Source organism: Fringilla coelebs (genome assembly GCF_963513975.1).
Source record: "Fringilla coelebs genome assembly, chromosome: 6".
NCBI classification, from domain to species: domain Eukaryota; kingdom Metazoa; phylum Chordata; class Aves; order Passeriformes; family Fringillidae; genus Fringilla; species Fringilla coelebs.
The window spans coordinates 44,713,059-44,842,879 of NC_140034.1; the positions used below are offsets into that span (position 1 = coordinate 44,713,059).

The following is a 129,821-nucleotide window of genomic DNA, read 5'->3' on the forward strand; positions in this document are numbered from 1 at the left end:
CAGGCCTGTCCTGCCAGGCCTAGGAGTGTTCCTGAGCACTTTACTGCCTACCTGTCACCTTACGTGGGGATTCTGCATCCCTCTTCCCAGCAGGGGCTAGGACACAGGCAGCTTCCTGCTTCTGCACAGGCTGAATGCTCACACTGCCTGGAAGGGTTGTGCCTCCCTAAAACTGGTTGTGTCTCCCTAAAACTGCCCCTTAGCAGCAAACATGCACCTCACTCCTATACCTCCTCCTCCCGAGTCCCCACTGGTTCTTCTCCTCCTCAAGGAAAACCCTGGAATCACTCAAGATGCATTGCACAGTCACTGTGGGTTGAAGTAACCTTCGTTCTTCCCCCATTCTTAATGGTGTGATGATGAATTAATGTTTCAGTAGCCAGCAAATGATCCAGTAGCAGAAGGACAGATTTGTGTTTCCCTCCTGTGGCTGCAGATGCTGACAGAGATGATGGTAGAATGATGACCTGGGAAACAGAGCTTTTTATTGAGCCACAGGAGAAACACTAGAGGCTTTCCCTCCAGCTGCTTTTATTACCCTTCTCCTGGAGGAGTTGGGAACCAATCACCAGGAGAGCTCAATGAGCTAAAACCCTCCATTCTCAGTGCCCAGAAGAGAGTTGAAAGCTGGAGAGTTCACCTCTTCCCTATTCCCTCTCAGGGGAATCCACACAAAGAATTTGCTAGAACAGTCCTTGTGCTTCTGGGTCTGACCTGAAACCTGCTGAAGCACAGGCAAGAGCTTGGGGATGGCCTGAGCTCCTGGCTTTGGTGCTTGTTAGGATGCTCCCTGGCCGGTAAATGTAGGGGATGCTGAGGCTGGTGAAGGATGTCTCTGCCCTTTTTGCTTGGCATGATGCTTTCAGGAAGACCACCTAGTGTTAGGAAGAAAGTTTATGCTGGCAGGAGATCTCCCAGTCAACCAAGCAATTTGAAGTCAGATGCCTGTCATTCAGCCCAACAGCAAAGGTGTCGTTTCCTATCCAGCCACTGCTGGCATCTCTCTGCTCTTGGTTTCCACTTCGCTGCACTTGTCAGGAGTCTCTAAAGGACAAAGTCTAGTGTTTGCTGCAGGTTTCAGAGAGGTTTATGTCACGTGGACCTTCTGTAGACCTCCTGCCTGGGCAAAGCACCCAATACACTCTGGTCTGTGTTGGGGAAATATTAGATTTATAGGCCAAATAGAGCCTTGCCAAAAGGTTATGTGCTTCTGTCTCCCTGTCAACCCTTTGGCTGCCCTCACTGCAGGGACAACAAAAGACATCCCTGGAAAAATCTGTTGCTCTTTCCCCAGCAAGCAGGACCAGGCAATCCTGCTCATTGAGATACACACAGATCCAGAGGAAATGATACGAAATGGGGCTGAGAAAGCCAACAACAAACACCAGTGAGAAATACCTGTGTGTGTCTTGCCACAGGAACAGTGGAAGACTCCTGGCATGGAAGGCATGCCCATTTGGTTATTGGTACAGACTCAGGCTGATTCCTTAAAGATGCCTTGAGGAGTGTGGCAGTGACATCTGCCCTGTGTTCCCCTCTTTATTACAGTTTCCCATTATCCTTTCTGAGTTCATTCAAATTTATCTCCTCTTTTTTTAGATCCTCTCCCTCTTTTGGTCTTTGTAGCGGGGAGGGAGAACACAGAGATGCCCATCTTGCCCTTGCTGCTTTTGGGCACAGCTGGCATGAAAGCATGAAGTGCAGGTCTTCTATCCTGTGGTCTGAGGAAGTTGATATGTGTCTCTGCATTTAAGATGACTTCATTTTAAAACTAAATTTATGCACACAACCCTAGAGTAAACTAACAAAAGAATACTTAAATTAAGGCCATTAGTGTAAAACTGAAAACTCTGCCTCTTCCCCTTCTAGCAGTTTCCTGTTCTGTCCTCTCTGCTCTTATGATGCCTCTGTATACTTAATGGTAATTAAAGACAATAAACTTCCAAGAGTAGTGACAGATCTTTTTCTAACTTGACTATGTGATCCCTACCAGAAAATTCATTCCATGAATTCAGCTGTGGAGATCAAAACAGCAAATTGTAAGCATGTGCCCAGCTCCATTTGTTGCAGTGAGTGATTTGTTTATATCCTACTTGATCCATTGCTGGAAGCCATTTGTTCCCTGAGCTTGTGTGCAAACTTGAAGTAAGACTTTGTAGGGTGAGGAAATGCAAAATTTAGGTAATTCCTGAAGAGTCAGTGGGCTGATTAAGCACCAGGGAGCAAAGTATTTGTGGAGCTACAGTGGAGAATCTGACACTGTGGCTTAACTGATGCCTCAGGAGTTATTAAAAAAAAATAAAAGGAGGTCAATAAACAGGTGCTGGTAGCGAGCTGTTAGTGAGGTGGCTGAGCAAGGTTTGGGTTTTTCAGCAAATACAGGCAATTGCTTACCCTGACTTGCATGCGTGCACACACACATATGGATATTCCATACTGTGGCAGCTCATTATAGATTCCCACAAGAAAACCATTAGGGAGGAAATTCTTGCTGTTGTGATGTGGTCGCCTTTTTCTTGTAAAAGAAAAGCTGTTGTTTCCATTTTGCACTGGTTTTGTTTTTTGGGGAGTGGAGAGCATTATAATGAAATAGTGCTGTGAGTGCGTGTGTAATATTTTATCCCTGTGGATACAGTCTTTCACAGTGGGTCCAGCGAAAATGGAGCTCCAAAAAATGGGACTTCCCAGATATGTTCATCAACCAAGACACCTGCAGAAAAAGTACTGTCAGAGGAATTTTTCTCACATCCCTGCTTTTCTTCTTCATCTTCTGTCTCAGCCTGCCGCAGTGTTTGCCTGCCCGTCTGCAGAGGGCGATGCAGCATCAGTTTGACCAGATTTACGGTCCTCTGGTTTTCCCTCATCCCAAAGTTGCCCTTGGTCACCAAGACATGGCAGGGGTTGAGGGCTGAGACGAGGGCCACAGCTAGAGGGGAAAACGAGAGGACCAGAGCAGAAACACAGGTGTATTTCACAGCGCAGTCTCTTCATGTCAGCTGTGCAGCAGCTGATGAAATGGGAGACTGCAATGGATTTCACTTTCCTGTTAAATCCTGCTGTACAGGAAGACTTGAATAATCTGCTGAAACTTTGAAGGCCACTGTAGGGACAGCTGGTTATTTCATTAGTTTGTATAGGCCTCAGAAGTGTAAGTTTAAATCAGCTTTAAAAGGCAAGAATGAAATCTTGAAGTGAAAAGAACCCAAACAACCATATACTCATCTGGTTTTCAGACTTCAGTTTGCATTTAGCATTGCCTTTGTGGAGAAAGGAATAGTAGATGTCCTCTGCCAGTAGAAGCATCTCTCTCTAGTCTCCATGAGAATACCCATGAGAATTAATGGGTATTTGTGCCCCCAAAAAATCACTTTGTATCCTAGAGTGGTTGGAAAAGACCTCAAAATGATAATGTACATCCTTTAACCCAGCATCACTGTGTTTATCACTAAACCATAGCCCAGAGTTACATCCACATGCCTTTTGAACACTTCCAGGGATGGTGATTCCAACACTTACCCGGGCAGTCTGTTCCAATGCCTGATCATCCTTTCAGAGAATATTTTTTTTTCCTAATATCCAATCTAAACCTCCCATGACACAACTTGAGGCCATTTCCATTCATCCTGTAACTTGTCACCTTTGAGAAGAGACCCCTTCACCTCACTAAAACTCCTTTCAGGTGGCTGTAGAAGTGATGGGGTCTCCTGAGCTTCCTTTTCTTCAGGCTAAAAAACCTTCAGTTCCCTCAGATGCTTCCCATAAGACTTGTGTCACTCTTTAATCCAGTTCTTCCTTGGATTATCAGAATTAAATTGCTGCAAAGGTTTGGGGGTGGGATATTTTGGAATCTCCTGAGGTATAGGCTAGGGCTGGTGAGCAGTTGAAAGCTGAATTTCATTCTTTGTCATTGAAATTTGCCAGAAAGGTCATTTCCTTGTGCATGTAATTGAGGAAAGTGCTCAGAATTGTTTTCTTCCATTGATTCCCAGTTCAGTTTGTGGTAGGGATGGAAATGCCAGCTGAGTGTAATCCTGTGAAGTTGTTTTTTTTTCCATGATACACCATCAGTTTTTAAAAACAGCTTCTCTTTTTTTAAAAGCTTTTGGTTGTTCATTGTGGCTTGTTGTAGTAGAATAGGAGCAGAATGTGAGGCACCTGCTTGAACTTTGCACCTGGATAAACTGATGGAGCAAGGTCTTGACCTTTTTTTTCAATAAATGGCACCTACATCAATGACTTCTTGAGGCGTTTTCATTTCTTCTTAAATTTACAGAAGAGAAACAATAGTTTTGGCTCTACCAGAGGCCTCCAAGTGAAGGGATCTCTAAATGCTTTCCTGCTCTCGGATGGGATGAGAAAGGGAGGGCTGGGGCCAGAGCTGTGTGGGAAGAACTGGATGCAGTGGGTGCTGCTCACTGTCGTGGCCTTGTCCAATGTTCAATAAGGAAACACAGATGGTGCAAGAGGAACACACAGACAGTGTTCTGCCTGCCTCAAGCATGGGATAGGCAAACGTATCTGTGTAGCTGTGCTGGGAGCAGGTGAGGTCACTGGCTCTGCTGAGCCTGGAGGAGACTGAGGGGAGACCTCGCTGCAGTTAAGGCTTCCTTGTGAGGGGAAGAGCAGGGGCAGGCTCTGATCTCCTATCTCTGGTGCCCAGTGAGAGGACCCAAAGAAATGGCCTGAACCGTGTCAGAGGAAGTTTAGGCTGGGTATTAGAAAAAGGTTTCTCACCCAGAGGGTGGCTGGGCTCTGAAAAAGGCTCCCCATGGAAGTGGTCACAGCCCCAAACCTGACAGAATTAAAATACCATTTGGACAATGCTCTTGGGCACAGGGTATGACTTTTGTGGTGGCCTGTGCGGGGCTGAGAGTTGGACTCCATGATCCTTGTGGGTCCCTTCCAACTCGGCATATTCTGTGGTCTTTAAAATTGTCAAGCAAATAAGAATATAAGGAATTTTAAAAGGCAAAACCACCGAAGCTGTGGTTTACAACGGAAGCAGGCGGGAGGCTGGCAACCGAGGGCAAGAAAAGTACTTGGAGAATGCGGGCATCGATCCCGCTACCTCTCGCATGCTAAGCGAGCGCTCTACCATTTGAGCTAATTCCCCACCCTGCGAAGCGGTCGACCGAGCACACTTATATTAACTTCTCGCGAGACGCTATGTGCCGCTGGTTGCTACACGTCCTAGTTGGGGGTCCTAGTGCGCCTGCGCGGGAGCGCGACGGCCGGGGCTCGGCGGCGGGCCGGGCTGGGCGCGCTCCGGGAGAGGAGGATGCGCCCCGCGGTGAGACCTGGAGCGGGAACGGGGCGGGAATGGGAATGGGAGTGGGAACGGGAACGGGGCGGGAATGGGAACGAGATGGCAATGGGAACGGGAATGGCGAGGGGCTGCGCAGGGCTGTATGTTCGGCGGGCAGGATGCGTAGGGCTGTGTGTGTGGGGCGGCGGTGTGTGTGGAGGTCAGAGCAGGGGGCTGCAGCGCCCGGCACGGGCTCTGCCAGCGGCCTGGGCTGGTCTTTGGGTCGCGGCGGGGCTGTGCTGAGGTCAAAACAGAATGAAACAACCAAATAAGCCCCCCCACCCCACCCCCCCATAAAATATCGAGCCCCCAGCCCGCCCCCCCAGCTGATGAAGGGCGCAGGAGCTGCCCGGAGGAGCTCGGTTACTGTTCAGGGAAGCTTCGCCTACCCGGCAGCTCCTCACGGCCCTCGGGGCACGGAGCCCGCAGCACCCCTGCGGGGGGCTCGGGGTAACACTCGGCCTGGCTGGGCAGCCCGGGGAGCCCCCGGTACTTGATGCCATCCATGCTGGGACATCCGGGCTGGGTCCCTGCGCGTGGTTGGCACAGCTGGGATGCCCAAGAGCCTTGATGAGCAAACCTGCTGCGGGCAGTTGGTTCTCCCCGCCTTGCCTTGCAATGTCTCCTTTGAAAACAACACCCACAGAAGTGAAATCTGGCGCCGTGGTGAACCGTGAGGTCTTTTTCTCCAAGAAATGGTTCTGTTTGCTCTTGTGCTCCAGCTGGAGTAGAGTTAAAGGCAACAATTTCCCTGCTGGACGAGGAAGGAGATGCTGGCTCTGGAGGAGGGAACTTCAGGTGCCTGTTGATGGGGCAGATGGGGGCATGTGCTGGAGTCCTCTGGGGAGCTGCATTGACCAAATGAGATTTTGGTGCCTGTTTTGGATGCAAGAAAAGGGGATGCCCTCAATCAAGGGGTGCATGGTAAAGCAGGTGAGAACATTGAGTTATTTCTCTGCGAGCGCTATGCTGAGAAAGACGAAGCTGTTGGTGGGCTTACAGTGTTTAATTGAAGCTGTGTTTAGCAATAGCAATATCCAGGCCGGGTTAAAAACCTGTCATTCTGGTAAATATCTTGCCTTGTGCTCAATTGCTTTTCTTCCCTTCTGATGTTCTTGAGTCAGACAAGACAAAAACCAAAAAGCATTGATGGCCAGTGCAAAATACTTTGTGAACCAAAGTGATTACAAAATAACCTTGTTGTATAACCTCGGTGGTGGCTGCTTAACACCTAGCTATGTGGAGAGCAGCAGAGTCCTGGGCTGAGCTGGTCGGGCTGCTGGCAGTGATCCTGGTCACCAAGTCACTGCAATTCACTGAGCCAACAGGGAATTTGGTGAAAGTGATGGGACTTGCTGTGGCTTTTGCTCTGTCGAGTTCCTGGGTGCTTTACACATTGCTTTCTTGCAGTATTTTTCTACTTCTACCTTGGTTGTGTTCAAGCCATCGTTCCATTGGTTTCAAAACCATTCTCTGCTCAATTTTAGACCCTTCCTGAGAGATTTGCCTTAGTTCTGCCTGTGAGATACAAGTTACTTTTTCTGGATGAATTTGCTGAGCTATCCTCCTCCAGACTATGAATTTCTGATTAAATACTCCTATATATCAACAGCTTTGCAAATGAAATAGGTGCAAAACATTTTTTATTTATTTTTCTTGGCAGGTTTTGGGCTCTGTGAATGAGGTCTGCTTCTTGCAGAGTTTGCTTAATAGGTTCTCTGAATGCTATTTTATTGAAATACTTGGAATTTTAAATTCACTCCTCTTTTGTTCATTTTAACATGTTGCATCGTACTTTAAAGGGCCAGTGAAGCATGACCTCAGAGCTCTTCGGAAACTCTCCTGTCTCTCATTTATCGTTTTCACGGTTGTGAGCTTCCTTCTGTTTAGGGTTTTTTTTTTGGGTTGGTTTTTTTTTTTTTTTTTTTTTTTTTTTGTCAGAGAGAAGATTGGCCAACAAACATGTTCTGAAAGACATGTTTATCTTTAAGAAAAAACCTAACAGCAACCAAACAAGCAAGCAGCCGCACCCATCCAGCAGTATGATTTCTTATCTTGGAGCTTGACTCATAATTTTGATGGCTCCTTACTCTTATTGGGTTTTTTGAAAAGAAAGTAGTTTTTGTAGCTATTCCCCTGGGTGCCACACCGGAGAGCATTGCACTTGTGTAATTTTTTTTTTCTCATGTCCTCTTGTCTGTTTTACATTAGTCTGAGCTGCAGAACCCCACAATCTTACCCCAGGCTTCTTTTTTTTTTCTTCTTTTTTTTTCCTTATTTTTTCTTTTTTTTTTCTTTCTTTCTTTTTTTCTGATATGGAGTAAACCAGGAGATGCTTGAGAGTCTCTCCTGCTGAGGAATCTTACCTTCAATGCACAATACTGCGTTTCACCAGCTTGGCTTTGCTAAGTATCAAGCTGACTCTGTGGAGCTGGAAAATGTGTTTCAGGCTGTGTTTTGCATAGATGCTCTCAGATGTGAGGTTTCACCGCCTGGGTGTTATATGTGTTTTTCCTGTCACGGGGCAGTCTGCCTCTGAATCATGTTGCTGGGAGCTCCTGGCAGAGCAAATGCAGGGGCAGGGGGAAAAGAGGCTTGTCTTCAGCCTTGCTTCATCAACCCTGGCCACAGCCCTCCCTCATTTGTGCCTTGTTTGGTTTAATAACGGGGTTGTACAGCAGCTTTTCCCACAGCAAAACCTCTTTTCTCCTTTTCTTTAGAGCTAAAATCACTCCAAAGAATGTGTGTTAAGGTGGACTTTGAAACTCAAAGTCCTTTGTCAGTCCTTCACAATTATGCTGGAGTAATTTCTGTGCTTTCCTCTCCTTCATTTTAATTACAGGGGAGAGTAGTTCAGCTCCCACAGCTCAAGCTGTTCAAAGGATATGTCTGTGCTCTGCAAATAAATAAACTTTGTGCTCGCTTTCCCCCTTCTGTCTTCCACTTGCTCTGGCAGAGCTGTGCTCCTGAACAATGCTGGGCAAGTATTGTTCAGGTTTTTGTGGATCTGTCCTTGTGCTCTATCCACGCTGAGATTATAGAAGTTGCCTTGCAGGTGACTGGGAATGTACCACCTAAAGAAGTCTACAGCTGCTCTGTGTAAAGAACAGCCCCCACAGATGCTGAAGTTGCAGAACTATCAGTGCAGCTTTATGGAAGGTTGCTTGCTCCATCCCCTTCAGCTCTCAGCAGCCTGGGACATCCCAGTTGTCCATTTTACTGGGTAGTGCAGGGGTTCTTTAAGGGGCTGGTTCATGCCACGCTGCAAATAGCTCAGCATGGCACTGCAAGAGCTGCTGTGTGGTGGAAGGCAGATTCTAGAATGTGCAGGATACTCTTGTGTACTGAGGGTATCGGTCTCGGCTGGTTTGCTGCCATACACCTCCCGGTCTGAAGTAGCAGTGGGTGTTTCTGAAGCAAGTATTCAGACTGGAGTGCTTGCTCTGATTTTCAAGGTGAGTGAGTGCTCTCTGTAGCTGTGGGTTTGCTTTGACACCCTCAGCTTAAGGTATTTGTAGAGGGACCGGTGCAGATTGTCCCCCCTAAGTGTCTGCTCGAGTGCCAGCCAAGCTTGCCGGCTCCGCATCCCGCCGGGCTGCTCCTGCGCGTGCCATCCCCCTCTGCACTGCAGAAGAGCTAAATCGGGGTTGCAAGAAAGCTGGCGAGAAGCCTGGATGTTCCTAGAAAGATATTGATTGCCCTGGACAGTTCGGGGTTGTTCCCTTTGTTTCCCTGGCTCTCATCACGGGGTCGGGCTCGTTCGGGCGGCAGCTCACTGGAGGATGGAGAAACAGTGCCGGCTTTGCGGGCTGAGGCTGGAGCGGAGCCATCCCAGGCCGCCTCTCTCAAGTGTTAAGTCTGAAGCAGCCTGCCTGGTAATTCCATTAATGAGAGCCTAGTGCCAGAGAGATAAATGTAATTCCACGGTAAAGCTAACGCTCGGGCTCAAATGGAGAGGATTTGCTGGTTCTCCCAGGTGCACTGCTGTGAGTAATGTGCTCCAGTATTACCCACAGACCATGTTTAAAGTCTACATGTCACTGCAAAAACTGGGCGGTGATAAAAAAATCTGCTGCTAAATCTTGATGTGAGGAAATCCTTAGCTCCAGAGTGTAGTTGTCTCTTTGCAATGGGTTTTACAGGGAATAAAAGTTTCCTGCTTAACTCCTGACATGCAGGATGGCACCATGCTAAGCAGCCAGCTGATGCAGGAGGCAGCTTGCATGAGCTTTGGCCAGAATAAGTTCTCTGTGTATAATCAATGCAGAACAGAAATTATATACTCTTTGTGTGTCACACCAGAAAGCTTGGGAGCACCTCAGAGCCAGCCACCACAATTGCAAGTAGCACAAGCTTCTCTACGTTTTTGGTGATGAGGCCCATGCTTGAATTCAGAGTTTACAGTCCTGGCTAGCTTGGTTTGATTTCTTTTTGAAGTAATTTTTTTTCTGATTTCTCACTTTTCTTTTGATTTGCAGATCACCTCTTTTTTGTTACAGTTGTATAATACCCTTGTGGCACCATCATCAAGTCTTGTGTTGAAAAGGAGTAGTTAATTGGGATATTTTTAGCTCTCATTGTGGCTTGGATCCTGGAAATTAAACACAGAAGCCAGCATCATTCAGCTTTCTGCAGAGAAGCTTCCCATGCTGCAGGCAGCAGCTGAGTAGTTGTGTCTGACAGGGTGGGAGCTCACAGTGCCAGTGAGCCCCAGTGCTGTGATACCCCAAAGTTCAAGCAAACAAATTACTTGCTTGATCTTTTGGAGCTTAGTGAAGGATTTTCCTTGTCATCAGTCCAAGGTGGGGGAAAAAAGTTCAATGAAGTCAAAGCAGGTGCTGGGGATGCTCAGCCCCTTTTATGTTCCCATCACTCCAGCTTTGCCTGAGTGTCCATCATTACATATCTGATCTCCTTAGTTAGGACTTGAGTCCCTACTGGAGTCCTGACAGCAGAACTAAAGCCAGCTTGCTCAAAATGCTTGTTTGTTGGTGTATTCAGCAGCTTGCTGGTGCCTCTTGCTGCAAGAGGTGTGGGGGAGAGTGGCTCGTTGAGCAAAGTGAGGTGCGTGCTTTGCTGCTGACCTAGCAGCAGCTGGGACAGCCAGCCTAAGTCTGCAGCCTGCTCCTGCATCTCTTACTTCTCTTTGCAGCAGCTGTGCAGACATGCCTGCCTTCTTCATGCACATAGTGTGGGCAAATTCACTCACCAGAAATCAGGATCAAAAGCAGATTGTCTTGAGTTTTTAAATCTCCTGCCTCCCCTAGCCTACAGTGTTGTTCATTAATCAGTGAGGGACATGCGTGTGAGAGGCACATCTGCCGCTCACCACCACCGTGGCAGGATGTTGGGGGGATACAGTATCAGTCACAGCTATTGCAGTTGTTCTTTAAAAAAATTTCTCCTGTTTGCATCACAGCTGACTACAGAAGTTTTAGCTTAATAGTGTGGTTTTCTCACCCCAAGTTAAAGTTTTTGAGTGTCTCCTTTCCTTCTTTTAAAGCTCTGACATCTAATTTGGACTTGAGTGGAGCAAGGTAGCACTCATAGTGAGTCGCGTGAAACATTTCAATACAGAGTAGATGAAGGAGCAGGTAGGAAAATGACCTGCATGTTTAGAAATCAGTTTCTTGAAAAACTGTGGTGCTTTGTACTTACAGTATCTCTCCTCCCTCTCCCTTCAGTCCCATGAGTCAAAAGTGATCATGAGAGTGTTGATATATGACGGGGGGGATTTATCAGGAAGGATGTAATGTGTTCGTTCCTCCGGTGGTAACAAAGTGGGTCAGAAGTGTTACCTGTGCTGTTACTGCTGCTTATGATGCTAACCAGATAAAGTAACTGAAATTAGCTCAAAGCCTTGCTATTTGCTTTGCTCCTTGACTTGATGTATAAGTTTCACTGGGAAACCTATATCTGACCTGCAAGGCATTAATTTGTTTGGTGGCTCTTGTGGCCTAGATTCACGGTTGAGCCACCTTGGTGCTGCCAGTCTAGGTGGCCTGGCACTGGATTTTTTCTTTACCAATGTATTTTTGAGCCACAGCTGCATTCCCATCAGGTTTGCTGCAGAGCTGACCAGGCTGACAGTAGCTATGGTAGACAGACACCCACCACTTGGCTCCCTTGGATAAAGAGCTGGTGGGACCATCATCGGACCTCCCAGAGATGTTCCAAACGTCTGGAGGCTGAGCAGAGCCTGATGCATTGTCCTTCTGCCTGCCTTGAGTTTTTGGTGTAAATCCCCCACCAGGCTCAGCAGGGGTGACCTGATGGCTGTGCTTTGATACCTCCGTGTGGTTAAGAGATCTGGCTGGAGTGTGCTCAGGGTTTCCCATGCTGTGAGAGAAAGATGCTATGAGGTGCCACAGGTGGAACTTGAAGTTGAATTTGGAGTGGGAAGGGGGTGTATGTAACATACAGCTGAGAAAACCAATAAGCTTCACAAGATCTTAACCACTGAAGGGGCTGGACTTGTTTCCAGTTGATGTGTTTAAAATGTGATTAGTCACCTCCTAAAGTAGGGTGCTGTAATCCAGTTTCTGTGGAAAAAATTGCACCATACATGTGTCAATACACAGGGGGTGGACTCAGCTCAGCAAGTGTTGTGTGCTTTCAGGCTGGTCTATAAATCCCTTCAGTTGTTCTAGCCCTCTACAGACTTGTGAGAACTCAAGGAGTTTTCTTTCCTGCAGTCTTGCCCTCACCATGATTTTAACATCTGAACGTCTGGATGGAAATTGTTGTCATCTCACCCTCTTGTGTCCCAGCACTCAGTCAGATGGCTGGCAGAGGCTTCATGGCAGCCAGAGCTTTTCCCTCCAGCAGACTGGAGGGAACAGGAGGGAAAAGGGGCAGGGGGTCTCTCTGCCCTTCTTTGGCAGTGGGCTGTTGTCAGCCTCCTGTGTGTCTAAGGAAACAGTTTTCCGAGGTTTTTGTCTGGATTTTACAGGGATCTCTTCCATTACTGCTTTTTTGCCATGGGCATGGATGGCAGCTGGATCTCCACTGACCTCATCCTGTGGCAAATCCAAGGTGATCAATACTTGGGAGACCACACATCACCTACAGCAGGGTGCTGGATCTGGCATGGGGACAGCTGAATGGACAGAGGTCCATCCCCAGAGAGGCTGGGCAGGAGGAGTATTTGCCCCTGGGAAATGCATCCCTGGTCTTTAGTTTGTGGCTCAAACAATGTTTCTACTCCCTATTGTCTGACTGCTGGAAATGGCAGACTGAAATGAAAAGATTGGGTTAGCCAGTGTCCTGCTGGAGCTCAGAGAGAATGAATTTAGGTGTTCTTGTTTGATTTCAAGAAATTGCATTAAAATGGGCAAAGAGGCTGTGCACCGGAGGCTGCTTCCGCTGCAGGCATCTGCTTACAAAACTGTGCTGCAGAGCGATTCCTGCTGGTGCTTCAAAGCCGGTGGGGAAAGCAGAGCTGTGGCACGGGCCAGGAGAGCTCTGTGGAGGTGCAGCTGAAGCGCTCGGCTCGCTTGATTGCTTTGGCAGCTCGTCTGAACTTAGAAACAGGTGTGGGCATTGCTTGCATCTGTTATCAGTGGTCACTGGTGTCTTGGTGAGTGCAATGAGCTGCTTTTCTCTGCAAGCTGAGGAGCTGTGCTCTGCCACAGGTCCCTGCTGCTGGGAGGTGGCATGCAGACAACTGGAAGGTCCCCAGCCTGAATGTTGGATGCGTGACGTGATGGCTCTTGTGTCCTGCCTCTCATGAGCTCTGTGGTTACACCAAGCTGCAGCTGACTTCTGAAGCGCTTCTCGGTTAAAACTGACCTGAATTGATCCGTTGTGGTTTGTTTATTTATTTTTAAACTAAGATGCATTTCTGCAGAGGTGAAAGCTTGAGCTTTATTACAAAGTCTATGATTTTCTTAAGGATGCTTTGTTTTATTGTGGGGGTGTGCCTGTGGTCTGTGTGGTAACAGTTCTCAGAAAAACTAGGAATTGAGTTGGAGATATGTAGCTGTTTAATTGATTTTAATGCCATAGAAATTCAATTTGAGTAACTGGCTGCTTTTTCTGGTGGGGGGAGAAAATAGAACTGTGTTAAGTGGAGGGGCAGCTCCGGGTATTTCTGTGAAAGGTGTGTAAAGGAGGCTCAAATGTGAGTTTTTGAGCTGTGCTTGTCTGTTCCTGTCGAGAGTTGGTAGTTTCAGGGGGAGTGCGCAGCAACCATCGAAGGCAAGGCTTGCCTGGGGGCCCTGGGGCAGAAGCCTGTGTGACTAATGTTGTGTAACTCAGAAAAACAAGGCAGGATTACTCTACCTTCTTCCCCTCTGAAAGGAGCTAGTGGTGGGGAGCTCTGTCAGACTGCTGCTGGGATGCTTGGATGGGACCTCTGGACAAGCTGATGGATCGGCTCCCTCCACTCAGTGCAGCTTTGCAGCCTGTACTTTTTAGGTGGGGACGGTGCTCTTGCTGGTTTCAGAGGTGAGGTGACTGGCTGGTGCTGGCAGCCCCTCTGATAGGTACCCTGAGCTGCACCTGTGTCTGCTGTAACCCCTCCATCTACACCTGTGCCAGAGGAGAAGCAGGGTGGGGGTGGAGGGGGTTCAGGCTTCCTGGTGCTGGGGGCAGGCCAGCCTGTGGGGACCATGTGGAGCTGTGTTCTCCTCCCTCTGCACTCCTGGTGCTATTGCAGTTGGTCACGTGTTGGGATGAAGGTCTGGTTTAGAGTTTGAGCCTGTGCTTCTTCTTTTCCATCATTATTTTCCAGGGTTTCTCTGCAAGGAATTGGAAAATCCCCTCTTTGGGCTGCCGTGACAGCCTTAGAACTGTCCAGATGGATTTGAACTTTGGTGCTGCAAAGGGCTTTGCGTATTTATTTTCAGCTTCCTGCTGTCTGCTTTGCTTAAGAGCTTTTGCTAGATCCTTTGCATATGCTTGTCCTTGCTCCTCTGCTCCTTGAAACCATTTGAGTACACCCTTCAGCTATGACACAATACCCCCCTCCTCCCCCCCAAAAAAATCCCCAAACCTCTTGGAGAAATTTTATTTTACTGCTGTGCCTTGGTAAGCTGCAAGGCTTGCATAGCTGTGTTGCTGTTTGGGTGCATCAGCCTAGTTTGGAGACCTCAGAGAGCAAATCACCAGGCTGTTTTGAATGGGTCTTTTTAGAAAAGTGAGTGAGCATGCTCAGTAGTGAATGGAGCTGTTAAACTGATTTTACATGACTTACCTCGGTGCAAACACAAATATATGATGAGTTGAAGCCTCATCTAGGTTTCCACATGTACCACTGCCTCTTTGAGGTCATGTTTTTCATCAGCTTTAGCTGATCTCAGGCTGTTCTCCTGCCAGAAATTCTTCCCCTTTATTTTCTTATTTCCAAGATGGCTTCCAGTTGCATCAAGCAAATGATGGTTGCTACCTCTAGTGTAGAGATGACTGGGATGTGTAGAAGTAGGGGGAAGAGAAAAGGCAGGACTGCCTATTGTGGCAGCAGAGGGTAGTTTTGGATCAGTTGAGCCGATGAGCATGTGAGAGTAGGCATGGCTTGCTGAAGAACAGCTGTGTAGCCCCTCGTAGAACATGTCCTGCTTCTACTCCAGTTTCCTTCCATGTAAAAGGGTGACAAGGATTTCCAAGTGCATTTATATTTCTGGGAGGCTACAGTGTTGGAAGAGTCCTTTGTGTGGCACTGCTGACTGATGGCTTCGTGTACATGCTGCCAGTTTGGCTTCCTGCTTAACCCAGGGGAGGTTTCCCTCTGGGAGGACTTTGAGCACAGCTTTTAAATAAAGCTTCCGGCTGAATCTATCAAGGAGAATATTGAATATAAGGGAGAAGTTTTCTGTGATGAGGGTGGTGAGGCACTGGAACAGGTTGCTCCCAAAAGTTGTGGATGCCCCGTCTTTGTAGTCGCCCAGTATCACTCAGTCCTTTGCTTCCTTGCTTCATAACCTTTTTATAAACTTCAGTGAATCTTTGTTTGCTTCATTAGGTGAAAAAAAGGTTATTGTGTTTCTGCAGCACTACTTCAGTCTGCAACAAGCAAAGAGTCGTCTTGTCCAAGGACACAGAGGGTCCGCTGGGGCGGTGGCACTGAGAAATACATATTTTGATGGACAAGTTGGAGCTGCAGGAAAGCGGCAGAGGAGCTTAGCTGTCATGTGTCATCCATGCTCTGCATTGCCTGGAGCCTGATGGTGTCTTGGGGAGGAGCAGCCCTAGCATGGGGGACTCTGCTGGGCACTGGGAGAAGGAAGTTTGGGAATTAAGGGGGAGGCTGAGCAGTCTGATTCCCTGGCAGTCTGCTGTGTTTCCAGTATATTTGTCTGTTGTGGGACAGCATGCTTTTTCTGAGAGCTGCAGTTGCTTTGGGAGGGCAAGCCAGGCCACCTTCATATGGCTTTGATTAAATCCAGCAGCACTTAAGAAAGCTTCAGGAATCTCTTTTTGCCTTCCTCGGCAGTACTGGGAAGTGTGGATGTAGAACTTTGCCAGTGATGTTTCTACAGTGTTGTATAAGAGTAGGAGATGTGTTGAGAAAGTTGTTAAATGGAAAAGGAACTGAAGGAGGAAGGGAGAAAAGACTGTCTGTGTGCCTGCCATGTTGATTCTCCCCAGGTGCTGAGCCCTGGTGCAGGCATGGATGAGTACCAGTGCAGATGAAGTCCTACAGAGGTAAAGCAGCCCCCCTTCAGATTTAAGCCATATGAAGTTAAGGTATGAATTTCCTTGCTTTCCATACCTTTATACATAAGCTACCACTGAAGATTGTTGGCCAGGTCGGATTTGTCGTGTTATTTCTGTCCTTGTAGAGCTGCTGAACAGTGTTCATTTACTGGCTTCAAAAGAACAACAGAAGAGCCTCCTGGAGGTACATAACAGGAGTAAATGACTCTTCTGTTTTGGTTAATGTAGAGCAACAGGGTGATGGAAAATTTGTGATTGAGGCTAGAGTCCAAGGTCTGTGCTGGGTCTTGTGGCCTTAAGCATTTTTTTCATACTTAGAAATGCCTTCAGCGCTTCCTTAATGGGAAAGGAGAAAGGGGAAAATGAGTGAGAGGGAGCCATGAATGGATTAGACTTTTCTCAGTTCTTTAAATACTGGCTGGCAATGACAGTTCTCTGAATCACCTGCAGAGACCAGGGAAAGCAAGCAAGTCTCTCTTTCTCAGTCCAAGGTAAACCGATGTGCTGCATGAGTAAGTTTTCTCACTGTACATAATGAGGTCCAGTTGGCAGGAAGCACATGAGACGCTGTCAGGCTGACTCTGTACCTTCCCCTTGCTGGTTTGGTGTTTTGACTAGAGATGTCTCACTGTTTCCTTACCTCCCTCAGCTTCCACGTCCTTTCTGTGTTACAGTGTGTCTGAGGATGGTTCCTCATCCACCATGTTCCTTGCTAGCCCTGAACAATTGCACGATCGGGATGGGAAAAGTAAAATTACATTAGATGTGGTGACCTTTGCTTCAGTAGTATTATCAGAAAAACAACTCCTTGTGGCTGCTTAGAATTGTTTCCAGTAAAACATTTCTGCCATCTTTTCTTTGGCATGCAGCAGGCACTTCAAATGCCTGAAGTGAAGTGGTTTTGTGGCCTGCAGAGATGACTTTGTCACTGTTCTTGCTCAGTGCTGGTTAAATATCTTCTGTGTGACTAAGATACAAAAGCTTTATACAGCCATCAGTGGAAAATATAAAGCCTTTTTTATTATGAAACTATAATGATGAATCAATAATGATGATGAAAAAATTTGAAGCAGCCTGGCTCTGACATCATGTGGGATTTGCCCCCTCTGCAAACTAGAAGAAATTGCACAGGTGCTGTGAAGCAGATCTTCAGCAGCATCTCAGGGAGCACATCAGGGGCATTGTAGGTGGTCCCTTCCATCCCATTTACCAGCCTCTTTTCTGCCCCTGTGTGTAGATGTTATCTTCGTTGCACTGGCTGTTGAAGAGGGTTTACTAGATGAACAGCCTTGGTTTGGGACTCATCATCTTGTCTTTTACTTTGACTTCCTTCTGTGATTTTGGAGAAGTCCCCTGAGAGCCTCATGCCATGTACCTCTGCTATGATGCCAGGGCTAGCAGGAGTGTCTTCGGGGCAGGGATCTATCACCCTCCTGATTCTCGCGAGATTGTTTTGGCATCCTTCCTTTTCACCAGCCAGCTCATTAATGTCACTAATTACTATTCTCTCTAATGCTTCCAGGATTTGCCAGTTCCTGTGTGCCGATGGGAATTGTGTTCTGGCTCCTTGTCAGTGCTATAGGAGAAGCCAATGCTCTGAACAGGTATGTTTGTCACATTCCTGGTGAGGGGAAGAGGGGCTGCATATGGCCAGGGTGAAATGTGTGCAGGGTTTGCCTGATGGGTGTGGAATGGATCCTGTGGTGCAGACTGCTCTGCATTGAATAGTTATTTTTTCCATCCAGAAGTTTTGGGAAAACACCCAGGCAGAAGATAAGGTTTGCATTTAGCCTTGCTGACAACCCTTCGAGGAGAGGGCTGGAAAACAGCATTGCTGCTGAGCAACCCCTGGGAGGCCATGCTCCTCGCTAACACAGGCACTGCCTTTTCCTTCCCGGAGCACCAGCTGGGGAATCCCGGCAGAGCTTGCGGCTGCGCAGGCGGCTGCTGTGCGCTTCTGCTCAGCTGGCCTTTGGCAGCTCCCCCGTGGCGCGCGTCCGCCTGCGTCCGAGCAGGGTGGGAGGGAGCTGTGTGCCTGTTGGTATCCAACCATGAACAAATCTGCTGTTGTTTTCTTAATGTATGGCAAGAACAGCCTGTAGCAGCTTATTCTTCGCTGGATAATTACTGCTCTGCTCTGCCACTGCTCTCAGGAGCAGTGGAGTAGTGCCTCCCCTGTGCTGCCCTGTGCATCCTTTTGCCTGAGTTATTTAGTCTGTTATTGCTTTAAGGCATCAGTGCTCAAATGAAAAATCTAATCTGCGCTCTTTGCAGCTGTTTGACATTCTAAGTGCATTGCCTAAGTTGAAGTCCCTGAGATGCCAAACATGCTTTCAGTGATGCCCCTTGCTATGCTACAAGGAAGTCTGCTTGCATCTCAATTTCAATTTCTGGATTACTTGGAGGAGGGGAAAATATAGGGTTGGGTTGCAGTCTGCTGTTGTATTATCTGGAATTGTGTTCATAGCTGATCAGAGGTGTGTGTGCAACTGGAACTGGAGTTGAATATTTTGCCATCTGTGGTTGCTTGGGGGAGATCTGAAAAGCAGGTGCATGATCCTTCTGTGGGAGTGTTAATGGACAAGGAGGGTTGGCCTGGCACACTGAACTCAAACCTTCAGCTTGCCCTAGGAGCTAAAGAAGCTCCTTCTGCAAACATCTGTCCCTCATGGATCTCATAAAAATGTCATTGCCTTGCATTTAGCTTGCCTGAATGGCCCATTTGTTTGTATAAGGATATAATCACAACTTACTGCATAGAGCTTTCTTGATCCCTAAAAAAGTGAAATGGATTAATTATGGAAAGATATCTTTCTTGAAAACCAGGTTCATCCAGGACTGTCTGGGCGGTGCTGCAGATGTGTAGAGGAGTAGGAGTCAGGGTAGAGCTGTTTCTGCCTAATTCTCGTGTATTTCCCGGGGTTTATCACAGCAAGCAAGCAAATGTGCCCTCCACTTTGGATCCGAAAGCACAGCTGGTTAGTTGAGCACTGCCTGTGCTTCCCATGCCAGTCTTCTCCTTATGCTTTCCTTTTCTTAATTAATTTTCTGCTGTAAAAGGGCTCTTCTTAGAGGGAAAACCACAATAAGAAGGGGAGAACAGCAAAGGTATGAGTGCCTTCATTTGCTAGCAAGCTGTTGCAGGTGTGTCTGAGTCAGGAGAGCCAGCACTGAGTCAGTGTCCCAGACTCCTGGTGACTCAGGTGGCAAAATCCCAGGTCATTCTCTTCTCATTCCTGAATTGCAGTGGATTTCCTGTAACAAACTCTCGCCTTCTGTAGTGACCGTGCAGGGAATGCCATCCTCTCCCTCTAAATGGGTTATGACTAGCTTGATTCACTGAGGGTCCAGGCATGTGGTGGTGGCGCCACTTCTCTTCCTGCCACCACATGTGGAAAGTTGATTTATCTCAGCACCCTCAACCGTATTCCTTTCCCCAGTTCCTCCTCCCCCCCCCCCCCCCCCCTTGTTTTTTGTAAAGATGGGATAAGTCACAGGAGTTGCAGCTGTCTATTAAGCTTTAGGAGATTCTTATGCAAATCTGGAGGCTGTGTTCTCCTGGCAGATCTGCTTGCATGCATTATCCACTACTTCATTGTACTGGAAGGAGGTCTATTTTCTGAAACATGGTTTATTTTTAGTCAAGATTTTCCCTGTCTAACTGGCAAAAGTTCAGGATTTGCAGTGGGATTTGCAGAAGAAGCAGTTTTGCCAAATCCTTGGACTGGGGGAAGGGAGAGGAAATGTTATATTAGCTAGCAAAAAAGCTAAATGCTGACTTTAAAAACAGCTTAGGACACTGTTGTGAGAGCATAAGGGTTGGGCAATGCAAGTTGAGAACAGTGTTGTGTTCCTGCAGTGGATAACTCAGTCTGGGTTGCTCTTGCTTTTCCTTTTGATAGCTACCACAGAGGTTAACCAGCAGTGGGTGGGAAGTGCTGCTCAGGGGCAGATGGTCAATGAGCCAACCTTTTGACCTGACCCTGAGCAGTGAATTAGCAAAGTCACCTTAACCACAGCATCCATGGGAAAATTCTGTCCCGGCAGAGCATTGCACTGTCCTGTTGCAGCCGTGTTTGGGTCCACTGGAGGCTCGCTGAGGGTTGAGCTTTTTGATGATATGGAATGTATCATGCCCATGTTTGAGTACCCTTGTCAGATACCCTGAAATGAATAGGGTGGCACATGGGATGTCCTGGGGCAGTGCTGCAGCTGTCTTCTCCTCTCTTCCCTAGCTGCTGCTCCAGGGACAAACTGTCTTCACACGCCTCATTGCTTTCACCAACTGCTTCTAACTACTCTGGGTCTTGTACTGGTTTCTCACATGAGCAACAACCTTTCAGGGGTGCAGGGATGTTTTCTTCTTGGTCTTGCATCTCCTCAGACATTTCCACCACTCCTTTTACAGACTAATCTTTGTTAGCATTAGCTGATAGTGCTGCAAGCACCAGACGTCAGAGAATGACACCAGAGAGTCAGAGATGACTGTGTGCAAAGCCTTTGGTACTTACTCCTCTGAAAAAATGAGAGTTGATTCCACATGTGGGCATGTAAATTATTTGTTTCCTGCTGCAGGTTAACTTCAGCAGTTTGCTTTATCTTTCTTTTTCTTCCTTCCCCAATTCCTCAAGAGACAATTGCATAGCAACTTTGTCATGGTTCAATTAAGAAAGCAAGGAGAAATCCTTCAGTTCCAATTTTTTTTTGAATGTTTGGAAACCAGAAAAAAAAAAGAGAGGAAGTAACACTAGGAATTTAGGTGTATTCTGCATTTGGAACAAGTTGTATATGTATATGTAATCTGTTACCTGCAGGTCTTTGTGAAAGGATTGGGGATGAAATGAAATTTTAAGTGCTGTGTCAGGCATTGGGGTAGAAGCACCATGAGAATCAAGGTAGGAGCACTCATCAGCTGCCTAGAGCAGTAATCTACCTGAAGGAATTAATCTAATTTAACCTGATAAAAGAATTTATGCAGTGGGGGAAGTCTCTACGATTTCCTACCAAGCTTTCTGAGAAGAGTAGGAAAAAGTAAGCGCTAAAATGACACTCTTCTCTCCATGGGGGAGAGGGCTCATGTCTTCCTAAGGTCTGTTGTTATCTTTCTGTTAAAAACCATCTGTATTAGATGGCAAATCAGGATTGTTTTAGCTATTCAATTTTCCCTAGTTCCCTGGGGACTCCCTAGTTGCAAACCTATTTGCAAATCCCCTGTCCATCTGGGATGCAGATATCTCATGTGCCCCAGTGTTTATGCAGAAGTAGGCCCTGTGCTTGCCATACACCTGGTGGCCTGTGGGTGTAGAGACTTCATGGGTTTGAAGCTGTTCCTTAGGGAAAGTTTGTGGGTGGTTGGGTATTGTGGTTTTTCCTTACATTGCTAATTATTTCAGGGAAATTCCTATCTTATTAGTGCTTTCTCCCCAAAAGCAATTCTCTTCCTCTCTGTGTCTTGCCCTCAGAGGCTGGAAAAACACTGATATGTTAGGAAAGCCACTCTCTGTTTTAAATGGCCTTAAGCATGTCAATATTCAGCTCAATTTCCTCTTACAGTGGCTTGCTACAAAATGAGTGGGGATCTCAGGGCACCCCTGGGTCAGCTTTCTTTCTGATGCTCAGGAAGGTTTCGTTCCAGACGTGTGAGTTCGTGGAGGAGGAGATGTCCACCTCGAGTTTTGCGTACTCTGCTAGGAAAATATTTTTTCTATCAGTGAATTTTTGCTGATATCATTGAACTATGCATGAAGTATGTGGGCATATGTTGTAATCTGCTGGCAAAGATACTGAAAATCACTGTCCTGGATTGGCCCAAAGGTTCATGTAAACTGCTAATGTCTGAATCAATACCCTGTCTCCAGTGGTGTAACAGGAGTTGCTCTGGAAGGGCTTGGATAGAGGCTGAGCAGCCTAATTGAGCATTCCATCTGCTCTAGCTTGACTCTGTGCCTCAATGTGCTGAGTTTTAAGCAGGCTGAGAGCTGAACTTGGCTGGCTGCCTCCAGTCCCAGGTACTGGGGCAGATGAGGAGCTGCCACATCTGTGGCTGAGTGCTGGAACCCACTTCTGTATGGGAGGGTGCAGCAGTGGGAATTCCATCAGTCTCTGGGTTACCTGCAGCAAAGGATGGAGCTGACTTTAAACTGCTGTTTTAAAAAACTCTGTTTAGTGCAGGTGAGCAGTTCTGTGGACATTCCATAGTTTGTGCTTACCCAGCCCTCCCAGCACAACTGTGCCAGTGTCCTCAGCTTGGTTTCACAAGCAGAGACCTCATGCAGCCCTCATGGAGGGTCAGCATTTGGTGACTGCCTGAACTGCTGCATATCCCCAAAGGTGCTTCTGCTCTGCTTTGCTCTGTAATTACTTGCTGCATGTTGTGTCCTCCCCAGTAGCTTTCACCACGGTTTTTAAAAGGGAAGATAAGGAACAGTGGACAGATGGACTGCTGGTAGTGGCAGGGGGAGTGGTTTTAGCCCTGGTACTTGCATGCAGCATACTCTCCAGGCAGATCCCACTGTGATTCTTGATGAAATTTCCCTTTTCTTGGCTGGCTCATTGGAAAACCCTTTTCACTCCAAGTTTTGTTTAGAAAGAGAGAACGCCCACACAGATGGCTGCTCTTCAGTTGTAATTCATGTTGGGAATTTTTATATTCCTTTTTGCTTCACCCTCAGGTGAAATCCAGGCTTGCCAAAAAAACATATCCCAGATTTAGAAAGAAAGTAAACAGTAAGACTATTCTGCTTCTTCTCTCTAAGCTGGGGATGCAGTGGGCTATCTCATATTTTATCAGTTCACAAGAGATTGTGTTATTTTTTTTCTTTTTGGCTGAGCTTCCTTGTAGTTTACTTGTTAGTTTTCCGCAGAGAAAAGGTACAGCTTTCATTGAGGGTGCTTTTGGCTGTGTTTTGCTCCTTCCTTGACACTGTCTGAGTGGTTCCACTTTTTCCAGACAAGTGCCAATGCTCTGCTTTGGAGTCCTGCTGGTCTCATCTGACAAGGGTTTGGGGTGGTTTTTCCTCCTAAGTGGCTCTCAGAATTGCTGGATTGATAAATAATAAGTGGTTTTAGGTCTTTGAGAAATTGTGGCAGAGGGAAAGGGAAGGAGAACAATAGCATTGCTAGAAAACATGGGTTTGGTATGCTGGTGATTTATGAGACTGAAGTTACAGCCTCTTGCTTGGACCCCTTGCTGGGTTCCAGGATGCTGTGGACGGTGCAGTCCATAAAACCTGAGTGCATTGCTCCTGGCCTTTTAGCTGTAGAGAAGAAGCAGAGTTAAGTCACAGTTGGCCATTGTGTAGCTGTGGTTGGACTTCAAGTGCCCTGGAGAGGATGCTGGAGGATCCCACACTAGGGTGCAGGAAGATGAGGCTGAGAAAAAAGGTAGAAATGGCAACCTGAAATGGCAAAGGTTTCTCGTAGGTTTCTAGAACTGTGGTTTCTAGAACTTGCTGTCCATTTCCTCCGTTATTTATCTAACCTTGCAAAATTGCTGTGGCAGGGCTGGTGGTAGGCTTTGGGAGGCTGGAAAGATGCCAGTACAAGGAGGTGGCTAGTGCTTCCTTCCAAGTATATTAACTCATTCCTGAAATATGCATTTCTTCTAAAAAAATAATTTCTAGGGTAGCAGTTTTTGGAGCCTCAGTGGAGCCTCATGCTTTGAGTGGAAATGAGACTGTCAAAGGGTTCTTCAGGAAGGCAGGGCCAGGTACATGCATAGCCTTCAATAGTGCTGACAGTGCTGCCATCAGCAGCACTGTCATGTTTTCAGACCTCCATGTTGCATGGTGAGGAGGCCAACCTAGGAGAAGTGTAGTCCCCCAGGGATTTAGCAGCTTGCATCTATATCAAAGAGGATTTTTTTAAAGGGAGTGACAATCAATCTTCCACTCCTTTTTTTTTTTTTTTGCCCTGGCATGGTGCCGGCAGCCCAGGTGTGGTGGCTGGGCTTGTCCCGCATCCAGGTGGAAGCTGTGGGAGCATTGCAGTGGGGAGGATCAGGAGGTGGAACCCTGCATGGTGTAAGTGCCAGCAGCTGCCAAATCCACTGTGCCAGTTTTCTACTCAGTGCAGCCCTGGATTAAACTAAGTAAAAACCAGGCTAATGGGAGCCAGGATAAATGGCTTGACCATGGTGATTTTCTTTTTGGTCTTTATTTCCTAGCATGCAATTGCTGTAATTCTTTTGTGTTACTTTCATAATTTTTGATTTCTGAAAGTATGTTTTCCTTTCCTTATTCTTTTCCTGAGGGTTTTGGGCAGTGTTTTCCAAAGCTATTGTGGTGGGTATTTCCCCTTCTCTCTCAGAGGCAGCTTTCATTTCGGAATGAATAGCTCAGCATTGTTCACATTGTATTCCACTTTTATGGGCTTTTTTCCCCTTTGGACTCTGACAAAAGGGGAAAGCAGTCTCCTAAATACTTCTGAAGTCTTTTGGGTCACTTTGCAGAAAATATTTCTTTCCTGTTATAGAAGGCCTCATATTCAAAAGCTCCAGGCAGGAAAGCTGTTTGCAGCACTCACATTGGAGTTTCTGAAAGCGTGGTTCTTGCATAGCTTTTGCTTGGTTTTAGCCAGGTTCAGTTAGGATTGTGCTAAATTCACCTTTGAGCAGGACTTTGTGACCTTGTTGGCGTTAACTTTCATTGAAACATTTCTAGCAATGAAGCCTGCTACTGCTGGTTTCTACAGAGCATCCCACATGTTAAACCTGTTCCACTCTTCCAGACCAATGCCTATTTTCAAGCTCCCCCAATTCCCTGCAGAATTAACAAGTTATTAATAGGATCTCTATGCATATGTGTTTACCAGGCTTGACGTAGCTTTGCACCAAAGTGTCTCTTTACCTACATTGCACTCAGAAGCTGAACCCTGTGGTCAGCATGGTGTACATCTGCAAACCTCCCTTGGTTTGTTCAGAGCATGATGATCTGGCTGTGCAAACACTTAAATTTGCTTCCGTAATTTAAAATGAGTTGCAATAAAGAATTTGTCCACTCAGATTCTTATGAAACTAAATATTGTTTATTTGAGATGGGTGTTGATTTGCATTTTTGGGTTTTCCCCCTTCCACTGCAATAGCAGTGAGCAGCTTTGGATTACATCAGCTCTGGTATATGGTACTTGTAGCATAGCAGTGATGTTTCTTAGGATGTGTCTGACTTCTTCCCCTCTCTTTTAGTGATCATTGGTCTTGTTGAGTGGGCACAAGGTCTCCTGGCCTGTTGGGTCCCAGGAGTCTGCTGGTCCTGCAGTGAGAAGGCTGTGGTGAGCCAGCTGCAGGGGCAGGATGTGAGGCACCAACCACAGCAAGTCACTATGATCTTCTCAGCTGCCACTCATTACCATGACCTTGCAGCATTTGCAGTGTGTGATCTGATGCTCAGGAGATTGGTTTCCTGAGTGGTAAAGTGTCTAACATGCAATGCCAGGACTTGTTGCAGCTGACCAGCTAAGCTGGAAACGCTCTGACAAACAATGTGCTCCTTTGGCTATAGTTCCCCTTGAGATGGTGGGGGAAAAAATAGAGTGGAGGCAGAGAATGGGGCACATGTAGAGAGATTAATAACCTCAAGTCCTTGTCCTCTTTCATCCTTTGAATTAGGGAAGAATTTTGTAATAAGGCCCACATGGGAGAAACCAGTGGTGTGTTTTCTAGTCAAAACAGCCTCCATGTCGTCTGACTATTCACATGGCAATAGAGAAGTGTTTGGTTTAAGAGACTAGAGGTTGAATGCATGTTGAAGGAATTAGTTTCTCCCCTTTAATGATGTAATGGTGATGCTGTTAGAGAAACCACAAAAGAAGAACGTTTCTCAGAGCATCTCTTCTGAGTTCGTGTGTATAAACTGCAAACTCAAGTCCTTTTAATCTCAGTTAAAACCATTGGGTTTTTTGAGGAGATGCTTTTTCTTGGTTGTCTTTTGTGGTGGGACAGCAATATGTGCATGCTGCTGGCAATGGGTTGGCCTCAGAGCAGAGGGGCTTGTCTTCCTTTTTCACCCCTTGTTCTCCTTTTAAGTCATGCCGTGCTGTATCAACTCCTCTGAGGAGACTGGTGATAGATGTGGAGGGATAGTAATTATTTATCTTCAAAACAATGTGGAAGTATGAAGTACAAAGAAGACCATTTTCTTCACAACTGTTTGTTTATATTGACCTGGAGTAATATGCCAAGCATGGTGATGATTTTTATTTCCATAGGAAAAGATGCATTTTCTTTCCTTTAATTCAGCTTCCCTTAAGCTGTTCCTTTGGCTGTTTTCAGATACCCGCCAAAAATACTGGTGTTCAGCCTTCAGGAGGCTTTATGTGTAGGTTGAATGAAGGGGTAATATACTAAAGGACCTAACCCTGGCACAGCAGCATCCCTTAGGTAGGTGTAGTCATCATTACCTAAAAATGCCTAAGGTATAATAACTTGATGATGCCCCTCCTTGAAAAATCTGGTTAGAATCAGAGGTCAATTTAAAAAATGTAATTTTCAGAAGGACTCATATTTTACATTTTGAATATTATTTGTGAGTGAAAATGCTGTTTCCTTTTCTTTCTGGCATGAAGAGGGAGATCCCCTTCAGGCGTGCAAGGCAAGAGGACTAGTAGGCATCTCCATGCTGCAGTAATTTCTCTCTTTGCCTGGTGTATTAAAATCCCTCCAGATAGCCTGGGTTGTGTTTAAATTAGCTTATTCTCTACCTTAACTACAAATCTCTCTTGAATACTTTAGTGTAGAGAGAGAACGTTTATGTAAGTAGCCTGATACCAAGGCTATCGGTGTGTTAATTGTGGGTAAAAAAAAGAAAAAGGAAAAAAAAGTCTATGGACTATATGCTTGAGCTTTCCAGCCTTGGAGGTTTGGCAGGCATGTTGTGAAAGAGACTCCTGCTTTCCCGATGGGAACCCTTTGAATTAAATTTTCTTTGAGTCAAGGGACTTTGTATGTCTGTGTATGTATGGAAAAGCCTGCGAGTGTACTCGTCTCTCGGCGTCTGTGGAAAAACCAGCTGCTGTGTCTGCTTGTCAGGGTTTGTCCTGGGGATCTGCCCAAAAAGCTGGTTTTTCCATTGCTTGAGCAGAATATCAGGCTTGGCACATTTTGTCATGCAAAGTGATACAGATAGGTTTGGCAGCTGGCACACCTTTTAAAGAGCCTGTTATTATAATCTTGCCATAACTCATTAATTATGCTGTTGAGGTTATGGTAGGGGTAGTTTTAGTCTAGCTAAAACTCCTTTACAAACCAAGGTTCACTTTGATTCTGTCCTTCCAGTTTGGCATGCTGCAAAGGTACAAGGCAGTTTTGTTCTTCTGTACTTCCTCCCTCATGTGTGTATTGGTATCTGTGATAAAATAGTCCCATGCTGTTCCTAACCAGGTTGCAAAAGCCACAAGGATGATGCATGGGAAAACAGACTTGGTGTTAATAATTTACCAGGTAGATCGTAGAATCAGAGTGGTTTGGGTGTGAAGAGACCTTAAAGATAATTTTATTCTACTCCCCTGCCATAAGCAGGAACACCTTCCACTAGACCAGGTATAAGATGTCTAATGCTTTCTTAATAGTTGCAGTTTTACACATGAAAGTATGATTCATGTATTGATAAGAGCACCCTGAAAAAGGTATACAATGTGAATTTTTTTCTTCTGTAAAGCCTCGCTTGTAGATGTAACTGTTCATATTTATACCTAACTATGAATTTATCTAATGAAGAATTAGATATTGGATTGCACTTGAAAAGTCACAGTTGTTATGCTTACTGAGAACTCTAGAAAACTGCATTGATCTGTAAATCAGGCAATCACCTCTTTTTTTTGTGGAAATGTGACCCTAACAAAGAGAAGTCTTTAGATTAATTTCAGTTACCTACTGTTTTCCTTCCAAATCTAGAATTTCAGTTTATGAAAGTAGCAGGGAAACAGGGGCTTATTGGATGTTCTTGAGATGATTTTTGGGATATCCTTTGCGGCAGAGAGGCAAACAGCTGTCAGCATTCCCCATTTGCTGCACTTGTCCCCTGGTGCGCTCTTGTCTACAGAGCAGATGCTGGAGGGCACCAGCTCAGTGCAAGCTCTGCACTAAAATGCTCTGCTGGTCTGAGGTAAGTGTAATTGCTGTGTCTCTTTCCTGGGGGCTGAGCTATTCACCTTCCCTGGAAATGAAGAGGAAAAAAAATCAGCTGTATTAGCAGATCAAAAAAGAGCAATCTGCCAGCCTTCCTAATGCACAGGTCACACCATGCCCGGAGCTGGGCTTTTTGTTAAGAGCAGCTCAAATAAGAAAAGCAAGCAAACCTCTGAACAAAACAGAAACCAAAACTAACAAAGGAAGCATCTGCTATTCAGATGAACTGATATAGGTGAGGGAGGAAAAAACAAGTCATCAGAGACTTCCAAAGGCTTGCTGCTTCGGCCAGGAATCTGCAGCTTGGAGATGGCAGGCACTTTATAGTGTGATGGTGATGTAGATGGTTCTGTGGTGCTACCCTAGGCAGAAGCAGCCTGGGTGATGAGAATTGGCTGATGATGCTGAGCTAGGATGCAGAGACTACAAGGCCAAGACTCTGGTCTTGCTATGTTCAGAAGAGTTGAGATGTGCCTCTCCAGGGCAGCTCTGGTTCTCTTGTGGGCAGGCAGGAAGGAAGGAAGGAAACTTTGTCCCAGCACTGGCCTCTGTTTTCACTTTGCACGTTAAAGCGGAGTGTGGCAGTGGTTTGTGGCAGTGCTGAGGGACTTGTTTGGCCACTCTGAATGAGCATCTCTTCATGGCAGCAGGAGAGGAGCCCTGGTTTGCAGGACACTTCAAGCTGAGGTGGGTTGGTTCATTTGAAAGTCTGGCACAAGGCAGTGATGCTTAGGTTACTGTTTTTATTACCATAGCATTTGGAATGCTGGGTTAAGGATGCATCCCTGCAAGCACAGGAGCAGGAGGACTGTTTGTTCTGGTTACCCTCCTAGTTTCCAGAAGCCCAACTGGTTCAAGGTGAGAGAAGAAAGAAGAGAAAGGGTTGTTGTAGATGGATGCCAAATACAAAGAGGGGGTGTAATGTGCCCTCAGGCTGCACGTATCGTCGGCACATAAACCTAGTGAACAGGAGAGAGGACAGACTGCTTGTATTGGCACTGCTGTCAGCTCTCATTTTCTCACAGCTGGGGGACCATGAATGCACAGACCCCATTGATGGGATGTCCTGGTTTTAACCTTCTCAGTTGATGGATTTGTCAGCCCGCCCCAAAGCATAACATGTTTCTGTGTGCACCTTTCCAGTAGCAAAGGGTTTCACATCCTTTGCTGAGTGTCCCTTCCAGCCCCAGAGCTGGTTAGTGCCGTATTGCTCATCTGCACTTCTCTGTGGAGCACACAGAAACAGGCCCACAGTTTCTAATTGTGATCATCACTCTCATTATTACTGTCTGCAATGTCCACAGAGCTCAGTTTTTTTATTTAACCAGCAACTGGTGAGACAATCCTCATGAAATTTTGCTAACTTATGCTTTTAGTTCCTTAAAATTCTTGGCTTCTTCTAGTCAGAAATGAGTAACCTGATGTGAGAGTACCTCAGTGCTCTTAGCGTGCATTAGCACTTGAAGCAGCTGCCTAGGATGGGAAGCACGACAGGAGCACAAAGAATCAGAAGCATTTTGTCAGCCTGGTTGGAAAGTAGCTACAGCAGTGAGCAAATGATTCCTTTTATGTGCACATGCAGTGCCTGACATCCAGACAGAATGCTGACAAGCTGCTGTGGCTTGGAGGACAAGTTGAACAATGCGCATAAAGGCCTTAAGATTTCCTCTCTTAAAGCAGAAGTGGCTAAAAGGCTTTCAGAAGAAGAGGCCTGTCTGATTTTGTTGGTAATTTATTCTGGAAGGTTGGTTGCCACAAGGAGAAGGATGTCTGCTCCAGGTTACTGGTTGTAGATCTGCTCCTGGTTCAAGGAGATAGAGGTGTCCTCTGTGTGAGCCATTAACCTGTTTCCTGGACCTTGCGTTCATGCATCTTCTGACAGACAGGGAAGCCTTAGAGTCAAGTGGATCAGCTTCCTCCCTGCAGTGAATGTTTGCACTGTTAATGAAAGATATTTTTTGTTTTGGAAGCAAAACACACCCAAAGACACCATGGCAGGTTTGTTTGTTCCAGGTTTTGACTTAGATAGTTAGTGAAGCAGAGCAACAGCTTGAAAACAGTGCCCTCGTCCTTCAGCTGCCTGAGGAGAAGTGCAGGAATAAAGTGGCTTAAAGCTCCTTCAGTTCAGCAGTGTGCACAGCAACGCCTTCCTGTTCCTTGTGAGTACACTGATTTTCACAGCCTTCCAGCATCAGCTACTAATTAATGGCTTTGAGAGGGTTTGCTGTGCCTGGGAAAGTTGTGGTGTAGATAGGTCATCTTGCTGTGTCTTCCTGGAAGTTGTGTCTGGTGGCACAAGAGGTTTGTAAGCATGATCTGCTTGTTGCAGCATCTGAGATTGCAGTGATCTGTGTGGCAGGGATGTCCAAGCAGATGGAGATGCCTCTTGCCCTCAGATTTCCTCTACAAAGTTTGTGGCCCATTAATCATGAGGGTGTGTGTCTTTTCGAATGGGCTAACGTTTGTAGATGCTGGATAAATTTTGTGTCACGCATTGGGGATCTCCGTCCTAAAGTTTGAGTTGCAGCTTTGAACTTTGAACACTTGCAGCTTCTGTTTCAGAGTGTCATGTTGTAGAGAAGACAGGACATGCTGTATCTCATTGCTTGGGGATCTGCACCAGAGAAAACATTTCCCCTCTGAATCCTCTGTCCAGGAAAGATGTTTCTGCAGGAACAGTTGGAAGTATCTGTGATCCCCTCTTGCTCTGCTTGTATTTCAGAGCCCTGTCAGAGACACTCTCTTAAGATGCTGGGTCAAAGGGTTTAAATGCTGGAGACCAAACCTTTCCCAGCTCTGCTGTAATGCCTGGGTGTGGTAGCTCAAGAATGGAACACCTGCCACACTGGTTCCAGCCAAGGTCCAGATTGGCCAGTATCCTTCCCTGGTGACAGCCAGAGTGGATCCTCAGGGAAGGAGGAGTCTTGAGATTTAACAGCTGCCCCGGGTTTGTCCTCCTGCAGTTCCCATGGTACTCTGCAGACTCTTTCTGTAACTTGCTTTGAGTAGCAGAACATGCTTCAACACAGTTCTGGGTCACTTGGAAGAAGTATTTCCTCCTTCTGGTTAAATTTTTTATCTGCTGTCTCACGGTCTTTCACTGTGAAGAATTGTTATTTGCTCCTAACATAGTTTGTATTACACCAGTGGGTCCTGCAGGTTGTTTTCTTTCTTGCCTCAGTACATAGGTACTTTTTTTTTTGTGGTGCCCACAGCTTAATATTTTATGATGATCCACTGTCTGCTTTGACTGTGCTACTCTGGAGTCTGAATTCAGGCAAATGCTTTGTGGATGCTTTGAAGGGGATTAGAACTGACCTCTAATTGACGGGAAAAGGGAGTAATGTCAGACTTAGTTGCAAAAGCATTCTGTGTTTCTAGCTGGAGGAGTTGTTGAACATACTGAAGAGAAGGAATTTAGAAACATGCCCACATGACCCCATGTCTATTACTCAGCAGGCATTTTTGTTACACATCTTGCATTTATTTTCTTGCTAAAACTTTAGGCAATTTATCAGTGTTGCCATTTTGTAACTGGACACCCCTTTGTGCTGTCTGCCTCTCTAGCCAAAAATGAAGTGAGAGTGATGTTAGCTAACGACATGATCTCAGCAATTCATCTAGACGAAGACAGACGTTGGCTGCTCTCTCCATTTATTCACTTAAAGTACTGAAAGTCACAAATGAACTCATTTCAGTTTTCCAAATGCTGTGATAAGAAAATAACCAGCCCCATTTTCTAAAACTTTCCAGAGCTGATGTCCATGCACATAGAAAAATCCAACACATCCAAAGCCTAACTCACAGGTTCCTATACAAGAGCACCACTGCTTGAGATGGCTTGATGGAAATAATGATGCATCCAACAAATTGATCATCATGTTCTACAATAGATAGTACACTTAACAGCAGCTTAACTTCCTGTTTTGTCTGTTAGGTTTTTCTGATCTCCCCTCAGCAAAGATTTGTATTTGAATGTTTATGGATTTCTGTGTTGTGCATATTGCTTGGTATGGACTTTGAGGGCAATGGGAAAGCTTTGCCAGCTCTTGCTCCGGGTGAGGTGAGAAAGGGAGCAGGCCAGAAGTTAAGCCTACAGATTTCTAATTCTCTGCTAAGCCTTGTGTTTTTTCTGTGCTGGTCTGTGTTGGAGGATTGGAGATGCATCAACAACAATAGAGTAAAAACTGTGTGGTAACTCATTCTGGTGAAACTGTCCTGTGTGTCTTGGTTTCTCTTTCCAGTGAAATTTCCTTCAAACTCTCTCCCCATCTTCTGGTGCCTGTTCCTGTGTCAGATTGAGAATGGCCTTTGTCCATGGCCAGGGCTCTCAAGCACTAAGATGACTAATTGAGGAGTCTGAGCAGAGGAAACAGCTGCCTGCCTGATCAAATGCTGATCGATTGGCAGGACATTTCCTCTCCTCCTGCTTTTTTGGTAGTCCTACAGTCTGTGAGACTTGTATTCACTGTGCATACAGGATTTGTTCTTCACCTGTGACCAGAATGTGATTGGTGTTTCTTTAGGAATAACAGCAGAACCACGTAGCTGTCATCTGCTCTCCAGAAAGCATTTGGTTACTCTTTTCTCTTATGCTCAGACTTTTCTGGCTTTTGCTCCAAATGCAAGTAGCTTTCTTTGGTCTTTTGTGTTCCTGAAGAACCTTGTGGCAACACTACTCCAAAATTCTGATGTTCAAATTGAGTTGTGCCATGGACATATCCTTCCCCTGAAGGGAGGAACAGAGCCTGGACCACAGGTGACAGATGTTACACATTAAACAAGATGACTTGCCACAGTCTATCTGGCATCAGTGGTCCTGGGAGCTAAACTTTTGTGGGGCTTGCTGTGCCCGTGTGTCCTTTCCACTGTGAGATGAAACTTGGCACAGTCTGGCTTTGCAAAGTGAGTAAAATGCTGTTGGAGATCTTACTGCTGACCCTCTGCCTTTCAGCTGGAGCAGAGCCTGCAGAAGGGAATGCCAGCCTTTGTAAATCTGAATTCAAGGGGCTGCTGTCCCCCCAGGTGCAGGGGATGGAGAAGCCTTGCAGCAGGTTGGGAGCAGGGAGCATCTGTGGCTGTGCGAGCGTTCTGTGCTCACGTGGCAGAGTGTCTGTCAAGGCATGGGTTTACAAACAGAGGAGCTCATTAGTTAGAGCAGCCGGATGGTGTGGCAGAAGGCCCGGACTTGGGTACACTTTTGAGCAGCTACTCAAAGGAGGAGGCAATTGCTGAAACATTCATAAACTTGACTGTGAGCAGACTTCCCAGCTGCCTCATCCTTAGTGGAGACAAGGGAGTGCAGCCAGGAGCTGCTGTACTTATACCAGGAGAGCTGGCAGGGAACAGCAGGCTCCAGAGGTAATTCTCTTCATTAATTCCCATAAAAAATTTCCACCTTCAAAAGTCTAAATGAGCAGAGGCCTACCAGAGCAATACCTCGAGTGGTAGCTTTTCCTGTTTGTTTTCCTCTCATCTTGAGGTTCATATGGAGGAGAATGCTCTTGGAGTCTCAAGAAAAATAGCAACAAAACAATGCTAAACATTGGCTATAAAAAAACCTACTTATTTGGTGCATATGTTGAAATGTGACAATGGGGACATCTCATACAAGGCCCTTGTTATTTTAGCTTTTACTCTTTGACTCATATGCAAGTTGTAATACTTTTTAAAATATAGTTCCCTTATATTTGGAAATAAGGGTACAGTGGTTTAGCTTCCAAAAACCTTCATTCTCTGCATGTCTCTCAAGGCAACCAGGTGTGCTGTACCTGGTTTTACAGCTCTATGTCTCACACAAGCTAGGCTGACCTATCTGGTTGAGAGCATTTTCCCACACCATTGTTTTGTTTTCCTTTTTAAGTTTTCTCCTGTTTTCCTCCTGTAAAGTAGCAGTGGGTGGTGTGAGGAGCAGAGTCAGGAATTCAAGGATAACTGCTGCACTTCTCCTCAGTTCACCCTCTCACGTCTCTCGCCACGACAGCCTGCGTTAGCAAAGATGACACTGTGTAAGCCAGAAGAAATACATTTTTGCTGTTTGAGAAATTGGCAAATCATTACATGCCTCAGTTTCCCTATTTAAGAATGTGTTCTTTTAAATGGCCCTTTTTCTCCCAAGTTTGTATCTCTTTCAAACAGACATGAATTTTGTTATAAGTCTGCAGCAATGTTGTCGTGAATCTGATGCTGCTTCCTCCAGAGAGGCTCGGAGTGCTTCTGTGCGTCAATTAGGGAATGGCCTCCATAAGAGGACAGAACTTGAAAGGGGTTCTTTTTATTTTTTTGGTTTGGGTTTGGTTCTTTTTAAAAGGTACTTTTGCAGATGTTGTGGTTAAAGGCTTCTATATTTAAAACCCTAAATCTTGGAATGCGACTCCATAACAGCACATAGTGGGATTTGGAAAAAGTCTGCTAAAATTGTATATAAGGAATAGTGAAACAGTTAGGTCATGTTGAAGTTGTTAAACTTTCTGGTGCTAGTGCATGTCTTTTGGGTTTTTTTTAATGAATGTTTTTCTTTTTAAAAATACAAATAATGGACCTTCCATTTTAGACAAATGTCCCTTTTTTAGGATGGTGATATTCTTCCTAGTAAACTGTTTTTTTAGTGGGAGCTGCCTTGCTCTTTCCATCTGATCTCTGTGCCCACGTCTCTGAATGTTTCCATTGCAGAAAGGAAGGGGATTCTGGTGCCAGCAGGCAAACTTCAAAAGCTGCAGTGCAGGGAAGTTCACAGTTCTGAGGCATTTGGAATGAGCAAGAAATAAAACAACACCAAAACCCCTTAAACTTCTACTGCTATGCAAAAATAACAGAAAAACTTGCTTCTTGGTTCCTGTAGTCCTTATCATGCTTAAGTACTGAAATGGAATAATCCTGTCATCCCCTAAAATGAACCTCAGATGTTTAGGAGCACCCAATAGCTTTTAAAGAACATATGAATGTTGAATGCTGCAGTTGTGCTGTCACACTTGATGACTTAAAATGAGACTTTTGGGTGCTGTTTAGATGCAGGACACAGGTAATGGCTCTCATTGCATGTAGGGACATTGACTGTGTTTGTCACAAATACAATGACCGGTGTTTGTCACACCACAGACCTGAGTGGTACTCGGTAGTCGTGCTCACCCCTATGCCCAGCATCCAACTCCAGCCATCCTGGTGGAGCTGAATTTGGATTAGGCAATATTTTGCTATCCAAGCCTTCTAAGAGCCTATTGAGAGGGAAGGGGGAATGGCTTTTCCTTCCAAGAGCAGCTGAATGTGGTGCCCTAGTTACCATGGTTTTTTAAATGGAGTACTTCAGAGGATGTACAAAAGCATCTTTAGTACTTGCAGTACAAGGAGAATGAAAGGACCTAGATTGTGTCAGCAGTGTAGCAGAGCCTTAAGTGAGTATCATTCATTTATTGTTAGAAGATGACCCAATTTGGATTGTATTTATGGAGTTGGAGGGGAGAATGGACCTGCTTCAGATTACTTTTGAGCTTTAAATGTACTTACAGGCTTTGTGTAGGAATTGCATTGGCTCCCACTGGGTAAACCGAGCCTTTCCCCATGAGGAAGCAACATGAGGGTGTTCCCCATGTAGTGGAGCAGTGATGCGTCCTGGCTTGTCTTGTGCTGCCAAAATGGGTTGATTAATGCTGCATCTCTCCACATGGCAATGTACTGGATGGGGAAAAAAATGAGTTGTCAGACAGAACTTGCCCAGTTGATTTTTATTTATTTTTATTGCATTTTCCTGCAAGGATTTTAATGCCTCCAGTTACTATATAATTTGCTGTCTAGTTCCAGCTAGGCAGATCCTTAGCTGAAGGCTGTGGCCTTGCAAAGGACTGGTGAAGGTAATAGGTTGTGAAGTCTGCACACAGTGGAATGCTTCTTTTGGTTGGGTTTCATCTCCCCACACTCCCCCTCTTCCTGTAAAACAGGGGGTGGTCTGTTTTAAATGCTACCTGTGTCATGATTCATTGGCTCCTTCTTTTTACCTGGCTGTGATGACAATATCTGCATCTCCTCCTGGGAGTCTCCTATTGTCCTTTAAACAATTTAGGTACTGCTGAGAGGAACATGTCATCTGCAGATCCTGTGAAGGATGTAGTTTCTTGAATTATTTTTTTTCTCCTGCATGGGTTCCTGTAGTCATTACATTAAACTCAACCCTGATTATGCAAACTGCTTTCAGAAGAGTCCACAGCAGAAGCTGCTGTGCTTAAACCCTTCTGCAAATTTGAGAGGGGGAAGTGAGAAGATGAGCATGGAAAACTCACAAGGAACTGAAGCTTGGTAAAGCTCAGCTTTTTCAGCAAGCACTACAAGTTAGTTCAGATGGGCCTTGCGTGAAGAGCAGTGGAAATTGGAGTTGCATTGTCAATTCATTAGCAGCATTCACATTCATTTCAGCGGAGCCAGGGTTGCAATGTCCCACTAAGCAATGCTTTAAGTCTGTGCTTCTTCCCCTGGAGAGGCACATCTGCCTCACATCTTCTGCAGCCTGCTGTTGAAGGGAGCCCTTTCCCCATGGAGAGTGGGAGAAATCCATCCCTCCCTTCCTACAGCTGTCCCAGCCAGCCACAGTCTGGTCTGCTCAAAGGGGGGCTGCATTCCAGCTCTGGAGGTGTATGGCAGGATGGTCACTGGGGCACCCGCTGGAGGAAGGGAGGGCTGCAGGCACTTAGAGACTGCCTGGTCTTGCTCCTTTGAAGATACCATCAGCTGCAAAGTCTGGATGCATCCAAGTACCTGTGCATCCATGTCCAGGCTGTGCTGGCGCCACTTGGCTACTGCATTAAGGGAAGTTGCTGCTGCTCTGTAAGAATCAGCATCCAATGCTTTTAGGTTTACAGAGAATCTGCTGGCTGGAAAAACTTTTTTGTTTGTGGGCCAAGGTACAAAAAAATATGTTAAATGCAGGTGTAGTGCACAGCTGGAGGTGGGGGCTGGCAGGTGGTCTCACAGGGTAGGGTCCCTGGGGTCTGCTAGCACACCAAGGTCAGAGCAGCAGCAGGTTGCTTGCAGCAACTGCAGAAGTGAGCATGTAGGGGCAAACTGGCATTTCTTCCTTTTCCTGGCTTTCTCAGGAGTGCAGATGGTAGGTTTTGATAACTGAAGGCTTAGTACAGAGAGGTCTGTCTAGTGTGGGATATGTAAACCTCAGTTCAGGCTTGGATATGTTCTTTTCTGTCTGTAGGAGGTATGGCTGATTATTCTGTTCCATTCTTTTTTTTCTTTCCTGTTTTTTTTTTTCCCACTCCAATTTCATAGTGTTGGTCCAAGTAAAGGGTAATGAAAATGAAGTGATTTGGCTTGCCTCTTACACAGCCACTGCTGTGTGTAGTTAGCAGTTTAATAAGAAATGAGGCAAGGCAGAGCTCATTTTGCTTTCATATAGCCAAACTATCTGTGTAAGACTTAGGAGTAAGATGGGATAGTAATTGAGTGTGATGTTGTGGTATTTAGGGCAAGATCACAGGAAAAGCATTGTATTCCTTTGAACAGGATGGAGCATTTCACGTGATTTTATTTTTTAACTTTAATTCTGTAATCTTGATCTGTTATCTAAGAGCAGGAAGACGTCCTAAATTTGGAAGTGTATTTCATCTCCTTGAGGAGCAAAAGATTCCATCTTGGTCTGTCTAGGGAGCGCTGGTGTCCCCCTGGTGTGGGTCATCTTGTTTGGGAAATTGTGGAGGTTGCTGTGCCCAGGGCAATGCACTGAGAGACCTTTAAACTTGCATTAGTGCTGAAGGATTTTTCTCTGTTGCTGTTGGCTCACCTCCAAGGTATGTTGTGGGCTGTGCAGTGCTTGCCCACACAACATCCCTCAGCCTTCCCTTCACTGTGTCTCTCTTACCTGAGAAGTCACTCCATAGCAGCTCTTCGCTGGTGCTTCCCACTTGTTGAAATCTGCCTGTATGGGCTGTCTGTCATTGATCTGGCCTGACTGGTAGGCTCACTCCTTCCAAGCTCACTGGAGTTTCAGAAGAAATAAAATAATAGCTTTAATGTCAGTGGCCTTGTATCAGGAGGTTTGGTTACTGCTTTTTTGTTTATCCTGCTAGCTTCTCTCCTAGACTTCTTAGGCATGTGCAGATTATAATTTAATTTCCTCTTGAATTTAATAACTTTGAAAGGACTAAAATCAATAGCTATTTGGAGTTGTGACTGGGGATGCAAAAACTTTCATGCCTTTCTTTTCTACAGCAGGTGCACAGGGAAGCAGAGGGTTGTCCTGTAAAGCAATCCACTGCATGTCTGCAGCCAGAGTCCCCTTTCAAGCTCTATGGGGTAATGTTGGGATACTCTTAATCTCATGTGTGACACTCAGCTTTTTAAAGACCAGAGCTGAGCCTGCTTTTTTACTTTCACAAGTTTGAGTCCCATGTGCTGTGGCCCTCAAACTTGGGGTCCAGAGAGTGGCTTTTCTGCCACTGCACTTCTCCCTGATGTTTTTAACCTGGTTTCAAGGTAGCATCCCGGTCTGCCTCTTTCCCCATTTCACCTCATTGGTATGGACTAGAAACGTACAGTTTATTTTCTACTTTCTGGAGAGATGTAGTCTTAAGTTAATTGAGGGAAGACAGATGGGGCCTGCCAGCTTTTCATATGCCAGCAGCCCGTCGAGGGTAAAAACTAAATGTCTGATGGTTTGCCAGGATGAGCTCGTTAGTGTATTGCCCCAGGGTGGTTAGGACTCGGGGGACAACTTACAAAGTTGGGCTGCAGTAAAGTGTCCACAGAACAGATGACACACATGTCCCACTCTTCGGAGATTGCTGGGTGGTGCAGCCTCCCAAGGACCCGCCGCCTGGACAGGGGAGCCTGCGGATTGGCCGTGGTGTGACATCCTTGAGCATCCGTGGCTGGGTGTGGAAGTTCAAGGGTTGGCTTGCTCATCACCTGCCTGGGTTCCACTGTTGCATCCTTGAAGCCCCGGGGGGAACTGTGAGCTCTTTTCTTAAAAGACAAAAGGCAAAGTGCTACAAACCACAACAGCTTCCACGCTAAAAATACCATAAAAGGTTGTGTCCTTAGGAGCTGGGCATGGGAGCAGTTCCCACCCACATTACTGCAGCATGAGTCACCGGGCTATTGCAACTGCTCTCCGTGTGGATGCCCGGCTGTAGATGCACGGCAGAACGGGGAGAGGAAGGGGAACTGCTCCGCAGCGCTGTGGAAGCGAGGAAGAATTGCAAAGAAGAGGATGACGTGTGGGCATACGTGAACACTTTGCTTTCCTTTTATTAGATTATTTTTTTGTTGTTGTTTGGTAGGTTTTTCGTTCGTTTTGGTTTTTTTGGAACTTCCAGCAAATGGTATTTGCTGATTATTTGAGCTTAAGGCATTTGCAGCCAAGAGTCTTCTGAATATGCAGATACCCCCCAGTTTGCTTTTAGGAAACACAGCAATTGCCACGTGATTAACATGAAGCTGGAAAACCCCTCTGACACGGAAGTACGTTTTATTTACTCTCTTTAAGCGAAGTTTTTTTTCTCTCACTATCCTCTCTCCTCATCTTCATCCTTTAACCCCCTACCCCGATGCCAAAACAGGCTGTGTATCCTTGTGACAGATGGTGTAAAAGCACATCTCCCTTACATTATGCCCTGCTCTTCCCTGTGCACTTTATCCAACAAGAAGGTATTAGTGAGTAAACTTGTTCAGGTTGTTTGGGTTTCTTTCCTGAGACACCACCCACCTGTCCAGGCCCCAACAAGGCTATGGGTATTGTTTTCCCTTTTCCTTCCGTTCTGCTTGACGTCTTGGCTATCGGGGTTTACCGGAATAAGTCTGTCAGTGAGAAATTCTATAAAAAGCTTCCTTTATTTAGACACCAACCCACTAATGACATCATGAGGGCATGTCTTCCAAGTTCCTCCAGGCTGAGTGGACAGAGGGAGGTGGTGGCTGTGAATCTGAGCCCTGCCCCTTTCCCAGTACACTCCTGTAGTTCTGTTCAGTAGCTGTCCCTCAAAATAACCCCAATCTTCCTCCTCCTTTGGGGACAGGGCAGGGAGGCCCCCCCAGCACACTGATGCATCTTTAGCAAATCTTTTAGCAGTAGAATATAGCTGTGGTGGTCTGTCTTCCTACTCATCACTTCCAGGTTAGTCCTTTGCAGTGCTCTTTGGTGGGTATTCACCTTGACTTCTCAGGAAAGCAGGAGGCTTGCGCACTCAGTCTCTGTGATGCTACCAAATTTTCCATCAGGCCAGTTTCAAATAACTAACAGGGAAGCAGGTGAAGTGAAGGTAAAAAAGCAGTGGGAAATAGGCAGATACGAGATCTACTGCTTGTATTATGGTGGAGGGAAAGAGGCATTGGGTGAGGGGCAGCAGGGCAGAAGTTGGCCACCAAAGTAATGCACTGTCAAAATTATTTTGTGAGTGATTTCTTTAAAAAGTATTGGTTTGAGTATTTCTGAGTGGGGGAATGGTGTATATTTGTTAAGGGTTAAAAAGTAGTGAGTATGACCTGGACAAGGTTTGTGGACCTTCTGGAGAAGTTATTCCTGAGTTTCATTTATGTCTTTGGAGAAGAAAGTATGCTATGGAGTGCTAAGCTTCCCCTTGTATGTGCTCAGTTTGTTAAAATGTTATCACAGTTGTTTTCTTATGGCCTGCAGTAACTCCTGGGTGATTTTCTGTGTGATCAGTAAACAGAGCTTATTTAATCAATGGAAAGGTATAAAAGTCTCTACTGAAAGAGTTTGACTGACTTCCTTGATTCTGCTCATCCTACTGTTGAAGTAAGCCCTAAGGCTGATATACATCATGGCTGATTGCTCTTTAGATCTGGGAGACTTTGAGCAGTAGACTTACTAATTCAGTGTATCCATAATGCAGATTTTTCCGGTCCTGTCTAGAATTTGGGTTAGATGAATGGCAGTTTCCAGCCCTGTGCTGATGATACCTGTTCTGCACTGTTGGTCCTTCCCATATTGACCTTCTTGATACTCTGAAGTAATAAGATCTCAAAATAAATCCATTTTGCGCAAATACTCTGCAGCATTGTATGAGTGGCCAAAATACTTTGTTCTCTTTAGGAAGTTATTTTCCAGAGTTAGGTGATGTTAGAAGAAAATACAAATTTGCAGGTGCCAGTTTCTGAGAGTCTTTCAATCAGGTAGCACAGAAAAGTAGGATCTTTGGGAATACTTTCCTGGGGTCTCTTGCTGTGGTCTCTGGCAAAAAAAAGAAAAAAAATTCAGTGTCCAAAATACAACCTTAATTAAAAAACAAATATGTTTTTACCACGGGGAAGTGACATCTGATAATGTTCTCTCTAAAGATGGGGTGTGGGGATTGGGTATTTTTAGCTGTGGCTATTCTCAAGTTGTTTTGTGACCTTCTTCTAATAATACATTTCTTTAACACTTTTCTTAAGAGTTTTTTAGGAAGCTTTTTCAGACAAAGATGGGGGGAGAAGAAAAGGGAGCAGCAGCCCATTGCCAGAGAGCTATGGAAATCTGTGTTCTGATGGATGTTGGTGCCTAAGAGGGGGGCAGTGTTAGAGTTGGGTGTACCTTGTGAAGAACCCTTCCCAGGTCAGAGAGATGCCTTAGGATTCAGCTTTCCCTCTGGCTGTAGCAGCCGTCTGACACTGCCTGCTTCTTAAAAGCAGTTGAACACAGGATCAAGGTTTAAATAGCTGAAAGAGGAAATCTTGGTCAGAGGAATGATGTGTGGATAGAGATGCTATGATGGAGGAATCCCATGGAAGGGCAGGTGTAAGAAATGGCAATTTAAATTTCAAGTCTTTATGGTTTGGGGTTTTAGGGTGTGGCTGACTGTCTGGAGTCTCTTGGGATTTACCTGCAAATGTTGCCTCTGAGATAAGAGAGTCAATACGTTCCCATGTGAAACCTGAAGTTCTTCATCATCCAGCAGGTGCTGGGCTTCTCCTCACCTCTTGCTGACAGACTGAAAAGCAAGCACAGTTTTTGAGAGACCAGTGAGCTGATCCTGGGTTTTTGTGAACATCAAAGGTGCTGTGAAAAAGTTTCTCAAAGAGAGGTGATATGAAAGATAGGACAGAAGAAGCATTTTCAGGCTGGGTTGCTGACGTTGTCTGTATCTCAATAGCTACCCATGGAAATGGTGGCTTTCCAAAGGGAACAGCAGTTATGTGTTTCCCCAGGCTTGACTCTGGTGGTATTGTGGGAGGAAAGCAATTAAGCTGATGGTAAATAATAAACACACATGAAAGTAAGCAAGCTGAAAGAAGGACAGTCAAGAGTGGTCTGGCTATGCTGCATCTGTGGTGTGCTGCTCCATCTCAGAGAGCATCAGGAAAGTTCTCCAGGAAGAACCTGATGGTGGGGCTGGAGAGGTGTCTGGCTGAAGGGATGAGGAAGGTATTTTAGTGGTTGTTTACTTGTTTATATAATTTTTTTTTTCAGAACCCAGATCAGTGATCAGTGGTTTCTGCTAATTGGGAATAAATTAAATGAGCTGAGGCCATTTTGCTTTCCAGGAAATCCTTTTATACTGTGGTGCGTTTTTAATGACCAGAGGCACAGTCAGAAATGACAACCCAGTCTACTGAAGGTGTAAGACCACAGCCTTGAGTCTGGAAAAAGAAAAGGTTGCTGCTCCCCAAAATACCAAGCCCACATCCTGGGCTACTGGTTGGGGAGAGTGGGCTGTGTGGTGTGGGGTGCTTGCAGGTCCCACACTGCTCTGGGGCTGGGCAGGGCTTGCCACAGTAAAGGGGATCTTGCTTGAAAGAGGTTATTGATCATTCAGCATCAGAAACTTGCCAAAGTGGACTTTCCTTCACCACTCTCCCTGCTCACATGTTCTTGGACCAAGAAATTACTTACTCATTTTGAAGCTCAGATTTTTGAAATCTGTCTTCAGCAGAGTCTTATGCCAAAATGAAGGCCAGAGTTAAGGACTTCTGAGAGTTTTCATCAGGAAATGGTGCAGGGCTGGTGCTGAGTTCCTGTAGGTGCCAGTTGTGCATTTTCCCTTACATCAAGTTTGGGACACAAAGTGGTTATCTGGGTAATCCTTTCATTGCAGGGAACCCCGCCTGTGGATGAAAGCTGTTTGGGCTTGGCATTGGCAGTCATGGGCAGGCTTCAGTCATGAGTCTGCAACGTGTCAGCTTGGGTGGCCAGAGTTGAGTGTTTCATATCCCGAATAATACTAGGACTTTTGGTGCCCTTCTTAGGTTTAGGACCTGGCATTTGATACTCTGGTTGCCTAAAAAAAGATTAAATATAAAGAGTGACTGATTGGTGCTTTTTTGGAAACTGTAACCTTGGTGCCCTGTTTTCATGTCACACCTGGGTTTAATTCATCAAAACTCATTAGCAGAAGTGCCACGGGCTTAGTGCCTGGTCCGAGAATGTTTCATTTGGTTACTGAATAAAGGAGCAGCACCGTCAGGAGTGGAAGCATCATCTGTGTCGTTTGGGGATGAAACACGGTGATAAGGGATCTGGCAGGAAGGAAGTGCAGTCTGTGGTGAGAAGAGCAGGTCCTCAAAGGAGCATATTTAGAGCACAGCGGATACTCAGGGTGGGGACAGTATCTTCTGGGGATGGTTTGTAGCTGGAGAACAGGGGTAGCCACTTGAAGCCAGGTCAGTGGTTCAAAAGGGGCCCTGTCTCTTCAAGCCATGCTGTGGGAACATCATCTTCTCAACAGGACCTGTAAAGGGATAGAGGAGGTGCTGGAGGCTGCGGGGCTGGGAAGGGCAGCACCGGGCTGTGCTGGTCTGGGCTGGATTTACTGGGTGGGCTCCGAAGGGCCGCTGTCTCAAATCATCCCCTGCTGCTTATTGTTGGAAGTGAGCTGTTTCTCTACAAAAAACCCTTCTGAAGCAAGGGGCGGCAGAAACAATCTAGAAAAGCAAATATTTTCTGATAACAGTGAGCAGCAAGCTTTTGTTTGCTGTCAATGGAAGGAAGTGGGAGAAACATGTAGTAGCTATAACGCAGCACAGGCTTTACTGCTGGAAAAGAGATTTAGTGCACACATTTCTCTAGCAGGGGAGATATCCTTGAGAAAGGGCTGCTTAAAGTGAGTGGGAAAGGCACGGCTTTTGTTTTGCTGCAGCAGTGCATCTGTGTGAAACAGATGCTAAAGGAAGGTCTGTGGCCAAGATGAAAATCTAGGTTCAAGCTTACATGTGAAGTGGGAAACAGGGAGATGAAGGCCTTATTTTGTATTCAGCCAGGACAAGATTGGAGCAACTGAGATTTAAATTAAAGGGAGGCCCCTGTACTCAACTGACAGCAATGATAAAATGTGAACCAGCTCTGATCTCTGTTCTCTGGAAAGATCCTTCCTGCTGAAGAACTTGATACTTTGTTTTAAAAAAAGGCAGAAAGCTCCCATGCAATATTAGATTTGAAGTCTTATCTAAAGGCCTGCAGGCATGTTCTAACTCAAGTAGGCATTTTATTCTTTGTGTTGGACCCATTTTTTACATTAGGTAAAAAAAGTTTCTTTCTTATCAAAAGGCACTTCACTGTCCTTAGATGCGTATTTATTTGCAACTTCCCTTTTCCAAGCTTTCTTGCACAGTGCAGAATCCAGCTGCCCTTCAGTAGGATGCATTGTGGTCTCCCAGGTTTTGATCTTGGAACAGGAAGATTCATTTCCCAAGCTGCTGAGGAAATCATCATCCTGCTTGCAAATGCCTTTTGTAGCAGTCAACTAAATTTTTGTGTTTATAAGTGAACTGTTTAAAGTGAACTGTCTAGTTGTTGCTTTGCTGGGTAAATGTTTAAAGTATTTTTAAGGTAAATGCGCCTTTCAAGTTCAAAGTACCTTTTCTTTTTTTCTTCAGCTGAGCATGTTTTCAGCTAAGTAGAGCTGCATCTTGAATTGCAGGTGATAGTTGAATTGTGTTTGTTTGTTTCCAGGAGAGAACAGCATCCTGTGCTGCTTTTCTGGACAGCCTTGCATGGGCCTGCATCATACCAAATGCTTGTCATTATATAATGGCCACAAACTCTCATGTACTTAAACTTCTCCCTCTGCTTTTTTAAACTTTCCCCTCTGCTTTTTATCTCATCCAAGAAAAGGTTTTGGGCATTTTTTAGTTCTTCCAATTCATACTGTTACTCCCTTCATGCAAGCTCCAGCTTTCACTGGAAAAACTTTTCTCAAGTATTTCTATCAATAGACTTGAGCCTGCTCTGGTCCCCTTTGGCTTGCTTTTATCCCACTTCCATTGCTGTCCATTATTCACGTCAGAAGTGCTGAGGACATGCAAAAAAGTAAATGTTGGTAATAGATCCACTGTGGTTCTGAGCTCAGGCTTTTCTGAAGTTCCTTGTGTTGCTTTCTCAAGCATGTTTGATCAAAGGTGCTGAATGCCTCTGAAAACCTAGAAATGGAAAGGTGGCATCTGGTTTGATGTCACCTGGCTCCCTTAATTGTACATCCCCTTGGATCCTGGCCTTCACAGGGGCAGGCATCCAGCACCAACCCACCTGGTATTCTTCCACCCTGGGCATCATTTCATTGTACTTATAACCTAAATAGAGAAACTGCTGGTGAAATAATATGGCTTGTTCCAAAATATTGGTACCATTTAATTTTTCTTGTCTGGAAAGCAGTGTCTGTCTTTCAGCCTCTGTGGAAGGTTTAGTTTTATATCAACCACAGTAAAATGCTAACAGCCAAATACACATTGATTGTGAGATGTGTTTTGAAGCACTGACCGAATGGGACAGGTGTTGATTTCAACACTGTTCAAAATCACAAGAATCCTTGAGTTATTTTCATATTAACTCCTAATCTGAAAAGCTGCCTTTAGAAGGGTATCCTACATGGCCCTTGCTGTTTCACAAGCTAAAGTATTATCTCTGCATTACCTCTTTACCTATGGTTGGATTTTATAAACATGTTTTCCACTAAGAGAAGAGGGGAGGACTTCTTGTGTGGACAATTCCCTCAAAGAAAAGGCAAGCACTATGAGGAGGGGAAACTGATAATAACAGATCTGGATCAGGCTTATGTACTTAGCAATTTCTTTGCTTCATTCTTCGCTGGCAGTCAGGCTTTCCACATCTCTCAGGTGGGAACTGGGGGAGTGAAGTCCCTCCCAATGTAAGCAAAGAGCCACATTCAAGACCATCTGGTGAAACTGAATAAGCACAAGTCTGTGGGGCCCAATGGGATGCATTCCAGGATTCTGAGGAAACTGGGTGATGTGGTTGGCCAGTCATTTTCCATCATTTTTGAAAATCCACAGTTGTCAGATGAAGTCCCTGATGACTGGAACAAAGGGAAGCATCACATCTGTTTTTAAGAAGGATAAAAGGGGGACCCTGTTAACTACAGATCAGTGAGCCTCTGTGGCTGGGAAGATCATGGAACAGAGATCCTCATGGAGGCAATGCTAAGGCCCGTGCAAAAGACGAGGAGGTCATCTGACACAGCCAGCATGGCTTCACTGTGGGCACATTCTGCCTGACCACCCCGGTGGAGTGACTGCAACACTCTGCAAGGGAAGAAGACCAACTGGTGTCATCTACCTAGAGGTCTGTAAGGCCTTTGACTTGGTCTCGCATGGTACCCTCATCTCTAAAGTGGGGTGGTATGGATTTGAAGGGTGAACTGCTGTGTAGCGAAGAAATTGGCTGGCTGGAGATAGTCAGAGAGTTGTGGTCAGTGGCTCTATGTCCATTTGGAGGCCAATGACAAGTGGTGTCCCTCAGGGTTCTGTCTTGGAGCTGGCTCTTCATGAGCCAACAGTGTATGCTCATAAATCAGAAAGCCGAAGCATCCTGGGCTGCATCCAAAGCAGGATGAGGGAGGGGGTTCTCCTGCTCTACTCTGCCCTTGTGAGACCCCACCTGGAGTGCTGTGTCCAGCTCTGGAGTTGTCAGCATGAAAAAGTCATGGACCTGTTAGAGTAGGTACAGAGGAGGGCCACAGGGGTGATCAGAGGGCTGGAGTACCTTTGCTATGAGAACAGGTAGAGAACTGGGGTTCCTCAGCCCAGAAGAGAGAAGGTTTCAGGGGTACCTCAGAGGACCTTTCAATACTGAAAGAGAGCATAGTAAAAAAGAGGGAGAGTGACTTTTTACACAGGTGCATATGGATAGGACAAGGGTAAATGATTTCAGACTAAAAGAAGAGAGATTAAATGTTAGGAAGAAATTCTTTACTCAGGAAATGGTGAGGCGCTGGAAGAGGTTGCCCAGAAAGTTTGTGGATGCCCTATCCCTGAAAGTGTTCAAGGCTAGGCCAAATGGGGCCCCAAGCAACCTGCTCTAGTGAATGGCACTCTGGCCTTAGCATGGGAGTTGGGAATTAAATTATCTCCAAGGTCCCTTCTAACCCACACTGTTTTACCCACATGATTCTATGATTTTAACAAAATGTTAAAAAAAAAAAATCCTGCATTTCTTTAAGTTGGGGTGATTTTAGGAGTTAACAACAAGCAAAAAGAAAGAGAAAAGTTATGTTGTAATTAAAAAGATTCCATATGACTTAAAAAATTACGTATCCTAATGCTGTCCTACATTTAGTTCCAAGCCTGTTAAGAAAAGCTTTGGGAGACATTTTCTCAGTACTTTCCAGTGTTGGATCAAATACTTCTTGTTTCCCTCAAGTTTTCTATTACTGGATTTGCTTGCATGGGGCTTTGATAGAAGAAAACAAGTTAACAAAAGCTCATGCATTAGCATCTGGAGATGCTCTTTGAAGGTAATGCAAGTCCAGGATACTGCCAGTAAAATGGTCAGGGAGTGTCCTCTGCAGAGGCTGCCAAAGACAAATAATTTCCTGCAAGGGTTCTGTATTTGGAGGCAGTGTGAGCTGATTAAACTCATTAAAGTGACTGAAGGAATGAGGGTGGTTCCTAGGGGATGGGCATTAGTTGGGGTCAGACTAATGGCTGAAGATCCCTCTCTCCTGAAAAAGAGGTGAAGTCAGAGGCTCTGGAAAGCAGTATAAGACACACAGAGTCAGCATAGGTCTCATTCAACTCAGTTTATATATCTGCAGCATACAAGTCATTTGCCTCAATAATTATTTTGGACAAGTTTTTCACAGACAAGCTGCATCTTGTTAGTGGAGTTTTAAATTCCTACTCTTTAATTTCATTGGCTGTACCAGCAACTTTATATAACGGTACATTTGTCATTTCCTTGTATGTGTTTAAAAAAAGATGCTGCATGTTTGTGCCAAAGAGAGCACAGGGTGCTGGCAGCATGGTAAGTTATGTTTGCATCCTTGTTCCATTGGTTTTGGCTGGGGAACATCACTAGCTCCACAGTGCCCGGGGTGACATCTTGTGTATCAGCCAGGACACGTGTCCTCACCCTGCTGCTTTGGGCACATGTTGGGGGTAGGTGGCCTCTAGCTGACTGTGCCCTGCCAGAACCAGGGAAAGTTTTAAATAGTAAAAGGAGACTTTAGCTTACCCAAAATTGCCAAGTATAGCTGGAGGCAAGAATGACAAGGGAAAAGTAGCATGTCCTGTAGTGTTGCTACATGTACCATAAAGAATAAAATACAGTGTTTTAGGAGGAATGCATGTCCAAGTGGAGAATGACCATCATTGTAGCTTCCTTTAGTTTATGGTTAAAGAAATGCAAACTGCTTTTCCAGTCTTAAGCAAACAGAAGAAACTGGTTACTAAGCTCTGTGTTGATATAGTTCCCTTCCAGGTCAGTGCATCACCTGAAAAAAGAGATTTTTTTTTCCCCCCTCTGGCTTTTTCTTTTTTTTCCCTTTTTATAGACACTGGAATAAAAAAAGGAGGGAATGCAGAGAGAAAATTAATCTTCAGTTCCCCAAAGAAGCATGTGGACCTTTGCATTCTTCAGTTTGCTTATTTTTTTCAAATGAAAAATCATTTAAATAATGATGCTTTAAAAAAATAAGTCAAGCGTCTTTGATTTTTGTGCAGGCCTTTGTCTGGATTTTTTTTTGCTATTGTTGTCTCTAGAAGAGGAGCTTACATTAAAAAGAGTTTAAAAAATGTTAGGGTGTTCTTCTATTCCCTGTGAAGTCTAAAAATAGAAGCTGACAAAGAATTGCTTATAGACTCACTGCTCTGTTCAGAGGGTTTAGTCTGAAGCTGCATCTTCTGACTTTGCAACAGCTGAGCTGTGCAGAAGCACCAAGGCTGGGCTTACTGAACATAAGCAGGGAGACCAAAGCTCTTTATCAGCCCTCCTATTTATCTCCTCCCAGCCCCATCCTTGGGGAGAAGAGGGCCAAGGCACAGCACCAAACACGTGTGTGGGAATGAGAGCAGGGTGTAAGTACTGGGAGTAAAGGAAGAAGGATGGTAGGGAGAGGGTTAAGAGAGGTTTTATTTATTGGTAGTGCTGCTCATGTTGAGGGGTTGGATAGCATATAGTTGCAGTCGTACGTGGCTTTTTAGTTATTTCTATAACTAGAAGGCTTGGCCAATGTATTTGGGTTTCTTGACATTGCTGTGGTCAAGCAGCAAAGTGTTGTCATCGTCGTCACCACAGCTTGCAATTATACTGTAAAAGCTTGGTGCAAATAGCTTGGGAGAATAGAGGCAAATGTGTGTAATCTACATTTAATGTGTGTAAGACACTTTATAACCTACTAGGTGATAATATATATAAAATATAATCTGTGTAATGGGTTGCTTGATTATAATGGTGGCCACCTCTGAAAGGGTGTGAAGCATTCTGCACTTTAGGGCCTCCAAGTTATTGTGTCTTGAGTGCTGGAAAGGTGACAACAGGGAAATTCAGCACAGGACAGCTCAGGATTGTGTGGAAAAGTCCATTTGCTGGTGTTTGTGAGGGAGACTTGGAAGAGAGGTGGTGTTATTAAAGTGGCGGCTCATGACAGAAGTGAGCTGTACTTCCTCTGCCCAGTGCTTGCTGACTTCAAGCAGAGCGTCATACTTTGGGATGCTGTCCTGATTTCATACTTGTGGAATTAGTGTGTTGCTTCTCTGAGTTTCTGAAGGTGAGAACTAAAAAGTTGGTTTTTGTAAGTGATAGCTCTGTGTTGGGCTCTGCTGTCCTTTAGAGTGTGTAGCTGTTTGGATGTATCAAGGAGAACTGCCAGTGCTGGAAGGTGGATCAGGTAGCACAGCTGGTGGCAGCTCTTCTACCATGCAAGTCAGTGATGTGTCTTGGGCTTAATCTGACCCAAGTCCTGAAGTAATGGCTTGAACCCTTCATTGCAGCCCTTCTTGGGGGCAACATAATTTTAGATTAGCTGGAGTAGAATGTAATACTGTTCCTTTGGCTTGGGTAAGGGGGCATCTTCTGCCTGCTGAGTTACCAGTGCCACGTGCCTGCTGGTATAAAGGTGTGTTGGGCTCTGAGACCTTCACAGGAAACCCTGGGACCTAACCAGGGTGGAAAATGGCAAGAAAAATCACACCAGGGTTTTTTTGCAACACATACAAGTGTACTTTACTTTCTGCCATTGTATGCCCTGCAGTTACAGCCTATTCCTTCCCCACCAGCTCCAAAGGAACCTTCCTTTCCTCTGTGTTCAAAGACCCCGGGTTGGTAAAGGATGGTGCCTTTGCTGTGCCAGAACTGGAAAACTGATCAACTTCTTATTTCCTTTGCAGTGAGCCTGGAGGACAAGAGAGTGTGGATTGCCGCCTGCCTTGCCTCTTCTCCCAGCCACCTGTGGTGAGCTCTCACGTGCCAGAGGACAAGGGTGGAGGAGAGCAGCCACGTGAAGCTGGGCCGGTGTGGGTGAGCCAAAAGGCTTTTGACCGGTGGGCCGTGGCAACTGGGGGTCCTCACTATCCTGCAGCAGAGACAACTGGCTCCTGCCAGGTAGATGCCTTCAGGGGAGTGGACAACTCCAGCTGAACTGATGAATCTTGGCACCTGATACAAGGGTCAGGTAAGGGCACATTGCTTGGAGCTGGGTTGTGTTTTCATCCTGTTTTCTTCAAACTCATAAACTGGCTCCAGAACAAATGAGAATCGCACTGAGACCTGTCATATATGGTGATTATATATGCTAGTAAATGAGCAGGATCTTATCTACAATGATGCTGGATGCTTTGGTTTGTTGGGATTTTGCTGGTGGCATCAAAATGAGTTGCAGTGGAGGTTCTCTCTTGGTGTTCCCACTGCCTCTGCTGAGGGAGGTGACTGTAGTTTTATCCAGCGCAGCATCCAGTGCAGTTTCAGATACAATGCAAGTTTACTAGGACAGGAGATCACTTCAATTTTCTGTAGCACATCTGTGATTCATCTAAAGTGATCTATGGGCAGTCATTTTCAAAGACCCCAAGACAGTTAAACCTTCCTGCAATTTAGCTGGCTTAGTGCTCCTTATGCTCTTTAAACAAACAAACAAAAAAGCTTGCTTGTGTTCTCCTGGGTTGTAGTCAAGGAAATAAATATGCAAACAGGATCTCCTGTATCTTGGTTCATCCTGCTTGATAGTAATTTCATTCCTGAAGCTGTAATTCACTTTGTGAGTACAGGTCTTGATTTCCTCTCTGGTAGCAGGGATGTAATTGTGTGCCGGATTTGAGCTAAGGTCAGGGATGCACAGTCCAGTGAAGTGTTTTGAAGCTGGTGCTGGTCAGGATGTTTGCAGTCTGGGTTTGTTAATGAGAGAGAATCTACACAGGGGATCAGCAGAAGTCCTTGATGCAAGTGCACTGAATTTGTTGTCCATTTTGGAGTAGAAATTTAGGGGTCTAGTAAAAAAATGCTGCAGCAGCTGCAACACCGGAGATGGGTATGCTGGCCTGTCTTGCACCACGGCCTCAGGAGCAGGTTGACTTCTGCATGGGGCTGGTTCTCACAAAGCAAAAGCTCTGCCTGCAGTCAGCAGCGTGTGGCCATCACTTCCTTCTTGGCTTGTCACCTCATGGGCACATAGCCGGACATGCCTGTGCCCTGTAACAACCCACAGTCCCTCCTGGGTTCCCTGGGGGGCTTTGAGGTTTCCTTAGGCTGCGCTGGAGCAGTCCCAAAGCCGTGATCGCTGTGGCTGTTTATGGTAGGTATGTGCAGTGGTGTAATGCTGTGGCTTTGCTTCTGAAAGGCTTTGAGCGTGCGGGAAAAGAGCCTCTGATGACAGCTTCTTTTGGCTTGCAGCTGCTGACTGTCTCCCCACGTTCTACCAGGCAGCCAGGATGGGCAGGTTGCTTCAAGACCTTTGCCTGTGTGGTTTGAAGCATGTCAAGGTGCCTGTTTCATGCACTTAAAAAGCCCTGATGGGGCTTACTCAACTTCTCACAGCTTTCCTTAGTTGCTTTCACTGCGTGGCCAGGATTACTCCAGGGTGTGCAAGTGTGTGAGTCACTGTTACAACTAGTAGAAGCTTTACAAGAGAGTAGTAGCTTTCAAAGTGCTTTGCTGGGAGGTGGTGCAGACTGCAGCTGTAACTTGTGAGAGGCTTTTGCCTCTAGCAGATGTATAAGCATTTTCACTTGCATAGATGTATATGCTTTTCTTTTAAAACTGTTCCCCTAATGCAGAAATTGCAGGCTGGTACCATAGATGGCTAAAGACATAAAATGTTGTGTTTAAATGTGCTTTTAAAATAGAACATGAAACAGGAACGGTGACTTGTTGTGTTTCAGCAGTGGTGAGTGTGACTGTAGAAAGTAACCTTTTTTACCTTATTCCACAGCAGTAATTTCATTCTGATAGAGGCCAGAGTGAAGTACAGTGTGTCAAAAGTTGCCTTCTTTAAATTCTCCTAGCAGCAGTCTCTATTTAAAGTTAAGTGGACATAGTCAGAATGAGAGCACACATTCACGTAAACCCATTTCTGCTTTTTCAATGACCTTCCACCAAATAGAAACCAACTACAAACATGTTGTCTTAGTCTCAAATGGCTTGACTAGATACTGTTCTACAGTACAAAATATTTAAAAATTGGATTCCAGAATATCCTCAAATCCAGGCTGAAACTGAGAACATGTTACTATGCTGTGTTTCCTAAGAAGAGATTTTACTGATATTTTCATTTCAAAAGCCCACCTGTCAAGTACTGGCAGGGTGATTGCTGATGAATTGATAAGCGTGAGACATGGTGTTGTGGCTGGGTGTGACAGGGGACGTGTGTGTGTCCTGGGGTGTGTCACAAGGAGCACTGCTGCTGGGCCATGGGAAATGCTCAGTTCTCCTGGGCAGTGAGCAGGGCTGCAGGGCTGGTGGCTGGTGGACAGAGGCTCCCCTCTCCTAGCAGGCTGGTCCTGCGGGTGCTATCCCATGTGGGGCAATGGGAGCCTGGCAGATCTGACCGGAAAAATATGGGGCTTGTGGGAAGGGTATGAGAGTAAATCTGATTTATGGAGAATAATTTTGACATGAAGTCTTGGATTTTTGATGCAGATACTTTCTTCTTGCTGCCAATATTTGAGATTCCAGCTGGTGAATTAATTCAAGGAAAGTTGCTTTCATTCAAAAATTGTGTATTTTATTTCAGGTTTGCTGATAGCTAGATAATGTTCAATGTGGGTAGACAGTAATGTGCATTTTCATTAAATATTTTTAGGCTTATTGTAATTGGTTTTAATATTTACTTCCTTAAATTTTAGACTGGAAGCTGCAAGTGTTAGTGTGAGATGACAGATTGTGGATGTTTTCAACTCATTCTTTTTAAAAAGAGCTAGTTCATAATTTTTTTTTTGGTTGAATTTAAATGTGCATGGTTCAGGGCATTCTGTTGCTTATATCCTAGTTAATTATCTAATACCATTATTGCATAGTTCACATTTTCTTACTATTCCTGTTCATAGCAGCTTCATCTTGTGTGTTTGTCATGGAAGAAAAATCTCTTTGCTAAGAAAATAAAAATACAGTACTCTCAGGAGAAAATTGGGTGGCAGGGTTGAGAAAGTAATTTGAGTGGTATATTAAAAAAAAGAAAGTATGCAGTCATACATAGGTAAATAAAGAAGCATGGCAGGTATACTACAGCCTGTTCCTATTTATAGGAGGCCTGTTTACATCAAGTAAAAAAATTGTTTCATCAAATCCTTCAGAAAAGAAATCTCGGTGGTTTCCATGTACACAAGGTGTCATTTCCCTCAAGCAAAGGCTATATAGCATCATGATGTCAAAACTACTCTGGAGCGCATGCAGAATTAAATAATGAAAGTACCCTATTCAATATCTGCTGTTACAGAGCTGAGCTATGTTCTGTTCCCTCTCCAGAGTACTTTGACAAGCGCCTCGTTGAGCACAGCACGGTCTCTGTGCTCTCTCAAGCAGCAGCACTGCGGTCACACCGCAAGGCCGGTGAAGCTGCTTGCCATCTCCAGCCTTCCCACTGCCATCAAGCATTTTCTCTGCTTTCAAGTTTTTTCCTAAATTTGGTCTTTTGCAGTTTTATAGAAAGAGAAAACAAATATGCATATTCCAGGAATGAGATTAAAAACTGGCTCCTTTTCACAAGTCTGGCGTTTTGGGCTGCAGAGAGGCTTTTGCAGAAGTGAATGCCAAAATATATATGTTCTTGCTCTGTAAATCCTCCCATGGTACCAAGTTGCTCTTCCTTTGTTATTCTCTTAGAGTGTGGTCAGAGATGTTCAGAATAGTTTTCACTTTATAAGTGTCTTGAAAAATTGCCCATTTAGTCTGACATACAGTTTGTTTTTCCCCTGTAGCCTGCAGAATATTTGTAATTTTAGCAGCATGTAAAAGACATCATTGGAATTTTTTGGCCCCATAACAACAACAACAAAAAAGTCAGAATTGGGGGAGTGAAATTCCTTACAAGTTTCACAGGACATGTGAGAAGGAGGAGATGCAGAAGTATTGGGTGACACTGCGAGGCAGTTACTCAGACCTTGCTATGGAAAATTAGCTGTGATTAAAATGTACTGATCAAAGTTCACATTTGAAGTAGGAGCTGCAACTTGGAAAAATAAAAGAGCAAAATACACTTTAATATTTCTGCCCTTGCTCTGTTTTGATTGTGGAGTCAATAAGAGGGGAAGATATACCCACTCCTGGTATGAATTTGAAGAATTTGCATTTTTCCAGTGTCTGAATGGATGAGTGTGAAGTGGTGCCATACCTTTGCTGCTGTCTGATAACGGGTCATGAAAGAGCCCTGATTATATAACTCCCTTTCCTGGGGGGGTTCCCCTTCCTTTTGTCTGCCTACATTTTCTCCTTGGTGTGTTAGTTCCACCTTTGGTGAATAAGGAACGAGTTATGGCTTGACAGGGAGGATGCTTCTTTGGCTAGTACAGGACAGCACTCAAATTGTGTTTGATTGTGGGAACTTACCTTTCTCATAGGTATGTGTATGGGATGAAGCAGAGCAGTGGGCACAGACCCCAGGGACCTAGACTGGGTCTTGCTTAAACCAAGACTGGTCCTTCTCAGCATAGGTGGGGACATCTTGCTGCTGTGTTGTTTTCTTTTGGAGTTGTATACAGAAGGTAATCCCAAGAGGCCAATTCACTTGTCTCATGCACACTTCAGTAGGCAAAAACTTGTTTCAATTTCTTCTTTGATGTTAAATCTGCCTCTGGATGCCCCTACACAGCATCTCCTGGCTTCCCATCCAAAGTCAGTGTTTTGCTGTCATCCACGTGGCTGCTGTGCCAAGCAGCGCCCGGTTGGCGCCTGTCCTGTGCTGGGCCAGCGCTCTGGGGCTGCTTCGTGTGCCTCGATTCAAAAGCCATGTCTTTCACACTGCCACGTGTGTGCCTGAGAACAAAAGCAAGACCCCCCTTGCTCGGGCTGGGCTGTGTCCCAGTGCAGGGAGCAGGAGCTGGCGGTCCTGCTGTGTGCAGGCAAGCTCCACAAACTCTGTACAGCGGCTGTGCAACCTCAGCCTAATTTTAGCTGTGGGATATGGCTGGAAGCTAAAATTGTCAGCGAACGTTTTTTGTATTAGTACTTTCCTAAAATATTTCACATGCTGTGTACACATTTACTTATCTCCTTTCCCCTCCCTCCTTCTTTTTTTTCCCTTACAGCTTCTGATATGAAGAAGGATATAGAGTCTTTAATAGCCCAGGAAAAAGCAGAAATCGTCGCCAAGTATGAGAAGGTACCAGCCTTGTGCCTCTCCCCAGCAAGCTGGCTGGGGCTGAAGCTGTTTAATCAATTAGGAATGCATCAAATAGGAACTTTTGCCCCCCTGCAGGCATCTCCCCAGTAACCCTCATGCCATTAGGCTTCATGCTAGCTCTCCCTTCCTATACATCCCATCTCACTACATCCCTGGAGTTTACTGAGGGTCCCATGTGGGCTCAGCATAGATACTTAAAGGTGCTGAGCTTCTAGTGCTTCAGTGCTCCCTTAACACCAGGATGGCTTATGCCCTGCAACACTGTTTTTTTGGATGTACAGCTTTTCCCAGCCTCTAGCAGAGGCACACATGGAATGCTGGATATCCTGAACTTTGCATTTTTCTCTGCCTTGAATTTGGCTCTTTAGTGCAGGTTTTGCTCTCCTGGTTCTAGCCTTTTATCATTCAGGAGAGAGTGATTCAGGCTTTGGGTGCAGGATGCAGGCACTGGGGCATTCCTGATGCTGGGACCAGCTCACAGGTGTCCTTTCTGCTTTCAGGGCAGACAGGAAGGAGCTCAGATTGACCAGTGGGAAGATGCCGATTTCACACTCTACAAAGTTACAGACCGATTTGGATTCCTGCAGTAAGTGCTCCTGCCCTCTCCTTTCCTCTCTGACCTCTGTGTGTGTGTGGACCATCCTTCTGCACTGAGCATGACTGGCCCAGCATCTCTCCCATAAGCTGCTCTGTGGCTTGGCTTGATCAATCCCAAATGCAGGAGAAAAGACTAAATGGGCCTCCTTCCTCAGCTGTGCATGTGCAGACACTGATGCTTTGAATCTGCTGCAAGACAAGGCTCAGAAATGGTGTCCTACCACAAGCCTGGTGTTAGAAGGTGCAGGCCTCTGTGGTGTGCTACAGAGGGAGAGGCCCTTGTGTGTGCACCTGATGATTCAGGGAGGGATAGGAAGAGGCCAGAAAAGATAGCTGATCATTTTTGGTTCACTTAGGAAACCTTTCCTTTAGAAATCTCCATCCTAACCAAGGCACACATGAATTACATACCCTGTGCCTGGGAAGAATGCTTAAAAAGAACTATTTTTATTCTGATTCTTAACAGAAGTTACAACAGTAGGTGTTCTGTGTGTAGGAGGGAGGTTTTAAGCAATTACTGTCTAGAAATTCTGTTTCCCCACCCTTTAAATTGCTGATCATGTGTGTATTGAAGAGAAGATATGTGCCCAGGATTTCTAGTTATGTCCAGTGCTTGATTACCCCCTAGAGCTCCTGTTGGGTGGTGGGATTTTGGATGGTGCTTCCCCTGCCTCTTTCATACTGGGGACAGCTGTAGGAAGGGCATGAAGTCCCCAGGACATACCCCCTCAAGTGTCTGAGGTGGTCCATGAGCTGCAGCACTCTGTGCTCCCCCCCACCCTTTGTTGCCCATGGAGTAACCAGCGATCCCTTGCTTTTCCAGCGAGCAGGAGCTGCCAACCCGCACCGCCTTGGAGGAGAAGGTGAGAGCTGCCAGCTCTGTCATCATGGATGTGGCATCCATTTCACACCAGCTGGGGAGGGAATGTTTTTTGAGGAAACAAGTGAGCAAGTAAGAGCAAAGCAGGATGCCAGCACCCACTGGTCACTGCTGCTCGTCCAGAGGTGTGGACTCTGCACGATGCCCAGCTGTTGGAGCTTTTATTTTGCTTGGTCAGACAACTTTCCTCCTCCACATGGCACTGAAAAAGCACCTCTTAAAGCAATATTGGGCTTTTCCCTCTGCTTTGGCACAGTGCTCAGCAGCTGTGGCTCATAAAGGAGACTGCATGTGCAAGGGAAGATGGTGGAAGTTGTAGGTAACCATCACTTCCATCCTCATATCTCCTGAGGTGTGAGCATGTCCTCTAGTAGAAAGCTGTTAAATGGGACTGAATCACATTTCTTCTGATCAGATACAGTGATAGGATTTGAATCTAGCTGGACCTGCAAAGATTTTTATTGTCAGGAAATACTCCTGGGAATGCTTTCTCTATGTTTAAGCCTGTGTGTCTTGTCATTTTCACCAATGCTGCTTTTAATTACCAAGTGCTGAAATTACCAGTTTCTGCACACACCTGTGGATTATTCCCATCCCTGATGTGAGATCTTTGCACAGAAGTTTAAAGCTAAGAGCATGAAGTTTTGTGTTTTCAAGAGGCATCTCCTGGGGCTTTTTTTTCTTAAATTTGTCTTTTCTTCTCCCTTGCACCAGCAAAAGCAGCAGGAAATAGAACGTGTGGACAAGTGGCTTAAGATGCTGAAGAAGTGGGGCAAATACAGAAACAGTGACAAGGTAAGGAGGAAAAGAGTGTATGTCTGGAAGAGTGGGTGTGATGGATCCTTATGATGAGTCAGGCTTTCAAAGAGTCGACAGAAAAGCCAGAGATCTCTGGAACATTGCCTGATCCTACTTGTTTGCTTTAATATTTTAAAGCTTTCCTAGAAATTTCTGGGTTACCAGTCAAGGTAAAAGTCCTGTTCTGACTTACATGGCTTTAAAAAGGTTTTCCTAAATGCTGCTGCCATTTTTGCACTTGCACCTGTGGAAGCAGGAGCATAGCAAGGATGTTTGTGTGCCCAGCTGGCACCCTGCCCTGTGAGAGCAGAGGGCAGTGCATGCCACCAGTTGCTTCTGTGTTTCCACCTCCTGGAAATGATGTGGTAGATGTGACTGATACGGCCCAGTTTATGTTCCTTGTAATTCTCCCTGGGGGAAGAATTATTTGTCTAGAACAATGCTTAGATTTTGTATTTTGCTCCTAGCTGTGCCTGTGAGAAGCCACTTAGGCTTCATATTGTGTACACCTGTCTGTGGACATCAAGGATGGAGACACCGACATTATGTCTTGGCTTTGGTGTTAAAATGAACTCTGTACCAAACACCACTTCAAAACTGAATTGTTTTTAATAAATAGTATCTGTTATACGTTCCTGTTACAAACCTCTTGAAACAAAAAACCCTTTGAACCTAATGACAAGACCCTTGCTGGGTAAGGAGAGGAGTGTTGTGTCTGACCTGCTCTGCTTGCAGCACTCTGCACAGGAGAGGGCTTGAAGCCTGGCACTGCATTGTTGCCATGGCCTCTGCAGCCTTTGTGTTTAGCAGGAGTGGGGAGTTTGGCTGGACTGCCTGGACTGCTCCTGTTGGGAGTCCTTGGGAGAAATTTGAGCTTGGTTAAAAAGGCTAAGTAGAAAGAAATATCTGAAGAATATTTGCATAGCTGTAGGGACAACATTGAGAAGAGAATCCTCCTTGCCCAGTTGTCAAGAGTCATGTTCAGTTCAGCCTGCCAAAGACCAGCTGTAGTCTCGCTCTTCAAAAAAAAAAAAAAACAAACAAAACCAGAAACAAAATCGTCTTAATGACAGCAGGGATGGGGAGGAGGTGGGCTTGGGGTTTTATAGTCCTTCTGTTCACTTCAGGGTGGTTCTAATTACTTTGTCAATCAGTGCTGCTCCGCAAGCAAAATCAGAGGCCCTCCTGTGACTTGGTGCTTTCTAATTAGAAGTTAGCACTAACTGGTTAGTGATCTTGTGGGTAAACCACCAAATTCCAGCGGGATACAGGGAATTCCTTCAGCTCCTGGAGGGTGTTTGGGGTGGGTAATGATGAGTGGTTTTAGCACACCTTGGCTTTCCTGGGACAGGCAGGATCCAGCATGAGTGATGGGGAGCAGTAGCAATCTCTGATCCCTGTCTGTTTTGCATTTCCCTTGATAATTATTGGGGGTGTTAAGCACACTGTAACTGATGTCACTCAGATCTGCTGGCTGGCAAAGGGTCAGACTGGCAAGTGGGTTTTGAGGGTCTTTGGGTCAGAAAATGAGAAAGCTCTTGTAGTAGAATAAAGGATGTTGTGAATAACAGCCTGTAAATGGTCGATGACTCTTGGACACAGAGGTGGCATTGTCCCATGCTGGGAGACCGGAAATGGCCATCCCCTCTCCCAGTAAAGAGAGAAGCAGTGCTTGGCCCCAAGTGGGGAAGGAACAGTCTGGTGACCCTGGGGAGTAGAAAGGAGCTTTGGTTTCAGTCCTGTCCAGCCTAACACCCATTGCCTGGCACCAAGGCAAGTGCAGGCTGTAAGGTCTGTAGCAGCCACACACCGTTAAATGCAAAGATGCTGAGAGGCAAAAGAGAAGTGTGCTTTCTTTTAATAAAAAAAAAGTAAAATCAGGTTGTATCCTACACCTAGATGTGAAACCCATGCTCTTGTGTCAGGAGCATGGAAGTTTCTCAGATATTTCTGCTGCCACAGCCGGATGCAGTTCAACTGTGGCATTTCAAGGACCTTATGCTGGGATCACAGTCATGTCAGAGGCTATGTGTTTTGTTCTACCTAAAGTAAATGTGACAAGCCCTTGATCTGATTTTTCTAAAGCAGAATGGGTTGGTTTTGTTCCTTCTCTGAGCACATCTGCATTGCATGTTTCCTTCAAGTTTGTTTTCACCACTTGGCTGACATGATAGAAACTCAAATGTCACAAGACAGCCACTCTGTTTTATTTTAACAATGACTAAAGTGTCATCTTTGAAGAAATCCTCTTATTGAAAACAAGAACCTTCCTTTTGATGTTAATTTTGATATGCTGTGCTTTGTTAGAGGGAGAAAAAAATCTTGTTGCAGGAACCGCAAGCAGTTTCACAGGGAAGTTGCCTTGACTATGACTCTGCTTTAATGATGTAGAAACCCATCTTATTTTCCAGACTGAGACTTCCTGGACTTAAGGGGCAACCTTTTCAGTCCCTGTTCATGTGCTAGAGCTGGCAGACATCTGATCATATCTAGTGCTTGATGAAGAGGGACTTAGCAAGCAAGCCTTTGTGTTTTACATCATCTTAGTATCTGATCAAGGCTTAGGTTGTTGTCTCATCTTCTGTGTTGTGAAATGTCAGCAGGAGGAGTGAGGTTGTGTATCCATCCAGGGCACTGACCCCAAAGCAGCCACCTGTCAGCGGGCAAGAAAGCAGCTTTTTCAGACCCTTGAAATGAGCCACCACCAGAGAGCAGCAGGTTTGACTTTTTGTTCCCCCACCTGCAGCCTGTATGCATCCTTGCATGCTGCTGATGGCAGTCTGGGTCTTGTGACTGTCACAGATTATTGGAAATAAGGCTGAAAAAAAAAGAGTGGGATCTTTTACAGTTCCTTGACTAGAATGGCCTGGCTAGGAACTGAAATAATTTCTGGCATAACCTGTTTCAGGATGAGCAACAAATAGGATTATCTTAATTAAAGTAATGCCCTGGGGCTCCCTGTGCTCATCATTGCCTTAAATCTGTCTCTATCTCTGTTCTAGACACATTTTGTAACAATCTGATTTAATTTCAAGATCAGTAAAGAGTGACAGTACAATTCCTCATATGGGTGGGGTTAGAATGATGCAATGGTGCCTTTTTCTGGCTGAATTTCCACAAGGGAAAGGGTACAAAAATAAAGGAGTCCATGAAAGGATGACATTGTTTTGCAGAGTTAAGGTATGTCAAACCTGCAAAGAAGTGCTAAACTGTGTTATTCAGGGTTCAGCACAGGGAAGCTCACGTGGTCTGTCTCCCTCTTCACTGCTGATTTGAACCCAAGTTTAAACACCAGCCTGACTTTGCTTGGGAAGGTTAGGAAATGGCTGGTGCCTTGTAAGAATCTACACATTTCAGGCAGCACAGTTTTGCTGGTAAAAAAGGCTGTGCTGTGTGTGCTGCAACAGCGGGATAATTTATTCATCATAGCCCTGAAATGGATTTCAGCCAGAAGCATCAGTCATAGGAGGAGGATATGACCTCTGCATCATTTGCAAGCTACATCTTGCTGCTGGCCATGTGGGATGGGACCTTTAGAGAGGGATGTCTTTGGTCATAGATGTCTGGTTTTTAGGCAAAGCCTGCCTTTGTGCAGGAGAGAAGCCTTGTCTCTGCTAAGGTCACGGGAGTGCAGAGCACTTAATCCAGTGCATGCCAGCAAAGCGGTTTAGGATGAATCGGGGATCTGTATGGACTGACACAACCCCCCAAGAGCGAACAGTCTGCTAATGCCAGGGACAGCCAGCAGACATTTCTCATGTCAGGGCTGGCTGAAGTCAGATCTCCTGCCTCAAATGCCATGGGAAGGAAAGGGGGTTGTGTCTGGGAGTTGCAGGGTTTGCCTGCTTTTTTTTTTTTTTTCTTTTTTTTTCCTCCCATTTTGGAAAGGCAGGTAGCATTTTCCTCTCCTCCAAAGGTAGCCTGGGCAATAACTGTAAATGCCGGCCCATAGCCCACCAGCTTTAGGATTTAATTTTGTCCCTGCTTTGCTGGCACCCCATCAGGAATAGCTGCATAGGCTCCAGCTGCAGGCACAACAGCTGAGTTGGGAGCAATCATTAACTATATGGAAAGAAAGCCATGTGTGCTGATGTCCAGACTGCCAGGCATCCTGCATAACCACACCATCAGTCAGCAGGTTTCGTGGTACTAAAAGGAAATCCTCCACTCCAGGTGAGGATTTGCACAGCTCAGTTCCTCTGGTCCACCACTGGTAGAGGATGGAAAGAAGTCCTTTCTCTTTGGAAGGATCATTCTTTGAGTCCCAAAGGAATTGAGGAAGGCAATATGCCTTCCAAGCCCTTCCATGTATCCAGCATATGTCTCCAACACTTTAAGGTGTTGGAGATATCACCATGGATACCCAAAATTTGGGCATTGCTCCTGCAGTCTTTTCCTGGTGATCCATGCACATGGCTGAGAAGTTAACAGTGACAGACTCCAAAGTGTGAAGGTGAAGTGCAACAAGTATATTCTGCCTCAAAAACCAACCCACCTCTCCCAAATCCTTTTTAAGTTCACTGTCTTTACTACTTCAAAAATATGTTCTGTCTTTAAAGGCAGTGACTCCATCCCTTGTATTCAAGACCTGGAACAATTGGTTGGGTACTTCTCAGAGGAGATTGCTGGTGCAGGAGGATGGAGCTCAAGTCTGTACTTCCGTAGTATTCCTCATCCCATCTACCTCAGATAAAATATGTGGGCAGGGAAGAAATAGGGATGGGGTGATGATGGCCTCTGTTCCATGAGCTTTGTATGTTAAAGCCTGGAGAGGGAAGATGATCCTGTGGCAAAACCTGGAGCAAGTTTTAGACACTGTAGTTTCAGTCCTTGGCTGAAACGGCCTCTCTACAGTGTCTCGAACCATTGCTTTAACCACCAGCATCTCCTTTTGTGAAGCAGAATGGTGTTTGTTCTTCTTGCCTGTGGACTGGTCTGTCAGCCTGCATGGGACATGATCCAGGTGGTCTCTTCCCATCTGTAAGGGCTGAGTAGTTTAAAAGAGAGTGACCTTGAGGGTTGTTTTTGACTGTCGTGTGGTACAGGAGTTATCATCATGCGCTGCCTTACCTCTGTCTTTTCATCCCATCATAAATACCGCTTGTATGGCAACTTCCCTGTTTTCCTTCAAGTTTCATGATGAAGAAAAGTTGCTCATTTTTTTCTGAGTGACTCACAGCTCTGAGGTTTTATCACTTTCATGTCTGGAGGTGGTGGGAGGAGGAAAACCCTTGAGTAAATAACAGGAAGGCATTTCATTTCAGTTCCATCTCAGCATGTTTTGTACCTCCCCTGTTCCTTTAGCACTTGTGCAAATAAAATCATTAGAGACATTACTATATGCCACTGAGGGTTGCACCCATTAAAGTACAACAATACCAGCTCTGGAAATTCAAAACAAAATTATTTCCTTCCCACGGACCTGAGTATCATCATATGCCTTGGCAGCTGTCAGTCAGTCTCTTGTAATCCACTGGAAATAAGTAATCTTTTCTGAGTTAGTGTTCTTGTCAGAATTAGTACATATTCTAGTTTCTTGATTCCACTTCAACTTTTGCTTCATAAAGGCATGAGTGCATGCAGGAGCCAGGCTTTTGTGGGCACCTACTACTTTGGGGATGTGGTTCATCTAATCCTGTTGCTTTGTGTCTCTTGATGCATTGCATTTCTTTCATCCTGATTTAATGACTCTTGGGAAATGGGGATGAATCTGCCCCACATGGTTTGAAGGTTTGCTGTCCTTAGAAGTACCTCCTTTTGTGAGCCTTTGAGTGTGCAGATGGTGAATTAGTGATGTCCCACTTGAAATGCAGGTTGCAGTTGAACAGGATAGTGGCTTTCCATGGGCATGTCTTGCTGGTGAGGTTGCTTTTGGAGGGCAGCTTTTATTTGGTGCATATAGAGGGAAAAGCAGGATCTGGTAAAGGATTTCTGCAGGATTTCATCCTGGCTATGTGCTGGACCTTCATAGCTGGTGCTAAGCAATGCTTGGGGCAGAGCAAGCATTTGGGGAGTTCTGAGGATGGCGTTTTAAATGTTGAATGTCCATCACACTTTCAGCATCAGGATACGTTGCAGACACTTTCTCTGTCAGCAGAAATACTGAAATATTTATTGTAATGGAGTGGAAAAGCATTCTCATAAACATCTGGTTCTTCTTGTCCTACAGAGATATTTTCCATACATTTTTGACTGGGATAGTGGTGTTCTTTGCTGTGCCCTAGCCTGTTTGCTTGAAGCCCACCTCCTGTCTTACCTTCTGGTCTTGTAAGTCTTTGGGACAAGGACCACCATTCCTGGGTCTTGCCCTCAGTAGACACAATGCTGCCATGAAGATAGTAAGGAAATGAGGAGTGTCAGTTTGTGTTCATGGAGTCCGTGAGCCACCACAGTGCCATGGTTAAAGTTTTAATGTCCTTGTGAGAGGCTGACCTTCAAAAGTCAGGTTGAAAGTAAAAGAGCTGGTGGTGCCAGGTGAGTCTGAAAGGAAAGGCAAGAGAAGCAGGTGTTCAACTGGGTGTGGCAATGGCAATGAGGCACGCCCACATCCAGAAAACTTTCTACTGGGATCTTGTGCTTCCCTGGGGATTGCAGTTCTTCTCTTACATCAGCCTGAATTGCATGAAGGAGAACACCCTATGGAAAAAGAAGAGAGATTTTGAAGGTGGTTGGATGCATTTGTACTAGGCAGTGACAGTAGCTCCAGCTGATTGCCTGATCAGGCACTGCCCTTCTCAGCTCCAAGCTCATTCCTGTGACTGGAAATCTGGCACCTCTGTCCCTTCCCAAGGAATTGCATGGTTCTGAGAGAGCACCATAAGGCAACACAAATACTCTCCATGGCTGGAGCTTGGGCATGTGCCATAGGTCCTTCAGTGTGCCCAAGATTCCTCAGGAATCTGGAGGAGTGCTGCTGTAAGGCATTTCACAGGTGAGATGAATGAAAGGAAGGAAAGTATTCAGAAAAGGATATTTTTCTTTATTATGGAGCTTTTTCTTTTAATAGAAATAGTCAGCAATGGAAAAAAAAAAGCTTCTTTTCTGTTTTCCATTGAATTTTAATGGGGCTTCATGACAAGAAAAAGGGAAGAAGCATCTGTGAGATGAAGTGAACGAAGACCTCTCTATTATGAAGGCAGGTCGAGTTGTTCAGCCTGAAGAAGAGAAAGCTCTGAGAAAACCTCAATGTGGTCCTCCAGTACTTAAAGGAGGCTTGTAAAAACAAGGGAAAATGACTTTTTACACAGGCAGATTGTGATAGGACAGGAGGCTACAGTTTTAAACTAAAAGAGGGCAGGTTTAGATTACATGTGAGGAAGAAATTCTTAACTGTAAGGGTGGTGAGGCACTGGCACAGGTTGTCCAGAGAAAGTGTGGATGTCCCATCGCTGGAAATGTTCAAGGTTCAGGCTGGATGGGATTAGGAGCAGTCTGGTGTAGTGAAAAATGTCCCTGTGCTTGGCAAGAGTGTTGGAACTAGATGATCTGTAAGGTCCCTTTCAATCTAACTGTTCTATGATTCTCTGGTTCGATGATTTTGACTGAGTAGTTGTCTTTGATGGATGCAGATACTCAGCTCATCCATCAGATCGGAGATGCCCTCTCTATGCCGGCACAAGGAGAGCAAGTAATTGCCTGGGGCGTCTGCTCAGATGGCTGATTATCTGCAGCAGCAAACCATGGAGAAAATGTGTTTGCCACCAGCAGGACCCAGCTAACCTTGCACGTGTTTTCCTCCCTGCAGATGTGCCGGCGTGTGTACAAAGGGATCCCGCTTCAGGTGCGAGGACAGGTCTGGTCACTTCTGCTGGATGTTGAGAAGATGAAGAAGGAGAATGAAGGAAAATATGAGGTATGGGCTCTACCTGGCAAAGACAGCAGAAGAAGGATGATAGGGAGGTTAGATTGGTTGATGAAGCTGGTTTCATGAGTACTGAAAATGCAAAGGGTTTCAGCTCTTTGTCTGAGTTTATATTAAGCTGGGGTCTTTCAGCATGTTAGTTGGCTGCTTTCTATAATATGCTGCTTCCATTTATTCTGCTGGAAGTTGGGAGCAAAGCTGCTGTCAGTGTTACTGCTTCTTTAGAGATAGATGCAGAAAAGAGTGAGGGGTAGCTTTGCTTTCTATAGGCAGCGTATGGAAGGCTTTGGTGGATAATTAACTTATATTCCAAGCCCGTGTTATGATTTATTTTGCATCATGTGCCAGGGCAAGGATCAAGGTGTTGTGGAGACAATTATTTTTCAGAGGCAGGAGGTCGAGTGCTGCTTCCAGCAGGTGTTTCTAAAAATCCCTGCCTGTTAAGCGGGATGATGCTAACACTCATTACAGTTAGCCAAGCATGGATGTTACTGGCGAGGTGCCGCGGGGATGGAGGCACATGCAGAGGCTGGGGGAAGGTGGGCTGGGCTCACCACAGTGAGCACAGATAAGGAGGCTCTCCCAGCATGCAGATTAAAATTGTACTCCCTCCCTCAAAGCTGTGCTGCGCAGGCAGGGAAGCAATCCAAACAAATGAAAGTCGCAAGGAGTTTATCTGTGCTCCAGAGGGGTCTGTGATAAACAGGAGCTTCACGGCTAATAGGCTTTGCTGGATGCAAACCCTCCACAAGATCATCTTAATCTACCTCTTCTTTGGTGCTGCCTGCTGCCAGTAATTAGCTCTCCCCTAATTTCCTCCAGGAGAGGCTCAGTGCAGGTCCTGGATGAGGGGTTTTGCTTTCAAGAAGGGACTAAGCCTCAGCCTCAGACTTGTGTCCTGAAGGAACTGGTTCCAATGCCACTCCATTTCTCCCTGGGGTATAACCCATGGCACAAAAGCCTGGAGGCTACCATGAAACATTCCATACTTGCTTTTATGTAGGTGTGATGCTCTGCCTCCCTGGGGTTTATTAGCTGCAGCCAGAGGGCTTGAGGGGAGCTTGAGAAGGCAGCAGGAGAAACATATTGTCCATGGGGCAGAGCAGAGGCATCCTGGCTTTTACCCACTGCTTTGTACAAGGTCTTTGGGATGGGACTTACAGCTTTCCAGCCTCTGCTCTGCCACCAGCTTGCAGGACTCACAGTGCTAATGAGCTCAACAGAGCATCTGTGGAGCCCCCAGGTTATTTACACTAGGGAAAAAAGGAGAATAACCCATCCTGTGTGTCTTTTTTAATGTCTGCACAATTAGTAAAGCTTCCTGGGTGCATGGAGTTGACAAAGTCCTGTATGACGTACCTGCCATTCATGTGCAATGATTTAAAAATACCCAAAGTAGGGTATTTACTTTGGGAAATTTCTGTGTTGTTCTGGCAGGGAAAACAAGAGGGCCTTTAGCAGGAAAATTTGAACTGAAGTGACCCAGTGCACATGAATAGTCATATTCTCTCAGGTAGTCTGTCTGCTTTATAGAGGGCAAGGACCCATAGGATACAGAGACCACACTATTTACAGCAGGCAATTTATGTTGTTCATCGGATCTTCATTCCATCACCACTTTTATCCTCACTTCTCCTGTGTAGGCAATAATTCAAAATCGCCCCTTTACTATTGCTCCTCCGTACAACTGCTTTCAAGGCTGGATTTAATATTCCCAAGATGCTGTGATCATCCAAAGTGTTGGCTGTGCTGGACACATGTGGGTGCTAATGACCTTCTGATGTTCCCCAGAGCTTATGTTGCCACCCTGGGAGGTCAGCCGCAGCCTGGAGGCACCTGGTGTCAGGCTGATAAGCATTCACAGGATGGCAGCTGCTGGAGCAAATGATAAATATCTGTGCAGATGTTCTATTTTTTGTCTCCTCTGTGAGCCTCGATGGGTCCTGACCCTAGGCTCAAGGCAAGTTGGGCTTGCTGCTCATCTCTACTGCCTCCAACCTGCTGGTGAATCTCAGTCTGCCTGAAGATAGTCACAAAATGTATTTTCTTCCTGCAGTTAACCCTTGAGACGTTAAAGGAGAGAGGGCATGATCACTGGTGGCATCCAAAAGCTGTAAGATGAGATAGATAGTGGTCCTTGCCTGCAGTTCAGAGCTGAACAGTGGGTTGCAGATGGGACTGCAGTGAGTTTTGTCCATGGAGCGTCTTCATCTTGGGCTCTGAGAGCACAGTTGGATGAGGTGGTCTTAAACTTTCGTTTGAATTTCCATTTTTTTGCAGTGGACTTAAATCCTTTTTCTGTGTGATGCTGCCTTAAATGACTAGCCAGCCTGGGGGGAACATGGGGATTCTTGGCTTTGAGTTTAGCTTCTGTTCTGGACTCTGCCAGTTTCTTAAAATTTGTACCAGTCCAAGAGAATATTCCAGGACTGTTCTTCTGGTGGAAACTCCTTAAACCAAAGATTACTCTCTTCTTTAGGGAGAGCAGTAGTTGGAGATCACAGAGTCTGTCATAACAGTTTGGACTTTATTATGAGTGAGCTTCTGAAAAGCTGACAGTGCTGCATACATCTGTGTATTGGTTCCTTAAGGATCAACAGAGCTCTCAATGCTTTATGACAGCCAGCCAGGCAAAGAAATCAAAATAAGAGTGGGATTGAGTTGTAAAGGTTTTAGATTCTGAAAACTCAGTATCTGCATTAGAAGATGGGCAAAGGCTGGGTTGGCAGCTGCTGCTATCTTAGGATGTGAGTGTGGGGTCATCCCCTTCTCCCTGGGCCAGCAGCACAGACAAGGGCTTAGGGGCTCACCTCCAGTCTGCAGTTCATTGTTCACTGCAGGACAGCAATGTCCCCTGCTCTGGATAGCTCTGTGTTGCTCCCAAGCTGCCACTCCTGCTGCAGGAGTCCTGCCTTCTCCCTTTGTGGAGAGAAGTACAGGCTGAGATGGTGTCTGATTGCTGCCTCTTGTGTGCCCTTTTCCCTTCCAGCAAATGAAAGAACAAGCAAAGAGCTTTTCGTCAGAAATCAAGCAGATAGATTTGGATGTTAACCGCACCTTCCGAAACCACATCATGTTTCGGGATCGCTACGGAGTGAAGTGAGTATGGAAGGCTGCTGTGGCTTATATGTGCAGGCCTGCCAGTGCATTTGTGAGGAATGAGCTGGACCAGCAGCCAGCAGTACCCTGGCTCAGAGCAAAGCCATCTCTGCCTTCTCCTCAAACCGTCACCACACAGTGTGACCCACAAGTGCTGGGCTGATGATTCTTTCTTCAGAGAGGTCCACACTGGAGCAGGCTTAGCCCCAGTTCTTGAGCCAAGCAACAGCCTGTTGCAGTGCCTTGTCCCCCAAGGCTCACAGTTGCAGAAGGCTTGGTTTGGGATGGCTGGGATGATAGGGTGGGCTCATCAGGGTCTGGGAGGGATGTGGTCTTCATGACAGATTGGTTTGGAGAGGTTTGATGAAGTGACTTTGTCACTAGGGTAAGTCACACTGGCTGCCCTACAAAGTCTCCAAGGAACAAGCTTTCTGGTTCTGTGATCCCTGCTCCTTGCAAATGCGTTAAGTACCAGATGGTTGGGTATTTTCAGAATCTTTGCTCTCTCTGTGTATGCACTGTTAAGCTCATGAAGCTGGAGAGCTCATGCTCAGGTGTTTTAATGTCCTTCTTTCTCCCCAGGCAACAGGCGCTCTTCCATGTCCTGTCAGCATACTCAGTTTACAACACTGTAAGTAGTAAGTCCAGTCAACATGAAGAGCATTGTGCTTTATATATTTATATATATTTATATATATAATGTAAAGATTTAAAGAAAAGCTTTATTTGTGTGTGTATTTGTGCAGACATACATATTTTCATGTGTATATATATATGTAATAAACACAAACTTATTTAGCCAGTGGTAATTCCAATTTTAAGTCCTAAGAGTGGGTTTTACAGAGAGCTGCAAGACTGTCTGGCAGCACAAGAATTTTTCCACAGTTGTTTCATTCCCTTGTTCATTTTGTCACCTGGTAGATGACATCTGGCAGATTTAGAGTGTCAGCAAAGAACAAGGGATTGCCCTTTGGCTTTTCAGCAGCACTAGTTTTCTGGCAGTCTGTCATGTTTCTGACTTCTTGTCTTACACCAAATGGTATCCTTGTTGAAAACACTTATTTACTACAGCAAACTAGTAATTTTTAGCTGAAGGATACAGACAGAATAAGCTGAAATTAGCAGCTGAACCTACTGTCTCCACCTCCAGGACAGGACAGTTAGAAGATGCTCAGGGGGTTAGTTAAGGAGCCTCCCTCATGCCAGATAAATGTGTACCAGATTTATTTACTGTTTAATTACTTCAGTGCTCATATGGCTGAAGGAATGCAAAGCAGCATTGGAGCCACATGCTGTTTGTCATCCCACAGATAGATTGGCCATAAGGAAAACATTTTTTACAATGGTAAGGCATGGAAATAATTGCTCAGAGAAGTTGTGGATGCCCTACCCTGGAAGTGTTCAAAGTCTGTTTGGATGGGGCTTTGAGCAACCTGGTCTGGTGGAAGCTGTCCCTGAGGAGGGTTGGATGAGATAATCTTCAAAGGTCCTTTTCCAACCCAAACTACTCCATGAGTCAGTGACATGGTAGATGCTGCAGACATATAGGAGCTGCAAATTTGGACATAAACGATAAAGACTTTGAAATGGGGCAGACCTGGGAAGAGGAAGCTTTAGCATTATGGTAGGCTCTGCCAGCATGGCAGCACGTGTGCCCCTCTTGACTGTTGCAGGAAGTGAGCTACTGCCAAGGGATGAGCCAGATTGCAGCCATCCTCCTGATGTACTTGAATGAAGAGGATGCGTTCTGGGCGCTGGCACAGCTGCTCACCAACCAGCGCCACGCCATGCACGGTAAGGGTGGGCTGGGGTGGGGGCTGTCTGCCACAGGAAGGGAAGATTGTTCAGGTTGGTCGGTAGAGCTTTTCCTCACATATTTGTTTAATTAAAGTGGGTGAAGCTTACCTACTTGAGCAGCCTGACTGGGGAGCTGAACTTCACTCTTGGAGGCAGACAAGCTCTTATCAGAAAAAACTAGTTTTATCCACCTGAGCTTTAGTGCTCAGTAATTAACACTTTCACAGAAGTGCTGTCCTGCCTCCAGGGTTTCTTGCCCTTGGCAGTCAATTAATTCAAGGTTATAAGAAGTCTCACAGAAGTACATCCAAGAGTATCCACACTAAATGTAGATGTAGTTCCACTAAATGTGTGATGTATTATTTTACTTCAGACACATTAGAGATCCTTTCATCTTGTGGTTAGCGGTAATCTATGCACAGAAGGTTTTTTCATGGGCAGAGAGCTAAACTTTATGGCTTGGTAACTTTGGACAGTCTTAAATACGTGTCCCACTAGATTACAGGGCACTGAATGAGCTTGTGGTGTTCAAACATCTTCAGCTTTTCGCTGAACCCTGGTAAGCACTGAGGTGTGTTTGGAGAGCTCTTGGCCAAGCCAAGTTGCAGGCAGGCAGTGGGAGCTGGGCGAGAAGGACCAGCTGGGCTTGGTCTGAGGGTCTTGTTGCCCAGATGGGGTGAGGGGTGACCTCTGGAAAGGAGGGTGAAAAGGAGGTAGCTGGGCACTCTGTTGTTCAGCCAACTTCAACAGGGGATGCAAGAGATGAGTTTATAGAGAATCAGGCTATCCCTGTCACTGCTGCAGAGCTTACCTGATTTTTTTTTTCCCTCTTGTCTTTTCTTGTTAAGGTTTTTTCATTCCTGGGTTCCCGAAGCTGCAGAGGTTTCAAGCCCACCACGAGCAAATTTTAAACAAACTGTTCCCCAAACTGAAGAAGCACATGGTATCTCTTTACTGTCAGTCTTCCTATAATAATGCCACATTTTAATGATAAAGCAGTTCATATAGTGTTCTGCCAAACAGATGTGCAGCTGAACATATTTCTAACCATACAGGACTGCTTCAGCTGCAGAGGCAGGCATTTATTAAATGGGTTGCCCAAATCTTGCTGAGGTGAACACTAATCATTTGCTTGCTGATCATCATTAGTGGAGGGACTGCTAAAATGTAGCCTTCCCAGGAGAGCCAGGAAGGGTTACAGAGCCTGCAGCAGGAGGAGCAGCAGTGTGGCTGGGCTGTGTGCTTGCACCAGCTGCAAGGCTCAAAGGCTGATACTGGTCTGTCTGGAGTCTTATTTCAGTAATTATTAGCTCCAAGTGCTTTGCGGTTGTTTTAAGTCAGGAGGCACATAAGATTTGCTGGGTGTTTTGTTGCTTGGGCACGTCCACTTGTTTTTCTCTCTGTCAGATGCTACAGGCCCATTTGGTGGCTGCAGGAGCATCTGCAGGGCACACCAACCCCAGTCATAGGTCCAGCACCTGCTCTCTCTTTTTTTTCCTTGCCCCCCTTTGCATTTGGTGTAAACAGCTGGTGTTCAGTGGCCAGACTCCTAAAGTTCTCTTACACTCCCAAGAGGCCTGGTAGCCCCCATCTCCAGCAAAAGGTGTTTGTATTACCATCATCTGCAACAGCTCTTGCTTCATGCTGCAAATGGCTGTAAAAGTGAAACAGAGCCATGTTAGGTTTTCACTTAATTGTAGTCACGGGCAGGGGAGAGGATGAGAATAACTCAGAAAGCTTCTCATTCCTCCTGCTCCTAAAGGCTTTCCAGGCTTGCAGGTGCACAGCACCAGCCAGAAGCAAAGGCTGGAGCTGGCCATTCATCCCATGGACTTTTTTCTCTTCCCATCCCACTGCTTTGTTGGCTTTGCAGCAGAGGTCATGTCAGCTCTGCACACATGCCAGCACTGGGCACCAGATGGAGAAATGTTAGACCAAGGTGGTGATGGTGAGGTTTTTAAGAGTTTTCCTTAGCCTGTCAGGCTGTCCTGGTCCTGCAGCAGCCATGCCATATAAACAAGGTGGTGCTTCCAAAACTGCCTTGACTGTGCTCCGAGAGGTCACATGGGCATTGCTATGGAAACAAAAATGGTAGTCTGCAAGGAGTGAGTGGTTTGAGTTCTTGGAAGGTTTTTATAAATCCCTGGAGTAAGTATTAGGCCAGAAAAGCTTCTCCCAGAAATCCCTTTCCAATACTATGGCTGAAGTCTGGCCACATCGAGGACCAGGTTCAATGGATGTCTTGGGCAAAGGACCAAAGCAGGGCTTCAGCACTGGTGTGTAAAGCAGGGGCTTTCTTGGGAGATGGGAGATGAACCACAGCCACATCCTGCACCCAGATCCCAGAATAAGTAAACCAACCAACTAACCTCCACCAAAGCCTTATGAGCTGCTTGAACCTCCAGTAACCAGCCTGGTGAAATGCCTGTCTCTCTTTGCTGTCTTCCCCCAGGACAAGGAGCAGATGACCACCGGCATTTACACAACCAAGTGGTTCCTGCAGTGTTTCATTGACCGGGTGAGGATGCTCTGGGGTTTTTTTGCTGCTTTCCTGTTTGCATGTGTGGTTAATCTGCCTGTGTTTTTTTGTAAATATCATACTTTGAAGAAGATGTTAATATTTTATAAGGTGGGATATTACGCACACTCTCATAAAGGAAAAAAAATTAATAAGGGAGAAGGTAAAAATAACTGCATGTCACTGATGAGCCAGTTCCTGCTGCCTCATCACAAGCAGTTGCAGGGAGATGGCTCAGCATCAGCAGTATAAACTTCAGAGTCAGGAGAGATCTTTCTCTTGCCCACTGGCACTGCTGCAAAGGCAATTAACCTCACTTTGGCTCTGGAGACAACATAGAAAGAAGAGCTGGGGGCGCAAACCTCAACAAACAGCAGTGCAGCAGCTGCAGGCAAAGGAGCAGATTGGGACTGGAAAGGTGGAAGTGAGAGAAAATTACCCTGATTTGTCCAGAGCTAATTTGCTAGTCCTGAGCCAAAACTACTTCATTTTTAGGATCAACATTGTGCTTACTGGATTTACTGGACTTGAATGCAATGTCCAGACTTGCTAATATTTAGGACATCTATGTGCTCCAGTCTCAATTTTCTGCTGCCCTGTCTTCTAAAAAACAGTGGATGACTCCTTCCCCTCGAGAGGAAACTCACTGCTTTTGCCACTGAAAGCTGCATAAAGTGCACAATCTGTTTAACTGCAGTAGCGTGTGGTAAAAGAGCTGCAATGGTCAGTTGTGCCAAACTGTGGAGAGTCAGTGCAGTATCCTAAATTTGAACCTAAACATTTCAGTAGGATTAATATTAATTTCTGTGTTGGTGAGGTGGCTTAGATCTTTGGTGGGAGGCATGGGCTGCTCCATCACTTTGGGTATCAGTTCAATCCTGTTTGTCAGATTGGGTCTAGGTGCAAATGAAAACCTTTTGCAGAGGTGCTTTTAGCAGGCAGAAATAAGCCTGTATATAAGAAAAACCTCTTCTTTGGACGCCAGATGAATGATTTTTTTAATGCTTAGTGATGCGTCATTGGGCTTTCAGACCTATCCCATAAATAGCCCTTCTGGGAAATCTGGATGGATACAGAAGTTGGTTTTTGTGCTCACAAGGCTGAAAGATAATGGTACTGTCTCCAGGGTAGGGGAATCCACAAGCTAGCATGCTTGTGAGGGAAGTTTCTCTTTTTTCTGCATGCATGGATGGGTTTTAAATATTTCCCTGGCTATCCAAGTTCATTAGCTTTATGGCAAAGCCATTTTTGTGTTTTAGATGAATTCCTGACTTGCAAAGCCTAGCCGTGTTGTGTGATTTGGTGCAAGGTGATGCAGTGATGGCAGCAGCCTCTGTTTCATCATCCCATTTGTGATTTGTCTGTGTGTTTGAAACAGACCCCATTCACGCTGACCTTGCGGCTGTGGGATATCTACATCCTGGAAGGGGAGCGGGTGCTGACAGCCATGGCTTACACCATCCTCAAACTGCACAAAAGTAAGGTCCCACCTGACTGCATCCCCTATGGCTCTGATGGCACCTTGCTGGGCCACCCATGTGCTGCTGACCTGAAAAGCCTTGCTGACCACTTCCAGCCTCTTGGTGCCCTGCACTGGCCATAAAAGGCGCAGTCCAGGGGAGGAAAGGAGATGCCACAAGGATTGACTTGCTGTGCTCAGCACACAGAAACCACACCTGAAATGCTCCAGCTGCCTCTTCCTATGTACTATGCCCCACAAATTGCTTTTATGTGCAATACAGACAGCAGCCCATCTGTCTGTAGAATTTTATGTGGTGGCTCAACTGAAGTCTGTAGAGGGACAAGTAAATCCACTAATACACTTCTAAAATGATCAAAACGTGGTTGTCTTGCATAACACTAAGGCACTGATGTTTGTACCTCGAGATCTTTGTAACTTTGAACCCCTTCACTTCCATAAATTGAAAGCCATGTTGTGTCACTCTTTTGGCCTTCATCTGGGGCCAGGAGTGTGTGATGAGAACCTTTGGGCAGCAGAATTTATGGGACTGCATGTGTTGGCTTCTGCAAACAGCCACCCTGTTCTTCCCTCAGTTAAATGAAGAACAGGCTATCCATAAATAAATCTTGAAGTATCGTATTTGTCTGCAGAAAATGAGAAACTGGCAGGCCGGCAGATGTTTCAGTTTGGCTGTAAAATCTCACCTCCCTGAGGAATGTGTAGTGTGGGTTGACATCTCTTCCTATAATCCATTTCTGCCTGAATCCCATCCCTGTCTGCAACCTCTGTAAGGGCCAGCACTTCTTCCTGCATCCCTGCCTGCTGGTTCAGGTTGGCATCCCTGGCTGGTGGTGGCAGCTGCCAGCAGTGGCTGTTCAGCCTAATGCTTAGGGCCTGTCTCATGGAGCTTTTCCTCCTCCTAGAGGCATTGGTGGGAACTTCTAGAAATGGCCTAAACCCTGGATCCTCATCAGCACAGCTCCCAGCCCTGCCATTTTCTTGCCACTGAGAAGCTACTGCTCAGGTGGCATGGATATATACATGTATTGATGACCCTGAGCAATAGTGGGAAGGTTGGAGAGAGGAAGAAGCATTCAGGCTGTCCCACTGTGGAGTGGGAACAGCAACGGAATCCCAGATAAAACCAAAGTGTGGTGTAAACCACACTTGTGCTACCCTGAAATTTGTCTGTGCCACTGCCGTTACTCCTTTCTCCCATTCCCCAGAGCGCTTGCTGAAGATGACACTGGAAGATTTACGTGAATTTCTGCAGGAGAAAATTGCTGCTTCCCTGCAGTACGAGGACGATGCTGTCATCGAGCAGCTGCAGGTGTCAATGACTGAACTGCGCAAGATGAAGTTTGACCTGCCTCCACCAGGTGGGTAGAGGGGAAGGTGGGCAGCCCAGCAGGGACCAGAGCATCCTGCTGGTGTGGCTGGGAGCCAGGGCAGCCCAGAGAGGCTGGCACCTGTCGTGTGGAAGCATCTGTCTTCCTTACTTTCAGGGCATGCAAATACAAACTGATGCACAGTTTGGGTTTTATTTTGTTTTCTCTGCTTCCAATGCAGCAAAGCCTGAGGAGTTTCCAAGGAAACCCTTGGGCCTGGAGCTCTCCCTCAACCCAGTAGCCATAAAGGAAAACACAGCAGCCAATGGCCAGAATGGCCAGGTGGGTGAGCACACTCCAGACAGGGATCCCCAAACCCACAGAGTTCCTGGCACACCAGGAGGAATGACAGTGGTGGAAGCGAGGATTCTCACGTTCCAGGATAGTGAAGCAGCTGAAGCAACGAACGTGCCTGTTGTGGGTGGGCGGCAACCGGATGAGGAGGGTCAGGTGGAGCCCATCATGGACAGGCAGCCATCATCTCTTCTGAAGGCAAGCGAGACACAGGCCCAGCAACACCTCCTGCCCACGGTCCTGCCTCCAGAGCAGCCTCTTCTTGCTCCTGGCTGTGCCATGGTGGACCATGGAGTCTCCCTCCATGCCCCAGCTGAGCACAGCTCCTTAGACTCCTCTCTCCAAAACAGGCCGGCTCCTCCTGACTCCAGCACCGCTGAGCTTTCCGCTACGGACCAGGCAGTGTGGCAGCCAAATCCCGCTGCCCTGCCAGCAGGAGAACAGGCATCTTCCCTGAGCAGAGACACAGTGCTCGAAGCAGCCCCCCATCCTCTGCCAGCCGGCTGCCAGCAGCTCTCCTGCACGTCACAGAGCGATGGCTCCCCTGAGAGCGAGCACGGGGAGGAGGCGGCGGATGACAGGCACTGCAGGGCGGTGCTGCCGGACAAAATGGGCCTGAAGCGCTCGGCATCCAAAGCTGCGTCCACAGGAGAGCTCCTCAGCCTGCAGCACAATGGGCTGGGCAGTGCCACCAGCACCATGCGCTGGCCCGAGGCCGTGGGCGTGCTGCCCGCGCACAGGCAGGCAGGGGGCAGTGTGCCCATCTTGTCCAGCAGAGAGCCGGAGGCAGCAGGGCTGGCCGAGGGCTGCCCCGCCCAGCGGGCGCCGTCCCCTGTGGTGGAAGGGAACAGCCCCTATGTCGTTATCAAAACCACCACTCCCCTCCACCTGGCCCATGCGACAGAGCAGGACTTCTTGAACAGAAAGCAGGTGGCATTGCCTTTGTCAGAGCCTGGACATTCTCTGCCTCCCATCTCCATGCCACCGCCTCTTATGCCGGACCCAGAGGAGGTAGAGGTCCAGAAAAGCCTGCAGAAACCATTAAATGCACTGAAAGCCCCACGACCCCCGCTGAGCCCCAAACCAAAATTACCGCTGCAGGTGGCCAAATCCCGCTCAGAGAACAGTTTCCTTTCAGGCTCTCCTTCCCTGGCAAAGCTGCCCAAATCGGTGACGTTCTAGTGGGGATGGGAAAGGGGAGGTTAAGGGAGAAGAAGTGGGTTCTGGAGAAGCACCCTTGCCCCATTTACAGGATCCCTTTCTGTCAGCAGGGCTGTCAGGGTGACAGCACAGCACCATCGCACATCACGCTGTGCTTTGGTACGAGCACCCAGAGAGGAGATGAAGCGGTGGCCACCAGCGCTAGGAGACACCAGCAGATTGGATTTACATGTTTCCTATGGACAAATTGGAAAATGCTTTCTATTTTTGTTCCTCAAAGCTCCCCAAGTCTCATCACTTGGGGGAAGAGGCAGGGCTGGTGAGTTTGTTGCGTGTTTTCTCCTGCTTCTGTCTGCTGTGGGAACCCACAAGCAAGCAAGCAGGCACAAGGTGTCAGAATCCGAAATGCTTTCTTTACAATGCCCCATCGGCGCAGCTACAGCATTGCTTTCAAAGGCCTTTGTAGCAATAGATCTTTATTTCTTTTCCCAGACCTGCAGTTGTAGGCAGCAGAATTTCCAGGCAGTGCCATGGCAATCCTGGCAGGACACAGGCAGCCCACTGCCCCCTCTATGCAATTCCATAAGGCAGTGCCCAGCTGTATCTGGCTCCTGCTGCCGTGGTGGATCGTGTTTAGGAGGACAGATTTAACAGCTGCTGAGTCCCTTGGACATCTCCTTGGTGTCACCCCAGTGGGGGCTGCCAGCAGAGTGGCTCTTTCCCAGGTTCTCAGGGTGACAAGGACAGTGATGAAGGTGGAGCCTGGTCTCTTGGGCTGAGTGCCCTTTCTGCTGGCCTTTCCTTCCCAGGGCCAGTGCAGCGAGCAGGCTCGCTGCCTTTCTGTTCCCCAAACAGGAGAAGGGGCTGCTCACTCGGGAAACCTGCCTGCACTACCAAGCTGCTGGACGCGTGATGGCATCTAATCACAGTGCCCCAGATAAGTCCACTTTTGCTTTGAGTAAGTGTCAGAGTGGAAAGGGCATAGGAATTGGGGAAGGGGGAGCACGTTGCCCAGAACCTGATCTTAGTCCTTCTGGTTGAGGCCACAGAGAATTAACAACAGGAAGGAAACTTGGACATGATGGGTGCCCACATGCCCGCTTGCCCTTCATGCACCAGGTCCTAGAGATATGTCCACCTCCTCCCCCTCCCGAGGTGCAGCTGCTGCACAGCCCAGGCCATTGACTGGAGATGTGCAGGGATCTGGAGAGACACCCCATAGAAAGAGCTGGTCCAAAATTCTGGTTCCAGCATCTACTTCACCCTTAGAAGGGACTTCATCAGGAAGGCAGATCAGTGAAAAAGCAGGAAGTAGTCCAGATATGCTGGATTTGACTTTGCTGTCCAGAAGGGGTAGCTGCAAGTGCCACCTTAGGTGGGACTGCAAGTGGGATTCCCATTCCTTCAACAGAGATCCTGGGCAAAAGCTCCTTAAAAGTTCGAAGGAGACTTTGAAAACTAATTTTTTTATCTCACAGGCTGCTTCAATTGCATAACCTGATTTAAAGCCTACCTGAAAGCCTAGCAGAAAACTTCCACTAATTACTTTGTGGGTTCCAGGAGCTGGACTTGATGATCCTGGTGGATCCCTTCCAGCTCAGCATATTCTATGATTCCATGATTTATCAGGGTTTATTTTGCCTTGTGTACGTGTGGTGGTTTATGTTTGCAGCAGGGAGTGTCAAAGGGAGCACTGGGTTTTTGTTTGGATGTAGCTAGCCAGACCACAGCACCCTCAGCTTTCATTGGAACCCCAGCTCTGTCCCAGGCCCCATCTTCCACTGAGCCTCCAACCTTACCCATCCTCTCCCTCTGCAGAGCAGGGATAACCCTATTAGCTACCTCGCAGGGGTGTTGTGAGGAGTCAAGCATTGCTGTTTGAGAAAAAGTGCTCTTTGAATGTTCAGTATTTGTGTTTTGAGACACCACAGATCCTTTCTAGGTGCTTGATTTTTTTTTTCCATAACTGTGCGTAGTTAAACGTTATTTGTGTGTTAAAATACCTGCTCAGTATTTCAGGACAGACATCCATTGCCTTTTGCTAGCAGCCCACTGGCCACAGGAGCTCACTGGGAAGCAATAAGAAGCATCGGAGAGCTGTTGGTCACATCTTGACTTGGCTTCTGTAGCTTGGGGCTCTGTCCTCTCCTTGAAGCCCACATAGGACTCCTTCTAATGCATCTGAGCATCACACATGCAAGAGCTGAGACCTCTTTGCCCTTGTTTTAACCCATTTTCCCTCATTTCAGGCACACAGCCTTTGCACATCATGTTGCTTGCGCACCCAGACTCCTCACACAGTGTGTCTGGGCTGTTTTGCAGTATTAACATTTAAAAAGGTGGTTTGCTGTAATTTTGGAGAGCTGTCAAATGCACAGTACAGGCATGACATTTGGTGCATGGTGTTAAACATTAATTTTGACAGGGAAAGGGGTGGGAGTTGTCCTTCTCTCCAAGCCCTAATGGGAAGGAGCAGCAAGGTCCTCAGTCATCTTCATCCCTGGGGGAACCACCAGCAACATGCATTGCTGTCCTTTGTGTGATGCTCTCACTGGAAAACCTCAATGCATGATCCCCAAGGAGATGCCCGCTCCTGTCTCCACCTCCACTTCTTGCTGCAGACACAGCTGCAGCCATGGTGGGTCTGTGGTACAAAGGCCTGGCCCAGCCTCAGCTCTTTTGCTGGGAATAGGAAGGGAAGGAGCAGGATGAGGGTGGCAGCTCAGCAGGACAAATTACCTAACTAAGCCACTTGCAGCCCTGCCCAGCCCCCTGAAACGGCCTCAACTCCTCAGCAAAATTCACTCTTACTGTGAGCAAACATCCCCATCCTTGCCCTTGCAGCCCTGACACAATGCTGGCCTTGCTGCCTTCCATGTAGAGGTGAAGACCAACGCTGTAGGTTTGGGTTTTTTAGGTTTAGTTTGTTTTTCTTTGTGTTGTTTATTTGTGATAGAGCACTTTGAGTGGCTGCAGCACTGGCAGACAGCAGGAGCCACAGGACCCAGCTCCAGCAGGGGCCAGAGGCTGAGGTTAGGGTTTCTTGGCCATGCACTTTGAGAGCCTGGCTACTGTCTGCTTTCCTCTTTATTTGCTATTCTTGTTTACAGCGTGGAACGCTTCTTCCATGACTCTTTCTAATGTATTATAATTATTACTTTTAAGAAAAAAAACATTTTTATGTCTGCTTTTTTGTTCAGTTTGGTTTTTTAAAGGAAGGGGTTTTTTGGAAAAAAAAAAAGTCAATCGTTCCTTTTTATGCAGAGTGTTTGATGCTGTTTTACATGGTTATAGTAATAACGGTTAAAGAAGTTTAGCATAAATTCAAACTCCACAAGGTTTCTTACAGGAACAGAAGCTGCACCAAGACTGGTTGCCTTCTCCTGAGGACTTTTAGCTTGGTTCACTGTGTATGCTTTAGCTGCAACAGGTCCATCCTGCTCCATCTCTGCTTTCCTCCCTGATTTTCTATTGTAATTAAATCCAGGCATCCCCGGCAGCAGTGGAAAGCAAAATGCTCTTTTCTACTTACCCTTATCCTCTCCCATTTGAGCAAGGGCAGCATCCCTTCTGACACACAGCTCCTGATCAGCAGCAGTGCTGAAGCTTGTTTTTTTTGGCCAAGATTTTGTGTTTGGAGTTTGTTTTCCTGCCGGTAGGCAGTGCAGGGAGGTTGGATGGGAGGGGGAGCGGGTGGACACAGCTCCTTGCACAGCAGGTGGGTGGGTGGGTGCGACTCACACCAATGAGTCAGGACAGAGCTGAGTCACGTTTACAGCAGCCACTGAGAGTGTGAGGTGGTGCTGCTGACAGCTGAAGATGCATTTTAAAAAGCTGTGCGTGAGCAGTACCTCTGACACACCCCAGATTTTATAGCCAAGGCTTCCTGGGCTTAGATGACGATGGTACTGCTGCCTTTGAGGTGTTAAGTGTGAGCAGTGAGTAGTGTTCTGGCTCCCCTGAGAGAAAGCTTCTACTTAGTGTTAAGCAGTATGTTTATGGTAAACACAGGGTGTCTGTCTCTGCCAGAGTAGCACAGAGGGCACAAAGACTGACAGCAGAGGGAGGGGTCAGAAGCAGCTAAATGGCACCCTAGGATTTAAGAGCAGTGCCTGAACTTGGCATCCCCATGTGTCTATCACCCACTGAGTGCTTGTAGGCTGGTTTTCCTGCTTCTATTACTGCCCTGCCACACCTAAGAGGTCAAACAGGAACAAAAACTGTTCTACAGTGCCCTTAAATTAGCTCATTTATATTAACAGGTTACAACCTGGTCTGAAACACCACAGAAAAACAAAAAGAAAGCCCCAGCACCACTGAACACCACAGTGTTCACTGTCACAGAAGCAGCCTGAGGATGCAGTTCTTGGCACATCTCCTGTGCCATTTCACACTCGATGCCAGCACAGGGATGCAGCACTATGACCAAGGGTGAGAGCCCCAGGCTGGAGTGTAGCAAACCTCATCCCTCCTGTGTTCCAGGTGCTCACAAGCAGCGTCATTGCACAAGCTGCTTTGTGTCACCTCCCGGCCACAAGCTCCCGTGAACCTGTTGGCTCTCAGGCAGTGCCAGGTGGGACCAGGTTTGAACATCTGCCACAGTTACTTACGTGACAGGCAGTGCAGCATTTAGAAATGGCATTTATCCAACGGCTAAAAGAGCATCCCTGTTAAGGAGAGAGCAGAAGTATCCAGAAGGGCAGCTTCCCTAAGGGAAGGTGAGTTGTGCTAGGTTTGAGAGTTGTGTTCCTCCATTAAACAGCCTTGGTTCACTTGGTTGTTGAAAAAAAATGGAGGAAGATATTGCTTACTGCTGTTCTTCATCCCTAGGCTCCCTGCATTTGCCCGGTTGTGGCCTTGTGGCTGTGGTACTCTCACCCTTTTGGGGTGCCAAGCACCCATTGCACAGAGTCCTTCCCCTCCTGTGCCCCCAAGGGCCTGACTGCTGCTGGCAGGGGACAAAGAATAGAACAATCCCAAAGCCCAAGGTTACAGATGCCTACTTGATGGACAGCATCGGCACCAGCAGCAAATGAGTGTCATAGATGATGAGGCTGCTGCTTAAATCCTAGTGGTCTTACCAGCCAGGGACTGGTCCTCCCATTGCCTCTTCCTCTTCACTTGGTATTTGTCAGTACTATCATCGCCCTTTACCTGGTGGAGCCATTGCTGTCATCACAGCAGCTCTACAGCTCCCAGGGCTGGTCCCCAAGGCAGAATTGCAAACTCCCCAAGCTGTGTTCAGCATTGGTGCCCTGGCAGCCCCCTGCGGCTCCTGCCCTTCTTAGCTCAGGAACAGCCAAACCAGCAGGCCCAGGAGCTGGGACAGGCAGGAGACCAGGGCTGTCCTCGCTGCTCGCTGGCTCTCAGCCAAGCCCCAGCTCTGCTCCTCACCATCCCTGCCCCCCTCCCACAACATGGAAAGCTCATCAACTGCTTCGTGCCTCCACCAGGCTTCAGCCACTTGGCACTGAATAATTGATGCTAAGTGGAGCCTGGAGCAGAGAAGCTGAGGGAGGAAGCAAGGCTTTGTCCTGCTTTAGGCTCTGCTCCCAGATATAGCAGGGGGAGAGAGATGGGCGTGCTGTGTCTGGCAGCTTTGTGCCCCACCCAGTTTGGCAGAGGCAGTTGGAGTTTGGCTGGGCCTGGGAGCATTCCTCCTCTTGGCCTTGCTGTGCTGCTCACCTGCTGCTCATGTGCTGCTGTGTCCTACTGCCATGGCAGTGCTGCTGTGCTGTCATCCATCACCTGCTGCTGTGGCACCTGTGGGAGCTGCATGCTGCTGTCATGCTGCTCTCGTGCTCCTTGTGTGCTGCAGAGGGGCCACGGCTGGGTCTGCCCTTGCTCTGCACTTGGACCCAGCAGTCCTTGCTAGGGCTGGTACCATGGCTCTCCTAAGCTACACAGCCTGTACTCAACCCATAGCAAGAGCAAAGTAGTTGCACATGGGGCCATGCCCATTTGCCTCTTCCTCTTCCCATCAGTTGCTGGTGACTAGGATGGTGGCTGTCACACCATCCTCTGAGCAATGTCATCCCCTTCCTACAGCGCATCCCCAAGTATAAAGCAGCATATGGAGAAAATAACAGCCTGGCAATTTAAAGAGGCAGGTCTGACCGCTTCCCAAACCATCTCCCAAATCCTACTGCCTCAGTGGCTGAGGAGGCCCACAGGGCATACACCAGCATCCTCTTCACATAGAAGGGTGTGGAAACCAAGAGACAACCAAACCACAGCTGAAACATCTCACCAGAAGATGCAGCAGCTGGACCCATCCCACGGGCATCCTTACTCACTGGCAGCAGTTACAAAAGAGCCCAAGATGGGGATACAGAAGGCTTAGAAGGCACACACAAAGACATGAGTCCAAGGGATTGGAGTCACTAAAGCATGGCTATTCTTCCACATAGTAAAACAGGCTCCTCCTAAGACACAGAGAAAAGTAAACTAAGAAACTTCTAATTTTGGCCAAAATTGGTATGAGCTCCCTTAGAAGTACCTGTGGCTACATGAGATGCAATCTCACAAGACCCCCTTCCAAGCATCCCATTAAGAGCCTGAGCCACTCTGGTGCTCTGGAGGCCACTCAGCCTGTCCTCACATCAGAGCCCTGCTCCTGGAACATCTAAGCCTACAGACTTGGCGAAGCTGTTTCCTGAGTGGCTTTGCTTACCTTTATGGTGAAGGCAAGAAGTGATACAGAAGTACTGCTTAGGCTGGAAAGGTTTGCAGCAGTGGCTGTAGTCCAGAAGGGAAACCTGGTCTGCTCCTCTACCCAACCACACTGCAAGTGAGGAGGATGAGGCCAACATTTAGCCAAAGCTGCTGTGTAATACTCAGCCTTTCATTCAGCTGCCCCCACCACCACCCTCACATCTCAGGTCTCACTCCAGCACTGAGTCATTGCTGCCAGCTCCTGCACAACCCAGGTCTTTGCCAAAGCCCTCGGCAAGCACCATGCACTCACCTGCCTTGGAGTCACCCTCTCTGCTGGCTTAGGAGAACGTTCCTGTGGAAGCCCTCACGGACCAAAAGGCATGAGATCTGTTCCAGCACTTGATCAGCATCATTAAGGACTTGTAAGCAATTCTGGAAGTTGACTCAGCTGTGATGTCTCTGGAGCCCCAACCCCTCTGTAACAGGGTGTGGGGCACTTGAATGATGTGAGAGAAGAACATGTATTATATGCCTGTCCTGAGACATCTGGACCTGACCAGACTAGAACAGACCTCGTCAGCTATTTTGTAATTTAAGTACGGGTTCAGAGGTGGCACTCCTCCATCATGGGATATGTAGTCTCAACATAATCAGCAGGAGGCTGACTGAAGCCTTCTCAGAGCTGGTTTTCACACTGGCTGGAGATCCACAGCACAGCACAAGTTTTTAGTTCAGCTTTGCCATGACCAGCTGAAGAGATCACAACAGCCAGAGCTGATGTACTCAGAGCAAAAAGCTCACCTCTGTGGACTCTTTTCCAGCTTCAGCTGGGCAACAGGAATAATCAGAATACATTCTGCTTGCCTGAGCTCATGCCTCTGAAGCAGAACTGAGCTACACAACAGATTCCTTATCATAAGGGAAACAACTACAGTGTCTGAAAACTTCCATCTTCCAGTCCAGGTACTTCTAGAACAAAAGTGCCTTGAATAACTATGGAGAAAATCAGCTCCAAACCCCTCAATTTCTTCTCCAAACCTACATTCACTCCAGTAAAACTGTAATCCTGGTATTACTTTCAGACTTGAGAAGTTCAGCTAGCACATCAGAACACATTGTGAGCTCATGTACCAACCTCCTGCCTGTCAGGGGCCAGCATGATGATGTCCTGTTCCCAGATCATAGCACCAAGGTAGCAAGTGAAAAAGCCAAGTCAAGAGTAACAACTCCACTTGAGAGAAGTGATACAATCTGGTTTTTGCCAGCAGCAAAGACCAGACGAGATCACAACTGATGTATCTTGATCTATCGTGATTTTCCTCCTGGAACGAAGATGCAGTACGACAATACACAGTTAATACATGGTTTTGGAGAAGATCTGTGGTGTCAAGCTTTTAGCACCTCCTTTTGCTCCTAACCTACCTCCAACTTTTAGCATGGACTTGAACAATGACCTTAGTCTGGATTTCTTGTGATCTAATTACAGCAAAAAACTAACCAGCTCCTGTGATGGTCTGTCACCAGGACTGTCTGTCAAGCTTGAAAATCTTACCCTGTGTGCAGAAACCTCTCTGAAAGGGAGATGCTCTTACTTCAGCTTCCTGCTCCTCACCAAACTCTTCTAAGTTTATATTCTGGCCAGTGCTGTTCTAGCATATCCTCACCAAGATGTGCCAGTTTCTTGGCACTGCAGCTGTTGCCTGCCCTGTGAAGACACCTTGGCTCTGGCACTCTGTGGAGCTCCTCAGCTTCCTTGACCGCGGCTCCCAGTACTTGACTGTGGCATTTGTCTCCCAGTCAGAAATGAGAAGAGACTCTCAGTGGTTAGAACCACCCAGTCCTTGAGAGAGCCCCAGAGTGTTACTTCTCCTCTGAACGCCTCCAGACAGATCCATCCCATCCTTCAACGAGGGCCTGGGGAAGAAATCATCCTACTGATGAAGGGCACTAGGTTCCTAGTGCAGTAACACTACCAAGCAAGGGCCTCCCTGTCATCTAGAAGGACAAAGTACTGCTGTCCTGTGGCCAGTCGTGCACAAGATGCCAACTTTAGGAACAAGCCCCATACTTCCAGTCTTCACACTTGAAACAATTCAGAGTGGAATGTTTTCTGGGAGTCTCTGGTCCAGTTCCACCAAAGAACACTAGGTTCAGCATCTTCAGCAGTCCTCCAGCACAGGGACTGTAAACAGCACACCCAGCTAAAGGCAGGGCACTCTCCCTTCAGGCAACTTCTCAAACTCCAGGAGCTGGTATCAGCCCTTCTGCCAGAACAGGGTGCCAGGCAGCTGCAGCCATGGTGAGGGCTGTGCCCTACAGCAGTTCAGAGCAGGCATTTACAGCAGGCAAGCCATTAGCACAAGTCCTCTCTTGCCCAGGCCAAAAGCAAAGACAGTACCCCCAAGGAGCATGAGAGTTGAATTCTGTTGCTTTAATTCTGCTGCTGCCTGGCATGATGGAGGATGGGGAGTGGGATGGGAGGTTGCTTGCAAGGATGCTGGGAAGCCTTGGGTGGGCTGTGGCTTTGTGCTGGGGGTAACCAGGGTGTCCTTACTGGTTTTGCCATGTGAGGCATGTGACTCACACACCACCCTTGCTGCTCCCAACCCAGACCAACCTTGGCTGCCAAACCCAGCACCTCTTCAGGCCTGGGCTAGCCCATGCAGAACAGCTCCCTGCCGCACTCAGCTGGATCACCTTCCCCCTTTGATGCTTCTAATTCTGGATGCCAGGTAAATTAGCCTTTGCAATACCTTGGAAGAGGGAAAGCTACCCACTGCACTGAATGCAATGCCTTGTCTTGGGGCTGCAAGTAAAAGGCACGTAGGTCAGACCTCAGGCAAAAACTCCAAAGGAGGAGAGCTGAGCAAAGACAGGGTTCTCAACAGATTAGCCCTAATCCAAAACACTCTTACCCATTTGAAACCCAGGGACTGGAAGCCTGAATCCTTCAGTCTTAGTTGCTGAGAAGCCAGACAGCTTCTGCAGTGCAGGAGAGCCCTTCTCGACATGCTCACCAGTCAGGAAGCCGTGCACAGGGCAGATGAGGACTTGCTTACCTGTACATACTGCAGCAGCCCAAGGTGTATGTGCTATACAGGTGTTAGCATAGCTAGGGCTGGAAGGGACCAGAAAGTCCCAGTTCTACCTCTAGAGCACAACACATGAGGGAGGTCTTGTGCCAGAAAGAGCTAACAGGAAAGGAATCAGGGAAGCAACAAACTGGTACCAGCTGAGGTGAAAGCAGCTCTCAAATCTCCTCGCTGATGCTTCTTCCCTTCCAGGCATTGCATCTGAGGCCATAAACTGCACAAGGACTAGGCTGAAAGCAAAGCACTCAAGAGGTGCCAAGGACAGGCTTTGACTGGTTGCACTCTTCCACCCTCCCAAAACTTGGGGCCAGCAGAGTTCCAGGTGGGCTGGGGAGGACATGACAAAGACTTGCTGGAGACAGAGACAAGCTGTCTTGCTGTGGCAGCTTGTCTCTCCTACCCCAATCACCGCCATGATCTACAGCATGACCTTGGTCTGTGGAGAGACAATCTCAGCACCCTTTCCTCCCCACCATCCCACCAGCGATCCTTCCAGAGCACCAGCAGCAGCCGCCTCTGGAAGGAGGACACAGCCATCAAGGTGATTTGTTGAGACGATCAAATAATAATTTACTGTGATTCAATCTGTGGCTTTGTACAGTTGCCGGGGTGGGGGGAGGCCAAAGGATGAGGGGATGGGGATAAAAAAAAAAAAAAAGTTGTTTGCCACAGGCTTGGGTGAAGTGTGAGATAGTCCTTGGAGGGCCTCATGCTCCCCCTGTCCTCTTCGTCCTGCTCCTCTCCCCCCCAGTACTCCTCCTCTGAATCCATTTGCTTCTTCCTTTGCTTCACCTCTTTCCTTGCACACTGCACAGTGGGAACTTCGCCAAGACAGGGTCCAGACAGCTGAAACAGAAGAGGACACTGATAAGCACCCATTCCCCATCAGAACAAGCAGGGCTGTTCCCAGCACTCACCCCTCACATTTTGGGATGACCCTGTTAGTGCTCGCAGAGCAAAGGCAAAAGGCTACACAGCTCTTAGAGGTCTGGGTCTGTCTCAGCAAAGCATCTGTCCATCTGCTGAAGGGAACAAGTCTTGGAGTCGGTGGAGTGATGGGTGAGCTTTGGGCACCTCATCAGAGCTTCTGCCTCTTTCTAAACCTCCTTGTGGGAAGGGGCATTGTTTGGCAAGACCTTTCCACCTCTTCCAGGGATGATGGGAACCACAAAATGAGTCCAGGGCAAATGCAGCCAAATTTTGTTGGCCACAACACCCACCCTTCTTCTCCCCAAATCCCAGCATGTCTTTGCCTCACTTCTTTTGTGCTTTGATGTTCCTCCCTCTCTGCACTGTCGGGCATTGCAGCTAGATTAAGCTGGGAGGTCTGGTTTCCAGTTTCTGCCTAAGCAGAAAAAGACATAGGCAACTTGCAGGGCACATTCTCTAACAGAGAGGAGTGTTTCCAAGTGACCCTTTCCCAACCCTTCTTGCCCAAGCTGCTGCTGCCACCAGGCTGTGACAAGGATTGGGCTCCTGGCAGTTGGTGTAAGGGAGCAGCAGTGCCTGCCAAGCCCATGCTGTCAGCTGTGAGCCAGAGCAGGAAACAAGCCTTGAGCTCATATCCCCATCCGGAGGAAACGTTCCTGAACATCTGGAGGACACAAACATCTGGAAAATCTCCCTTAGCAGTGATAAGTGTGCTGGGCACAGCATTCAGCTCGGCCCCCAGCCGACCTCACACGCCTCAGCTGGGAGGGAGGGGTGGGGTTCTGGGGTGGGTGTTTGCTCATAGGAAGCAATCGTTGCCAGCACTGTTTTGTTAGATTTTTCCTTGGGAGTGGGGGGCAGGAGGAAAATCTCTGCTGTGCTCATGGCTTCTAGCTCAAAAAGCAACAGAGGAAACCTGCTGTTCATCTCCACCTTCATGAGACCCTCTTAACACCATCTCTGGATATAGTGCACTTCTCTTTAGGACTCCAGCAGTTATTTCTAGGGGTGAAGGACCAGTTCAGGTGTTTGGAAGAATCCCCAAAACACATTAAGGGCAATGTGCATGCATGCATTTGTCCCAGTCCCAGACGTCCTTAGATACTGATCTCCATGGTGGACTCATCCCTCGTTACCCCTCTCTAACTTTCTGCCTTGAAGGAGTTGGTCACACAGACAGATGTTCCCAGGCCTTTTACTTAAAGCCAGCCAGCACATGCAGGGACAATAATAGGAACTATCCCTGACTGCTATCCAGCAGTGTTTTAAATAAACTCATAATTAAAAAAAAAAAATGAGGAAAGAAAAACAGGCAAGTGAACATAAACAATCTGAAAAATACTGTTTCTGGCTCCAGCACACACAATTTATAAAAGCAAACAGCCCTCTTATGGCTAATTCTCAACATTGCATCAGTTCCAAATAGCCCAGGGGATTTATCTAATGGAGAAAACTCTTCTGAGGAACACAGGACTTTTCACAGCGAGACAGGTCTACTCTAAAGCTTTAGGATGAGACAATTTATGTGAGTGCATTAGGAGGCAATGCACCCAGCCAGCTCTTCATCTGAACCCTTCTAGAGCCAGTCTGGTGAGCATGCAGTGATCTGTACACCTTCAACACCAGCTTAACTCCTCTTTCAGAACATCAGCATGGGAAGAAGCTTTCCCAGGGAAAGCACAACAAAGTAGTATTTTTTTAAATATTCAGTTGTATAGAATTTTGTTGCACAAAATGAGGGGGAGAAATAAAAACCCTTTCCTGCCATACCCTTCCTCAGGGAAGTGGGAATTTTTACTTACCTGTGTTTTCACAGAAAAACGCAGTATCAATCTGAAAGGTGTTTCATTAAACAATGCCTGCTGCTGAAATTGATCATGTTGCACTTGTTTGGCTAGTGCATCTGCACTCACCTCCTGCTAACGCTCCCCCACTGCACCTCAGGTCCTGCTTCCACCACTTACCATAGTCACGATACCACACATTTACAGTTCATGCAGCCGGGGCCGCTCTCATCTGGGGGATTCAGCTTGCGCAGCTTGTGCTGCCGGATCTCCCGCACCAAGGTGTAGAAGGCATCCTCAACGCCCTGGGGAAAAAGCAGGGCTTGAAGCAGCTGCCCACTCTAAGGACGGACAGTGGAGAGAGCTCTGCTCCCCACAAAGGTGTCCCTAGCACTATCCAGCAGTGCAGATTGCAGACTTGAAGGTACAGAACCAAGCTGGGAAGACTAACAAGGACCTGAGTGTGGCCCTCAAACGGAGAGCAAGACTGAATAAGCAACCATGAGGATAAGGATCTCTGAAGTCCCTGAGATTCATCAGCTCTCAGCAGTCTGAATGAGATCTACCACTCAAGAGAAAAGCCACCACTGGACCACTGAAGGTATCAGTTCCGTTTCCACCCCTGTGGGAGCTCTGGGAGCTCCACATGGTACTTTCAGGACTGGTATATTCTGCCAAAATAGACCATGGATGAGTTTAAGTAAGTGACTTGAGCTTAGCTGACCTGCAGTGACTATGGAAGTTATTCCAGAGCCTTGGAGAAAGCCCTGAGAAAGCATCTTCTCTTCACTGCCGCCATAGCATGATCATGCACTTCTTGTGATGGGAGGCTCAAGCCTGGACTGGGAGGGAACATCCTGAGGGAGGGAGCATTTAGCCTTGAGGAAGCAACTAAGCCCAGCCCTCACACCCATCTGTCTGCAAGGTGGTGCCTGCCCATTCCTGCCCCTCCAGGGCAGCAATAGAGGAAAGGAAGAAAAAGAACCTTTTGTTTAAAAGTCTCCTCCTACCTGTCTGGTTTTGGCAGATGTTTCTATGTAGGGGATCCCATAGCTCCGGGCCAGGTCCTGCGCTTGCCGGGTCTCCACTGTCCGCGCAGGGAGGTCACATTTATTCCCCACCAGCACCATGGGAACATCATCTGAGTCTTTCACCCTCTTGATCTGCTCCCTGTAAGAGGAGGAGATGTGAAGAAGTGAAGGAGCAGGTCCAGAACACTCCCCACCAGTTTTTTGTTAAGATTTGACATGTTGAATGCCTTGAGTTTTCAAGGAAATGTAAATAACTATGGCACACAAGAGAGTAAATAGCAAAACAGGGCATTTCTGGAAATGAAAACTAAACATACTTTTGCTCTTTAAATGCAGCTAGTTACAAAACAACTTGAATTATGACAATATTAAGACATGAACTTAAGATAGTTTAGGTTAAATAAAAATGAATTCTCAAGCAGTTACCTGTGCTATTTCCAACATTTTAGATCAAGTAATCCCCTCCAAATGGGGGAAAAAAAGTAAAAAATCACCTGCAACCAGAATTTGCTGAGCTGATAAAGCAGCTTTTGGCAGCTGTAACCTTTTCTGCAGATGCACAGGCAGTATTTGCTCCCTTTCAATTTAGTTCAGGTCACTCAAAGTTGAGAAACCAACTGGGAACTAAAAAAGCTGTAATGCTCACTTCTTCTTTCCAACATTGGATCTAGAACTAGGTGGGCGAGGATGAGATCTATCACTTCTAAAAATCTTGAAGGCCATTATGACCACAAAAAGTCCATTCAATTCCCTTCTGATAGATAATAACTTCCTTTGCTTAATAAATCATTTAACTTCAGATGCAAAACAGCTTTTTTTTTTTTTTTTGCTCATGGGTGCAGAACATTTAACATGGTTTTAATTTAACAAATAAAAGATTTTAAATGCCAATTTCTGCATTTTAATTGAATGCAAATCTCCATCCAAAGGCAGCTGGACATTCACGCACAAAAGAATCAATCATCTTTTTCTAATGTAGTAGAACATAGAAATGAAGTCTGACTATATGCACGATATGCCATAAAGCCATTTAAATGTTCTGTGTAACATCCTGATCAGCAAATGCAAGTACTAAATTTAGTGCACAGGCTACACTTAGCTGAAAAGAGATACCTCCAAATGGTTACTAACCAGGGAGAGCCAGCATTTCTCCGGGGAATATTCTTTTAAAAGTGCAAACACAAAGAGCACAGGCTAAAGGAGATGAAAGCTAGTGATTTACATCATGATGGCTTGAAATCAAGCCATCCTGCAAGCAATTTACAGGCACCAGCCCCAGCACAAGGATGAATGCTGCTCAATCCCTCAGGTGCTTTAGGAAAATCCCATCCTTTGTCCTTTGGTTCAGCTAAAAGAAGCCAAATTAGTGTACCTGTGCAGCTATTACACTGAGCAGCCTTTTGGATGAGACTGAAACATCTCAGCAGCTCCAAGCAGCACCTCTTGACTATGGAGCAAGGAAGGGATGTGCCTGTCCTCAGAACAACAGTATTACTGGGACCCTGGTTTATGATGAGGGACTGGGATACACAGGCCCTTGTGGGCAGTGACAGAGCAGGGACAGGCAGAGCCATCTCCTGCATCCACTGCAAGTGCCTGCCATCGCAGCCAAGGCTCAGAAGAAGGCACAAGCAGAGTGATCCTTCCCTAAAGTAGCATCGGGGTAAACAGGGAAGATTCCTGCTGTGTTTACATCACCCCCTTGACTCTTCAGCTCTGTAGGGGTGACATCAACAGAGAGGATAATTGGGATGGGTACTGGGATGGCATCCCTGCTTTGTCACCACTTTCCCATATATCTTCTTGGGCAAGTCACCTCACTGGAGCCCTGACTCCCCTTCTGCTCCATCTTTGCTCTGGTTGAAACCAAGCGTCAGTGGGGCAGGAGTCTCTCCCCATATGTGTGCAGCTGGAAGATCACAGCCTGGTCATGACAGTGGACAGCAGGGCAAGCAGCTCTCCCTGTCCTTCCCAGCCTCCCCTCCCAGCTCCGGGGCCAGCAGAAGTCGCTGAGATCGATTGCGCTAACAAAGCAATTCCACTAATTAGGGATGGAAGGGAGGGGGGCCATACAGGATCAGCTCTCTCTTTAGTCACCATAAACACTTAAACATTACATTACCAGGTCCCCAAAGGCCACAAGCAATCCCTTCGGAAGGGTTTTATTGGAGTCACTGACATTAGCCGTCTGCGCTGGCTCTTCCCTGGGGAATGGCCACTTGAGCTAATTGTCTTCGCTGGCAGTCTGTGCTTCCACCAAGGGGCCTGATCTAAAAGGGTGGGTAGGAGAGTGCAGCAGCAAGGCCTCCCCTTTGCACAGAGCAAGAGGTAAAGGGCCCTTCCCAGGATACTGACCTATACTGGTGAATATCTTCAAAAGACTTGGTGTTGTTGATGGCGAAGACACACAGGAATCCTTCCCCCGTTCTCATGTACTGGTCTCTCATGGCACTGTACTCCTCCTGCCCTGCAGTGTCCAAGATGTCTAACAAACAGGTCTCTCCATCGATGACTACTTGCTTTCTGTAGGAATCCTGCAGGCCAGGAGAGGGAAAGGAAGGAGGATGCATTAAGGGAGGGCTTGGATCTGGCTAAACAAAGGGATGCAGCGAGTGCATCCCTGGGAAGATGCCAGGTCATGCTGTGCCTGTGCTCAGCTTCCATTAGGGACGACTCGATCTCTTTCAAAAATGGGAGGGAAAGGAAAAATAATTAAAAAAACAAAAGGACAAAGGGAGCAGCTAAGCAGGTTTCTCCTTGTCTGTCAGAACCACAGAGAAGACAGCTTCCAGCTTGCTCTCCCCATTCCCAGCCATGCCGCTGGCAAGACCAGGTGCAGCTTCATCTCTATCATACCACATAGCCCTCAACAAGTATTTCCTAAGCATTGTTTAGTCTCAGCTCTAATTCCTTCTGCTGGACGAGGAAGAACACTCAGGAAAGGAGCTCTGGCCAGCCAGGGCTTCCAGTCACTATCTGTGATCTGCAGGCCTGGGAGATGTTTAAGATAACCTGGAAATCCAGTGCCTCCGATGCATCTCAAATCAGGCACCAGAGGCAATACTGCCATCAGTAAGGTTTCAGACGGGGTTTGATGGTAAGCCTCTTCTTTAAACATGAGAAAAAAATAAAAATCACACTGTGAACAGGGTGTTTCCCATAACCAGTCTGTGCCCAGAGGGCTCCATGAGAGGTAAGAACTATCCAGGCAGGTCCTTTGAAGTTGGGGGTTTTCCCTGCAGCAAAGGCAATCACAACTTGTCATAGATGTGAGAAGGTCTGGAAATCACCCAGAGCATCCCTCAAAAGGTTTCATTTTCACAGCAGGCTCCTCAAAGCACTGCTCCTCCCCACTATGCTCCTCCCTGAGCTCAGTCTCATCAGCAGGGATGCTGTGGGGCAGCCATGAACCGAGGACATCCCTCATCCCTCTCCAACAGCCATCCCCTGTGGACAGTGCAGCATCCTCAGCTGTCAGCAAGAGAAGGAAGCCAAAATGAAAGGTATGAAAAAGGTACAAGTCAGCAGTACAACCACACAGTGCTTTGCAGGGGCTAGGCAGAGGCTACAGCTGCAGTTTAAAATTAATTCAAATGTCGCCTGCTCTTCCAACGACCACAACAATGTTATCAGATGAGCTTTGCAGGTCTGCAGACAAACAGCTGACACAGCAAAGGGCACCAACAGGACCAGCAGCAGAACAGAAAGGGAATGGGGCCAACGTGGCCTCTATCCTTTGGTTCATTACAACAACGTCATTTGCTGGGGCTAATGAAAGTCTTTCCTCACCTTGCAGAGAGGGCTGTGAAATCAGAGATGAGATCTGCTCTGCCACGACCTTCTTAGCTGTGCCTTCCCAAAAAAGTGGACTGCTGACCCATCGACAATAAGCATGGAGTGAAAGGCTGGCTTTCAGCCAACTGCTCTGAAGGCAACTGGCAGGCTGCCCTGAAGGAATGTGCTCCCATTTCTAATCAATAATGTATCTGGAGCCTCCTTTGTGCAAGGGGACCTGAGTGCCTTCTCTGCCCCACAAAGCACCCTCCACCTCTGCAGCTTGGCTTGGGACAGAGGACCAGCCTCTCAGCACACATGTTCACAGTTAATTGCCAAGTCCCCAGTTCCAGGACGTTTCACCAGCACCCAGCATGCTGACAGAGAAGAGATCCCACACCTCAGCTCAGGTCATCAACAGGCTACCCATAAGGCCAGCCAGCTGGCTTACAAGGCACAGACATAAAACAATCTTGCAGAGGATGCTTTGCAAAGGAAGGGGACAAGCTCTCCCCGTCAATGCTTTGTGTACAGCTTCATTTGATCGCCCCTCCCCAGGAAGCTCAGGATGGCAGCTCAGCTGTCCCTGCCACACGACCAGGTGACATGGCTGCCACTAGCCCACACCAGCACCCTGCAGCCTCAGTGCTCCTCCGCAGCCCTGCATGTCCCACCCCACCCTGAGCAGAGGGGAATGCAGCCAGACCCAGCTGTGAAGTGCCAGGCAGCAGAAACAACATCTGTTTGGGGTTCAGACTCGAGATCCCAGGCGGATGCTGGGAGCAAGCAAATAGGCCAAGAGGCCCATTTGCTAAGCACTACAGACAGGATTGACCAGAGGTCTGGGAAGCCCATTACTAGCTAGCTGCTAGGAGTTGGAACATGAACTGAAGAATTTCTCAACAGAGTGAAATTCTTAATTCCATCCCAGCTTATTCACCATGGGACAATGCCAGTGGCATACCTTTCCTTGCTGCCTTGGCCCTCCTGTTCCCAAAACAAAGGTCTTAAGGCTCCTTGGCAGCCCAAGAGCTGGCCTGTGGGAGTGTGCTGTGGTGGGGTGGACAGCGTTGGAGTTACAGAGCCAAACGTCTGCACTGGTGAATCAGGAGGGGAGGAGGGGAACAGACACCCAATCAGGGTCTCTGCCTCAGACAGGAGAAAAACCTCCACGCCTCCTGCTCTGGGGAACATCTTCTCAGCGCACCCCAATCTGCTTGCACCCCCTTTGCAGCCCAGCCTGTGCTCAATCCATGTGGGCAGCGGGCAACATCTTTGCTCCATGCATGTATCATCTTCCCCCCCCCTCCGCCCTTTATCCTGCTCGTTTCAGCACTGCTGTGCTGCTTGTTAACTGGCTGAACAGTCATAGTCAGCTCCTGGGCATGATCCAAAGCAGCTTAGTCACAGGAAGGTGGTTTGTTGGTCACATTTTGATGGCTGGCAGGTAGCTCTCGGTCTCTTAAATCCCCATAAAATGAAGCATCATTAAAAGGAATCACCCCAAAATGAAGAGGTAGTTGGCCAGGGTAGCAGGGAAAACAGGGTACAACCAAGGGAGCTGCAAAGGCATCTGGGCTGGTGGTACCCGCAGGTGGAAAAGTACCAGGGGTGAGAGGGCTGCAGAGCAGCTTGTGGCAGCTTTTGGAAGAGGAGAACAGAATGGGGCTGGAGTGAACATTGGAGGAGAGAGCAGGCGTCTCCCAGAGCACTGCAGAAGTGCGTAGGGTGAAGAGGGTGTGCTGGGAAATGCCATGCAGGGTTTACATTCCCTGCTGCCTGTTTACATGGAGAAAATTCCCTGCCGGGTACGTACAGGGAGCAGGCAGCTGGAGACAAAAACCACAGGATGCCAAAATCCAACACATCACTGGGTAGGAGTTGCCTCTGCCCACCTAAGGTCCGTGCATCCTTGCAGATGTCTCCCCAGGGAGGGTGCTCTCCATAAACACTCTTTTAGCAAAAACAACCTGGAATGGGTTTCTGAGAAAAGTATACAATACTACTGGGGACAGCCATATGAGGGGAAGAGGAGCTGGGGACAAAGGCAATTGCATCCATAAGCAAGGAGACTCAGGAGCCCTAAATTAAATTCCAGTCTCTGCCACGGACCTTCTAGGTGACCTTGGCCAAATGATGTAATAGCACGTGCTTTTTAAGTGCTTTCTCTCCTTCCCGTCTGTAGGACTGTAATACTATTTCTGCCTTTCTACCAAGCCTTGTCTTGCTTGTTTATGTAAGTTGTAAGCTCTTCAGGGTGGGGACTACACATACAACACCTACCAGAATAGATTTCCCATCCCAGCTGGGGCCTTTAGCCATTATGATAATAATAACTGCAGAAACCACAGCTGCATTTATACACATCTGGTAGAGAATCCTTTAGGACTGCAGACAGGGAGGTTGTTGTCCAAGAGGCATGACAGAGCTGCAATTTGCCTTCCTAGAGTGGATTTTACTCCTCGTGCAGCACAGTGGCTACTGCCTACGTCTCACCCAACAAAGGTGTAAGCCATACAGAGGCTAATTAGCACATCGCTAACTATGGTGAAAGCAGATGGAGAATGGAATATATTTTTGAAAACTTAAAGAAAAAAATAATATCACAATGGATATTGAAGACTGAATCCTCCTCTGCCCCCACACAGCCTGTGAGGACCACAGGGTCCCTGCCTGCTTCTTCAGGCAGGGTGCTGAGCTAAACAGGTCAGTGCCGCCATCCACACTGACTGAGACACACACATCAGCCTTTAACTCCTTGTGAAGAAGCAGAGGCAGCACTCAGAGCCAGAGCAGTTCAGCTGCTCAGCATGTCTTGCTCAAACTGCAAGACATACATAATACAACCAAGCTCTGATAAAACCCATTTCATCAGTAAAGCTCAAAACATCCTGCAGAAAAAGTCAATACATTTACTCTGATTTCACAGGAGGAGAAATGGAAGCACAGGCACAAAATGGCTCTTCAACTCTAAACCTTTAATCCCTCCTTACGTTGTCATCTCGTCAGAAAGGAAGACATTAGTACTGCCTCTCAGCCCCTGCTCTGCCTGTCTCTGCTGCATTCCATGTCACCTCTCTTCAGCAGACACCACTACCCTTCTGCAGGAGATGTTAAGTCAGTCTCTGCGATCTCCGAACACACACATAGGGACTCAAATAGCTCTGCAAAGCAGAGGAACATCCTTGCTCAAGTTCAGACTTGAGACCGAACTGAGCATGCTCTGGGTTGGAGACAAGGTGGAGAAAAGCAAGTGGCAAACATGCAGACAGACAGACCCCATGCCCAGAGCCACTTACCTCTATCGTGGGATCATACTCATCAACAAAATGGTTCTGAATGAGCTGTATCGTCAAAGCACTCTTCCCAACACCACCTGCTCCCACCACCACCAGCTTGTATTCGGTCATCTTCCAGCTGACCCCAGCTCAGGACTTCCAGGAGCACCACCACCTGCAAGGACAAACATGGTAACTATGCTAAGAGAGGTTACTTTAAAATGGGCAAAATAATCCATCAAACCAAATATAAAAACTCTGTTCATATTGTGGTCTGTTGCAATCCTTCAGCCTGACTGTCCGGATGCAAACCTCACAGGTTCCTTGAGCAAACTTCAAGAGGTAGGAGAGCATTACTGATGAGAAAATAAGAGGTACAGGCTGTGTACATCAACTCCTAAAGTAACCAGTTTAAGAAGTCTGGTTTTGCAGAAGTGCTCAGCACTGTCCCCAGTTTACCTTATCTCAAGCTGACAATCTGAAATCTTTAGATAGATTTGAAACCCTTGGCCAACAAGGTTGGGATGTCAATTCCCACAAGAGCAGGAGAAAAGGTCCAGCCCTGCCCAAACATGTCTTACCTCCATGTCTTCACCCTCAAGGCTGTGTCAAACCTCAAACCACACAGTAGGGTTGAGACGGTGGCACATCCATGCCCTCTGCCTGTCCTCCAGCTAATGGTCCTACTCTCGTGAGAGGAAGGACTGCAGAAGGGGCATCCCTGCTCTCTGAGCTCAATTTGCCCCCCCAGCAAGGGGGAAAGAGATGCTGTCACAAAAGGTGCTGACGGACAATGATGGTTAGGATGAGGATGAGCAAACCACTCTTCTGAAGTACTGTGTGCCTCCTATGGCCCTTCAGCAGCAGAAGATTCACATCCCCCCAGCTCCTCCCTTAAATTTCTGCTCCAAGTCTGATGAGAAAGAGGAACTAACTCAGGAAGATTACAAAACCCCCAAGGTTTAAATAGAAATCCACCCTCATTGGACTGCACCCCTGCCCACTTAAAGTCACTCCAGGGTCACATACTCGTTCTCAGCCACCATCTGCAAGCTCTGGGGAAGCCACCCAAAATGCAGCAGGTAGCAGGAAGACAAGCTCACAGTTCCCCTTGTCAGACATCCTTCAGTGTACACCGGGATTAGAACCCCCTCCTCCATCCTCCCACCCTAGATAGTTAAATCACTCTACCCTCCTCCCCAGGCTTGTCAGCCCTGCTCCTAAACTCTGGAAGCTGCTACAAACTGCCAGCACAGGCTACTCTAGACCCAGACCACAGCTGATGCATTTGCTAATACAGCAAAGATCTAATGGCAAGGAAGCCAGAACTTTTTTGCCTTCAATCCCCACCTGACTGCAACCCTAAACCACCCAGACAGTTCCATCTCCCCCTTGAGCAGGGAGCAATCAGACACAACCACCTCTTGCCAAAGCCCTTTCTTGAGCTGCTGTCTTGACAGCAGAAAGTCAAACAAAACTCAAGTCCTTCTGAGCATCCAGAATCCTAAAGAAGGGCAAATGAGGGGGTGCAGAAGAGCAACCAGGTGACAAATATGGTGCCAAGCAGGACCTCTGATTTGCTGTGCTGGAGAAGCAGTTAAACACAATAGAAAAGTGGTGATGGTGGGGGGAAATGAAATGCAAATAATGTCATAGCCTAGGTGCCTACCTGAAAGTGACACTGGCTCCTCTGAAAGTCCAATGTGCCTCTGTTCTGGCAGCCAGGCAAGAGTTGCAGATTGAAAGCAAAGCTACAGGAGAGAATCTATGTGATCTCACTAATTGACTGTGCACACACATCACTCTGCTCCGTTAATGCATGCCCTCATGTATATGTTGTTCTCACATGCACTGCTTCTCAGGGACAAGAGAGATCCCCACCCCAGGCTTCTCATCTCTCTGGGAAGAGACAGTTAGGATGAAAAGGGGACTGAGGAGCAAATATGGACTGACCATCTCCACCAGCACAGTTGTTGGGGAGGGAATTGTTCCTTCAGCAAACAGCTTCACAGCTGAACACAGAGGACGTCCTTGGGGTCTGAAGAAACACTGCCACTAGCTCCCACCTTTCATTACAGAGCAAGGAGATCTCCATCCCCCGGCAAAACACATGGACTTTGCTCTGCATCTGAAGATGAAGCAGGTGCCACAAAGAAGCTCAAGGAAAACAGCGCAACTGCCCAGGCCTATAGGACTTGCTGAGGCAGTGAGCAAAGCTTTGACTCCCCAGGGGAGGAGAAGACGTAAGTTCTCTAGGAGGGGGTTCTCCCTCAAAACCACCTCAGTGGAAGGCACTGCCTACTCCTTTGGAAGGCCCCCACAGCCACAGCAGCTATATGGCCACACTGCAGCAGGAGGTGGGGGACAAGGTGGACACCCATGTTAGCTTGATTGCCTTCCCCTGCTCCCGACCCCAGATGAGCATCATTGCACAGCAGAGGGGCAGCCACACAACAGCAAGCCCAGCACATCACCACCTTAGCACAGAGTTTTAAGGTCTGTCTCCTCCACAGAAACACAAACCCCCATCTCTTCCTGTTCCCCATGCACCCAAGAGGCAGGAAAAATGAAGGGGGTGAAGGAGCTATTGCTACTACCTGCCTGTGGCCCGCACACGGACAATTTAATGCAAGAGCTCTGCAATGCTGGTGTTTGCACACTGATACCATCCCTCGAAGGTGCTGTCACCTCAGCTAACCCTCCACTGCTCTGCCATCCTCGCCTCTGCAGTGGCAGGAGAGATTCTGCAGCTCACAAAGGAGGGCAGGTCCAGCCTACCTACTCCACACCATTGCTGTAAAATGTCCTAATGCAGAGTGAGAGCATGGGGAATGATGGGGAATGATGGACAGCTCTGGGCATGAGAGCTGCCCCAGTTAATGTGGGCTAAAATCAATGCTCAGGGGAACTCGCTTCCTTTCCCTAATGCAAGCTCCTCATGGGCAGCATGCAGACCCAACAGCACACTAGGGCATAGGTAAATTCCATGGAAAGAAGCAGCCTAGCCAAAGGCTGCAGGGAAAGCAGAGATTTCAATATGGCCAAACTCTGCCACAGAGCTGGGCAACTGGTCCTATCCTTAAGCTTACCAACACCATCTCATAACTCCCCCATCACACTTTTTGCTCCTGAACATGGGAAGAGCAAGGCTGCTCTTCAATGCACCCATAGTGTCAACACAGGGGTGGCTGTTCCTCAGTGCCACGAAAACATCACCACCACCACCACCACCACTGGGGCTGGTTCAAGGAACAACCATCTCAAAAGCAACGTTTCTGGCTTCCTATAAAGCTGATGCAGGGAAGAGAGAGTGGGGTTCTTGTCAGAGAGACAGTAACAGACACCTGAGTTTTCATGCTGGTGACACACCGGATGGAGGTTTACAGCGTGTTGGTGGTTGTGAAAGCTTCTCCTGATGTGAGGATTTCCAGTTTCTATTGCTCAGCAGCCAACACAGAGCCCACACACAGCTGACCACAAAATAACAGAGTGAAACACAAAAGCACAGCCTCCCAGTCCCACACAGAGCAGGAACAGTGCTTCTTCCATCTTCTGCAAGCTCTTCAAGATCTGAAAGTCTGATCCAGGTCACCATCTAGTGTTTCCCTATCCAAATTTATCACCTCTGCAGCACTCTACTACTACACCCCCCAAAAGCCACACACAAGGCTGCCAAGCAACAGTTGAGAGAGACAGCAAGGAGGAGAGCAGTTCCAGGAGCACCATCTGGAAAGAGGAGGGCTGGGATCCGCATGCCAAGCCAAGAGCCCCAGCGTGGAGCTGGGGCTGCTGTATTTCCTGACCTCGTGGATTTTCTCCTGTAGCGAGAGGGCTCCTGGCTCCCGTTCAAAGCTGTCTAGGAAAGCCTCGCCGAGTGCTTCCGCCTGGCAGCAGCAGCTGCTCCCAGCCCAAGTAGCCAGAGCCACGCAGCTCCAGCAAACAGGAGCCATCTGCCAGCCTTGAGCAGGAAGCGGGGAGAGCGAGCACCCAGCCCCGGCAGACACCAACATCCTACCTTTGTCTCGCAGGGAGGGGATGGAGGCGTGGGTGAGGGCAGAGGGCACAGCACCTCCCCTGCCTGCACATGCTGGGTGGCAGCATGGAGACCCTGCCCGCAGAAACAAGGACCAAGATGCTTGGCAGAAGCTGTCACAGGCTGAAAGTAGGTATGAGCATCAAGGCTACAGGCATTACCCAGAGATTCAGCTGTGTCCTGCAAAAAACAACCCGATCTTCTTCATGGTCCCTATTCTCTAGCCTGGAGAGGTGGTTTGGGAGACCTGACTGTGAAGCCTCCAGAAACTCACTCAGCAGAGGTAAGGAACTCAAAGGGCTCAGCCCCATCAGTAGGTCCCCCCTCACCACCACAGTTCCAACAAGAGCTCAGGCATCAAGCGGAAGGGATACACAGTGCGTTTCCAACACATTCACCACAAGGGAGCCTCTGACACCCTTCCAAACAGAATAACTAACTGAAGGAGCTTTGTCTGTGTCCCGTTTCCTCCCATCGCTTTGTTTCTCTCCCAGGACAGACAACAAGCCAGCTAAACAAGTCAAGAGACAGATTTTTGCACAATGCTGCTGTAGTAAGGCCAGCCATGCCAGAAGTTTTACAAGTGTTCATTATTGAGTATTCACCCTCACTGCACCTGCCCACTGGGAGTTTCTGCATTTAAAGGCATCAGAAGTCAGTTTGAACTCTGCAAATCTCTTTGGGCTCATGTCAGACCAGGCACCCTTTCCTCCAAAGCCCTGTCCAGAGGAGCCATATGACCACAAATGCCACTGTGTATGATTCTATTTCCCTTCAGCAGAGATGCCCTGCAGGCAGAAATGGTCTGCAGTCCTCTAGGAGAACCACACTCATGCCAGTCTTTTACCAGCAGTCATCCACACCCACACATCAGGAATCCTATTCAATGATCTCTGAGCATTGATAAAACAAACCTTGTTGGCTTCCCCAGTGACTATCCAGTCTCCTCCATTTGCTCATGCACAAGACTGTCATCCACATCACACAGCACAGCCTGTGGAGGGACTGGAGCCTCTCCAGTGGTGTGAAATGCCACCTTTTGTTTCCACTCAAGGACCAAAATGCCGATGTTCTCTATGGCCTGTCCAGCCCCAAAGAGATTAGGGAACTGAGGTTGGCAAGCTGATGCTCTGTTATGAAGCCTATCCAATGCTTCATTTTAATTTAGTTGTCGCTTTTTAAATCAACAAGTGAGCTACAAATCTAACCAGTTGTGCCTGTTGTTGCTTGCAAACTCACAAAGTGCACCTCACAGATGAAAACAGAGAAAGGGATGCCAAAGAGAGAATAAAAGTTGCAAATACTGGCACTGCTTTGGAGAGGTGACTTGGAGATAATAAATGTCTTCTATTAGGGGGAAAGAAAGAAAAAAAGCCAAAAATTAGCAGAATGCCTTCTTCCATCCTCTGCTAGCTCTTCAATATCTGAAGGAAAAGGCAGCCTGTCCCAAGGGACTGAGCACAAAAATATTGCTGCAGAGGAATGGAAGAAAAAGGGTAAGGAATGACATAATGTAGGAGGCTGAAAATACAGATGCACATTCAAGGAGAAACCTATGAGGAAGAACAGCAGAAAGCTGTGGGCAGGTCTGAGGGATAGGCAGGTCTGGAAGGGAGGGATTGCCTTTCCACAGCAGCCATAAACATCTCCCAGCAGCAATGTGCAAGCCTCAGCTTTGCACAGAGTCTTGAACAGGCATGGACTGGTCACTGCCCAGCCCTCACAGTTGCACCTCTGGCAACACAACCCCTCTGCCAGAGACTACCCAACCACAAAGGGCTTGGGAAAATATGGAAGGACAAAGGAAAACAAGACAGTATCATTCTCTCCAAAGCTGCTACCTGTTCTCTGCTCCCTGGTTCCTGCTTCAGCTGTCAGACATTTAAGTAAAAGACAAAACTGTGCAGTCACCTGCCGTTGGCAGTAAGAGAGTGCAACTACACTGTTCTTGCTTTCCCTCTCAAAAAGTAAATATTCTTTAAAAAGTTCTTTGTTGGAAGATTATTCCAAGAAAAACAACTGGTAGGTAGTTATAACTACCCAAAATAGCAAACAACCTGAATCAGTCAGTAACACAATAAACCCAGAGAACAAACCAGCTACACAAGAGCTTTCCTCTGGATGAAGAAATTGCCCATGCACCCCCACTCTCCACACCCAATACAGGCCACCAGAATTACTATTTTCCAAAGAAAGATGAACAAGCCCTTTATCTCAGAAACTTGTAAGTTAGGACTGCTTGTGCCCATGTCTGCAGCATCATGAATGGGCCACGAGGAACAGCATGCAGTCAGGAAACTCTGGAAGGTGCTGGGAAATGCTTGAGAATCATGGTGGGACCTTCACCTCCCACCACCACCACTCTATTTGTCTCCCTGATACTGAGTTACTCATCCCACCACAGTCTCTGCAGAAGAACCAATCTTCCAAGCTAACTTCCACAGAGGGAAAGCACTGCTCCGTGGGTTAACTGCTGCCAGCCCACAGAAAGGGTGAAAGAAACAGGCAAGCAAATTCTACATCCCACACCACTGCTGAATACAGACCTTTAAAAAAAAAATCACATGTACATGAGAGAGACCACCTGTGCTAGCACCCAAGTCACAGTTCTCTGCATCTGGCAGAGCCTGTGATGTGAAAAAAATTGAAGACTGTTTTAAAATTACTTGTGATTTATGATCCAACACTTCAGTGCTCTTTGAGACTCTACATGAGCAACCTGCATAAGGAAAGAGACTGGAGTTGTGTCTGAAAGGTGGGAAAGATGGATAACAAAGGCATGAAGAGGCCACAGTGCAGGACAGGACAATGTGAGACACTTAAAAAACCTGAACTCCTGTCTTGCAGTCAGGACTCAGGACCTAGTGTTGAACATACCAACATGTGTGGGAAAGCAGTGTGAAGGAGGAAAAGCTCTCACTGTGGAGATGCAGAAGGCTGCAAACTGCCAGGACTCCTCCACTTTCATCTCCTCTCCAGCCTCCCAGGGCTGAGCAGGTGGTTCAGAGGCAGACACTTCCCTGCCTGGGTTGGCAACCCTCCACCTCGCCCTAGAAAAGAGACTTCTCTCAGGCCTCCCAGCCTTTTTCAGAAAAACCAATGGTACTCTGTACAACAGAGCTCAAGACAAGAGGCAACTTTTAACTTTACATTAAAATCCCACCTAAAAGCATTAATGGGATGCACGAAAGGGAGTGTGATATATCTTGAGTATATAAAAAGACAGACAGGTACCCAGGAAACTTTAAAGCAAGACCCACATTATAGATGACAGTAAATGTTAAGTGTTAAAACACGTGGTACACAACCATGAACCCAGGCTCTGAACAATCTCTTGGCTTGCCAGTCTCCGTACCAAATTGTATTGATTTTCCCACAAGATATAAGGTGCAATGAAGTAGAAACTTGGAGCAGATGAGTATGCAGTGCTAGTGTAAGTGGATCTCTGTAATTACAGCTATTAGAGAATATCAGGCTTTGGGGAAAACACTGCCCAGTAATGGTGTGGAATTACAAGAGATGCTGTCTCCAGGCTGGTTTCCTAAGGTACCTGGTATGTCCTGCCTGGTCCTCTTGGTGATGAAAGGAGCAGCTGTAGGTAAGCTGCTGGGGAAAGGTCCAGCCTCTCCCGTGCCCAGCGGTCCTGTCATCATACTAGGGCAGCTTGCAGCCATCTGGCTCTGCTGCAACAGCACAAGAAGGGACAAATTCAGATCTCACTACTAAGCTGCAAGCGATGGAACACCCAGTGCTGGAGCTGGAGGCGGCCATGCATGAACAGAAACACCATCCTACTCACTGCAGAGACAGGCAAGGGGATGCAAACAAGCCAAGGGACTGGCCCAAAGCCATCAGTGGTGGTAAAGCTGGGAACTAAATCCAGGCAATGTGATTTCCCATCTGGGGTTTTCACCTGAGACAGAAAAAAAAAAAAATAAAAAGAAACAAAAAACCCCCAGAAGTTTTGGATGGGAAAGCTGTTGGTCTCCTGCTGAGTCTTTGTGTTGGGCTGTCAGAGCTGGCAGCTCATCCCCAGCTCAGCTTCCCAAGGCAGAGCCAACTGGGGAGGCAGGGTACATCAAGTGGGAAAGCACAAAGTACTGTAAGAGAGGCCCTGCTCTCCAATTATCCTGATGAAATCACAATTAGGTCATGGGCACAAGCAGCCAGCAGAGAGGCAGATGCTCTGATCCACAGATAAGCACCCAGAGATGCAGGTAGGGCTGAGAGCAGAGGGGCAGGCTCTGCTGTTTTCCTCACCTGAAGCCCAGCTACAAGAAAGGGGGAAGTCACTGGTATAGGGTGGCCACCTCCATCACTTAAGAAAAGGGCCAATCCCAACCTGAGCACCACTGATGCACAGCAAAAAAAGTACCCCAGAGTCAAGAAACACACTCTCCCTATGAGCTTTCTGTTCTCCCCTTCCCTATCCTTCCTTATTCCTCCCAAACAACTGTTGACAACAAAAAATTAGGAAACTGGTTTCAAGCCCTTTTCACTGAGAAGAATGTGCAATGGAAATAGGTATGGTTGTTCAACTTCCTACTGGCTTTAAATCCTAACACATGTATTTTACCAGCAAATACATGGGTAAGAAAACAGGGTAGTTGCATCTGGGAAGTTTCAAGAATTCTTTTGATAATGCTTTTAGGTATTTGGTTTGGTTTTTTGTTGGCTTTTTTAGCATTTAATGGTTAAGAGATTTTTTTTAAAGGTCAGTTTTTGGAGCAAAGTAGGATTTATAAGACGTTGAATTGGTGAACTCTAGTCTCCAGGAATGGAATGGTTCACACAGCACATGTCCTATTGCACTACAGCTCCTGCAGCAGAAAGTTCTAGACAGCCAGTGGCATTGGGTTTGGGTGATAAAAGGTGGAAGCTGTTGGCCAGCAGCATAAAAGCAGACAAATGAGTATCCTGGGACAGCAGGAGCCCAGTCTGCTCCTGCCCATGTGGCACTCACCCTCTGGATGGCCAACGAGCTTCCACAGAGAAATAGGGTCTTCTCTTCTGGGAATAGTTCAAGTCCTCCCTAGAAGAAGGAATACAGAGCAGGAATGAGAGGGATCCCTCTCTGCCAGGACAGACAGTCCTGGTTGTTTGGACTCAGGCAGATCTCAGGACACACTTTGGTTAGTACCCAAGTTGGCTTCCCCAGCTTTCCTGGACAGCACCTTAGGATCTTGTACTGAAAGAAGAAAAGTAGAGCCAACCCCCATCCATCCTCTCTCACATGTGGTATGTCACAGGCTGCTAATCATATCTTGCAAAATTTTATCTTTTCCAGGGAAAGGTGGTACAGCACTTTTCTTCCTCCTCATTTTTCAAGACAGAGGGTAAAGCAGCACAGGTGCAACAGCATCTTCTCCACAGGTAAGTTGTGGGTGAGGGACAGACCATTTTTGGATGAAGGACCAAAACTGAGTTTCCTTCTCACCCTTCCATTCCCAATGGGACACCAATAAAAGCTCATTCAAAAACAGAGCTCAAAGGAACAGCCAAGACCAGATACTTCCAGAGTGTCTTTTTATTAGTAGGCCTTTTAAATTTACATGCTCAAAACACAACAATCATCCTCCCATGTTCATTTAGCCCTTGCAGGGCCTTTGCAGGTACACACCTTGATTTATTAACAGAGCAGGGATGGAGGGGAAGAAGGTACCACAACAAAAAGCAAACCTGCAGGGCTTGCTTTAGCACATCTGAGAGAACCAGCTGGGGAAAATACATTAGAAAAGCTAGAGAGGGGGTATCTTAGAGAGCCAAAGACAGGGTGGAAGCAGAAAGAGGAGATAAAATGAAGCAAGGAGGCCCCAGCTACTGGGACCCTGTCCCTGCTCCCCTTCTCACCAAGATACATTATTAGCAGAGTGACACAACATAGCAAACATGAATATGCATCAGTCATTATGCAGCTGATATTCAGGGGCACGCAGCTGATTTATGGACTTGGCAGCTACAGCATCAGCCAGCTGCAGCCTAGAGGGATGGGGACAGTAGGCACTGCTGGCAGAGAGGCCACAGAAGACCTCCAAACCCAGCCCTTCAACAGCCATGAATGAATTCATCACAACCAAGTCTGTAGCCATGCACTGTGTGTGCAATGCTGGGAAACCACCACACAACCTGACAGAAACAGAAAACGTCCAAAGGTTACGGTGCAAGACTTTAGTTTGGATCAGCAGAACTTTATTAAGTTGGGTCCTGAATTACCCAAACCTCACTTCACTGCTTATAGTAAATCTCAGCCACATCAGACTTGTTAATGTAATGCTCATATCCCACCCCTTCAGAACTCTGGATTTTAAAAATATCCAAGCAATGTTGTTGTGACGGAGTTAGCTGCATCACTGTCACATCACAGATCTGCTATAAAAAGGACTGATGATGTGAGGATTGCAGCTCTCCACACTGAAAAGGAAGGCATTTCCCTTTTGGGTCTGGAGCAACAAAGGGATACTGTCCAAGGACTCATCCTGCCTGCCTTGCAAGCATCACAGAATGGACACAGGAGACATGCTCCTTCAACTCTGTGGCCTCCCCACAGGTTCATATATCCCACCCCTCAGCAACACATGACTGGCACAGCAGATAAAGGAACAAGGAACTCCACCCTGCAATGAAGAACCCACAACAATTTAGTGACTTCCTGACGGTCACACAGGAAACTTATGGTAAAGCCGGGGATTTCTGTTCTCCCACATTTGAGCTTTTGTCGTAAAACATGTGCTCATCAGTGGCTGTGGTTGAGTGTGCAGGGGACAGGAGCACAAAGCCTTCTCCACCACCTCCGTCGCAGCCTCCAGCATCTGCTGGCAGACCTGCACAATCAGCAAAAGCCAGGGGGGGTTTCCTTCCAGAGCTTCCTTGGGAGTCCACAGCAACGACAACAAGCAGGATTTGGGTGGGCTCACAGCCAGCATCTGCAGGCCAAGTAAAGCTGAAAAGAAACCACAGAAATGCAAGACACCAAGCCTGTGTCAGATGTGGTTCCTCAACACTGGAGCTCAACAAGCTGATTCACAAATAAGAAAGCCCTTGAGAGCAGAAGAGTGAAGTCCCTCTGATCATGCCTAAAGGTTAGATGTACCTACATCTTTGTAGAAACCCTCAACTTAACTCCAGTCCCTTGGACAACCCTGGTAGAGGCAATAAGTAGATCCAGATCTGGCTTTGGTACTGCATTTGACAAGACCATAAAGCTCCAAAGATCCTGCCCAACTTAGGTGTTCCTCTACAAAGATCAACAACTGATTGAGAAAAGAGCAACACTGGCCTCAGGTCCTCACTTGCAACAGGAACAACAGAGTGGGCAATCACTCCAGTCACACGAACCAGACTGGCTTGATTGAAAGAGGTACAGATAGGAAGCAAACCATGCCCTGAGCTCCAGGGCTGACATCTTGCTGTGGAAAAGTGTGTCAGAAAGTCCATGAGGTGAACAGACAGATGCAAGGGAGCCTGGACACAATCCCCTAACTGCAAAAATAAAGAAGAAAACCTTGAAGTCTTTAAGCCAAGAATGTCTTCAGTGAGAGATGTTGGCCAGAGATCAACACCTGCATGCAGTTGGTACTACTCTGGCAAGTACCTGGTGACCAGACACAGCTAACACTTATAACATCCTGTCCTTAGCACCCAATTTATCCTGACAGCACAGAAAGAGACCATGCATGCAAAGTACCACCCAAAACATCTGCAACATGAGCTGGAGGAGTCACAGCTTGGGAAAAGTAAAACAGGGCAATGTGATCCTGCAGGTGCCCTTCTAAGCTGAAGCATCCTTTTATCAGGCATGAGAACACAACCTCCATCACAGATCAACCTCTGCATGGCAAAGTCCTCAGGCAAACCCCATGCAGCAGCAGGAACAGCTCCTGCACATTTGAACAAAAACAAACAAACCCCCAAACCAAACAAAAATAAACAAAACCCCAGAACACAAACAAACAAAACCCCAAACCAAAACAAACAAACAAAAAACAAAACAAAAAACCCAAAGAAAAAAGGGACTTCTGGACTTTGAACTGTATTGCACTGTAATTACTGCAATGTAACTTCATTAGGGCAGTGTAAGCAATGGCTGGACATCAATTACATCATTGAGAATTCTCCACTGCCCAAAACTTTCTTCTACTCTTTTCAGTGAAAACTATCTCTGGTCCCAGAGCAGCAGGGTCTTATCCTGCCAGATTATCTGAAAAGCAAAAATTGGAAGCCCCTACACCAGTTTTCTCTTTGAAAAATGTCTAGCTCTCGTTATCCCTGCTGTCTATACAACACTCAAATCTTTATCTTCTTAAGCCACTGACTTCCCTAACACCTTGCAGCCATGAGATGCCAAAACTATAAACATCACTTGTTTTTACATGCATATATATGGCTTTCCTGGTGTCCAACCATATTCCCCCAGCCTCTCAAGATTTTCTGCCGCTGCTGCTCAAGCACAGCTCTGCAACACTGGGGAAGCACACATTGCAGAGACATTTAGAAACACAGCAGCATTCATTGGATTAATCCTTGGACTTTATAAGGCTCATACAAACAGTTCTGTATTTGACCTGAAAAAAATAACCACAGAACGCAAACTCAAAACTTCAAAGACAACTTCTCCTGACAGTCCTAAGCCACTATCTGCATGTAGTGTGGACACAGTGCAAGTGCTTATAGCTTCCCAGAGGAAGGGAGAGCACAGCCCAAGCCCAGGAGTAAGAACCAGACAAGTGAGTCCCACAACTGAGATCTCACCTTGAAGGTTCACCCTAAGGAAAGAGCAAAAAGTAGAGTCCTTGCATTGATGCCACTAAAGCCAAGACCATTGACACTGGTTGAGGATCTCACTTGGTCTATTTTAATTTTCAACCTTAGCCCATTTGGAGCACTTATCCCTCTCTGCATCTTGAGACAGCAGCAAGGCAGACTGACATTACCTTTGAGAGCACAAATACGCCTTTGTTCAGCCAGGGAGGCACACAGAGTGCCTACAGAGCAACTATAAAACTCAGCCATCATAAAGTAGAAGAGGTGGCAGAATTGTTTCCTCCTCCCTAAAGATCTGGCTGCCATGAGGAATTGCATATGGTGCTGGCACAGGGAACTTGCTCCTGGGATCAGCAGTTGAGCGCTTTCCCAGGACCCTCTGCTAAGAGGCTTTTCCATACCACTGGCTCCTAAGCATACATAGAGGGTCCCTAAGGAGCTTCTGCAACAGGGTGACAAAAATAAGTCTGCAGTGTCTGGGTTCATCCAGCCTTGTGTGGGTACAGGCATGTGTTAGACAATGCCTGGGGACCATGGCACAGGAACTCCAGCAGTGAAAATCACAGACTCATAGTTCTTTGGCTTTGGTTGAACATATAATAAATACATAAATAAATAAATAAATAAACCAAAATTGGAACCTCCTTTCAGCCCACTGGGAAAAATCCAAGCATCTGCCTTCAATTCCCCAGCGCATAACAACATAACTTTATTATTACAAGTAAAATTATTATATTTTCTATATGCTGTGTGTGTGAAGATCTGTTACACAACCTACATCACTCTGCAAATCTGTGACTGCTGGGAGTTTTTCATGCTATCACCCTTTGACATCAATGCCCAGCAAGTGAGTCCTGACCATTTATTCAGTTGGTCATCACTGCCCTCAAAGCATGAGCAAAGACACAAGAACTGAAGCTCTGATACTTAAGCCATGATCTCTGGAAAAGGGGGTTGAAAACTGGACCAAAAAGCTCATGCAACTACCTCCTGGGCTACAGCAACTACCACTAAAAGCAGCTCCAGGCAGGGCTGGGAGGACATAGAGATGGGATGTGCACCAAAAGACCTAAGTTTCCTCTTACTGGTGGCTGCATTATCCCTTTCACACCCTCGGACTTTTTCTGGTCTGCTACTATAAATACAGACTCTAAGAGCTAAGAAGGCACTGTTCAAGTAGTGGGAGCCTGGTCCTATGCGTGATCTGAGGTTCCTCTCCAATTCTGCTCACCCACACCCACAAAATTTGCCCTTAGCTGACCATTCGAGATTGCAAGAGTGTTTGAGTAATGCTAAATGTCACAAGGCTGCTAAGGGTTTTATTCCTTTCCCCAGTGGTTTGGAAAAGCAAAAAGTGGACAGGTGATGTGAACTGGCACTGTTAAAGATGATCCAGTCCAATAAGATCATGCGAACTTCCTGGCTCTTGTCATGACCCCATCTGTCTTGTGGGCTTTGAGCTGGATTAAAGAACTGTGCACAAGCTACAAAAATGATCCCCCTGAGGAAACAGTCATTTGGAACAACTACAGAAAACCTTCACTTTTGGACAAGAACCTCTTTCAGAGTTCTGGTGGTCTGGGATTTGGCTTTTTTTTCCTTAAGGGAGGAGAGAACCACAACAATATCTGCAGAAAGAGGCTCTGCTCTGTGGATCCGTACCTCCTCAGATCCTTGGTAGGACAAAATTCTCTTTCCTTAGAAGAATAACTTCAGAGCTTAAACCTGAGCTCTGAATTTTACAATCTTGCCAATATTGTGAGGTCTCAAACATGATCATATACCTTCACAGGAGCCTGGCAGAGACAAGCCACCAGTCAAGATTCTGAACAGGGGTGATGTGCTTATAAAGCTCCCTCTTCACTTAAGGGTGGTGGAGCTCACCATGTGTTTTTTTTCAGGACTCCTAAGTAACACATAGCAGTCTCTCACTCTTGTACATCATTCACACCTAGCCAGAAATAAACTGCTGCTTGGTATCTCCCTTAATATCCTCTTATTTTCAAAGGAACACTCTGAGGACCATGCGTGTCCCTACAACAAACCTTCAAGGCCACAGCATGGTGTAGTGGGTACAGTTCCTACAAAGCTCTCATTGTTCTCACACAAGAACTTCAACTGAAGAAATAAAATTAATTCATCAAGTGTTTGCAAAAAGCTTTTTCTTCAAAATGGAAAAATCCCACAGAAAATCACCATCTCACACGCCAAACCGGCCAACTTCAACCTGAAGCACCACTCAAGCAAAAAGACACGCTGCAGTGTTTTGCAATGTGAGTATATTAAGACAAGATAAAAATTCCTATTCCAACAGCAAACAAAAAATAGATCTCAGAAGACAAAGTTTGTCAACTTAGCCTCACAATCCATCCTTAAAAACTTACAGTAGAGCTCGTCTTACTCTTAATCAACTCCCTCCATCAAAGCCTGATTTGGCTCTAGCATTTACCATTATTGCCTTTCACCTGTAGACTTAAGATTAGGACAGAGAGGCTGAAGACCTGCATTGAAGGAAAATATATTGTAGGTTAGTATTTCTTGCCCAAATGGAGAGCTTCCATAAAGAAATTGTTCCAAGTGGTGGTTGCCATTCCACAGGCTTCATTTTCCCTTACTTCCTCAGTTTTGATCAAACTCAGGACATACTATGTCAACTCCAACAGGAAATCTGAATTAAGCTAACGGTCAAAACCCTGATCAGATATAAAAGTTTGTGTAGTTGGCCTCTTTTTCCTCCCTTTAAGTGGCTGCATGGTCACAAGACAACACCAGTGTGACTGGCCAAGGTCATTGTGAAACACACAGCACAGGGCCCAGACTGAGTTTTATAGAGCGACAACTCCTTCACACCACTTTAGGCAAGTGTTTTATTCTTTATTCTACACGTCTACACTTTAAGCTAGTGTTTAATTCTTTATTCTACAGCCCCAAAAGGAATTGTTGCTTTTGCAGAGCACAAAACGAATGCAAGTTCAGAGAGTATTCTGAAAAACACAATGAACACGGACTTCACGAAGTTCGCTCAAAGGTTTTCCACTGCACCTAAACATGAAGTGTGCTCTCTAGGTCTAAACTAGATACCTTCTTTTAAACCCATGGAGGCAATTTACCCTCTAAAGTAGCCACTTCTCATCTAGTAGCTCAGAAGAGAACACACAAGATATCTCTGTGAGCTGTGTGGGTGCCTGACACAGCTGTGACAAGCATACTTCATACAGCCCTCTTAAGATAAGGCTGCCATAGCTAAAAGAGGCAGAGAAAAGGTATTTACTTGAAACAGGTTCTCATTCCTTTGACAACATCTCATGGTGTGAACTTTGCTGATCTTGCATGGTCTGGAGCAAGGACTCGCATTTCCCAGCCACCACCAAGTGAGTGTGGGAATGCAGTGGGAAAGAAGGATCCTGCCACTCAGCTGGGCTGGCATCCCCTCCAGCCGGACCAGGCTGGCAAGCTGGGTACCCACAGCACTACATATTGTCTGTGCCTTGCTTGCAGCAGCTGCAGCACCAGCGGACAAAAGCTCCCACAACCTCTCCAAAGCTGAATTTGCAGCAACACGTTGCTCCTTAAGGAAAAAACCACAACATGCCCTTTTCAAAGTAGCCAGCTGGTAAAGAACAACACCGTGGAGAAAGGGAAAAAAAAAAAAAAGCACAAATCACTTCACACCACTCGCCTTTCTTTCTCTCACACGGAGTTGAGAAGCTTATATTAATTGCAAAGCATGAGAATCTGAACAAACACCCTCCTTGGGCAACCAGGGCCAACTCCAGGAAAATATTTGCATCTATGGGATGTGCAAGTTGTGCAACCAGCAAAACATCAAGACAGATAAGGCAGGGACCTTTCATTAGGATCTACAGAAACTTCCAACTCTGTATTGCTGACTTAGGCTAAGACAAGCTACTTTCGTTTTCTCTCCCTTGCTCTAGCCTTCACAGGGGAAATAATGCCAGCCAAATTCACATCCAGTCTCAAGCCACTAGACAGTATTTGCAGAGCTGAATCAGAAGCCAAAGCAGCCTTTGGTAGACTACCAGAAGGAAATGGGTTTCCTGGAATGGGAGTTCTCTTCCCACCCCTAAAGGTGAAATCTTAAGGAAGTTCTTGGTGCAATAAGGTTGGGCCTACCATGGACACAAAAGACAACTTGATAGTATCACGCAATTTCCCATGCCCAAGGCTTGGTATGGTCTTGTCTGCCTAGATTTAATTACATATGTATGTTATTAGGGAGTCAGGAAAATTAGTTAAAAGGTCATATAGTTACAAAACCTTTGTAAAAGGGATGGATGGATCCTGGTTTCTCCTGCCAGCTTCCAAAGACCCGTATGTGCACCTGTTCAACCAGGAGAGCAAACAGCTGAGTGACACTGCTGCAAATCTTCCAGAGACCTAAAAAACATCTCCTGTTGACAAGGCAACCAGCATGCTGTCAGTGGCAAAAATTAACAAGTAAAAAGTACTGTTTTGTCATGGTACGTGCAGGCAGCAGCAGGATGCTGCCAGCAGCAGGGTGGCCCTAAGCACGTACCTAGGAATGCACAGGAGCTGCAGGGACCCAATGCTGTGCCAGGTGCCTCCCTGTTGGGATGCTCTTCAAACACTGCTGGCTGTTTACTGTACCAAAGGTCAGAGGGAAAGGACAGCAAGGAAAGTATCAGAGAAAAAACATATGGTAACTGCAAGCCCTGCTTTCCTTACTGAATTAAAAATCTCCTGAGGGTTTTCATACTTGCCCTCTCTGTTCCTAGAAGCATAAGATGAAAAGTACAAAAGTTTGTGTTGGACACATGTAGCCAGGAAAGACAGCAGGGAGAGATCAGATGCATTGTGAAGTGATGAAAATACAGCATATAATGGAATATAAGGTATTTTTTTGCCTTTTTCTGTAGCACAGTATGTGTGTTTCCCAGGACCAGTCAGAAATTTCACCTCTAACAGACTTCCCACTATTGTAAAGTTTGAAGTGACTGCAGTGCACAGAGTAGACAGACTCTCCAGAGCACCATTTAGTGGGTGTCTGAAGTGATGGGAATTATAGCATGAGTATCAACAACAAACAAAACTGGGGTATAAAACTATGACTCTCTCTTTCTTCAGGGTTGTAGAACTGAATCATGGTGACAACACAGGCATGATGAGATGGAGGGTAAAGACATGGCACCACCCCCTACTGAGCAGGCTTGCAACCAGCTGTCTGTCGGCACAGGGACTCAGAGGCTGAGTTCCAGCTCTGTGGGCTCCTGCTGCAGACAGGTTTCTCACTCCCAAAACACCCAGTATACTGCATTTCTGCCACTGGGCTAATTCTTCCCCAGCAAAAGGCATGATGGAACAAGCGCTCCAAATCAAAGGGGAAACTCAGCCAGTCAAGAAAATCCTCCTCAGGCTATGAGGCTTTATTCCTTTCATTTGGCTCTACTTCATTTTTCTAGTTCCTTCAAGAACAGCTCTAGGTCTCCTCCAACCTGCTCCCTGCAGACCGTGCAGGGGTCTTCAGAGAAACCATAAAGGTCCAGGTCAAACAGGATACAATCTACAGAAACCTGCTCCATCATCCCTAAAGCCACAATATGGCATGTAGCAGTGCTTCAGTGTTGGGAAAAAAGTTCTTTTTCCCCTAACAGAAAGAGTTTTATCCAGCAATCCTAGAACACCCAGAGGTGCAGCCCTTTTTGAGGCACTGGAGGGCTCCTGCTGCTATCACCTGCTGGTTTGCAATCTGAAGCCATTGTTTCAGCTCTAGATACAGAGGTCTCACATCTTTCCTCATTCCAAAACGATACCTGTGTGGGCACATGCAGGAGGTCAGGAGCCCCTGACAAGTACCCAAGTAACCCTGACCTATATTAGCAGCTACTTGGCCTCAGTATGAAAGGATGAACCACGGACAAAACTGTTTCGTTCATACCTACACTTTCTACCTTCACTTGCTTAAAAAAATCCCTTGGTCCAGAGCTGGGACAGGATTGGAACTCTGTTCTAGGAGCACCTCTGAGAGGTGTTTAACTCAGTCTTCCAGTTGCTGTCTGGATGGCATCCCTCTCCTCCACTCTTGGCCAGCAAAGAATCAAAGTAAATGGTAACGTCTTGATCAACGGAAGATGAACATGCTCACCAGATCAGACAGCCAAGGACAGATTACATTCAGCAGTCTTGCCTCCTTTGTGTGCCACCCTAGCATGCTCAGTGCAGCTAGTTAAGGTGCAGCACAGATATGTCCACAGGAGCCCATCACCCAGAGCCTCTCTATCATCAATGAGCAGACACAGGCACAATCTGTCTGACCTGTTTCAGGTATCCACCTGCACTACAGTGAGATGGAAGTGCTCATTTCCTTTGCTGCCTGTATAGGGGGACTGAGGGGCTGGGATGTTAGATGCCAAAATCTGGACCAGGGAATTGCACCCTGTTGTTCCCCATCTTGCATGTCACTGGTAAGATTTTCAGAGAGAGACTATGTCACCCTGCACCTAACGTGAAAGCACTTCAGTCCCTAAGGCCTCAGGGTAACACTACACTTCAAGTGGGAGATGAGAGGCCCAAGTGTTTACCATCAAGAAAACTTCACAACACCTTCCCTGAAATGATGCTCCAAGTGGATCCAAATAATTTTGGGGGATGGCTGAAGAGTAGGCAGAGCTGCAGGTCTCAGCCCGCCTCATTGTTAGCAGGTGAAGAAAGGAGAACATCCCAGGCACCAAACACTTTGTGCCGTGAGAACCCAGAGGGCCTGCAAGGCTCACTTTGTGCCCATCAAGAGATGCACCATGGCAGGGAGGGAAGGATGAACACATGCAGCAGGGCTGGGTCAAGGACATGGGAGAGGACTGCCATGTCTTCTAGCAGGGAGACTTGGGATTTACAGGCCAGCCTTGAGGACTCTTCTCCTTTTCATGACTTCTAAGATACAATCCCTTGGGGCAGGCAAGACAGGAGCTTGATGCAGACAACTGCAAAACAATGAGTCTAGGGGAAGGAAGTCAAAGTAGATGGTGCACGTTAAATGGAGCTGTCATGCTGCTGGGCTGGCCAGGGGAGGGATGGAGGAGGTATTCTGAGATCTGTGAAGCCATCAGCCCTCGTGCTACAGAAAACAACAAAATCAAGCTCAGACAGGGGTTGCAGACAGAATAACTTCCCTGATAACATGATGCATGGGGGATAACTTGCTACAAAGGGACCTTAAATCAAATAGGGGGGAAAAAGCAAACATGGAAGAGACTACACAACATTCAGCCACAGTGGGACTGAACTGAAGGGTTCGAAAGAAAATGAGAAGTTCAATTCAGCTCCCTGAAAGTGTGAATTACTGTTGGCAAAGCTTTTTCTTCTACCTCAGCATCCAGTTGTCACCAAGCTCACAGGCTCCTACCTCAGATTTTAAACATTATCTCTTTGCCTTCTAATCCCAACAGTATTTGCTCCCAATGCCCCAGGAGAGCAAGCCATGCTGAGAAAATGTGACTGCTGGTTGTCCACCCCCCCGCAGCAGCTGCAAGTCACATCCCAGGTCCATAACACAACCCATTTGATTATTTTGATCTGTTCAGGTGGTAGTGTTCTTTTTCTTTTTCTCCTCCTCTGGGACTTCTTCTGTAATTGCTCTAAGCTGCAAATTGAATAAACTAATTCCAGGTGCAGAGACTTTGAAACAAAGGAGATGAAAACCTGAACTGACAGGACAGATGCTGCACTGCCCACCAGCCCAGCCACTCCAGTCAATAGAGTTCAACCAACTTCAGTTGAACCTGAACAAGACCTCACAACCTTGCTGCAATGCAACTGCAGGGCTTGCCAAAAAAAGCATGTACTTAGTAGCATGCTCTGAGAAAGCCCAGGCCTCTCCTAGGCACTCAGCTTCCCACCTCTTCACAAGGAGCACACTTCAGATAAGTAACTCCATACATCTTTTTTTCTTTTTAACTTAACATTTTCCACTAAAACTCAGGAGGGCTTTCCTTAGCCTTCTCAAGAGCATCCTTGTTTTCTCTTTCCAAGGCGATTGCCTTGTTTTTTCTTTAAAACAGTAGAAATTTCAAGCCAGCTTTCACAGCTCAGTTTGCATCCATGGATTGGTGAGTACAAAATCCAACTAGTTGCCCTGGGTCTGTACAAATCCCCAGCCAGGGACCTGTACCTTATGGGCTGTAATCCTCCCCCATTTCATCTCTAAAGCTGGATAGTACCAGAGGTTCTTCCCTACCACCTCCCTCAGAGAATCCTCACCAAAACCTCCCTTGTTGCCACAGCAAGGACTCAGCAACAACTGCCCTTTTTAGAATATTTGAACAGGCCACAGCCCCATTAGAATCAAAGGGGGAAGAAAAACCTAAATCCCAGGAACTACACCTCTGCATGGGCGGTTTCATCTCAGCAGCTTCCCTTTGCTCACCTCCCATCCTGAACAGGTTTATCATCCACTCCATGGTTGCTGTGAATTACCCCAGAGGTGTGCATATTTCAGCAACAAATTAAACTGTCACAATACATTCCTTTCTACACTGTTTTTTAAAACACATGAGCCCTGGCTGCTAGAGATTTGTTTTGGAAACATTAGATTAGGTGCCTCAGAAACTGCTTTGTAAAGAAAAATTAAGGGTTTTTGCTTCTTGAAGAAACCCACCTTTTTTCACCTTTTTTTTTTTTTTTTTTACCCCCTGGGAAGTTTGTTTTATTTTTTGACCTCAAAAATGTGGTCAATTAACTACACCTTGTTTTTTAGATCTTGCCACAAAAAGTGCCTCAGTGCAGATGACCAATAGGGAGATTGCTCATTTTGTAATCATCTGCCACCAACACAAATTAAGATCCTAAAACCCCCGGATTTTTAAAACAATCCCCATCCAGGAGCCTCCAGCATTTCTATTCAATTGACCAAATCTTCTTACTGTTTTACCAACTCATAAGAAAACACTCAGTTTTATCATGGTATGTCTATCCACTTCTTTGGACACAAGCCCCACTTACAGCCTGAAGACTGATGTGCAAAGGATTATCATCCCAGCCCTTCACTCACATCACCTCTAAGACCAGACACCTCAAATATTAAAATAACAATCAAGACAGCCTTGCTTGAAATGATAAAAGGAAATGAACCCCCACCTTCTCAGGGGTCATTGTGATAAGAAAACACTTCTCTCATCAGAAAATCAGCTTAGAACATGTCAATAGCTGGGTGCTGAATCTTTTGACACTCATCAGTTACCAAAGGAAATGGGAAGCTGACCTTGCAGTCAAAGTGCCAGAAGTGCCAGACTAGGACAACAATTTCTGTTCTCAGCTCTGCTCTAGGCTCCTCCTGTTAATGTGAATCTTCATTACCCACTTCCCAGCTGTAAAACAAGGGGTTGTAATAATGTGTCTTCTTTCCCTGCCCAGTGGGTGCCCCAGCTATAGGCACTGGTAGATGCTTGGCAATTTTTCACTTTCTAGCAGATAGGAGGGGCAGCCAAGCCTGGGCACGTCACAGACTGGAAAAGGGTGGCTGCTTGAGACATACCCCACAGAGGAAGAGGAATAGGAGAGCTATAAACTGATGGCTGATGAGCACAGAGTAATGTGTTCTTCCTAGAAGGAATGTGAAGCATAGGACATCTTGTCCAGCCCCTGATAATCAGGTGCAGTAATTGTGGGGATCAGATGACTATAATTTGCTCATGAATCAGAGATTTCCACCCTCATCCATCTACCTCCCTGCTTTGCCACAGAACTGATGAGACCCTGCACGTGTCCCTCTGCCTATGAGCCACATCAATACACAGCCTTGTTTCTGTGGAAAAGCAGAGGCTGAAGCACTTTTCCAGGTCTAGATCTGACTTTCTCACACCTCTGTTTTCTACCTCCAACATAGTCATGGGAGTAATTTCTTTCGAGTGCATATATCTTGAGAATCAATACCTCGATATTTGGAAATTATAGGGACCACCGAATAGCTACAGAAACATCAGCTGCAGCTGAGTACTGCATAATGGAAGAGATGCAGCTGCCCTCTTAGGAGGAGAGAGAGCAGATCTGACTCTCTAACACTTCAGTACAGCCACCACACACCGCAGGAGAAGGATGAGGCAGAAAGTGAAACAGGGATTTGTGTGCACCTCCTCATCCATCAGCAGCTATGCTGACTGCCAGATGGGAGGTGACACCACCAACCAGCACAGCCATGTCCTCCCCCTGCCTAGCCCCCAGCACTTATCCTCACCCTGCCTCCCACATCAGTGGAGCAAGAAGCCAGCACATGCTTGTCAAAGCAGGTCAGGGAGCAGACCACTCACCCAAGGCTGCCTGTGTGGAAAGTGGGACAAGCCCTCCAGAAAAAACTGACTGGCCTCTTACAATATCATACAAATCAGGAAAAGGCCAGGAGAAAAAGATTGTGAGAAACCTTGCATGACCAAGGTTATATTGTAAGGCTATGTATTCATCCTCTGTACACAAGGGGGGAAGCAAGGGGTGTGCCTGCACACACTAGGCAGGAGGTACCTCCTGCTTTCACCAGCATTTCCTAGGTTTGCATTCTACAAAGCAGAGTTGTGCTGTTCACAGCAGGAGTCTAGCAGAGTGGGACCCAAAAAGAGCTATTTTATCTACAGACAGAGATCTAAGGGGAGACAATGAAAAAATAAAATCACAGAATTAGCACACATACAAGCCAGGATCAGTCCCATACAAGAAACAGCGATGTTTTATTTACTTAACATAATCAACTACTGTTTTATCTATTTATCATACCAACTAAAGTCTGGTTTCTCAAGCCCAGACTTTTCCTGGAAAAGGAATTCCAGTCCCTCACATAACATTAAGCCCCTGACATCCAATGCAAAGCCATCAGCAAGGAAGGAGCATGGCTGCTACAACCACTACAGAAACAGAGGACCTAGTGCCACACCAGGAATACTGCTCTGGCTCCTGAAGTGGCTATCTGGGGTGGGATGGAATCCATCATTTGAAGGCTCCAAATTTATATATTCAAGCTTATTCTATGCACATGGTTCGAAGCAGGCTGAATAGAGCTGCATATAAGCCACAGAATTGCTGAAGATATCACGGAGCGTCAGAGCGCTCAACGTGATCCTGGAGCAGGCCGACACAGTGGCTGCGTGTTACCACCAAAAAACTGCTGATGAACAGAGCTCACTTCTCAGCAAGCCTCTAAACAAGATCACAGCTTGCCTCAGGCACAAGCACTTGCTGGCCAGACTCCTTGGAGATTTTTCCCTGCTTTGCCTTTCTCAGGGAATATGGCCCCATGCACTTCCACTTCCAGCCAGCCATGCCTCAGTTCAGCCCTGACCAGCAGGAGAGCCAAAGCACCACTCTGCAAAGCAGCAGCCTCCACGATGCCTTTTTCCACTGATCTCCTCCTTGCTTCTCTCTCTGCAGAGCCTCACCCAGGGAGAACAGGGCAGCTTGGAGCAGCCCCCACTGTGCACACCTGCATCCCTCATTTCACTCCTACTCCCTGGATTTTTAGAACTTGCTCCTTTTCTTCTTCCAGTAAAAGCACGACATCCTCTTCATTTCACAGGCCACAGCCTCTCCTTCACGTCTGCTGTTCTCTCAAGGATGCTAAACAAGCAGAAGATGTACAGGCATCTTCCCAGAGACATTGCAGCAATGTCTCTTTTTTGTATTCGTCAAGTTCTTGCTCCCACACACACACATTTAAACTCAGCTCCACCAGCTCTCAAACTGAACTTGCATACGAGCAGTCTGATCTATAATGGATTTAGCTATGCAAAAGGAAAAGTCCTCTTCAAGTTTGGCCCACAGCACAGTACCATACAAGTACCTGCCACTGCCTCCGCATTATCAGAGTGCCTCACCCAGGTCATCCTACCCCTTCGGCAGACAGGCTGGATATTTGCTGGTTATCTGCTAGGTCAGTATCCCTCCTAAAGAAAAGTCCAGCAAGATAAGCAACCAGCTTAGCCAAGACCAGATGGGGGGGGTCAGGAATCCCCAGTTCACAATCCTGTGGCTTTAACCACAAAATCATCTTTCAGCACAGAGATTAGCTGTTCCAAGAGCCCACATTGCTGTCAGAGGGGCACCACAGGCAGGTCATGCATTAAGACAGTAAGCATGGAAAGACTATTCTCTCTGTAGGCATTCAGGTCAGTTAGCTATAGAAGCTAGGGAAGCTATAGAAGCACAGGAAGCTACAGAACCATACCCCACTGGTGAGAGATTGATAATGGGGTTTTGGTTTCACTGAACTGGTCACTAAACAGTGCTGGTCCCACATTACAGAGAAATAGGTAGCAACACACAGAATAAACCAGATCATCCTGAAGTATTTACCTCTGGATATCTGTAATTATAAACCAAACATCATCAGCTTCTCTCTCTCCCTGCAGTAAATAATTAACTGCAAAAGAATATTCCTCTTGGCTCCATCCTCCCCAATCAATTCTGCTTTGCAACAATGTGCTGCCTGGATTGCTCGCTGTATCAGCTCACCCGAGTGTTCCCCAATCCCCTCATAAGACAGAGAGATGGAACTGTTCAATTCAGTACAGCACAGACCTTTCCTTCAGGATACAAGGGGGCATCGTGGCATAACTCCCAGTACTTCAAGCAGTCAGCTATGACATACACAGCTTAGCTCATGCACTGCTGCAACATCACTGCAACCATCAGCGGAGGCGAATCACGCACTCTGAGCACTCCCATCACACCCCTCTGGACTGCCTGAGCTTTATTGCCAAGGCAGAGCAAATTTCCTCCCCTGAAAGAGAAGCTTTTCTATTCCTTTCATTGTTTTTGAATTATCCTCCCCACCCCTAGATCTCATACAGGGGTAAAAAAACCCCAAAAAACCAAACCACCAAACAAACAAAGTCTTCTTTATAATAGAAACTTCATTTAAGAGACTTTCATTTTTGTATACTAGATCAAAGTTGAATATTGTGACTGCTCAGTCATGCAACTATAACCTGCACAATGACCTGTTCACCTTTTGCCACCTACCCCCATCAACCTGAATTTCATACAGACTCTGCAAGTAATAGGTAAACCAGAAAACATCCAAGCACTTGTTCCTTTTGCCCTACTGAAAGACACCTCCTGGCTGTAAACCCAGTGGGGAGGAAGGACGATGCCAGGAGGAAAGGAAAACTGCCTGGCAGGAAGGCTGGGTTTGGTCAGACAGCAGATGGAAGCAGGTTGCATACAGATACTCAAACAGGGAACAACACAAGGGCTGCCATTTGATCCTGGTTGCTTTCTTAAGATACAAAGTCAAATTCACTTTTGAAAGAGGCATACAGAGATCACAAGCAAAAATGAGAGCTGGAGAAAACCTCCAGAACTGCAGGAACACCCTTCCTGCAACAGCCAGAAAACATGGGGAGAGGCAGAGAAGCATTACCACCAAGCAAACATCTTCATTCTCAGACACAGTCTGGGTTCAGTTTTACATTTTTATGGGTTTAAACACATACCAGATTTAGATGAGCTGACTAAAAAACTCCACCAGGAAGGCAGAGAAAAAGGAAAAAAGGCTAATTTCGACTCAAAAAGCATGGAAAGAGAGCTTCAAGAAAGAGACAGAAGAAAGAATGGAAGGAAAACCATGACACACAAAAGAGATAAATGAAACAGATACCAGGGACAGTTCAGGGAAAGATCAACCATGCAAAAATGGAATGAAACTGGAAGAGAAAGATAAGAGAACAAGGAACATGCCATGACAGATCAGCTGAACAGCAGTTGGCAAACAGATCATTTATTTAATCTCATCCGCATTTGTCAAATAATTTGTTTGATTAACACTATTTTGTGGTCTTCAGCCAGGTATAGAGCTCATCAAATATCATGTCATTAATATATTATTAGATTAATACAAGTAAAATTCAAATACATTCAACATTTTTATCTGCTGCTCAATAAGCTCTGGTTCTAAGTTTAGAGTTCAAAAGTGTTGAAATAGAAAGCTGGGGATAAATTACAATTAAAGATTAGTTGAAGCACAACCATTTTGCTTTTCCTAGACTGACAAAATACAGTATACTGTATAACTCATCTTGAGAGACAGAAGAGACTCACCACCCTCCCACAAGGAATCCCTGTCTATAGGCAGTACTTTTTGTCTTGATTTTATTTTGTTGAATGTTTCCCCCAACTTTTCTACTCCATAGAAGGTTTTTCACCCCAAGAAAATCTGGTGATTACCTAATAGAAACGTAAATTTGGGGTGTAATGGTAGCAGGAGGGAAGGTGGTGGGAGCCATATCCAGCCTGGAAGCAAATGCTTATGCTTGAGCTGAGCTTTTCTCCTCTTAAAGGGAAGGGAAATCAGGAGATGGACAAGGATACCTCAGGATCTCTACTCTCACAGGGAAAAGTCTCCTACATTGTCAGCAGCCTTCTCCAAACCTCCTTGGGAAAACCAGGAAAAAAAAAAAGGTCACTTAATTTTTCAGCCTGTTTTTATCCCCCTCCCCCAAGACAATAGCAAGGTCCCCTTGAGAATCGTCAGACCATGGGGTGAAAGCCATCAAAGGCAGGGCATCTCCACACACGTGGTGGCAGGGCAGCCAGGGAGCCCTGGGAAGCAGAACCAGGCTCAGTACGGAAATCGTGGCCATGGCTTTCTAGGCCGACAGCAGAGGAACACGAGGCTACTCCCACTGCTGTTCTACCTCCACCACTGGCAGCAGCCAAGAATCAAACTCACCACAGGAGAGAACCACAACAAGGGCAACTCCCTGGGGCCGGAAAAGTGTCCCTCAGGTCATAAGTCCTGTTTAAATATCTCAGCAATATCCCAAACTGAGATAATTATTGCTAATTACAAGATCATTTTTATGTAAACATGAAGGGTATTACCACGCATACTTCATCTCTTTTTAATTAAAAGAAGTAAGAGGTTCACTGAGATAAAAAAAAGACATGCTGACAGCTCCCACCCAAAAGCAGACTTTTCTGCAGTGATAACACCCATCAGCTTCCAGACCCACCGAGAAGACTGAACAGGGAAATCAATCAGCATCAGCCTCCCCACTGCTGAAATGAAGCACTTGGCACATTATTAATCACACAGGAAAAACGTTTTACAAGGAGAAGGAAAGGACCAGACACACAGAGGGGTGATACACATGGATTCAGACATGGCTGTCTTAAAAACACTTGGGAAAATCACACAAATCACCAGCTGTAGAATTAAAATACTTCAGAGCAGTGAAGGATAAACATATCAGCAATTCTGACTACAGCAACTCTTCAGCTGAGCACACACCAAACCTCATGTGTTTTCCTCCATTCAAAACCAGTTCCTGCTCCAAGCTGTACATCCTACCCATGCCAACCAGACTGAAGTACATTTTGACACAGCCTCACCAGGAGTTCGTACCCTTTGTGCATTTCAAAGACCTACCCAGGAGCAACTTGCACATCACAGGCTACAAGAGATATGACCATCCAGCTTAGGACACTGAAACAGTCAATGGCTTGACTTGCCATGCAATGGCTTAACAAGCCATTCCTGCTGCACAGTCCTGTTTCCAGCTGTTCTAAGCATTTCTCCAGCAGCTCCAGAGTTCGCCAGTTCACTCTGACTTCTCACCATCTCTTTTGTCTCCAGGCTCGCTCCACTGCTTGAGGCAATTTAAAACACATGCCCAGTCAGGACCTGTATGGGCCAAGCGAGCCATCAGATGCACCTTCACTTGGGGTGAAGACGCTGCAGCCCGGACGCCGCGACACCCTTTGCAGGGCAGCAGGAAACCTCGGCACGCCGCAGAGCCCCGGCGGCGAGCGTCCCTAGGAGGGAGGCAGGGAGAGGAGGGAGGTGTCACCAGCTCCGCAGAGCCGCATGCTCGCAGAACGGGGGACCTCGCTCACTTGCTCGCAGCTGCACACAAATACCTGCGCCTCCGCCACCTGCCTGCCCCCTCCGCGCCTCGCTCCGGGCCTGGCGACGCCTGGCACCGCCATGGAGCGGGCCTCTCCCGGGGGGTGTCAGAGCCCAGCAGGTACCTGCTTTGGCAAAGCGCGGGGAGTCTGTGCTCCCCCTTTGAAGCATCACAGGAGCAATGTGAGGGATGCAAGGGGATGAGGGAAGACGGGCGTAGAGGGCTGCAAACTGGGAGAGGGAAGAAGAGGAGGGAAACACGGTTGCAACTAAGGGACACGGAGGGGAGCGGGACGGCAAGGGAGGGAAGGGAAAAGGGCTGCAGCTTGGGAGGAGGAGGACAGGAGGAGTGCACAGTGGGTGCAGAAGGAGGGCAGGGAGCATGGAGGGCAAAGGGGGTACAGAGGCTGAGGCTCGGTGGTACCCCACCACCCTCCCACCCCAGCGGCCTGCCGGGGCTCGGGTCGGCAGGCAGCGCCCAGGCAGCAGAGTCATGGCGCGGCCAGGCGAGCAGGTGGGTGGCCGCACCGCCCCCAACACCCCGGGCCCCGCCGCCGCCCACCGGGCCAAGGGTCCGTCCCTTTTCGCTGCCGCCCCGGGCACGGCGGGGACAGCCCCAACACGGTGGGGGTACGAACTTGGCGGCGGGGGGAACAGCCCCGCTAACAGGTGGCGGCGGCGCTGCCGACCCGTCCCCGCCGAGCCGGTGGGCGCTGCCCCTGCGCGACGGCGCGTCCCACCCACCGCGACCGAGCGCCAGCCCGCTCCCGGCGGTCACTCACCGGCTCGCCCAACCCGCCGGGCGGGATGCGCGTCCTGGAGAGCGGAGCGCGGAAGTTTAAAGCCGGGTAACAGTATTCGCTTTTGCCCTTCCAATGTAGGAAAAACCAAACTAGACGAGGCGCCCCCCCAGGCGGGCGAAACCCCGCTCCGCTCCTCCCCGCCGGGGGCTTCAGCCGCGCGTCGGCCCGGCGGCGAGGGGAAGTTTCCACCGCGGTGGTGGAGGCGCCCCCGGCGTGCCGCGCCCGCCCCGCATTGGCACGGGGCGCCGGGGCGCTGTGCCGCCGCCGCGCCCGGACAATGTGCGTGCGGGGAGAGCGGGAGCGGAGCGGGAGCGCGCCCCGCCGGCGGCCGCGGCACACGCCCAGCCCGCGCCCCGCCCTCCCGCCGCTCGGCGCCCGCCCACCGCCCCTGATTGGCGGCCCCCGCCGCCTCCGCCCTCCGGGTGGGCCGCGCCGCCTGTCAATCACCGCCGCCGCCCGCCCGCCGCGGCCCGGCCGCGGGGCGGTCCCTGGGGCGGCGGCGGCGGTGGCGGCTGCGGGGGGGGGCCGGCTGGGCGCTGCCTCGCCCCGGCGGATGATCTCTGCTGCTTCTGCTCCCCGTGGCCCGAGAGCCGCCGGGATCGCGTCCTTTCCCCTCCGGGACCCGTCTGCGCTTCCCGCCCCGCGGCGGCCCCTCCACAGGAGCGCCCCGCACCCCAGGGGAGGGGAAGGCCTGGCGGCCGCAGCTCCCGCAACCCGCCCTGCCCCGCGGGACTGCCCCGGGCTGCGCTGCCTTTGTCGGCGCCCCACGGAGGCGTTCCGGGGAGGAGAACCGGAGACCCCTGAAATGTAGCGTTGATTGTCAGTCACGGTCCTGCCTGATAACGCGATGCGCTAAACTCGGCTCATAGGGTGCCACTGGAAATGCCTAGAAAAATAGATGACTCCCAAATTATTCAAGTGCAATTAAGGCCACCAAATAAAAGACACCTGAATTGGCCCTGTATAAGGCAGATGGGGTTCAGTTAGGCTTAGTAGCAGAGATATGCACGGTCTGAGCAGAATTACTGCAATTTCAGATGAAGGTCCAAGCGTGTCAAAAGGCTCTCGTCTGATCCTATTTGGGTGCCACAAGGAGCACCGCCGAAGCAGAGCTAGTAAATATTGATGGACTCAAGCTTCATGTCCTGAAATCGGGTCTGTCAATGAGTGCTTCCCATTCTGTCACAGTACGCCAGACATTTTCTACTCTGGGCACTGTGATTCCCCTATTACTATTTGGAAACTGGATAGTGGATTGCATAGTCACTGTATTTTCCCGCAGCTTGCAGAAATAATCAAGCTTTGATGCAGACTACAATGCCAAATAAAGTACTCACTCCTGGTACTGGAAAAGCACTGTTCTCTCTGACATATGTTTCAAGCACACTTTCACAATTTATTTTTTCCATTAGAAAAGTATCTAGTAATCTGAAAATCGATCTAAAAACCATTGTTCTAGATACTATGCTTGACACATAATAAAAAGAAAGCTCATGCCCTGCAGAGCTTGTATCAAGAGCAGATTAAACACGTTCTAAGGATACCCGTAGAGAGAGTTGTGCAGGTTTTCTCAGGTCTCACAAACGTGTTGCACCAGCACAAACAAACCTGCCAGAGCACTTTTCCAAAAACCAGCACGCAAACAGACAGGTCCAAACAAAAAGGCTGAAGCTTTAACCTACCTCAAAACTCTTCCCTTGCTTCTAACAAGCCCTCCTGACTCTGAGTGACCTCTCAGTTCTGCACGGAGGCGAGGGCCGCGGCTGAGGCAGAGCCAGCATCTCTCCCGAGCGAGCCGAGGGCAGAGCAGCTCGCACAAAGGTGAGGGGTTCCTCCACAGGCAGCCGCACGCACGCACCGTGCGCCGCCTCTCCGGGCTACCTGTCTC

At 47.0% G+C, this 129,821-nt stretch overlaps 2 protein-coding genes across 4 annotated transcripts; one reads left to right on the forward strand and one right to left on the reverse strand.

Annotated features, from left to right (window-relative positions):
* Positions 1–5,223: 5,223 nt before the first annotated feature.
* On the forward strand, positions 5,224–81,145 carry LOC311154789 (USP6 N-terminal-like protein). 2 transcript variants are annotated; one of them, XM_084207553.1, is made up of 16 exons: positions 5,224–5,290; positions 17,484–17,565; positions 50,634–50,917; positions 55,980–56,053; positions 56,575–56,660; positions 57,495–57,534; positions 58,266–58,346; positions 66,094–66,201; positions 69,200–69,309; positions 69,892–69,940; positions 70,983–71,103; positions 71,955–72,049; positions 73,559–73,624; positions 75,003–75,102; positions 76,313–76,465; positions 76,656–81,145. In XM_084207553.1, the coding sequence occupies exons 4-16, from the start codon at positions 55,988–55,990 to the stop codon at positions 77,948–77,950; spliced, it is 2,370 nt and encodes a 789-aa protein (XP_084063679.1). In that variant the 5' UTR covers positions 5,224–5,290; positions 17,484–17,565; positions 50,634–50,917; positions 55,980–55,987; the 3' UTR covers positions 77,951–81,145. The 2 variants fall into 2 exon arrangements, with proteins under 2 accessions (XP_084063679.1, XP_084063680.1); XM_084207554.1 differs by lacking the exon at positions 5,224–5,290 and adding an exon at positions 15,925–15,991.
* Positions 81,146–86,494: 5,349 nt separating this feature from the next.
* On the reverse strand, positions 86,495–128,277 carry HRAS (HRas proto-oncogene, GTPase). 2 transcript variants are annotated; one of them, XM_084208565.1, is made up of 7 exons: positions 127,913–128,277; positions 107,472–107,540; positions 98,497–98,650; positions 93,779–93,957; positions 91,403–91,562; positions 90,573–90,697; positions 86,495–88,524 (listed from the first exon to the last, which is right to left on the reverse strand). In XM_084208565.1, exons 3-6 carry the CDS (start codon positions 98,605–98,607, stop codon positions 90,578–90,580), a joined length of 570 nt encoding a protein of 189 aa, XP_084064691.1. In that variant the 5' UTR covers positions 98,608–98,650; positions 107,472–107,540; positions 127,913–128,277; the 3' UTR covers positions 86,495–88,524; positions 90,573–90,577. The 2 variants fall into 2 exon arrangements, with proteins under 2 accessions (XP_084064691.1, XP_084064690.1); XM_084208564.1 differs by lacking the exon at positions 107,472–107,540.
* Positions 128,278–129,821: the final 1,544 nt, after the last annotated feature.

Excerpts from the sequence above, each read along its gene's own strand:
- LOC311154789 (XM_084207553.1), top strand. The coding sequence starts at position 55,988 with ATGAAGAAGGATATAGAGTCTTTAATAGCCCAGGAAAAAGCAGAAATC. Across the intron at positions 56,661-57,494 it reads GACCGATTTGGATTCCTGCA|CGAGCAGGAGCTGCCAACCC; the intron begins GTAAGTGCTCCT and ends TTGCTTTTCCAG. Across the intron at positions 58,347-66,093 it reads AATACAGAAACAGTGACAAG|ATGTGCCGGCGTGTGTACAA; the intron begins GTAAGGAGGAAA and ends TCCTCCCTGCAG.
- HRAS (XM_084208564.1), bottom strand. The coding sequence starts at position 98,607 with ATGACCGAATACAAGCTGGTGGTGGTGGGAGCAGGTGGTGTTGGGAAG. Across the intron at positions 93,958-98,496 it reads AGTATGATCCCACGATAGAG|GATTCCTACAGAAAGCAAGT; the intron begins GTAAGTGGCTCT and ends CCTGGCCTGCAG. Across the intron at positions 91,563-93,778 it reads GAAGATATTCACCAGTATAG|GGAGCAGATCAAGAGGGTGA; the intron begins GTCAGTATCCTG and ends CTCCTCTTACAG.